The sequence below is a fragment of the Eptesicus fuscus genome, chromosome 3, assembly GCF_027574615.1.
Source record: "Eptesicus fuscus isolate TK198812 chromosome 3, DD_ASM_mEF_20220401, whole genome shotgun sequence".
NCBI classification, from domain to species: Eukaryota; Metazoa; Chordata; class Mammalia; order Chiroptera; family Vespertilionidae; genus Eptesicus; species Eptesicus fuscus.
In genome coordinates this window covers 23966427-24110059 of record NC_072475.1, presented here as the reverse complement: position 1 = coordinate 24110059, position 143633 = coordinate 23966427, and the positions used below count along the sequence as shown (strand labels likewise).

Here is a 143633-nt window from a genome sequence, read left to right as displayed (position 1 = left end):
GTCTATTGATTATTTCTCTAGAGTTTTTTTTCTATGCATATACTAACATTTGCATCCGTTTAAAAGGTAGAATCAAATTTGACACACAGTTCTGCATTTGCTTTGTCACTTAAATCACATATGAGATTTTTTCTTGTCTTTATATCTATCTCATTCTTTTTTTGTGTTTTTTTTTTTAATATATTTTATTGATTTTTCACAGAGGGGAAGAGAGAGGGACAGAGAGTTAGAAACATCGATGAGAGAGAAACATCGATCAGCTGCCTCCTGCACAACCCCCACTGGGGATGTGCCCGAAACCAAGGTACATGCCCTTGACCGGAATCGAACCCGGGACCTTTCAGTCCGCAGGCCGACGCTCTATCCACTGAGCCAAACCGGTCTCGGCTATCTATCTCATTCTTATTAAAAGTGTCATGGTATTGAATGAGTGTACTATAGTTTAATTAGACTCCTACTGAAGGATATTTGGGTGGTTTCTAATATTTCAATGTGATAAACAGTACTACAAAAATATTTTTTGTTCCTTTTTTTATTTTTTTGCAAGCCTGTGCAAGTGCTTTGGGTGGATAAGTTCCTAGACATTGCTGCCCTACTCTTGAATAATGGTAGATATTAAACTGCAAAATAAAGCAAAGTAAGTTGCATTTTGTTATTAGAGTATTAACTGAAGGAAGGAAATTTGGTCAGACTAAAGCATGCCAATAAAACGTGTGGGTCATTGTTCACACCTCTTGCTGGCTCCCAGGGTTGTGGAGAACATAATTCCTAACTTCACTGGTTTGCTTCCTGGATTCCATGTTAGTGCGAGAAATGGAGCTGAGATAACAGATGTATAATTTAGGAAGTCAGAAGTCATCTGTTATTTTGTTTCTGGTCCTGGACCTGGTGTGGTCCACTTGCTATAAGGGAGTCAGTGCTGCACAGCGCAAGAGAGGGGGCTCTGTGGCCAGTCTACCTCATCTCACATCCTAGCTCTGCCGTTTGCCTGCCTTAGTGTTCTCATTGGTGAAAGCCTGTTGTAGTATCTCTCATGTTAAAAAAAAAAAAGAAAAAAGAGTTTCCTTCACACAATACATAATGATAATGCCTACTTTATAAGATTGATGGGGAATATAAGACATTGTTGGAGGGGGGCTAGCAATCTGAATCTGTGCCAGTAACCTGCCTTCTAACGCACACTCCTGCTAGCCAATAATTAACTCCATTGATACCTGTCCTGCCTTGCAGAACCTGTTTCCCAGAATACTCCCTTTTTGCAGAGGCCATACACCATGAACCATACACAAACCCTGGAGGGGGTTATCAGGCCTTTGGGTGTGGTCTCACATTCCCCATCCCAACACACAGGGCTTTTCGCAAAGCCCGTGAAAGGTCCAGAAGCCTGATCCATATTTGGGGGACAAAGAAACCAAAGGGTATAAAGGAAAAGCTTCCTCCATATTCACTCACTCAGGATTTGGAGAACTGACCCCCCGAGTCACTGTACTAGTACATCTGAAAATAAATGGGTTTATCCTGGATCTTCAAGTACTCCCTGTGTATTTCTCGGTCGCCTGGTAAATTCTGTAACAAGATGAGGTGGGAAAACAGTGAATAATACCCATTAGGCACATCATAAGTACTCATTACAGGGTAACTATCAATATTATGAGTACAGAAAATAGCTAACTATTTACTGAGCACATATTCCATTCCATACATGGAGTCAGCATTTCACAGATATTGTCTACTTTAATATTCACAAAACTCTACACCCTAGGTATTACCATCCCTACTTTGCAGATGAGGAAATTGAGATTGAAAAATTTAAATAATCTGCTAGTTTCTCTCCACCAGTCAATGGAAAAGACATTCTCTCTGGTAGATGAGAACATTCCCTGTGTGTAGTGTGGTCAAGAAATCTAGGGCTTCTGTATGGGAGCATCAAGAAGAGGATTCCAGCTATGGCTGATGTGTCCCAGTGGTTACAGCGTCAGCCTGCACACCAGAGGGTCTCGTGTTTGACTCCTAGTCAGGGCACATATCTGGGTTGCAGGTTTGATCCCCAGCCATGCTGTAGGCAACCAATTGATGTCTCTCTGTCTCTGTCTCTGTCTCTGTCTCTGTCTCTCTCTCCCCCCCATTCCTCCTTCCTCCCTCCCTTCCTCCCTACTCTCTCTACAAATCAATGGGGAAAAATATCCTCGAGTAAGGATTAACAACAAAAAAAAAGGAGGAGGAGGAGGAGGAAGAAGAGGAAGAGGAAGAAGAAGAGGAGAAAGAAAAAAAAAAAAAAAGAGGATTCCACACTAAATTCTCCAGGGCCAACTAATGACATATTCAGAAATAGGAACAGAAACCGTGGTCTTCCTCCAGTATTTGTTAATTAAGAGTGCTAGCAATAGACTTTAGCCCCACACACTTAAAAGAAAACCCTTGTGTATGATGTTGGCTAGAGTGTGAATAAACGTTTTATGACGTGATAGTGCAAATTTATGGCTCCCTGGTTTTGTCCACCTGTTTCCCCTGGCTGGAGGGCTATCCTTTCTCTCTCTCAGAACCCTTCACACGTTCTCATCTTTGAAGGTCCAGCAGATGCCACCTGCGCTGGGGAGTCTCCCCACTGAGGATGTGCTGCTTCTTCCTCACAGTTCCCGCACTGTTTTGAAGCAACATGGCATTGGCTGCGCTCTGGCGGGGCTTCATTTGTGGCTCTCCCATCTTTGGACTTGACCACCTTGAGGAAAGAGTCCATTACTCACCATGTTCTTTTTCCATTTAACACACTTTCAGTAAGCCTCTACTAAGTGCGAGTCATCTGTGTCCTAGGTCCTGTCTCCTGTATATTCAAAGACTTTGCTCTTTTAATTGTCTTTTTTTCTCTCCCACATCAGTGATTTCCCCCTCTGGCAGGAGCACTGCTGTCTGCACCCAAGCCTGCTGTCATATCTCTCACGTTAAAGTTGCCTTTGCATTGAGTTTGTATCTAGCCATAGATCCATTTCTCTTCTCTGATTGTCGAAATGACCCTCAGAAGAGATGTCTGTACTGATGTCACACTTCCTCATCTCCCACTCCTTTAAAAAACATTTTTTTATTGATTTCAGAGAGGATGGAAAGAGAGAGAGAGAGAGAGAGAGAGAGAGAGAGAGAGAGAGAGAGAGAAACATCAATGATAAGAGAGAATCAATCAGCTGCCTCCTGCATGCCCCCTACTGGGGATTGATCCACCCCCCCAACCCGGGCATGTGCCCTTGACCAGAATCTAAACCAGGACCTTTCAGTCCGCAGGACCTTTCAGTTCTTCGCCCTCATCTTCCTGGACCCCTCAGCCACATTGGACAAAGTTGAGTACTTCCTCCTTCTTGAGAGACTTCTCTGAATGTTAAAGCCCATGTATTTTTTTACAGGTAGTTTTTATTTTTATCACAAAAGTTTTAATTTTATCACAGTCTTTTCATCACAATTCCTTGCCTTCTCATAGTTTTATATCTCATTCACCTTTATATTCTCTTTGGTCCTAGAGCACAATGTCTAGTATGAGGAAGGTCTTATAAATATATATGGAGTTATTTCATATATACATTAAAAATATATGCAGGTCTTTCTTAAAAAACAAATGGATTATCCAGTCATTTAAAAAAATGATTCCATCAGGGTATAGGAGCAATTGGAGAGTGGGGAAAAGGGATGGGAATAAGATTCTTTCTATAGTTTTAATAGACAGATAGAAACATCAATGATGAGAGAGAATCATAGATTGACCGTCTCCTGCACGCCCCACACTGGGGATTGAGCCCACAACCCGGTCATGTTTCCTGACCAAGAATCAAACCGTGACCTCCAGGTTCATAGGTCGACGATCAACCACTGAGCCATACCAGCTGGACTATAGTTTTAATTTTTGAACTCCCGAAATGTTTTACATATTTAAAAATAAACTTAAGGGTATATTAAACAAACCCTAAGGTTAAATAAAAGGAGAAACAAATGGATCTAACTGTATATCACACTAATAACTTGGGAAGGAAAAGATTAAGTAAGTAACTGTGACTGCGTATTCTTAGTGGGGTATATTCTAAGAACAAAAAGAAGGGCAAAGAAATTTTGGAGTAGGTTTGTGGTTAGTAGTGGTATTGATGTTGTAATTCTGGAACAATTTTGTGTATATTATGGGGTAGATAAAATTAATGAATATACTGTTTTTGTGAGCGAGAATTTTCACTATGGATAAAGAGAAAAATACAAACATGGAATTGCGGAAGGCTGGGGAGAGCCCTGTGCTGTTGGGTTTGAACTGGAGGTATTGAATAAACCTGTGTGTGTGAATGTGTGTGTGTGTGTGTGTGTGTGTGTGTGTGTGTGTGTGTGTGTGTTTCCTAGTACGTATACTGAAAAGGCCTAGAAACAAGGACACATAGCTGTGCAAATCAGCACACCGAGAGCCAAGATTTTGATTTCTGAATACCATTCCCCACTAAAAGAAAACAGGGTTCCTTAGAAAAATGGCTGACTCCATGTCAGGAGCAGAGAAAACACAAGGTAAGCGTGGAAAATTCGCTTGTGTCAGAAAGAAAGAAAATGCTCAAAGACTAATGGGGTCTTGTCTGTTGCTGATTGTCTGCTCTGGACAAGCCCCTACGCAGATGATGGACAGGCCCTGAGACGGTGCGTGCAGAGCAACAGCTGACCCCACTGGGTCTTCCAGGGCATCATGCTGACACATGCCGAGGCCTCTGGCTCAGTATTTACCTCCGGCTGTGAAGTCCCCAAACTGTGGCTTTTGCCCCAGTCCCAGCCTCTGCCAGAGATTATGGAAAATCTCTATGCTCTGAGTCAACCAGGTGTGCTGTGCAAGATGACCAAGGATAGGCATAGATTGGCTTAAGGTCCCAGGATATTACTCATCTTTTGGGCCCTTTCCCCTTTGACTGTGGGTGTGTTGAAGGGTAGGCAAACCCAGTCAAAAAAGGTGAGTTGGGGTTTGGCCTCAGGAGGACTGAACGACTTATTGCCTCAGTTTGCAAAAGACAGGTACTTACATGGATATTAATTGTGAAAAAGCATTGTCTGAAGTCTCTGGAGAGATGAATGTCTAAAAGAATGAACAGATGCATTACCTGAGAGTGTTCTTAATGGAGCAAGGTATTCATTTGGTCCACTGGAATTCTTAAAGTCAAAATGAAATTATGGCCAGACCACATTGATTGGCCTCTCTCCAGATCACACCTCTCAGGCCGGGATCCTGCTGTTCCGGAAGATGCCAATTAGCGAAGGTCACCTGTTTCGGTGAAAGCAGGAGAAGGATGTGGTCTTGGCATACAAGAACCTCATCTTATGAGGCTCAGGTTTAAATCCCTGATAGGAAAGGGGAAATATTTATCGTTCCTGCAGCTGTAACTGATTTTAAAAAGAAGTAAGTGGAAAGGGAATGACTTTTCCGTTTGTTGCTTGTGTAATGGCCATCTGTTTTCATTTTCCCACTCAGCTCCCATCCCCTCTCCCGGTAGCATCACCTCCATTTCCTCTCGGGACACTCACTCTCCACTGAATGCCTCCTCAGAGAGGCTGCTAATCCAGGTGCCCTGTCCTCCCCAGGCAAGGGTCAGGCAGGCAGACGCTCCTTCATCCATCCTATAAAACATACAGCAGGGAAAGGCGTGGAGAGTGCCGGGTTGGAGTACGAGTTAAACTAGGTCAAGAATGGACTCACTGGACTGAAGATTTACCTGAGATTCTCTCCCCAAACCACCCTGTTCCACCCACCCACAGGCTTTCCCTATCTCAGGTGATGGCCTTTCCATCCTTCAGCTGTACCTGCAAAAAAAAAAAGCCAACCAAACTAAAAGGAACAGCAACATGAAGTAATCTCTCTCATTCACTCACACCCCACTTCCATATCCTGTTTACCTTTGAAATACATCCAGAATCAGACTGTCCTCCCGTGTCCGCACAGCGGCCACACTGACCCACGCCGCCGGGATGGTTACATCTCTTGCCTGGATGATGACAGTAGCCTCCTAGATGATCTCCTATGTCCTGTCATTGCTCCCTGTAGTCTATTCTCCATACCACAGCCGGAGTAACCTCTGTCGACATAGGTCCAAAACCTTCCGATGGCTCCCCATCTCACTCAGAGAAAAGGCGGTCTTTACCGTGGCCTAGAAAACCCAAATGACCTACTTAGTGACTCACTTCTGTGGGAGCATCTTTGACTATATTTCCTTTTACTTGTTCTGCTCAGCTGTTGGGCTTTCGTTGATTATTGTCTCTGTGCACGCTCGTGCCTCGGGGCCTTTGCGCATGCTGTTCCGAGTTTCTGGGGTGTTCTTCCTGCAGGTATCATAAGACTCACCCGCTTAACCTCCCTGGAGTCTTGTGTGTTTTCTCCAGTCTCACTCAGCCGTGTGGCCCAGGCAGAGGAGACAACATGGAGTTGAGGTTGACCATGGCATTTAAACTGGGTAAAAAGTGGGGAACAGGGGGCTCAGGGCCAATTGAAAGGCAATAGGAGAGATGGATTATCAGTCCAGTTGAGGAGCCAGTAAAAGAGAGATGGAAAAATGGTGGTGGGGGGGGGTGTGGGGGTGTGGGGTGGGGGTGGGCAGAGAGTGGATTAGGGAGGGTAATGGACATCTGTATAGGGTAAAGGCCTAGAATGACATGGCTGGAATATGACTCTGGGTGTGAGTAGCCGAGTCAGGGTGGAGGGCAGGATCACGGGAGGAGATGAAAGGAACTGAGAGGCCAGGGCTTTGGGCTGATCATCTGTGGGGATGTTAAAACCACTGGTAATTAAGGGAGGAGAAGGGTTGGAGAGTGGCAGTGAGCCTGGAGCTATAACCTTCAATGTCCTAGAGCTGGTAGATGATTGCACTGAGATTTGAAGATGCAGATAGTGAGGAAGGAGACAGGTCCAGTGCGTGAGGCCTGTGAGAGGGGGAGTGGCTGCCACTAGAGAGGGCCTCAGGGGATCCCTGTCCTCAGTGTCCTTCTAGAGAAGAGGCTAGGAATAGAGGGGGGTTTTGCTGATGACTGTGAGTTTCCTGAGGACCCAGGGAAAAGCTTCAGGAGTTTGGGGTGGTGGGGCAGGGCCATGCAGCTGTGTGAGATTCAGAGTGCAGAAAAGGGAGGCAACCTGGAGTCCCGGGTTCTTGTGGGGAGCAACATAAACAGGAATGAAAGGCGTAGTGATACCAGGAATGGTAGAACCTAAATTCCGTCTACAGTTGAAACTTGAAGAAAATAATTTTTTAAAATTCTGCAGCTGGAATGACTCAGCAAAACAACTAGTAGCCTGCTATTATGAACAAGTATAACTTTTAAAAAGTTGTCAGTGTTTTTTCCCCCCCAAAAAAATATCAAAGTAATACATGCTCATGGTAAAAAAATAATTCAAATAATTTAGAAGAGCATAAATAAAAAAATAATAATCCACCTTGCCCTCCCAGTCCTACTCCCTGTAGTACCTGTTATAACAAGTTTCTTGGGCATTCTTTTAGCTATTTTCTATTTGTGCACAAGCATATACAGTATGTAGTTTTAAAAAAATGGATGGGAGCATTATTGCTTTACAGTTTGGTTTTTATCCCTTAGCAATATATTTGATATACGTTCATCCTATATAATAAAGAGGTAATATGCAAATTGACCATCACTCCAACACACAAGATAGCTGCCCCCATGTGGTCAAAGATGGCCACCCCCAGGTGGACACAAGATGGCCAGCAGGGGAGGGCAGTTGTGGGTGATCAGGCCTGAAGGGGAGGGCAGTTGGGGGTGACCAGGCCTGCAGGGGAGGGCAGTTAGGGGTGACCAGGTCAGCAAGGGAGGGCAGTTAGGGGTGACTGGACCAGCAGGGGAGCGCAGTTGGGGGCAACCAGGCCAGCAGGGGAGGGCAGTTAGGGGTGACTGGACCAACAGAGGAGGGCAGTTGGAGGCAACCAGGCCAGCAGGGGAGGGCAGTTAGGGCCAATCGGGTTGGCAGGGGAGCAGTTAGGCATCGATCAGGTTGGCAGGGGAGTGACTAGGGGGTGATCAGGCTGACAGGCAGAAGCAGTTAGGGGAAATCAGGCATGCAGGCAGGTGAGCAGTTGGGAGCCAGCAGTCCTGGACTGTGAGAGGGATGTCTGACTGCCCGTTTAGGCCCGATCCCGGTAGGCAGTCGGACAGCCCCTGAGGGGTCCCAGATTGGAGAGGGTACAGGCTGGGCTGAGGGACACCCCCTCCCTCATGCACAAATTCATGCACCAGGCCTCTAATAATATATATATATATATATACACACACACACACACACACACACACACACACACACACACACACACACTGAGTGGCCAGATTATTATGCGTTCAGAGGTCATAATAATCTGGCCACTCAATATATATATATTCTATTCTGCTGCATATTATTTTATTATACAGTCTATGAACTATTGTTGGGCACCTAGGAGATTTCCAGGTTTTTCTGCTTATAAACATTGCTTCCATGAACATCCTAAAGCATAAATTGTTTTACTTCCAGTTTTAGTTAAAAGTACAGAATAGACATCATATTTAACTATATGCACACTATTGGGATTAAATACATGTTAACATTTTACCATAATTGCTTTAAATATTCAACTTTACTAAGAACCACCACTTTGCCCTTCAAAGCAGTTGTAATAATTTATACTCCCACCTGCAATTATAAGCATTCCCATCTCCCGCCCTGTCCCCCCCTTCTCCCGCCCCCCACTGCCATCTTTGAAAGACATGGTATTGTCAAACTTTTGTTTTGCCTGTCTGTTGTAGGAAATGGTATTGCATTGCTCTATTTTAATTTTCCTGAGTTTTAAAACATCAGCTGTTTCTTGGCCTTTTGGATTTCCTTCTTTATCAATGACCTGCTCTTGAAATTTGTCCTGTTCTTTTTGGCTATCTGCTCTTTCAAAAGGATGGATTAATTTGCCAAAGTCTGCAAAAAACCTTTGTCAGGCTTATTAGCTATAGCTCTTTGCATCCTTCCTTTTAGTGATTACTCTAGAGATTATAGATCCTTAACTTTGCTCAGCCTTTTGAGTTCATACGGTATCACTTTGTGTAGAATGTAAAAATTTTGCAATCATGGAGGTCTATTTACTCCCCTCCACGAATTTTGTTCTAGATGATATACTGGTATATATCATACTTTATCTATACTTATAAACCCTTATTATAATAAACCTTGTAATTTTTGCTTCAAGTATTATTGTGTATTTTTAAAAAATATATTTATTGATTTCAGAGTGGGAGGGAGAGGGAGAGATAGAAACATCAATGATGAGAAAGAATCATTGATTGACTGCCTCCAGCACGTCCCCTACTGGGGATCGAGCCTACAACCCAGGCATGTGCCTTGACAGGGAAATGAACTGTGACCTTGTGGTTCATAGGTTGACGCTCAGCCACTGAGCCACGCCGGCTGGGCATTATTGTGTATTTTAAAAGAACTAAGGATCTAAGAGAAAAAATATTTTTATATTTACCCACATATTTACTATTTCCAATGCTCTTTATTTTTCCTGGAAATCCTAATTCCCATCTGTTGGTGTCCCTCGTTAGGGCACCATAATGCCGGGCTTCTTTTCCCAGCCTTACAAAGGGTTCAACATTCTGGAGAAAGGGGCTGCGTGTAGATGATTAAAGAGTCCAAGGATGAAAGATATTTTTGAAAGGCATTGGGGGTCAGAGGAGCTTCAGCTAAAGGGAACTGAAGACTCTCCTTGTCTAAGGACCCCGTGCTTTTATTAAACACAATTTGTCCCAAGGCAAGGTGGAAATATATACCTCAAAGGGTAAGGTATCAAAGGATATACAGAAACATTATCAGTTTGGGGAATAGCATACAGCTGTTCAGGTGTTTGGCCAACAGGAGGCAATAAAATGCCCTGAGCTGTCTGGCAGCTAACAATAATCCTATTCAGGTTTGGGGGAAGTGCCTTAGCCATTTCCAACAGGTAAACTACATATGTGGCTCACCCTTGTTGAGCCTCCCAAGTCCCATCAACCTTTTGATGGAACTCTTGTAATTATTACATACTGGAATTGGTTCTTGGCACCCATCTGGTACCATTTTCCTTTAGTCCAAAGAAATTCTTTTAGTTAGTGTTTTTTGGAGTGGTGTAGCTAGTCACAAATTACCTTTTGCTGTGTTTTATTTTATACCTGAAACTATATTTTGTCTTCATTCTTGAAAAATATTTGTCTTGGATATAAGGTTTTGTGTTGATTGCTTTCAGTTCTCTAATGTTCCACTTCCTTCTGGCCCTCATAATTTATGATTCAAATAATTACAAACTAGAATGATTGTTCTCCTGTAAAAAGCTACTTTTCTTTTGATGATTTTATCTTTGACTAGTAGCCCATTTGCAGGAAGAATCCTGCAAGCGGCCGCCATTGGGGCCGCCGCGCCTGCACCCGAGGGCCGCTGCCGCCCGCCCCGCCCCGCCCCACTCCGCCCCACCTCGCCCCACCCGGGCTTTCCCTCTGGCAGCCACCTTGCTTTCTGCTTTTCCTCCCTCTTCCTTCTAAGTTGTCTTCAGTCTTCACTCCTTCCTCCCTCAGCGTATGCAAATTAACCGCCATATTTGTTGGGTAATTTGCATACTCACCCTGATTGGCTGGTGAGCGTGGCTTTGGCTGGTGGGCATGGCTTGGGCATAGCGAAGTTGCGGTCAATTTGCATATTACTATTTTATTAGGTAGGATTTCCAGCAGTATCACTATAATGTGCCTAGGTAGAGTTTCTTTATGTTTATCTTGTATGAGTTTCACTGAAATTTTTTAATCTGTTAATTTATGTTTCTCAACCAAATTAGAAAAAAATTTATCCATTATAAAATATTTTATCCATCTTACCTTATAATAGACAAATATGCAAATTGACCGCACCTTCACTACGCCCAAGCCACGCCCACCAACCAAGCCACGCCCACCAACCACGCCCACCAGGAAACCCTTGCAGGGACGTTGGGGTGTGGCGGAGCCCAAGGCCGGGAAAGCCTCCAGCGGGGAGCCTGCACGGATCGCAGGAAACCACTGGGTGTCGGCTCCTGCGATCGGTAGCAGGGACGGTGGGTGCGGCCGAGCCCAAGGCCGGGAAAGCCGCCCGAGGCTTTCATGGCCTTGGGCACCAGCGGGGAGCCTGCACAGATCGCAGGAAACCACTGCGGGTCGGCTCCTGCGATCCTTAGCAGGGACGCTGGGTGCAGCCGAGCTCAAGGCCGGGAAAGCCGCTTTCCCGGCCTTGGGCGCCAGCGGGGAGCCTGCAAGGATCGCAGGAAACCACTGTGGGTCGGCTCCTGCGATCCTTAGCAGGGATGTTGGGTGCAGCCGAGCCCAAGGCCACATCATCATTCTGCTATGAATTTTTAATTCAAATTCAAAATTTTATTTCTGCAAGTCAATTTTTAATATATTGCTTGGGGTTCTAGAATTTCCATCAGTTCTTTTTTAAGCAATCTGTCGGGATTGCTTATTTTCCCCTTTATTGGGAACGTACATTCCTTTATTTTGTTGAGCATAGACATTCATTCACCTGGCTGCCTGCACCAGTTTTCTGCTGGCACTGGGGACCCAGGCCTTGGCTGTGGCCACCACCTTCTGCCAAGCCCCGACCCTGAAAGAAGGCAGAAGGTGGTGGCCACAGCCAAGGCCTGGGTCCCCAGTGCCAGCAGAAAACTGGTGCAGGCAGCCAGGTGAATGAATGTCTATTGCACGAATCTTCGTGCAAACGGGTTACTAGTATTTAAAATATTTTTTCTGCCCCATTATTTCCTTTTTTTCTCAGACTCCCAAGGTATGTTTGTTTGATTTTTTAAATATTGTCCTACAGTTCCCTAAGATTCTGTTAATTTTTTTTTCTGTTCTTCACTTTGGATAATTTCTATTGATTTACATCCAAATTTTTGACTTTTCATTCTCATCATCATTCTGCTATGAATTTTTAATTTAAATTCAAAATTTTATTTCTGCAAGTCAATTTTTAATATATTGCTTGGGGTTCTAGAATTTCCATCAGTTCGTTTTTAAGCAATCTGTTGGGATTGCTTATTTTCCCCTTTATTGGGAACGTACATTCCTTTATTTTGTCGAGCATCCTATATAATAAAAGATTAATATGCAAATCGACTGAACATCAGAACGACCAGTTGCTATGATGCACACTGACCACCAGCGGGCAGATGCTCAATGCAGGTCTGCCCCTGGTGGTCAGTATGCTCCCACAGGAGGAGTGCCGCTCATCACAAGCTGGGCTGATGGCTGGTGAGTGCAGCAGGGGTGGCGGGAGTCTCTCCGGCCTCTACGGCAGCACAGGATGTCCTACTGCAGCTGTCAATCGGACATTCCCCGAGGGTTCCTGGACTACTAAAGGGCGCAGACTGGGCTGAGGGGCCCCCCTCCCCTGTGCATGAATGTTGTGCACTGGGCCTCTAGTTAACATAACTGCTTTAAAATTCTTGTCTGCTATTCAACCTTTGGATAATACTGGGGTTGGTCTCCATTGATTGTCTTCTCTCTCTCTCTCTCTTTTTTTTTTTTTTTTTAATATATTTTATTGATTTTTTACAGAGAGGAAGGGAGAGGGATAGAGAGTTAGAAACATCGATGAGAGAGAAGCATCGATTAGCTGCCTCCTGCACACCCCCTACTGGGGATGTGCTTGCAACCAAGGTACATGCCCTTGACTGGAATCAAACTTGGGACTTTTCAGTTTGCAGGCCGATGCTCTATCCACTGAGCCAAACCGGTTAGGGCTGATTGTTTTCTCTTGACACTGGGTCACATTTGTCTCCTTCTTCATATGTCAAGTAATCTTGGATTATATCTTGTACATTGGGATATGTTGTATAGATTCTAAATTTTATTACATCCGTCTAAGAGTTTTGATGTTTTTGTTTTTAGAAGCAATTAATTTGATTGACTTCAAGCTGCAAACTCTGTCTTTTGGCTAGCAGCTCAGATCTCAGTTCAGTACTGTTTATTGTGGGCTGTTTGAGTCACCCCATTTGTGCAGAGAACTGGGTATAATTTATTCTCAGAACTTGGGGCCTCCCCTCTAAGATTCTCTTCTTTCTAGATTCCCCACTCATTTTCCAGTGTCTGTAGTTGCCCTAACTCTGTCCTTTGGTTCATCAACCTACAAAGACTGTGTTTTTATTCTATCAGAGTTTTAGTCACCCCGTGAGTCACCGGCTTCAGCCTGGCCTCAGGCTAAACGCCATAAAAACAGAGACTTTTTGTTATTTCCTTCTTCCAAGTTTTAACTTTCCTTCAGAATGTATCAGCTTTTGTTCACTGTCCAGTGCCTTCAGATCAGTGTGTGTGTGTGTGTGTGTGTGTGTGTGTGTGTGTGTGTGTGTGATGTTGCGTTATTTTCCCCCCAAGTTTATAGTTGTCCAGAGAAAGCTTCTGTGCTTCCTTGGTCATACTGAAAGCAGAAGCCCTCATTTTTATTTATTTATTTATTTATTTATTTATTTATTTATTTATTTATTTTTAGAGAGCAAGAGAGAAAAGGAAATATCAATCCATTGTTCCACTTATTTATGCACTCATTGTTGGTTCTTGTTTATGCCCTGATAGGGATCGAACCTGCAATCTTGGCATATTGGGGCTGATGCTCTAACCAACTGAGCTACCTGGTCAGGGCCCTCATGTTTGGATTAGAATACGGTAGAACATCTTATCCTATATAATAAAAGCCTAATATGCAAATCAACCGAACAGCAGAACTACCGATCGGCCCTGATCGGCGACCAGGCCTAGGAACCCTATCTGTGCATGAATTTTGTGCACCGGGCCTCTAGTTTATTTATATTTGTATTACTTTTTTAAAATGAACTGTTCGTTCATGTACTTTGGACATTTTTCCATTATTCCCCCCCCCCTTTTTTTTCTTTTGATTTATAAGAGCTCTTGTTATGTTAAGAATATTACCTCTGTCTGTCATACTTGTCACTGTTCTTTTTTTCCAGATTATTTTCTTTGTTTATTTCATTGTATTATTTTTTTTCCCCATGAGGAAGTTTAAATCTTATGTGCAGTCAAATGTGTCTATCTTTCATGGCTTTGGGTTTTTGGGGTCATGCTTAGAAATTTTTTCTCTATCAAAGAACTATACATATACTAGTATTTTTATAGTGAATTTTACATATTTTAACACTCAATTAAATAGATCTATTTATAATTTATCTTCGTGTAAGAACTTCGGAGGTGAACCAGCTTGTTTTTCCAACTGTGTAACTAACTGTATCAATGTGACGTGGATAATTCATATTTCCTCACTGATTTAGCAATGCTAGCTATATCACTTATTAATTTCTTGCACTTTTGAATCTTTTTTATACACTCTGTTCTGTCTATTCCTAAGGTGGTATAAAAAGTAACTTAGCATGCCAGCGGTATTGCTCAGTGGTTAAGTGTTGACCTATAAACCAGTAGGTCACTGTTCTATTCCCGGTCAGGGCACATGCTCCATGCCCAGGGCGGCTGTACAGAAGGCAGCCAATCAATGATTCTCTCTCACCATTGATGTTTCTATCTCTTTCTTCTTCTCTCTTCCTCTCTGAAATAAAAAAAAAATTTTTTTTTTAAAAAGTAACATATTCACATGCTCTCAATATGACCAGACACTTCATAACTTGGCTTCTTCATTTCTGAACACTTAACTTTAGTCATCTCTTGATTTGCTGGATTTCATCATCAAAGAGTTCTTTTTGTAAGATGCATTATCTTGGGTTCTTGCATATTTGAGAATGTCTATTTTTTGCCTCTTCTATATGAATGGCAGAAGCATTCTGTTTAAAATTCTTAGATTACATTTCCACTCACAATTCTGTAAACATCCTTCCTTTGTCTTCTGAGATTGCATATTTCAGGACAGTGTGGAGAAATCTGAGGCCAGCTTGGTTTATCCTCTTTTTTGAGTGACTTGGTTTTTCTGCCTAGATATCTGTAGAATTCTTATTTTTCTTTAATTCAGATAATTTCTTGGTTATTGCTTTGTGTTCCTTCAAATTATTAATGTTCTCTTGAAATATTTGTCTGACTCTTTTCAGCAGTGTTTATTCTACTTCTTGTAACATGTCTTTCATTTTTATAATGTTTATATCTTTATTTTTCTTTTATTGTCCTAATTGCTATTATTCACTTTCCAATGAATTTTGTAGTTTTATTAGATCTTATTTGATCTCTCTAATTTCTTCTTTGAGTTTTATATTTTCCAGGGTTTGTATCTTCTCAAATTTATTTGAGAGCATAGGGGAGTATTTGTCTGACATTTTTTGTTTGTTTGTTTCTGAAGTGATTCTTCTTCTGCTGTGAATCCTTAATGTGTATTTTGTTATTATATTTCTTCCTTCAACCCCCACCAGGCTCAAGTCACATCTATTTGTTTGACATCAAATCCCAAGTTACACTGAAGCAGGACTTAATAGACTAGGGAAGAGTGCATGCTGGAGCCACATAGACTGGGATGAGATCCCAGCTCCACCAGGTATCAGCTCTGTGACCTTGAACAACTAACCTAGTATCTTACCCTGTGACCTTGGACAACTAACCTAGTATCTTACCTACTCAGAGGGCTGCTGTAAGGATCAACGTGCTTTACACATCATGCCCAATAAATCTTGGAGAATGATAACTCTGGTTATTACTTCAGTAGGGGAGCGATAATACTTATCTTGCATCCTTTTGATGTTAGCTAAGGAATATACAGGCCTAATGATACTATATTGATTTCTCTTTTGGGTTCATCCTAGAAATTTACAGGAATAGGTGACTTGTGATAGCTGTTATATCTACCAACAAAGAACTATCCCCATCTGCTGGCCACACTCAAGAATTAAAAATAAAAGGCTGTCCAAATGTTGAGGAAATAGTTCATTTTGTAGCTACTGTGATTTGTAGCAATCTTTTCAGCAGGGAGCACCCCACTTTTCTCTCTCTTACACATTCACACACATTCTCAAACAAACTGGCACCTCGGCATACAGCGCTGGCTAATGGTTCACACACTTGTTTAGGCAAACATTTCCTTTCAGTTTGGAATTTAGATTTGTCTTCCATGCAGGCTAGACATGCTTCCCTTCTTAACTGGCCCGGTTATTTCACAGACTCGGCCTTCTGAGTCTTGCATCTTTGTCCCAAGAAGGACACTGCATCTGATGTTTTTCTTTTTTCTTTTTAAGACTCACCAAACTCACCCCCACTGCCAGTAGGCCTGGGATGTAACTAACACAACATTGTATTCCTAACTACCATCCATGTTAAATAGGAAAGAACTAAGTCTTAATTGGCCATTCTGTTTTTTAATCAGTCAAAGATGTAAGAATAGCTGCTAAATGAGTGGTTGGGGAGAGCTCTCACTAACTTCTGCATGGAACTGAGACTGAATCACAAAGGCCAAGTTGGCCTTTGAGTCTTGAACTGGTGAGATGCCTGCACTTCATCAGAGCTTTCTTTGGGGTTCAGGAAAGCAGCCGTGCAGCTCCGCTCTTTGGGAAGCCCCCATGCTGTGGGCTGCAGGGGCTGGGTTAGTGCAGTGACTCAGGTCAGCACAGCAGGAGGAGGAGCAAACTGCAGGGCCAGCACAGAAGCTGAGAGACCCAGATCCTGCCTTGGGCACTTCTGTGCAATCGGTGTCAGCCTCTCTTACCGGTCAACAGAGACCAAATCTGAGTTGGCTGAGAGGACCCTCCTCTGCCTTCCAAGAAAATCCCACCTCCCACCCTTACATTCACTGTGGCCTCACTGTAGGCCTGCTCCCAAGGAACTCATTTTCTGAGCAACTCACATCCTTATTCCCAGGGGTAAGCCCTGACCTCTTCAATTTCACTCTCCACCTCTAACCACAGCGACCTACAACCCCCCTCATCTGCTTCCTCTCCCCTCTCCCAAATCCCTCTGCTATTCCCTCGCCAACTTGCTGCATCTCTTTCTTCTCTACTCTACCCTCTGTGCCCCCCGATTATTCTAATATTCACTCATTTTTTGCCCCCACAGGGTCTCTCTTTCCCAACCTTTTGTAATGTCTTCAGGCTGCATTCTCCCCATTTATGACACCTTTCTTTTTTACTACTCCTTTTCCGTCTGTGTTCCCGTAACACTTCATTCATGTTTCTAGTATAGCTGTCATCACAACATCCTATGATTTATGTGTCTGGGTCCTCCCAGTGCAGACTGCGCATCATACAGGGCAGGCATTGCCCTCCTCACTGTATTCCCAGCTCCAAGCACAGCCCCTGGCATATAGGAGGCACTCAGTTTGTTGAATGAATGGATATTTCTGTTATTTGAAATCTTCATTTGTTGATCAAATCTGCTCTTATGTTTATTTTCCCCTGATTTCGTTTGTGTCTAAAGATTTTTTTTTAAACTTTCTCATTTGGACGTACTTTCAGACTTTAAAAAAAATTGTTAATAGTACAAAAAATTCCCCTACACTCTTCAGGTTCCCCAAATGTTGACACCTTACGTAACTACAGTACAGTGATCAAAACCAGGAAACGAACATTGATATAATTAATCTATAGACCTTCCTCAAATTTTATCAATTGTTCCATTAATGCCCCATTTCGGAATCAGAATTCAAATCCAGGATTGCACATGATATTAGGTTTCCATATCTCCTTAGTAACCTGTACTCTGGGATAGCTTCTCAATCCTTTTTATTTTTCCTTGACCTTGATATTTTTGAAGGGCTCAGGCCAGTTATTTTGTAGAATGTTCTCCAAATTAGGTTTGTGTAACATTTCCTCATGCTTATGCTCAGGTTTTCCATTTTTGCCAAGAGTATCCTTCTCAGTGCATCGTATCAGAGTGTACGTGGTATCTGCGTGTACTACTACTGATGATGTTAGCACTGATCAATCACGTGGCTAAGGTAGTTCTGGCAGATTTTCCACGCTCAGGGTATTGTTTTTCCTTTGTAATTAATAAGTACCTTGTAGGATATGTAAATATGTTGGTTTTTATCATACTTCTGTCCACTGATTTTAGTATTCTCTGATGACTCCAAAGATTGGAGTAGCCTTTGTGTAGCACTATGCCCCACATTGACTGCTATGATTACATTGTGGTATTTTCCAAATGGTGGTCTTTCTATTTCCAAGGTTTAAATTGGGCTGGGGAAATAGTTTGCCCATGGTGAGTCATCCAGGGCCCTAATCCAGGAGTGACTAATACGCTCTCTAAAGGAGGCAGGGCTTTTAATATAGCATTCTGGGTCACAGTTCGCTCTAAACAGTTCCAGTCTATGGACTGCTCTTGCCCCTTTTCTCCCTCCGCCCCCAAATCTCCTATTTCTGGATACAAATAGGCTCTCCTGATGGGTGGTGGTGTTCCTGATGAAACACCAAGAAGGCCTATCACAAGTACATTGATCACAACTTAATTATTAATTCATGCCCCTAAAGTACATACTGTGGAGACTAATGCTCCAAGACGAAAGGTCCTTGGCTCACATTTTTAGAACCACTGTCTTAAAGGACAGCTGCCTAGGGCCTAGGCTAAGATCAGGGGAGCATACACTACACCAAGACCTACTGTGTTTGCGGGGAAACACTTTCTAACCCATCCTCGTTATATGTCCCGACATTGATGGCCTTAGGATCTTTTCTCAAGCATTCAGGTAGAGTTGCTGAGTTTGGTGGGGAGGGGTTGGAGGTTGAATGGAATTAAGACGTCCTAAAACTGTGGATCCTTCATAGAGTGCCCGTTATGTACCACTAGTCCATGAAATAGAGAGTGTTTATTACTGAGAAAAAATTTCCAACCCATAGATAGTGTGTCTGAGAAAATAAAACCTTTCTTTTGCCATGTGAGCGATAATTAGTTTTCAGTGTGACCGGATTTAGATTAGTTACTCGGGTTAAAGAGGTCAAGGTAGTATACATTGGAGTACTTTTAGGGCACTGCAGAGTAGGCCACCAGGATTCTTAGTTACCTGAGAACTCCTTGGGATAAGCAGGTAAATGGGCTTTGGAATTTACGGTCAGGATTGGGATGAAGAAAAAGAAATGATGGTTGCCTCGGCCCCCTGGGGTCATTAGATTGAAGAAGATGGAAACAAGAGACAAAGATAAGGAGTCTCCCAACTAAACACCCACCTGTCCCCCACCCCTGGTGAATTACAAAGGAGAATAAACAAGACCAAAAGGCCAGCATTTGCTGAAAGACCTGCCACACCAGGAGGACCAGCCATTCCCCTGGCTTTCTCCCGTGTGGGAGTGCTGCTGGTGGCTGCTGAGGATGGTGTGTGTCTCCTGGAACCCACGGGCGATGGAGCAGGGGCTGGCGGCAGCCCTCAGGTGAAGCAGGAAGAGTCAGAGTTCCAGCAACAGACGGGGCAGGGACTGGAAGTCACTCTCCGTTGTGATTAGAACCCAGTCTGTGGTTTTCCTCCACAGCTGGTACACCAGGGACACAAAGGTTACGGCCATGAATACATTAAAAGCCAGCACTATTTCTTCTGTTTTGGAATTCCTGAATACTGATCATAGCTTTTGAATTCTATAAGAAAAAAAACCTCTTCCCTAGGGTGGGAACAGGGAAATCTTTATATTAAAGTGGCAGTCCCAAGAGAATTTTTCAGAACGCTTGAAGAACGAACTGGCTCAGTCCTCTCTGCACCAGCACAAAAGCTGCTTGTTATGAGAATCACATTCTAAACAGAGGCAACTTCAGAGCCATAGGACTGGGATTGGTCTTTGGTAACGCATGCATTCTTCTGGCTGGCAGCTGAAGATGCCCTTTCTAGGGTAACTCTGTCCACAGAGATGGCACTGTCTAGGAATGAAGACTTTTTTTTTTCTCAATGGGGCCCCTGGGACAAAGGTCTCATTTCACAGTTCTGAGCTTCAGGTTAACAGGGGCCCTTGAAGGCGTGGCTTCACCCAGCTGGGTTCTCTAAAAGAGTGACCACAAGGGACAGTTGACCGTACATATCACCACTGGGCACAGTGAACTTGAGATAACCGGGGGGCGCAGATGGGATGCTTGACGTCATGGGGGAGAAGGACAGAGAAGTCCTGTTCTTGTCCGTCACTGAACATGTAGGCCCTGGGGCACAGTGCTACACAAAGGCCATGCCCTGCAGCACTTCCTGGTGGGGATTCTCACAGTGCTGCAGACACCTGTGTGAATTCTATCAGTCAGATCTGCCTATAGACCTGGCCTCATGCTGGGACTGCTTGATTTGGAAGAACACTTGAAGAAGCCTGAGAGAGCTGAGCTGGAGGGAGGGTGGGGACTGAGCCCTGTCAAGGCTGTCTTTATTAGCCATGTTAGTATTATTGTTTCCTGGGTAGGAACCATTAGTTACACGATCCCACAGGACCCATCCTCTTCCGGGATGCCCTGGGAACACATCAAGAAGAAAAGATAGGGCAAAATGCCTTTCCCTTCCAGTGTTTCCGCTTTTCATTTCTTTGCTGGACTTTTTGTCTTGTAGGCCAGTTTCCTCTTCTGATTATTTTAGTAACATTGTCACGTGGCTCTATTACTAGGACACAAGAAGGCGACACAACTCCACAGTTTGCACTAACAACATGCACAGTGGCCAGTCACCAACAGACTTTGAAAGAAGTGACTTTACTGGTCACTGATCATGGGATGCATACCTGTTATTACATAGCAATTTGTGGACCAAAGAGCTAACAGTGAAGTGTGTACTTGGGTAATTACTTCTAAGTTAATATCCCGTGGCAATTCATTCTTCCATTCAATTAATCATGCCATTGTTCCATGAATATTTATCAAATGCCTAGGAAGTGTCAAGCACTGTGCTGGGTGCCAGGAATGACAGCAGTTAATAAGACAGATGGGGTCCCTGCCCTTAGGGAACCTTTTAATAAGGTACACCCTAGGTGTTAAGTTATAAGGGAAGTAGGATAGGTTGATGGGTTTTGGGGAGAAGCTGCCTTAGCTGGGGAAGGTCTCCCTGATGGAAACAGCATGTGAAGACCTGAGGGAAGAGAAGGCCAGGCAGCGGGATCCTCTCATGCAAAGCCCCTGTGGTTGAACTGTGTTTGAAGAACAGAGAGAAGGCCAGGAGGGTGGAGCTCAGAGAGCAGACATGGGGTGGTCTGGGATAATGGGTCTAGGCAAGATGAGAGGCAGGCAGAGGCCAGATCACGGAGGGCCTTACAGGCCATGGCAAGGAATTTGGGTTTTATTCTTCTGATGTCTTTAAAAATTGTCTTCCCTAGAGGCCTCGGCTTCATGCAAAGACCAAGAGAGCAGCGGGGTGGGTAAGGCTCTGCATCCTCACCCCATGTCCCCACTTCAAACCAAGATGTCTCCCTCTCTTCATCAGCTTTGCACATTCAAATTCTGTGTAAGATTTAGCCTCTCAGAGGTTTCAAACTTGTGACTGACGAAAGATAGCCAGAAATTTTTCACTTCCCCATCAAGAGGTGGAGTTTATTTACCCTGCACTTGAATCTGGGCTGGTCCTGTGACTGCTTTAACCACAGAGTTGGCTGAAGTGATGCTATCCCAGCCTTTAAGCGGACTAGCAGCTTCTACTTCCCCCTTGGCAATAGGGTTTGTGGGGCCTCCGCTGCCATCTAAGAAGTCCTCCTGCTCTGCAGAAGAGACCTTGCAGAGAGCCAAGGAACCAGCCGACAAGGAGACTCAAGGCACCACCAGATGCCCCCAGTGGGGCTGCTCCATCCATTCCCCAGCTCTCAGACTCATCCTCGGGGACATGAAAATGCCATCTTGGAAATTCCTGCTGCCTTGTCATGGACCCCAGAATTGTGTTCAAAATAAAATGTTTATTCCACTATGTTCGTTATCTTTATTTTTTTTTAAAGAAAATATGTTTTTATTGATTTCAGAGCAAGGAGGGGAGAGGGAGCTAGAAATATCATTGATGAGAATCATTGACCCGCTGCCTCTTGCATGCCCACTACTGGGAATCGAGCCTGCAACCCGGGCATGTGTCCTGACTGGGAATCGAACCGTGACCTCCTGGTTCATGGGTCAACGCTCAACCATGGAGCCACATTGGTCAGGTTATTCCACTACATTTTCTAGCAGTTTGTGGCACAGCAATAGACACCTGAAGCAAAACCTTTCCTCTGAGCAAAATCCATGGTTTTATGAAGAACTCAGAGAACTTGTATCTGACAACTAGGGAGGCAGTGGAGTATAGTAGACAGGACAAGGACTTCGGAGTAAAACCATCCTGGGATTGAATCACACCACAACTTTCATTCTTAGCTTCTTCGTTTCTAAAATACATGGCTTGGAGGGTTAATGTGAGGCATAAAATCAGACACTCTATGCTAAGGCCTTGACACGTAACAAGAGCTCAGTAAATTGTACGTGTTGTGGCCCTTCCAGTGGGGGCTCCCAGCAGGCTTCCTGGGCTGGGAAGCACACTCGGTGGGGCCAATGCCCTGTCACTGCCAGGCCCAGGTAAAGTCACAGCGCAGGTGTCCATGGAGCAGGGGAGGTGCCCAAACTTACTGCCAGTGTTCCTGCCATGTTAACTTGTCATGTGAACATAGTATTTCACAACATTAAATTCATTTCCCCCTTTTCAATTCTCTTCCAATCCTTCTGATAAAATGAAAACAAAAATGCTACTGCAGTTTTTTAAAAAATATATTTGTATTGATTTCAGAGAGGAAGGGGGAGGGAGGTAGAGATAAATAGAAACATCAATGATGAGAGAGAATCATTGATTGGATGCCTCTTGCACGCCCCCTACTGGGGATCAAGCCCACAACCCGGGCATGTGCCCTTGACCTGAGTTGAACCCGGGACCCTTCGGTCCACAGGCCAACACTCTATCCACTGAGCCAAATCAGCTAGGGCTAGTTTTGAGACCGAAAACTTATTAATATACTCACCTTTCTTCCTTATTTATTTTCTCTTCATTTTAGCATGGATTGTTTAATGAAACACACAGCCTTAGGTCTGGCGTATTTGGGAGGCAACAGAACCTAGGCTAACATTGCTTGATATCATTGTTTAGTTGTGTGTGTTTTTTCTTGCCCATTACTAGTTTCCTATTTTGGACCTTGACTTTGTACAAGTGGTTGTGGCAAAGATTGCGATGAAGGCATGCAGACAACTGATGCAAATGCTGCTTCATCAAATGTCCCCCAAGCTTTGTCTGTGGGCCCTACTTTGGGTTGTCACAGTCCACAAAAGCTGATAAACCCATTGAGTGGCTACTCTTCCTCAGTCACCTCTGAGCCCATGCACACCACAGGGCCAGCCGGGCTGGCCAGAGAGGGAGGCAGCTTCATGGTTAACACACTAACACAGCTCTTGGCGTTCGGGCGATGGCCTCTTGGTTTCTGAGCCCTTTTCAGAGCCACACTGGCCCATGAGCCACTACACCTGCCTTGGGACTCTTGCCCGGGCGGATCTGTTGGCTCAGCTCTCTCTGACCTTCCCCCTGTCTGCAGCTCTTGCCTCCCTAATGCGCTCAGCACTTTCAGCTGTTCTGTGATAGTCTCAAAGGGCACGGAGATGAGAGCTGTGCTGAAAATGTGCATGTTCTGCAGAAAAGGGCCACAGAACACTTAGAGAGGAAAAGGACAAAAAGATCAAAGTGGTTTTGGAACAGAAGAGAGAAGGAAGACTATAAAATTTGAATGAAGTGCCTGGAAAAAAAAAAAAAAGAGTCAGGAGAAGGGAGATGGCTTTGTTTAGTAGTTAGAGCTAAGAGGGGAGAAATGATAAGAACAGGGATAGGTGCCCTTTAAATGAAGGGGCTGCTTAAAAATCTAAAAATATTAGCGTCACTCTGACTAAAGCATCAAAAACTACTACAATGTTGATCTCAAGCAGCGACGAGACCGTAGCAGTTGGTCAGTGACGCCGTGTCCCGATGGCTGCTCTGTGTCACCTCCTCAGGGAGGCCTTCCAGGATCACTCCGTCTGAAATAGTGCTCTCCCTTCTCTCTAGCTCTGATTCGCTGCGTTTTCCCCTCAGCACACTTACCACTCCATGTAATTTTATTGGGCCACTTATTTACTGCCATCCTCTCCCCATTAGATAGTAACTCCATAAGGCAGGGACTGTGCCTCTCACTTACCAGTAGCATCCCCAGCTCTCCTGGCACAGAGGAGGCACGCAACAGATAAATGTTGGGGGAGTGAATTCAACCAATTAAAGTCTATGAAGCCCCTACTATGTGTGAGACAATAAGGAATATGAGATAAGTCAGATACGAGTTTTGCCCTGAAGAAACTGTCTAATAACAATCACTGCCAGTTTTAGATTTACTATGTGCTAACTACCTTATGCATATTGTGTTATTTCATCTCAGACAACTAGGGGTGATGTTAATGTAAACATGTTAGCAGCAGGTATTGTAGACACTGAACTGGCACCATGAACTGGCACTCAGGGGTATTAAGTAACGTTGCCAAGGTCTGAGAACCAGGAAACAGGCAGAGCCAACAGTTGAATGAAGGTGTGGTTAACTCTATGCAAATTCTTCTAATCCCACTACAGGAGTGCCTACTGCTCTACTCGTAAATATGTGTGAGCACCTCCTTTGTGCACAGAAATAAAATGATCTCCACCATCAGAGAACTCCAGGTCTCGTGGCGGGGAGCTGAGGACTCGGGGTCCAGAGAGTCCCTGGCGGACCCAGCCAGCCTCTTCTTCCACCGTTTGGCTTCAACAGGTGGTTAGGTCCAAAGTCCATTCAAACAGAAACAAGGGAGAAGGGGAGGGAGGGGTGAGGACGGGGAGAGCTGAGCAAACAGGCAGCTCTGAGGACATTTACAGATGCCCAGGGAACACGCAGGGAGGGCCTGGGTCCTTGCACAGCTTGCTGCTCTCCCTTCCCACTCCCTCTTGAGTGACCTCCATCCTAGAAAGCCTGGCCCCTGGGCGGCAGCAGGCTGAGTTCTCTGGCAGCGGATTTCACTGGCCCAGCAGCACAATTTGAATTTTCATTTCAGGTGGTGGCCGATACAAACAATATCGCCACAGTCGGAGGAAAATCGGGAGCTGACCGCCCCACTGCCCGCAGCACTGGGCCGGGGGAAGCTAGCTCACCCCAAATGTGCACGTGCCCTCTGTTTGCCAGCCTTCCAAGCAGTTCTCAGTTCGCAGAAGAGATGGGCCACTTCCCATCTTAACTCTGCTCGTCCACTGCTGTGGTCTTCGCGTCACACTTTCCAAGTTCATAGTTACAACAAGGTCTCCCTCAGGCAGGCTGCACTTCTTGCTGACGGTGCTAAGGACTGCTAATAACGCCTGTCACACCCTGGCGGTATGAACATTGTTTGACTTACACATACATGGGCTCAGCTGTGGCACAATTGATCCCAGAGTTTCTTTGGAGAAAGTAATGATGATAACTAAGTCTGTGCTTCTGTCCCCTCAGGGATGTAGCACAAAAGTATTTACCCTGCTAGGAACCCCCCCCTTCCCCCCCGCCCCCGCTAAAGTCACAAGAGGAGAAGGAGGCTCAAGAAGGTCAATGAACTCGCCTCCTGGTTACTGAGCAGTGGAGCTGGGGTTCTCACCCACGAACTCTGATTCCAAAGCCCATGTCAGAGTGTCTGAGCCTTGAGTGGCCAGTTGCCCCTATTTAATTCACCGTGAGAGACGCTCCACAAAATGAGAATACTTGGTTATTGACCTCACGGAGAGTACGGGCCAGATGAGATCACTGGGCGAACCAAGTAAGATAGTTAAAAAAAAAGCCATTTTAGTGCAACAAATGTAGAGCCCCCAGACAAGGGGAGATGTGGAGGCAGAGCCTCTGGCTGAGAGCACAAGGCTTCCCCCAGCTTAGGGAGTCGAGGGAAGCCAAGAAAAACAGGTAAGGTGTGGGCAGGAGGAGGAAGGCAGGTGTTCTACCTAAGGGAGCAGTCCCTGCAGGGCCTGGAGGGGGAACCAGCCCGGGGCAGCCAAGGGACAGAGAGAAATCCCTGGTGAAAGGTAAGCTGTGTGGAGACGAGTGGTGGGGAGACCATGGGAGGCCTGGCTGAGGAGTCTGGACTTGGTACTGAGGCAGGGCAGAGCCCTGGGAATGAAAAGGAAGGAATCAGTTGTTTGAGGAAGTTTTGGACATATTGAGCGTCCTCTCAAAATGGAATTGATTTGCAGGTCGTTAAAGGGACAGTGATTTGACTCAGGGAAGATGAGGATCTAGATAGAATGTCAACTCAGAAGACCGCCCGTGGTTGCAGTTCATTCTGCATCCAGACCGGCAGGCCACCCCGTCAATAACCTCCCCCCTCCTACCTTTGAATGAGAAATGCATTCACGCACCATTGAGGCCCTGTGGACAGCTGTTCTCTGGCCCTTCATCCCAAGTCACTTTACCTCTCCGGCCTCAGTTACTGTATCTGCGATATAACAGTGTTGGACCAGACCGTCCCTGGTAGTCAGCCATGGCGATCCTGCCCTACTTTTCATAAAGCCATTCTGTTCCCTTTCTTTTTCTTGTAGGATTCTGGGATATGTGATCAGGTTTCCTTTTTGGGGTCTATGGTTAGGAGGGAACATAAGCCTTCTGACCTACTTTTTCTGGGGCCTGGCTGTCTGTTTTTGTGTTTTGGCCACAGCCTCATGTCTCAGGGAATGCAGTTCTCCTCATGCATGTTCAAAAATCACCTCCTTGCCCTAACTGGTTTGGCTCAGTGGATGGAGACTTGGCCTACGGACTGAAGGGTCCTGGGTTCGATTCCAATCAAGGGCATGTACCTTGGTTGTGGGCACATCCCCAGTATGGGGTGTGCAAGAGGCAGCTGATTGATGTTTCTCTCTCATCGATGTTTCTAACTCCCTCTCCCTCTCCCTTCCTCTCTGTAAAAAAATCAATAAAATATATATTTTTAAAAATCACCTCCTTGGATACAGATTGAAATTATTTATGGATGAAATGATAGAGAGACTATCTGGGAAGTGGGTAAGGCAAAGATGAAAGCTACAACCTGATGATTGTTGAAGCTGGGTGCTAGTATGCGGGTTTCATGAAACTGTGACAGCTTTGGTGTATGTTGAACAATTTCCCGTAATAAAAAAGTTAAAAAAGGAATGCACACACTTCTTTGTTTCATGCTGCAGCATCCAGAAAGCCGAGCTGTTGAGTACCAGCAGAGCAGTTTCCCGGAGCAATCTTGAGACACGGGAAAGCAGTAAAGTTGAAACAACAAAAGTTGACTGCACGTGGTAGGGTCTCTCTGAGGACACTGGCCTTGGATGACTTGTTGACAAGAGCATCTCCCTTCATCGTGAGCCGTTATTTTCCTGCCTCCTTGAAGGCTCCGCCTCCTACTTCTCCTTCCCTTCCGTTTGTTTGTAAGTTAATTTTCTCCCATGGGCAGAGAGAGCTGCTCTCTCCAGGACCATAAAGGAAGGATGACAGACCCTCCCATGAATGCCTTTACTTTTTTTTTTTAACCACAACTCAGAGTAAGAAATATACTTTTTATCACCACATACAAACACAACTGACACGTACGTTTCATAAACTAACACCCTTTACTAATACTTTCTGTGCTGTTCTATTTTAGACTATTCTATCCCATTATTTTAAAAGGCTGTTGTGATCCACTGAAATGATTTCAGAACCCTAATGGGCTGCAGCCTGCAGTTAGAAAATGGTTAATGAAAAGATACTCTGGGCAGGAAACTGAACATTTAAAACATCTGGCCTGGGGGTTGAAGTGACAGGCAGCTGGATCTCATTTGTAATCCGAGGGTGGAAAAGGCCTCCACACTTTCCTTAAGTGGGTGGAAGGTCAGATCTACCACGCTGGCCAAGGATTGACTAAAGTCTTAAATTTCTGCAGATGTGTTAATCCCATCAACAGGGAGTGATCCCAAGCTGTAGGTGTAAGATGGGACTTTGCTTGCACGGGGCTCAGCCGCACCCCATCTTGTAGCTTTCTGATGCTAAAAAAGGGAGGTGCCCCGTTATCCAGGCCCCACTGTGGCTGCTGCTCAGCCGAGACACCAGGCAATGGCATTGGGCTGTTCGTGTCCTTTGGAACCAGACAGACCTGAATCGGAACCAGATAGATCCATGAACTTCTAACTATGTGACTTTAGACAGATCACATGACCTCTGAATCTCGGTTTATCTGATCAGAATGGGGATAATAATACTGCATTAAATGAGATAAAATATAGCATTTGGCTAGAATCTGCAGACGTAAGGGCAGACCCTCAACAAATAATGTTAATCTCTTCTTCTTCTGGCACAGAGGCCGTGGGACATTTCCTTCAAAGGCTGCTCAGCCTGGTGCCCCGTCTGACAGACCTGCCACCTCTGCTGTGCCCGGGGTTTGCCGGAGGGGAAAGGAAGGCAGAGCACTCAAACAGAAATAAGTGTGACGTGCCAGCTAACCAAGAGAGAAGCCACGTTTGCAGCAAAGTGGCCTAGGGAGCGTCATTCCTCGGCTTTAGGTCTCGCTCCTCAGTCGTGAAGTGCAGGTAGGGGAAATGCCATGTTCTTCCGAAACTCCTGGCTGGCTCATGTTTCTCAGTGACATCGAGGCTCCCGGGCACCAACTCAGACCCACTGAATCACAATCACCCCACTCCAAGGTCCAGTAATTCACCAAGTCCTTTCAAGTCTGCTTCCTAAACCTCTCTCCCAGCCCTCTCCTTGTCTCCTCCTCGCTGCCCCTGTCACTGGCCTCCTGGCCTCCTGGTCACTGGCCTTCTTGCTGGTTCTCCACTCTGTGGCCAGAGAGGTGGCTTTACAACCCCAAAGTGACACAGAGGCTGTTGGGCCAAACTTTTAATGATTTTTTTCTATGCCCTTGGAACAAACTCCACCCCCCTGTGTTATCTGTCCCCCAAGGCTCTCCTTGACCTGGTCAGACCTGGTCAGTGCCAACCTTTGCATCTTCTGTTTGGATGACCTGCCCCAGCCCCGGCCTGCCAATTTAAGGGCAGCAAGGGCCGTGTCTCTCCTGCTATTGCTGTGGGCCAATGCCCAGCACATGGCCTGGTGCGAACCAGGCACTGAATGAAAGAGCAGTTACTGAGTGCCTACGAAATCGTTTCTATAAAATCATGGCAAATCACCTATTTTCTGGACAAAATAACTTTCAAGTTATTGTCTCTTCAAGTCCCAATTGCATCTTCTGCTGGTTGATTAAGGAATAAATCAATTATAATATGATTTATGCTTTGGTAAAAGATGATTTCCGGAACTTTTTTTGGATTTAGGTGAACAAATATAGTTTGGGTGCTTTTCCACACTCCCCCAAATGCTCTAAGTGAATGCTAGTCGTTGCTCATTATTTCTAAAGCCTGGTCTTGCACACAGACATAATGGCTGAAAATTTCCCTTAGCAGGAAGAATGCCATGCATTATGGTTTTCACTTCCATTTAACCCGATTAAGTATTTGTTTAAGTGCTTTGTGCTCTGATTAGAGGTGTCTGTCTATGAAGTGCTCCTTGAACAAAAGTTATGGGTAGTCAAATGTAATTGAATTGGCTAATGTTCCATAATTAAGGCAAAACCACTTTACTTAAATAATTAGCTTGAAGTGGTTACAGTAGTAGAGTTAATAGGTTTGCTCTTGTTTCATCTGTGCTACGGGTGTTAGCCAACAACACAACTATGCGACATGCTGTTATGTTCTACAGAACCTCGGGTTCAGCAATGTCGGTTCCAGGCCAGGCTAGTGCTCCTGGCTGCTTTCCTAAGAAGTCATCAACGAGCAGCAATAACCGGATTGAGTTCAAGGGATTGAATGAGCACTCAAAACAGAGCATTCTGGAGAGCATAGGGGCAGTTTCCCCAAGCATTGTGGTGCATACTGGAAGAGATCTCACTCACAGATTTTTCTAGAATAGCAATTCCCAAATTACTACTGATTTAGGATGCTGGGTTAGCAGTCACAGGTCAGCCCAGCCAACCCAGGATTTAGTGTAGGCAAAGGAATAGTTACTTATTCATTGGTTAAGCAGGTAACAGAAAACCCAATTTATAATGGCTTAAACAAAAATTTCCCCCACATAAGGAATATCCAGAGGTAGGGGCTTATTTGCATCGGTTCAGCAGATCAATGATGTCATCTGGGCACTCAGGTGCTTTCTCTCTCCAGTCTGCCACCCTTGTATGATGCTTTCTTCCTTGGACTTGTCACCCCATAGTCACAAGCGGCAGTTCCAGCCACGCATCAAGCATACCAGGTGACAAAAAGTGAGAGGAGGCAGGTACTATGTCCCCCTTTACGAAGAGAACACAGGGCTTTCCCACAGCCCTCTACCCAGCAGGCGTCTACTTGGATCTCATTGACTAGAACTGAGTCGTGCTCCCCTGCTTCCCCCAGCTCCAAGAGGCTGGGGCAGTGGAGAACAGGACTTTCCTGTTGCCCTAGACTCAATCCTATCACAACAACCCCCTGCCCCCCACCCACCACACCACACACACACACACACTTTGCTGCCTCCTTTTAGGAAACAAATATTTTGTAATACTCCTTTATTCTGGGAGGCAATGAATAGATCATAAAACCCACCTATATCCATCCTGTCAGAAGAATGCCTTAACTGTAACATAAAAATCCTATCTAATAAAATAGTAATATGCAAATTAACCATCACTCCACTACACCCACCAGCCATGTCCACCAGCCACGCCCACCAGTCAATCAGGAGCGAATATGCAAATGAACCCAACCAAGATGGCTACAGCCACAGAGAACAGGAGGGAGGTTTGTGTTTCCCCGGAAATGGAGGAAGCCAAGCTTTCCGCCTGCCCTTGCCAGGCCTAGGCCTCCACTCAAGGCTACAAAGTTTCAATGATAGAAGATACATAAATCCAAACAGAAATGGCAGCAGCCACGGAGCTGGAAAGAGCAGGAGGCTAGGGTTGCCCCCAGCGATGGAGGAAGCCAAGCTTTCCACACACCCTGGCCGCCCAGGCCTCTGCTTAAGGCTACAAAGTTTTAATTGTAGAAGATAAATAAATCTCAGATACCAGGGCCTCCGCTTGGGTCGCCAGGGGGCGTGGCTGGCCTGCAAACCACCATAGGCCCCTCACCCAGGCCGCCCCATGCCCCAAGGGAACCCCAACCCTGATCTGGGACATCCTTCAGGGCAAACCAGCTGGCCCCCACCCATGCACCAGGCCTCTATCCTATCTAATAAAAGAGTAATATGCAGATTGACCATCACTCCAACATTCAAGATGGCTGCCCCCATGTGATCAAAGATCCTGCCCCCATGTGGACACAAGATGGCCACCATAAGATAGCCAGCAGGGGAGGGCAGTTGGGAGGGACCAGGCCTGCAAGGGAGGGCAGTTGGGGATGATCAAGCTTGCAGGGGAGGGCAGTTAGGGGTGACCAGGCCTGCAGGGGAGGGCAGTTGTGGGTGATCAGGCCAGCAGGGAAGGGCAGTTGGGAGGGACCCAGGCCTGCAGGGGAGAGCAGTTGGGGGGGGGGACCAGGCCTGCAGGGGAGGGTAGTTAGGGGTGACTAGGCCTGCATGGGAGGGCAGTTAGGGGCAAACAGGCTGGCAGGGGAGCAGTTAGGCATCAATCAGGCTGGCAGGGGAGTGGTTAGGGGGTGATCAGGCTGGCAGGCAGAAGTGGTTAGGGGCAGTCAGAAAGGCAGGCAGGCGAGCAGTTGGGAGCCAGCAGTCCTGGATTGTGAGAGGGATGTCCAACTGCCCTGTGGGATCGGGTCTAAACGGGCAGTCGGACATCCCTCGAGGGGTCCCAGATTGGAGTGGGTGCAGGCTGGGCTGAGGGACACTCCCCCGCCCCCCGTGCACGAATTTCGTGCACCAGGCCTCTAGTAAGAAATAAGAGGAAAGTAATTTATTAAAAAACATTAGGCATTTCAATGCATAATTGCCTCAGGGTGACCTCACTAGCCAACATACTGTCATAGTCAGAGGTTGCACCTACCTACAAGAAATAGTTAAGAAGGAAAAAAGAAGGAAGATCAGAAGATATTCCATTTAGGCAGGAGAGGAATGTGAAAGAGCAGAGGTCAGGAGAGGAATGTGAAAGAGCAGAGGTTCACGCGCACACTACAATAAAAGCCACTGTAAGTTTAACTAGTAACAAGCCAGATGTGCTTGCGTGTGGGAGGAAAGCTTAATTGTCCCGACAAGTTACAGACTGTGAAGGGGAGACAATGACGATGACATTCTTCCCAGTGAGCTGAGCTGTATTGCTAGGTGCAGTGTCAAAAAGAATTCTTTCTGTTATGACAGAGAACTGGGGAAGTACCACAAAAAACCCATCTCCTGTCTTGAAGACTTAACACGTGTCAAGATAGATGCTCAGCCCTGAGGACCTAAAAAAGCAACAACAAATAATAAAAAACCTTGGATGCCTTGGAATAGATGTCCTAGGGGGGAAAAAATCATAATAAAAGAGGCTGTAGAGAAGGTGTTTGGTACAATTTTGGCAAGAGAATCAAAATAAGGTTGAAAAGCAACAAGCAACCCCCGAATAAATACATATCATTATCCTTACAACATAAATTGCTTATCATTATGATAAACGAATTTTTTTAAAAAATCTGGGATGACAAATGAAATTATTTTTAAAACAACTTTTAATAATGAATTTAACTCATTCCTGTGTTCCATGCATCTCTCCTTATTTAATAACTAGAGGCCCGGTGCACGGATTCGTGCACATTGAAAGGAAATTAATTAGAAGGTGGCTGGCGGGGCGGGACTGGGCGAGATGGGCTGGGCATGCCCTGGAGCCAACCTCCTGCGGACCCTCCCTGGCCGGCCACCCCTGGGGTGGTGCCGGGGCTTGAAGGGCATCTGTGAAGTGAGCGGGTGCCTCTGGCAAGTGGGGTCCCTCGGCCTGGCCTGTGGGGATTGGGCCAAAACCGGTAGTCCGACATCCCCCAAGGGGTCCCAGAGTGCAAGAGAGCACTCTGCAAAGTTGAGTGGAAGGTCAGAAGATATTCCATATAGGCAGCTCCTGTGTTGAGCGTCTGCTCCCTGGTGGTCAGTGCGCGTCATACCTCCTGGCCAGTTGGCCAGTTGGCCGGTCGCTTAGCCTTTTATATGTATAGATATTTGATTCTAAGTCTGTTAACAGAGACTCAAATCCCCTCAGTTACATAATTGCATGAGACAGTGACAGTGCTGGGGTGTGGCACTGTCAACTCAAACACAAAAGTGGTGCCCAGAAGTGATGTAACTTTCTGGGATAGTAAACAGCTCTTGGTAAGTTTCAAAACACAGCACAGTCATAACAAAGCATCTTACAGTCTTTCCTAAATTTATGCAATTTAGGAAATTTCAATGCTTGTTAAAGCTATGAAACAAATACTTCGTGTTTATATGTAAAATGGAGTTAGATGGTTAGGTGTAGATGATACACACCATTTTTTCACCTGTACGAATTTCCAGTGGGCACTGAGAGGATATGCAGGGCTGGTCTTTGTGCCACAGAATGCTCCCACACATGGCAGGGCATCTAGCATCCCTTCCCCTCCTTCTGGTGCCCCTCAATCACTGTGACATTTGCCACTGCCCCGCCTCCCTCCCTCCCAAGTTTCCAAAGCACCCTTTGGTGTGGTTAACAACCTTTCTGGAGAACCAGCAGCTTAGGTGAATTATGGTTCACCTTGGGTTGCACATAACGCCCTGGGGAACAAAATCAGGATTTTGCAGGCAAGGAGGATGGGGCTCAGACACGGGCAGGCAAATAATGTCATGTCTGCCACAGGGAGTGAGTGGAAGGGAGCTCAGGCAAGGCCCCTCTAAAACCTCTTCCTGTGGAGGAGGAGACGCTGGAGGTTGGAAGGGGGAGGGAGGACCTGAGGAAAGATGTGAAATCTCAGTCTCACCCGTGCCGGAGTCTATCTGTGGCATCACTCCCAGCTCCGAGCAGGAGCAGATGGCATCTCCAAATATGAAGCAGGTTCCTAAAGAAGGTGGTGCTGGCCGAGGAAGGAGAAGATGCCTCCTTGAACCTTGGGCTGCACAGCAAACCCAGGAAAGGAACTTCTACATGGGACAGTGCTGCCAAAAATCTGCCTCTAGCCGTCAGCCCCCATCTACATCTCACTTGAAACCAGACCTCTAACCTGGAAAAGCAGGACTACAGAAAATCTAAACTCCTTTTCCTTACTTGGCCTGTGGGATTTGATCAGGGGTCCACATGGTTGCTGCTAGCATCTATCTTATCTCCCAATACTGGACACAGGGACAGTCTCTCTGCATGAAGAAAAGCCACTGGACATAGTAAAAGATTTTTTTTCTTTCTTTCTTTCTTTCTTTCTTTCTTTCTTTCTTTCTTTCTTTCTTTCTTTCTTTCTTTCTTTCTTTCTTTCTTTCTTTCCTTCTTTCTTTCTTTCTTTCTTTCTTTCTTTCTTTCTTTCTTTCTTTCTTTCTTTCTTTCTTTCTTTCTCTTTTCAAAGACAAAAGAAGGACGTAACCTGAGAAATCAGAGCAAAAATTCTTTCTTCAAAAGTATTACTTCAAGCCTTTTAGGAAGCCTTAACCCATCTCTAATTTGTATCCTCAGAGAGTCTAAGGCACAATGTCCCCAAGACACAGGAGCAGGCAGAGAGGAATGGGAGCATAGTGGGCAGGAGGGTGGTTTACAGATAAGACAATCGCCACATTTGGAAATGCTGTGAAGGCTGGTGGCACGGCTGATACTAAGTTAGAGCAAGAAGACAATTGGGACGAAAATGACAGAGAAGAGAGAAGTCGTGGTGCACAAACCCAGTTATTTAAACACAAGAAATAGAGACTTGCAGAATGAGAAAACAGCAGGCGCAGGGATTAGAGCTGAATGGAAAGTTCCTGATCTTCTCTATACTTTTTGCTTCGCTCTCTTGTCCTTCGAATTTTCACGGAATGTGCTACTTACAAACTTTAGAAAACCATGAACTACAAAAAGCATACTAATGAGAGAAGAGGCCCTATTTTTTTCACCTTTTGGAAGAGAAAATCATATAGAGCTAGAAGGGATCCCGGGCTGAAGGCCAGAAGTGACCAAGTATGACCACACTTTTCTACTGCAGGTGAGCCTGGGCTTCAAGAGGAAGGTCTTCATCTGTTGACCTGTTTGCTTCCAGCTTCCCTTCACATCTGGGGGAGGCAGAGCCAGTGTCCCTGCCTGTGGTCCTCCTCCTGAGCCGCCTTTCACCCAGTCCATGTGTCTCATTGGTTGGGGCTCGCAGAAGGGTTCCAACCCTGCAATGTTTAGCTCTAGAACCCTCTTGCACAACCATAGCTAGAGCCAGGAGTCTGGGGCTGTGAGCTCCTGTGGTTACAGAGGAAAGGGCTGGAGGTCAGATGCCTGGATGAGTTTTATGAAGTGAAAGCTCCAGACCTTCCGTCCCCGGGAGGACCTGGCTTCATGGCTGGTCTTCAGGTATTTTGGTCACAAGGTGAGGGCTCCATGCAACTCCCACAACTGGAGAAACAACTTGAATCACTTGCCCTGTCGATGGGGTGTAAGTGAAAGGAAGAGTCTCATACTGCCTGGGCTTTCTCGTAGGTCACAGTTTCCCTTTAAGTGGAGCTCATGGGACATTTCATTTTCTCACAGTGGTCAATGAAAACAGCATGACACACATACAATCTCCCTTGCACCTCCCAAATGAGCGCTTGCTCTGTGGAAGGTGGCCTCTTAGAGGAAGCGGAGGCATTGGTATTTTAAAGTGAACAACATGGACTGCTTTTTTCATACGTGGCTATGAAACAAGTCAAAGGTGGCCAACAATCATTTAGAATTTCAGTCTTTTTCTTCGGCATAAGCTGTAGGCATATCTTAACAGTTGAAAATACCAGCATGTTGAAATTTCTGAAAAAAAGTTTTCATTGTGCCCTCAGTCTTAATAATAATTCAGCTGGGTATAGAATTCTGTCCATCAGCTGATGAGTGGATAACCAAAATGTGCTATATCCATAAAATGGGATATTATTTGTCAATGAAAAGAAATGGAGTACTGATACCTGCTACAGTATTGGTTGAACCTTGGAAACATGCTAAGTGAAAGAAGCCATTCACAAAGGAGCACATATTGTATGACTCCATTTATTTTAAATGTCTAAAATGGGCAAATCTATAAAGACAGAAAGTAGGTTAATAGTAGCTTAGGACTGAGGAGGGGAGAGGAGAGGTGGGAGTCATGGGTTATCTTCATAGGCTAAAGAAATGTCCTAAAATTGATGGTGGTGATGGGTGCATAACTGCGTGAATATATTAAAAGCCATTGAATTGTACCCTTTAAATGGTTGAATTGTATGGTATATTAATTATCCTATATAATAAAAGCCTAATATGCAAATCGACCGAATGGCAGAATGACTGGTCGCTATGATGTGCACTGACCACCAGGGGGCAGATGCTTAATGCAGGAGCTGCCCCCTGGTGGTCAGTGCGCCACTCAGCCAGAAGCCTCTCCCGCCTCCTTGGCAGCGCTAAGGATGTCCAACTGATGACTCATCCTCTTGAGGGCTCCAGGACTGCGAGAGGGCGCAAGCTGGACTGAGGGAACCGCCCCCCCCCAAGTACACGAATTCCATGCACTGGGCCTCTAGTATCTCAATAAAACTGTTAACAAAACTAGCAGCACAGGCAGTCCCTCTTTTCTGGGCATGTGCCTACATTTAGGACACTGCTTTCATCTCCTCTCTATGGCTCTCAGATTTCTGGCTCCCTGCGTCTGCTTTTAATGTCTCACTTTGGTTGTCCTATTTTTAATCTCCTTTAAAAAATTAAACCCAGCTTTCATTTAACCTTCAGCTCTGCTTGTTCTGTTAGTTTTGGTGAGTCTGCCAATCTTGGGGGAGGAACCACTCTTCCATCTCCAACCCTCTGGATCCTCACCGGCAGGATTACCCGTGCTCTTGCATGGCAGATGGGGAATTCAATAGCCAGGCTCACAACTCTCTTCCTCAGTGGATTTTCCTTGGACAACCACGGGAGCTAGGTTATTGATCATCAGTGCCACCATCTTCTGTGATCACTGTGCTTTCCAAAGCATTGATCCCACTCACAACTGCACTGACTTTTTAAAAAATATATATATATTTTATTTATTTTTTACAGAGAGGAAGGGAGAGGGATAGAGAGTTAGAAACATCAATGAGAGAGAAACATCGATCAGCTGCCTCCTGCACACCCCCTACCGGGGATGTGCCCGCAACCAAGGTACATGCTCTTGACCGGAATCGAACCTGGGTCCCTTCAGTCTGCAGGCCAACGCTCTATCCACTGAGCCAAACCGGTTAGGGCTGCACTTACTTTTCACAGCAATCCTAGGAAGTGGATACAGTGAGTATTGTCATCTTTGTTTTATAGATGAGGAAACCAAGCTCAGACATGCTGACTTGCTCCAAGTCACACATTGGGTCATATAACTCAGATCTCCTGATTACAGCTCCATTATTCTTTCCATTGATTTGGGACTCTCCAGCATGAAATTCTACTTCAGGATAAATCCTTTACTCTGAATAACTTGGTGTCTTTGATCTCTGCCCTTCCACCGTATTTATTTATTTATTTTTAAATATATTTTTATTGACTTCAGAGAGGAAGGGAGAGGGAGAGAGAGATAGAAACATCAATGATGAGAGAGAATCATTGATCAGCTGCCTCCTGCACAACCTCTATGGGGGATTGAGCCCACAACCCAGCCATGTGCCCTGACCTGGAATGGAACTGTGGCCTCCTGGTTCAGAGGTAGACGATCAACCACAGAGCCATGCCAGCCCTTCCACTGTATTTATTGAGCTACTACTCTGTGCCAGACACTGCTAGGTACTGGAGATACATTTGCAAAGCAGACATGGCCCCAGCCCTACAGACCATCAGACAAAGTAAACATGCCTACCTCCTTACCTTTGCTCATATATATCTCCACCGCCACCCCAGGCCCCAGCCTGCTATAACCACTACTACCACACAGCTGGCAGGAGTGGCACAACTTTGTCTCCTCTCCACCAGGCCAATGACTATTTAACCTTGAAGGCTCCCACCCTAGGATAACACACCACACAATCTCTAGGGGTTTTACTCTGCTTTCCCTTGGTGTTACAAGTAGGTTTTAGCTGAAGGAAACCATGAGCTGAGTGCCTCTCCCCAACCACACTCAGAAAAAGGGAAAATAAATAATCTAAATAATCTTCTGAGCTCTGAAGGACTTAGAGCAGAGATGTGCAGTCATCATAAACACATAGTGTGCGGGACAGGAATAAGTACAGTAGAGGTGGTTCAGTGGGCCGCACCAATCTCCTGGGACCCAGCCTTTGGCTCATGTCTCTTCCGCCCCTTGCTCTGTGGCCATGCTGCCGGATAAACCCCCAACTGTCTCTGGAGAAGAATGGGCTGTTCGGGCCAGCCCACCTTACAGTTCTTTTTCTCATCAGAAATTAATAAATGAACATGTGGCTTGGTACATTAGCTCCTTGTGACCGTGAGTCAACTTTCAGTCAGATCTAGGACCTTTTGAAAACTGAGTGTCTGACCCAGGAAGGCTGGGTTGCCAAGAAATATGATACCCTAAGGTAAGTGACAAACCCACTTCCTTCAAACTCTTAAACCTAATAACAAATGCTGGTTGGTTGGTTGGTGTGTTACCTTGGAACAGCGATTTCAACCAGTGTGCTGCAAGAATTTTTAAAACATGCAATACATGACTACTCAGTCAGGGACATTGGTCTATTTTTCCCTTAGATTATATATATATATATATATATATATATATATATATATATATATATACTAGAGGCCCGGTGCACAAAATTCGTGCACGGTGGGGGGTTGTCCCTCAGCCCAGCCTGTACCCTCTCCAATCTGGGACTCCTGGAGGGATGTCCGACTGCCCGTTTAGGCCTGATCCTGGTGGGATCGGGCCTAAACGGGCGATCGGACATCCCTCTCACAATCCAGGACTGCTGGCTCCCAACTGCTTGCCTGCCTGCCTTCCTGATTGCCCCTAACCGCTTCTGCCTGCCAACCTGATCACCCCCTAACCACTCCCCTGCCAGCCTGGTTGATGCTTAACTGCTCCCCTGCCAGCCTGTTTGCCCCCAACTTCTCTCCTCTGACGGCCTAGTCACCCCTAACTGCCCTCTCCTGCAGGGTTGATCACCTCCAACTGCCCTCCCTTGCAGGCTTGCTCCCTCTCAACTGCCCTCCCTTGCAGGCCGGGTGCCTCCCAACTGCCCTCCCCTGCTGGCCATCTTGTGGTGGCCATCTTGTGTCCATATGGGGGCAGGATCTTTGACCACATGGGGGCAGCTATATTGTGTGTTGCAGTGATGATCAATCTGTATATTACTCTTTTATTAGATAGGATAGAGGCCTGGTACAGGGGTGGGGGCCAGCTGGTTTGCCCTGAAGGGTGTCCCGGATCAAGGTGGGGTTCCCTTGGGGCGTGGGGCAGCCTGAGCGAGGGGCCTGTGGTGGTTTGCAGGCTGGCCACGCCCCCTGGCAACGCAAGCGAAGGCCCTGGTATCTGGAATTTATTTTTCTTCTACAATTGAAACTTTGTAGCCTTAAGCGGGTGAGCCCGGCCAGGGTGTGCAGAAAGCTTTGCTTCCCCTGTTGCCGCCGGCAACCCTGGCCTGCTCTCTCAAGCTCCATTCTGCCGCCATTTGTTTGAATTGTTTACCTTCTATAATTGAAACTTTGTAGCTTGAGTGGAGGCTTAGGCCTGCAACGGCTATGGAAAGCTTGGCTTCCTCTGTTACCTGGGAAACCTTGCTCTCTGTGGCTGTAGCCATCTTGGATAGGGTTAATTTGCATACTCACCCTGATTGGCTGGTGGGCGTGGCTTATGTAGCAGAGTGATGGTTAATTTGCATATTACCATTTTATTAGAGAGGATATATATATATATATATATATATATATATATATATATATATGACAACAGCCAACACAACAATAGCTATTCAGTGTGAATGAATCAAAATTATACCTACTTTTTTTGTCAAATGGGCAATAAAATCTTTTTGGTGTGCCGCAGAATTTTATTAAGTAGTTGAGGTGTGCCATGGGATGAAAAAAGTTAAACATTGCTGCTCTGGAAGGTAGACTTAGAGAAAAATCAGGCTCCACCCTTGCTTGCCAGGGGCCTAAGCAGCTCTGTGATTTTAGTTATTGATGTTGCCTTTCTTTCTGTAAAACCATGTGAGCAAGGCTATTGCATTTGATAAGGGAAGCCTGGGAAGGAGGATCATTTGAGCAAACATGCCTTTCCAAATATATTTAGATGCAAGCATATCTGGTGGGAATGTCTTTACTTAGTATTGGATGTTATTTTCAAAAGCTGACCTTCCTGAATTCATCGTAAAGCTTCAACTTCTGGAACTTCAACGAGAGGTCACTTGTAGACGTGGACTGTCCACAGAAGTCCCTGTTTCGCTGGCATATCGCTCATCGGCGCAGAGGTAGGATAAAGTTGTTTTGTTTTTTAAAGTTTGTTAATGGTGACTTATCTAAATTTTATTACTTATTTGACCTTGTATGTTTTATCAAAGTTCATTTAAACCATGACACCTCATTTATTGGAAGAAGAATACCCATTTTAGTCATAAAATAGTATTCTGCCACAGGTCACCTTGAACGAGAAATTGGCCTTTCAATGACAGAGCTCTGTGCAGAAGCAGGGAGGTATACTCTTGTGTCTAGAGGCTCTGATAAATGATAAGGTCCTTAAATTTAGGTCTCTTCTAATTTAAGAAAGAACCATATTTGGTAACCCAGTCATACAGGGGTATCTGTGTTTTTAGGCACAGACAAAATTGGAAAGAACAGAGAAGATTAAAGGAAACTTTAGAATTTTTTATACTACATACTGTGTTCTAGGAGGAAAAAAATAGTATCAGGTTGAGGTAAATTAACTTAATTCTATTATCAAGATTGTGTTCACTGGTAGACTCTTCCTTCCATTTGTTGACTAATTGAATATAAACCCCATTAAAGGACATTGGATTCATTTTTCATTTGAATGAAAGGGAGCTCAATTTCCTACCAGAAATGGCCTGCTGAGAATACTGAACACACCACTCAACGTGCTCAAAATTTGCAATGGAAAAGCCAGGGATGCCAAATCTCATGACAGATGTGTAGGTCTGCGCGCGCGCACACACACACACACACACACACACACACACACACACACTCACATGATGAGTTAAATTTTAAAATATTTACATTATGAAGTAAATTAGTTGTTAGGTCCCTGTAATTATCTTATTGTGAATTACAGACCCTCATAACAGGGAAGTCTAATTTCAGGGTTTCCTTTTTCCCTCCTAGCAAGTGGCTTAGGATGTGCTAAGGAAATAAACAGTCTAAGTGGTGATTGTTAAATTTCAAACATCTGCAGATTTTTTGGCAAAAATAAATAGCAAATTAAAAAACATATTGTAACGTAAGAGCTAAAAAGTTAAGATTTTCATTGGGATTATATTTGAACAGGTAAAATCCTAGTCTAAACATTGGCAAATTTGACTTTTAGTCTGATATCAAACCCTTATGGATTATACTATCACTTTCCACCCTGTGTTCTTTAATTTAATCTTTACTTTCTATGTAAGATTGATGTTACAGAAAAAAATATATGTGGTTCCTCCATTCTCCCATGAAAGTTAAGCGTATGTCTTCTTTAAAAAGCATGACTGCCCAGCCGGCATAGCCCAGTGGCTGAGCATTGACCCATGAACCAGGAGGTCACGGTTTGAATCCTGGTCTGGGCACATGCCCAGGTTGTGGGCTAGGTCCCCAGGATAGGGCTTGCAGGAGGCAGCTGATCAATGATCCTCTGTCATTATTGATGTTTCTATCTATCTCTCCCCCTTCCTTCCTCTCTGAAATCAATAAATATATATATATATATATATATATATATATATATATATATATATATATATATTTTTAAAATGTCATAAAAATACCTGATTTGGACACAGAATTATCTAAGCTTACCCATGCAAAGTCCTCCTGGATCCTCCCTCTCCCAGTCAAACAAACTAAAGGGTTTCTACTCTACAGTGCTTGCTGGGACCTCATGTAGTCCCAGTCCTGTACTTTAATTTACTCCTGGTAAGTCATCCAAATCAGTATACATGGGTGAAGAATCTCTGGGTATCAGATATAGCAACTGGCAGAGTTGCGGAATTCGGGTAGGCAGGATAAGACATCAGTCTGAACTGTTTCCCCCGTTGTTCTAGCCCTGATCTATGGGGAAGCTGGGCCTCCTAACCTGAAGGTTGAGCGGCAACTTCTGGTCCAAACCCAAAGGGCTCCTCTACAGCCCCTGACACCCATGCCATTTGTCCCAGACCTGACATGTCTTGAACTCCTGGGTCTTCAGGTTTTTCCTAGCCAGAACCTTCATTTCCAAAAGTTCCTGGTCTTCTTAGTCCAGTTTCTCAGGAGTATTTGCTCCTTTTTAAAAATTTGATTCTTTATTGATTAAAGTATTACATATGTCTCCTCTTCCCCCCATTGACCTCTCCCTGGCCAGTCCCACCCTCAGCACATGCCCCATTTTTGCTCCTTTTTAACTCAATCTTCACAAATAAGATCTTGGGAATGTCATAAGCTAAGATGGGGAGAAGAGAAAATAGCCCCCTTTGGGCTCAGAGGTCCTGGCAGATGTATCCTTCCTTCCTCCCTCTTATCTAGAAGAGGAGGAAGGAAAGATTGGGTAGATGGGTAGGAATTTTACTCGGTAAATTAAAGATACTTTGAAAGTCAGAAGTTTTTGGTGGACTCTTTGGAGACTTCTTGGCAAAGGATCATGGCAGATTATAATTCCATGGGGAGTGTGTGGTGGGGTCTCTGATGGATGGCTCAAATGGGAAGAAGCCAACAATAACCTCCTTAGGTCCTGGGTCCCAGAAATAAAGAGCACCTCCTAGTTTCCTTCTTAATGGTCTCACCCACTCCCTGAGCCTGGAGGAGGGGCAAGGATCTTGGGAAAAGTCTGGCCCTGGGTTTGATTTTTCAGAATCCTGAGCCATTACATGTGGTGCTAGAGAGAAAGAAATCCTAGGCAGTATAGGGGGAGAAAAGTTTTTCTTGACCCTCTTGGGTTTGCTGGCTGAGTCTGAAGATGAAACCAACAAAGAGAAATTAACAGGAGAAAAGCATACACATTAATTTAATATAGGTTTAATGGGACAAAGGAGCTTCATAAGGAAATAAAAACCCAACAAAACAGTTAGACTTGAGTGTGTTTAGGCTAGGTTTGGTGAAGAGTGCATAGTCATGGAGAAATATGATAGTCGAGGAGTATGAGGTTAAGAGGGGAAATTTATCAAGATCTGTTTGTTAGGATTCTACTCTGTGTCCCTTTGTCTTTGAAGTTTAGGATGCTCCTTTTCTCCGGTGTAGGGAGGGTACCTCTTACGTGAGGGTTTGTGGCCTATTTTAGGGGGAAATGGTGGTGGGGGTGGAGGGTTGGTTGGGAGGATGTCAGAGTGGTATTCCTTCTTGCTTTCACCATTTTCTCAAACTCCTTCAGCTTTCAATAGTCAATATACCAAGGGGTAGCGTGTTCTGAGTCAGCAGTGATGACTTGCACTGGCTGATGGTCTGCAGAATGATCAATCCTGTCCCTAAATCCCTTGGCTTCTCCTGACTGTCAATGGAATGATCCTCTAAATGAAGTTCTATCAGGCATTCACTACCTCGCATTGTCCAGACCACCATCACCATTCAAATGGTCATTTATCCTGTCATGCCACCCAGACTGTGAGTCCAGAATTCCACTAGAACAATTTCTGTCTCTTTTGCCAGAGGTAGAGGGAAAGCTGACCGCTAGTGTGATGTTCCTAAACCCAGCCCCAGCTATCTCCCAGCTCGCCCAAACCCCAACCTCCTGGGGGGGGGGGAGGGGCTTTATTTTGGACTTTTCACTTCCATTCAATATGAGTATTCACTTTCCTTCCCACATGGCTGTTGAGACTCTCTGTCAGCAGACCCCCAGGTCTCTGTGGACCAGGTCATGAAGGCTGTAGGGTGAGGCCATCACTCCAGTCCAGCTTTTCTCACTGAGCTGTGGCCACAGACTCCCCTAGGAGGAAGCCCTTCTTACCTTCCATCTACAAAACACTTGACCTCATGTTTGTGGGGCCCCTTCTGCAGCACCCCTGAAGCTGTCTGGGCACACCAGTGAGGTGGGGGTGGGGAGCATTCGGTCATTACAGTTTTCACCTCACTGATCAGGCAAATGAGTCTTACAGTAAGCTTAAATAGCATTTATGCTTCAGTTCCTTTAGATTCTGTGTAACTGCTGAGGCACCAGAGATAGAACAGATAGCACATTTCAAGTTTCCAATGCATTTATAGGAAGAGTGCCTGCAGACTCTTGAGCTCCTTATCCACTTCAAGGGCATATAAAGGATTGAAGGGAATAGAGACCAGAGGGAGGTGGGGAGGTGAATTTTTAGAAACGTATTGGTGATTCCATGAGAGTCTGACCCCAGCCAAGGGGAAAGGATTGTTCCCACCTCAAACCCAATGCCAGGGGCCTCAGGAGAGCTAGATGGGGTCTCACAGTTGGGTCTGGGATCAACTCTGGCCTGACAAGCGAGCCTCAGCATTGAGGGGAGGGCTGCCAACCAACAGCTTTGGTGGTGAGCAAGGGAGGGTTTTTATGCTGGGACCAGATGTCACTCACAGACGTTGTCAGGCTAAGAACAGGTGTTTCCTGTATACCAAATGTAGGTCACAGCGTGGGATCACCTTTAGTCCTACCCCAGAGATCACCAAGGGGCAAACAGAGATGACTGGGTTTCTAGAGGCTGGCATCTTAGGTCAGGTACCAAAGGAATTGAGTTGAATTCCCCTGTTGAATTGAGTTGAATTGAGTTGTAAGATAGTTGCAAGTTGGATAATCTGCATTTTCTTTTTGGGGGTGGTGGGGTGGGGAGCAGAGAGGGTGGTGGGGTGGGGAGCAGAGCTCTCCATAATACCCATGAGAGGTTGCAAAAGACTTCAAACACCTGCCAGACCCAGAAAGGGCCTGGAACCAGCTAATGTCAGAACCAGTCAATTCAGAACTTTCCTGTGACCCTCGGACCCTGGAGAGATCAGAAGCCACAGCAGGCAAAACAGAGGAAGCAGAAATCAGCAAGACAGGAACAGGGGAGATGATACAGCACAGCCTCTTCCCCACACTGAGGCTTCCTGCCTGCAGCTGGCCCTGGGCAGCCACATACTCAAGAGGGACAGTTCAACTTAGACTCATCATTGAGTTTAGCATTTTATCTTGGCTTAGACATATGAACTACTGAATTTGAGAATGGGTTTGTGACTTAAGATAGAAGAGTCATATGACCTTTTTAAAAAAAATTTTATTTATTTATTTTTTTGAGAGAGAGAAGGTAGAAACATCAATGATAGAGAAACATTGATTGGCTGCCTCCTGCATGCTGCCTACTGAGGATTGAGTCTACAATCCAGGCATATGCCCTGACCAGGAATCGAACCAGCAACCTCTTGGTGCATGGGATGATACTCAATCCACTGAGACATGCCGGCCGGGCCTGCCTGACGTTTTATAGAAAGGCATGGTATAACTAATGTCACCAGGTAAATTGATATAGACAGAAATAGGCAAAATTAAGTTGTGTGACAACATTCCACAAGTCCCATTTCTTCAATGTGCCATAACATACATTATGGCTTGCTGCGTATCGTCAGTATACATTTAGTGAGTTATACCTGGCACTGGGGGTACAAAGGTGAAGTAACCAGGGTCACTGGCCCTGAGGAACTCAGTCTTGTCAGAGATGTGGACATCATCTCTTCAGTGAGATTTAAAGACTTTAATCACCTACAACTATAGTTACTAAAGTTATATCTAATGCCCATAATGACAAAGCCAACAGGAAACCACCGAGCCTCACTCTTGCCAGAGTTCTAGTCTATATCACCCTAACTCAGGAAGGCCCACGGAGGGCACTCTCTACACCTGATCTCCTAATGCTGTGAACCATTGTAGGTGGCCCTCGCCACATGCTGTGTTACACCTCCTCTGTGGGAAGACACAGTCAACTTGATTGCTCCAAGGTGAAGTACAGGGATGCCGGTCACCACCCATGGAGAGTTACTCATGGGAATGCCAGGCCTGAAAGCTCAGCAGTATCCGGACATTGAGTGAGCCACACTTACCGCCCGGAGGGAGGTAGGAGTTAATAAGAAAAAGGTTGCCCAGCTGGCATGGCTCAGGGGTTGAGCATTGACCTAAGTAACCCTGGTTACTTCACCTTTGTACCCCAGGAGGTCACAATTCCATTCACAGTCCCATTCCCGGTCAGGGCACATACCCGGGTTGCAGGTTCGATTCCTGGTAGGGGGTGTGCAGGAGGCAGCCGATCTATGATTCTCTCTCTCATCATTGATGTTTCTATCTCTCTCTCCCTCTCTCTTCCACTCTGAAATCAATTAAAAAAAAAAAAAGGAAAAGGTTAATGCAGAGCCTCATTACAAGTGTGGGTAGGAAGAGTGACCAGAAGAAAGGCATGACAGTCCATCATCTTCATAGACTAACTGAGCTAGAGAGAGCTAAGCGGTCACGTGTAACGGGTTCAGTGAAGCCTTTAGTTACTCAGTTACTTACTGCAATAGCACATAGGCAATAGTATAAACCAGAGAAAGCACTGACTCTCCAGTGTCCCATCCCCCACACAGAGCACTGGAGCCCCGTGGAACCTCCTGACTATCAGTCCAGGGGAAGGTGGGTCAGTGCAGATGTGGAGGGCTCGAGGGGTCATCTGACTGCCGAGGGTGCCCCCAAACAAAAGGCTGCGGCAGTTTCGCGAGCTGGGGGCAGGGAGTACACATGGGGAAGAGCCAGGAGTGGAAAAGTACTGAGTCCAAGTGGAGAAAAGAATCTTTAAGGTTCTCTGATAATGAGACCTCAAATGCAGGCACCTGGACCAGAAATGCAGCTATGCAGAAGAGCAGGGCCAGGGAGGCCTGGCAGGTAAAGCCTTTAGGACTGCCTATGTCTGGGCCTGAAAAATCACACAGAGGACATGGCCTGCAGCTGGACTCTGCAAGAGTGTCAAGACAATGCCTCTTAAACAGATGTTCATGGCAAAAGGCTGTCGCTTCTAGAGAGAGAGAGAGACTCCTGAGGAATGAGATTTTAAAGCTGAAATGCTTTCTTCTTAGGTGACAGTGCCCTGTTGGATCTGGCTTTAGGTGTGGGCTGTCCCTGTGTGGAGACTCAGGCAGCCAGGAAAGCGTCTGTGGAAGCACAAGTCTCTCTTCCTTTCACCAGTGCCCCTCCCTCGGGGCCAGAGTGCCATCCATCCAGTGCTGCAGACTTCAGGCTGCCATGCCTGGGATACGGGCGGGTGTGTGAGGGTGTGGGGGTGTGGGGTGGGAGTGGTGGTGGAATGGGGGACGCTGAACCCAAAGTGATGCCTTCGCTATGGTAAGCAAAGGCAAGGGTTGTTTTATCTGAACAACTGGAGGCCTGGTGCACGAAATTCGTGCACGGAGGGGGGTTGTCCCTCAGCCCAGCCTGTACCCTCTCCAATCTGGGACCCCTCAAGGGATGTCCGACTGCCCGTTTAGGCCCGATCCCTGGGATCGGGCCTAAACGGGCAGTCGGACATCCCTCTCACAATCCAGGACTGCTGGCTCCCAACTGCTTGCCTGCCTGCCTTCCTGATTTCCCCTAACCGCTTCTGCCTGCCAGCCTGATCACCCCCTAACCACTCTGCTGCCATCCTGTTTGCCCCCAACTTCCCTCCTCTGCCAGCCTGGTTACCCCTAACTGCCCTCTCCTGCAGGGTTGATTACCTCCAACTGCCCTCCCTTGCAGGCCTGGTCCTTCTCAACTGCCCTCCCTTGCAGGCCAGGTGCCTCCCAACTGCCCTCTCCTGCTGGCCATCTTGTGGTGGCCATCTTGTGTCCACATGGGGGCAGGATCTTTGACCACATGGGGGCAGCTATATTGTGTGTTGCAGTGTTGATCAATCTGCATAGTACTCTTTTATTAGATAGGATAGAGGCCTGGTACAGGGGTGGGGGCCAGCTGGTTTGCCCTGAAGGGTGTCCCTGATCAGGGTGGGGTTCCCTTGGGGCGGGGGCGGCCTGAGCGAGGGGCCTGTGGTGGTTTGCAGGCGGGCCACGCCCCCTGGCAACGCAAGCGGAAGCCCTGGTATCTGGAATTTATTTTCCTTCTACAATTGAAACTTTGTAGCCTGGAGCAGAGCCAAGCCTGGGGCTCCCTCTGAGGCCCGCAGCCATTTGTGTTGGGGTTATAATTGAAACTTTGTTGCCTTAAGCGGGTGGGCCCGGCCAGGGTGTGCAGAAAGCTTTGCTTCCCCTGTTGCCAGCGGCAACCCTGGCCTGCTCTCTCAAGCTCCATTCTGCCGCCATTTGTTTGAATTTGTTTACCTTCTATAATTGAAACTTTGTAGCTTGAGTGGAGGCTTAGGCCTGCAACGGCTGGCAGAAAGCTTGGCTTCCTCTGTTACCTAGGAAACCTTGCTCTCTGTGGCTGTAGCCATCTTGGTTTGGGTTAATTTGCATGCTTGCTATGATTGGATGGTGGGCGTGGCTTGTGGGCGTGGCTTGGTGGGTGTGTCGGAGGTATGGTCAATTTGCATATTTGTCTATTATTAGATAGGATTGTCAGCTCCTTGGATTTCCACGTTAGCGAGTGAGGGGGTTAAGAATGTCAGCTCCGGAGTTAGAATGTCTGGTTTACAACCTAGTCGTGACTGCCACTTACCAGCAATGTCTCTTGGGTTCAGGACATAAATTCCCTGAGCCTCAGTTGTCTCATCTGTATAACAGGCATCTCAACAGTATCTCCCTTATGCAGTTGTGATCGTGAGTTAACTGAGATAACGCCTGTGAAGTGCTGAGCCGTAATATGTACCCAATGGCAGTGACAGATATGGGTTTATTTGTCTGTCTGGGGGAGAGGGACAGCAGAGAGGGAAGAAGGGTTGAGGGGGCTGAGGGTGGACATCTCTGCTCTTTCTCAGCTTCATGGACGTGACTTCTGAGTCTAGAAGCTTGTTTCCCAGGGAGAAGGACCTTTCTCCACAGTCAAGGATATTGAAAAACCGCAGCTCCTGCTCAAATCCCTTTCAAGGTAACGTGTACTAGGACAGAAGTATTTTACATCTGGAAGGGACCACCTACTTGCCCGTGAATGTAAGCAGGTCTGAGAGTGGATAATCCCAGCTAGCTTCCAGGAAGAAAACCAACCCAGTTTGGGCACACTGCGTTCCTTCTCACTAAGAGTAACAGAAGCCCACATCGTTTAGGATTTGCTCAGGAGACATCTTCCAAGAAGAAAAAGAATTTATTTTATTTTATTTTTATTTTTTTGCTGTTTGCAATAGTAATTGCTATTCTTTAAATTGTCTCGTAGTATTTTAAAATCATCTTTATTAAAGTATAATTTACACATAATAAAGTGTATCTGTTTAGAGTTCATTGAGTTTTGACAAATGACACACCTTTAAAACTACCGCCACAATCAAGATAAAAGAATATTTCCTCACCTCCGAAAGGTTCCTTGTGCCCTTAGCAGTCTGTCCCCTCTCTATTCCTGTGTCCAGTAACCACTGCTTTGCTGTCACTATACATTAGTTTGCATTGCTTAGAATTTTCTGTAAGTGGGATTATACACCACATACTCTTTTGTGTCTGGCTTCTTTCGTTTGGCACAGTGATTGTGAGAGTCATCCTTGTTACATATATCAGAAGCTCACCCCTGTTTTGCTGACCCCTTGTATGGATATACCATATTTTGTATATCCATTCTTCTGCTGATGGATATTTGGGTTGATTACAATTTGTGGCTATTATGAATAAAGTTTCTAAGAATAATTGTGCAAGTCTTCGTGTGGACTTTTGTTTTCATTTCTCTTGATAACTGCCTAGAAGTTGAATGACTGAGTCATATGGTAAAAGTATGTTTCTTAAGAAATTACCAGGCTGTTTTCCAAAGTAACTGTAGCATATTTTTTTCATCTCCACAAACAATGTTGCTCTACATTTTGGTCAACACTTGGAATTCTTAGTCTTTTTCTTTTTTTTTTTTTCTTCTGGTTTTTGATTTTCAGAAAGAGAGGAAGGGAGCGGGAAAGAGAGAGAAACATTGATGTGAGAGCAGAACATTGATTAGCTGCCTCCTGCATGCCCTCTACTGGGGATCAAGCCTACAACCCGGGCATGTGTCCTGACTGGGAATCAAATTGGCAACCTTTCGGTGCATGGAAGGACACCCAACCAACTGAGCCACACTGGCCAGGGTGGAATTATTTAATTTTAGCCATTCTAGCAGTTATAGCTGTATCTCATTATAGATGTTATTTGCAGGTCCTGATGACTAATGATGTTGAACATTTTTTTCTTTGCCTTTGGTCTTTGGTGTATCTTCTTTTGTGAAGTGTTTGCTTTCCCACATTATTTTAAATTAAAAATTATGCTTTGAACAATACTGTCCAAATATTAATGACCACACAAAAGAACAACTGAGAAATCCCTTCTCCAAATCACCAATGTGCCTTTCCTATTCATGCTGCTTTTAGAGACTCAACTTTACAGTGTTGCTAACACTGCTTCACCATTTCCATATATTCCATATATTTCACTGGTTACTCCTGATGGTCCTTTCTCTAAGTCTACAATGAATTGGCCTGCCTTTTAGTGAAATAATACCCAATTCCAATTTCACAGATGGGTTGCATACCTATTCTCTTCAAATAGAAAATTTGCACAAAATGGAAGCTTTACAACCTGTATTTCAAAGAGTATGCTTCGAGTTATGAGATTCTGTAACCTGATTTTATTTTATTTTTATCTTTAGGGAGGATGGTTATAGATGATCTGGATGGAAGGAATTGAGAAAAGCAGGAAATGATAAGAACAAACATCTCCTCAGTTTGAAATTGTAATTTTATGCTCAGGGGCCTCCTGTTAGTTCTTGGCACTGCTTTTGTCAGAAGCTTGGGGGCAATTACTCACCACCATGCTCTAGAGAAAACGCAGCAGCCAAGGGAGCGAGGGGAGCCAAGACATGGGATACCCGCATTCAGCCAGGCGGCCCAGCAGTGAACACAAGCCGGGCTGGGTCCCTGAAGAGTCCAGGGTAGGCGGCAGGAAAATTGTGGGACTATTGGAAACACATAGCCAGAAAGATGGAAGACATTGAAGGGCTTACCAAGAAGAATTATTAAGAAAAGTATGAGCTATGCCAATAGCGGAAACTTGACGAATGCGGCTGAAGTGAGGTGAAATTGTTCTGCTAAAGATGATGCATAGCCAACAGAGGGTTGGCAAGATCATGCATTCTAGATAGTTACAGATTAACATTACAGAGGAGAAAGGAGTATTTGTCACAATTTTGTGTGAAAACAGGGCTGAGAAAACGAAGCATAAGAGAATGTAAGAGGGACATCAGGAGAGGAAGAACAGAGCTTTCCAGACCTGTATGGCTCTGGACTAGCCTCCCAAGGGTGCAGTGGGTGTATGACTCTGGCGTTCAGTCGTCCAGGAGTTAGATGCCTTCTTGTACCGCTGATGAGTGGATGACTATGGTAATTGCCTTGAGCTGACCCTGGTGACTTAGCAGAGCTAAGTGACCTCTAGTGTTTTGGCCAGCCCAGCATCCAGAATTTCCTTCAGTGAGACACCCCTCCTCCAAAATGGACAGTCCGTGGGATTGTTATTCATGTCTCTTCACCTCCACCCCTAGTGATGAGCGTGTGTGGGATCCTACTTCTAGATCAACTAGACTTCTGATCACTTACCGAACACATGCTATTTGCCAGGGTTTTGTTGCAGAAGACCAAAGAAAACCAAGGATGCTTCAAAGAAGAGGAGGGACACTGTTTAATACACCGGTGGACTCAGGGAACAGCCTTTCAAATCTGAGTGAAGGAACATGCATGGGGCCCTCCCTTATACCTCCCTGTGGTCCTTGTCCCACAAACATGGATTATGCTTCCGGTCCTTTTCGCGGGCCTTGCAAGAAGGCCCCCAGGTGTTGGGGGTCTCCAGGCCATATCTGATGGTCTGGCCTGGCGCCAGCGTTAATAACCCTCCCTCTGGGGCAGTGCACTGTCCACAGCCCCATGGCCTCTGTAACCAGTTCTGCAAGACCAGTATCTGGGAAGGAGGCAGTGACTTAATTATAGGTTATCAAGAACGTACACTGAGCTTGCAGGCATGGATTCAGATCACTATCCTCCAAATATCAGGGTTACATTGGAATTAGCCCTTTTTAGCCTTCTCAGTTTCACATATATTAACTCATTTAATCCTTAGAACAACCCCATGGGGCAGGTACATTTTAGAGATGCGCAAACTGAAGGAAAGAGAATTAAACGATTTGCTCAGGCTCACATAGCCAGTGTGGATGAAAAGGGGCCACATGCTAACCTGACAAGCTCAGGGAAGGCCTGCCTGGCGGTCTTGCAAACTCAGAGACCTAAAGTAACCACAAAGGATGGTCTGAAATTAAACTTTAACTAAACGCAGTTATGGTGGGCAGTTACATCCTAGGCCGGTATCTTCACTGACAAGGTCAACCTTTACCTTAACTGAGCCTATCTGTCTTTTTGCATCTATAGTAGCATACCCTTGAAATGTCTGGGTAACTTGTAACTTCCCTTTTTCTAGAGCCCTTGGGGCACAACCTAATGTGCCTGGGCATCAGGGCAGATACCACAAATTCCTTCATTGTTACCACGTTAATTGTTCCGGCACTCACCCAAGTATGTGTCTAATCCCAGGTGTTTCCCCACTTTGCTTTCTCCTGCCTCTCTAGCCTGTCACCTATGGATTTCATGTAACCTACTTACATCCCTTCCTTTGATTGCAATGTATAAATACAGATGTAATCTGCCATTCTCCGGAGCATTATCTCAATCTGTTGAGGTTCTACTTCCCGGCAATTGCCGACAGTTTGGCTCAAATAAACTCACAAAAATTCTTTACAGGTTTGAATGTTTTGATGTTAACACCAGGAAGAGGCAAAGCTGGATTTGAACTTTGGCAGCATGATTTTTGCTGGCTACAGGGAAGTCAGGGAGACAGGTGATTTCAGCGTTTCCAGCCTCTGAAGGAGAGGCAGGAAGAAAAGAAGAGGTTGGGAGATGTTGAATGAGTCACCTCCAATGTCTGCCAAGTCTGCTCAGTTCTCTCTTTCTCTGTTATTAACTGTTTCTTCCTGCCCGCCGTGGCGTTGTGCATAATTCAAACTGTCCTTTCATGTCAGACTCATTGCTTCACAAACCTACATCTTTTAGAAGACTTGCCATTTCATTTTGTAATTGATTTCACTGTAGCCTTCATAGTCATGGATGTCATCTGAAATGGCAGGTACATTTACAGTTTTTGACAGCCCATGAGAGACTGACCACACATCTAATTAATAGCTGATATGGAGACTAGTCCACCTGGGGGGGGTGTTGTTTGAGTGAGGGATGATTTAAATGGGCAGCTCCAGAGAGCGTTTTTAAAATAAGGTACTTGCTTTCCTACAAAACCTGGTATCCCTGGTTCTTCCATAAAGACATATTTATAGACCAGAAATGTTGAAATGAATATGTAAATGGAAACAAACTGATTTTCCACAGGGGCTAGGCAAATCAATTGGACTTGTGTCAGACTGGACAAAATCTGCATGTCCACGAGAACATTTTGCATTAACTATCAATTACTTGCCACGGAAACGGTTGTAAAAGAGCTCAAAGGCAATGAAAGGTTAGAATGAGATAACTTGAGGGCTGACTTCTGGCTAATGCCTAGTTGTCCACTAAAACACAATTCTTTTTCTGGAACTCCCCCCTCCCCCCTGCCCCCGCCACCTTGTTCCCTTGGTAGCTGAGCAAGTCCTGGGCACCATTCACATCGAGGTAGCTTTAATGCTAACGTTCCTGGGAATAACAATAGCTCCAGCATCCATTTTCCTTGTTTCTTTCAGGGCTATTTGGTCCCTGTGTAAATAGGGTTGCTGGAGGTTGGCCACGCCTGTCAGAGTTCCCGTGTGTGTGTGTGTGTGTGTGTGTGTGTGTGTGTGTGTGGCGGGGGGGGGGGGGGGGGGGGGGCGGGGACATAGAGGCCAGGCCTCCTCTGGGACCCTTGCTGTAATGACAGGTGCTTCATTTGTGTTGGGCAGGCTGGGCTGAAGCTTGAGGATTGGTGGGGGGAAGCTGCAGGAAAACAGAATAGGATCAAGTTGTCAAGTGTCTTCTGTCCATGCCAAGGATTTTGGTCTTGACCCCAGAGGCAATGGAGAACAACGGTCTTTTGAATGGGTCGGTGAAGTGGTCAGAGCTGGATTTTCATTAGGTAACCGGTGGTGGCACGAAGGACACACCACAGTAAAAAAAAAAAAACTGAAGGTGTGTCAGGAGGTGGGAGGGATGAGGTAAAAGGGAGAGAGGGTGAGTGTTGGCTTGCAGAATTGTCTTGTGTGAATGAAAAGGACTTTTAGAGACCTTTCCTCCCACCACAAAGGCACGGCTTTCATTCTCTTCAAAATACCTCCAGGTTTGCCCTGCGCTCCCTTTCTGCCCTCTTGGGACTTCTCGTTCTCCAAAAGCCCCTCGTTAGGAGAACATTCAGCCGCTAATCTCTGTGCAACACAGTGACTCGGGCATGTCTGAAATGCTTAGAAGGGTTCATGCTTTGTATAAAGACTTTATGCAGTTTTCAGGGTGTCAAAGAAAAAAAAAAAAAGGCAACAAACAGAAAAACCCTGAACAAGGAAGGAAATTGATTTTATTCAGACCACAGCAACAGGAAGAGCCTCCCAATGTCAAGATCAGTGTCTCCTCAGGGTGTTTGCACCCTAGACTTCTATAGGGACCGGTAGGCAAGGGTGATCTTACAGCTGGGATTGCTTCTGCCTCAGGGGGAGTCCCCGTCAGTTAGCTGAACAAGAAAAATATATTTCTGTGTCAGGTTAGCTGGTTTTTCAGGGAGGGAAAGGTCAATTCAGCTAATTACTTTGGAGACAACGAATAAGATTAAGAAGTGCAAAATGATAGTTACAGAATAGTCATGGGGATGTAAAGCACAGCATAGAGAATGTAGGCAGTAATATTGTAAATACTGCATATGGTGTCAGATGGGTACTAGTTTATTCTGGGAGAGCACTTCATAAGTTATGTAATGTCTAATCACAGCCTTGTACACCTGAAACCAATACAACGTTGTACATCAACTGTAATTGAAAAATAAAAAAAAAAATTTTTTTAAAAGAACAAGAATTTGGAAGATCTGTGTCTGGCCCTTTCATAGGTAAGAAAGGGGGTCTCTGCAAGTCTTATCTAAGTCCTATGGGGACGGGTGGTTCTTCACAGAAGCCCTTCCTAGTGACACGATAAGGTGGAGAGTTTCAGAAAGCGAAAGGTTGGGAGGCTTAATCCTCCCTGTTTTCCAGAAGCACAGGGCTCAGGGAAATGTCAACACTGTCAGTGATTACGAGTTATAGAGAAATCAGAGCTCCAACCCCAGGGTAAAGAAAGGATGCAGCAGGTCCAAGAAGAAGTTCGAGTGCAGCTATCCTGACTCCCAATGTTGCAACTCACTCCTTTACACAGATTAAGAAATCAAAGGCCCATCTGTGCCAGGCAGGTCTCATTAACGCAAGGGTAGTGGCGGGCCCCAGGGCACCTGGACAGCTTGGGCCCCATCGAAAGGGGGATCCTTGGCTCCCGCTGTGGGAATGTAGGCCCAATGTTTTCTTCATTTCCACAAGGGATTCTGATTATTTGCTTGTTTATATGTCCACAAATAAATTTATTTATACAAAGTCTCTAAAAATCTGATGGAAACCAGAATTTTAAGTTCAATTAAGTTAAAAATAAAATAAGGTTTACAAAAGATACATAAAAAAATGACAGGCCACCAGTTTGCAGTCTCCTATCTGGATGTCACCCCATTACAAATTCACCTGATCTTACTTAACTCCTTGAAACCACAAGGAGGGCACAGCAGCAATGATTGCACTTATGGGGGAGAAACAGGTTTTCAGAGGGGTTGACTGAATGCCCAGGGTCACCCAGATGGGAAGCTGCCTAGCCGGAGTTGGAAGCCAGCTCTCCATGACGGTGCCTGCTCTTGCTGGGTACCCCTCAGCCTCCCTTATAGTCTGGTCCCAAGTCTCTTCTATTAATACAAAAAATTGGGAGGGGGGGAGTGTGATGTGGGATAGTCATCATGTTCTCTTTCAACTCTAAAATTCTGGGCAGCTTCTCTAATCCCATTTGCAATTCCAATTTAGCAGGTTGGTAAGTTACACCCTAGCGCACTCGTTTTAGAAAATGAATTTTTATATTCGCTCTCAAGCTGGTCATCTGTTTTGTTCAGAGGCTGCTGTCTCCCAAGGTGAAGAAGCATCAGGACCTTAAAAGAGATGAAGGTGAAGAGTAGGCCAAAAAGGAATACTTGTTCTATGTGTCAGTTGGCCAAGAAGCAAGACACAAAGCAATTATAAATAATTACAGCTTTGAATTCACTGAGCTAACTTCTATCATCAAGACAAAAGTCAAATGAAAGAGGGCTACAGATAGGATACATTTTAATTTCTAGACATACCCCTTCAGACATCACACAGGTAACAAATAGCTTCCCCACTAGTTATCTTATTTATCTGGCTCTTAAAAATGTCAGCTGCGACTAGATCCTCAGATCCTCAGCCTCAAAAAAGATGACCTTCTAACAAGTACATTTCATCAAGCGGGAGCTTCTTGTGTTCTCCTGTATTCTGGTCTTCCCTAGGTCCCCGTTGAAACTTCTGCATCTGATGTGACGAGATAATGATACTAACTCAAGTGGTTTCCATTTTCCCTTTTGCCTTGCTTTCCTGGGAGAATTTTATCTTTCCATGGTGTGTGAGGAAAAGGCTAGAAGTTTGCAAATCTGGGAAGACAGCCACGAAATGTCACCCTGAAAAACAGGAACCATGGAAATAAAAAGGGTGACATTAACTGACTTCTGATGAAATAACACGTTTAAGTGACGATTGGTAAGTGGAAAGCATTGGACCAGGGCAACTTCTCTCTAAGAAAGAATTCCATGCCAGGTAACTTCTGCAAATGCTGGATTAGATAATGTTGAAATACATTCTTTATTAATTGACTTCTCAGAACTTTAATATGTCAATGTACACTGGGAACTCCCAAGAGAAGATATAGTATGCATTATGTCCCAAATACGTTTTTTAACCACAAAATCAGTTTTCATAGAGAAACCTTGTTGAAGTTTGGTAAACTCCAGACTAGAGAATTTTCTTAATTTCAGCAAGGAATTTTGATGATCTGCTTGAATATATTTCCACAAGTAAGTATATTTGTACAAATGCTTATTTATACAAATAAATTTATACAAAATGTTTATGCAAATAAGTTGTATAAGTATGAGTTGTAATTACAGTTCAAGAGAGTTGAAAAAGAGAATTGAATAGGAGGGAGAATTTGTCCCAGGTTCTCTAGGCATTTCTTTAGATTGAGGTTGTATTGCTAGGGTTGCCATACATAACAAAGTACCACAGACGGGGTGGTTTAAAGTTTAAACTTTAAACAACAGAACTGTATTTTCTCATGGTTCTGTAAGCTAGAAGTCCAAGATCAAGTTATCAGCGCGGTTGGTTTCTTCCTAGGCCTCCCTCCTTGACCTGCAGATGACCTTCTCCTCTCTGGGTTTCACGTGGTCTTTTCCTCTGTGTTTGTGTCCTGATCTTCTCTTCTTATAGACACCAGTCATGTTGGAACAGAGCCCACTCTAGTGACTTCATTTTACCTTAATTGTCTCTTTCAAGGCCTCCCCTTCCAATACAGTCACATTCAGAGGTACTGAGGATTAGGAATAAACATGTGAATTTTCAGGGGGTGCAATTCCGCTCATAGCAGTGGACCAGGAGCATAAATTACCAAGAGCTGACTTTACATGCTGTTGAGACCATAAGATGGTCTGAGCCTGAGATGGCATCCCTAGAGGATTCCAACTGGGAGTGTGAGAATAAACAAGTCATCTTTTCTGTCAAAGGACAGTTTAGACCGCTACCATTTTGAACTGTGTGACTTGGCAGCCACCATGTTGGCCGCATGGCTTGCAGCTCCCCTGGGGACCATCACTGTGGAACAGCAAAGGCCAGCCCCTCTCTTTGAATTAGCCAATCGTGAAAGACTGTGCACCTGAGCTCCAATCAAGATCAAGGGACAGGTCACGTGCGTCAGGGATTATAAACCTGAACAGCCCACCTGCTTGGGGTGCACGCGCTTCCAGACCATGTGTTCCAGACCATGTGTGCGCACCCTTCTACGTAGAAGTAAAGATGTTTGCCTTGCTGCCTGGCTCCCGAGTATGTTTTATATTCTACCAGAACCCCTGACTTGGGGGGGCTTGCCTTATTTCTAACAGGAGGACCCAGCCTCACAGCCAGACACAGCCTCTTTGACCGTTACATTTCCCCACAAATGTAATGCATCAGCCTGCTGGTTTGTGCGCTAATTTCTTGATAGTTTGGCTAAAATGAGCCAGTCTCCCTCGCCCTGGTCACCCCTAACGGGATGGATGAAATGTGGGTTCTACCCTAACAAAGCTGGGGTCTAGATAGGCCCCAGGGGAGCCCAGGGAAAGGAAGGCCGTGTGATTGGGGGTCACTATGCACAGGGACAATGTACAGTAACGGCTCGCATGTCCCAAACTGTGCTGGGCATTTTGCATCAGCATCATCTCATCTATTATTTACAGCAGCATGTTGAGATCAAGGTATTATTACCTCTAGATGACAGATGAGGAAACCGAATTCTAAAGAAGGTACATACCACAGTCATACGAAAAAGAACTCGTTCGAAGCTTCCTATGCTCCCAGCTACAATGCCACATACGGTGTGTGTGATCTCACTGGACTTTGTTAGGGGGCTGTTTCTTTACCCTCTGCGTCCTGTGATTTAAACGGATGAGCTGTTATGAGGAGAAAAGGCAGGCAGGTTTTATCAATATCTTTGTGTGGGTGAGGGCTTCACAGAAAAGGAGTGAGACCCTGAAGAAGTGGTTAGGTTTGGGGCATAGATGCAATTTTAACAAAGGGCGAAAAAAAAAACGTGGAGAAGTGATTAGCCAAAGGACAAGAGAGGTGGGGCTCCCAGGGAAGGCAAATTGGAGGACGTTGGCTAGGAACTGCAGAGTGGATAAGGGCTGCTTAGTAAGATTTGTTACGCTAATTCCAACTCCAGGTGCCCTCTACAGTGACCAAGCCAGTTCTCTTCCTGGTATGGGAGAGGGGAACACCTTTGCACGTGGAAATTTGTGTCGCCTTTCTGAAGGGAAACCCATGTTCTGCTTTAGGCATACAGGGAGAGGACAGGGGGCTCTTTCTGTGCCTGCTATGTCTCCATTGCCTTTAGCTTAAAATAATCAAACAATCCTGACGCCCAAGTGGCATATATGGAATGACATATGTGGATCCCCTTCGGTTTCTACACCACTTAGAGATGAAGAACATGAAGGCAAGAGTTGTCCAGGGTGACAAGGTCGTTAAGCAGAAACTAGATTATAAGCTGATCTCTCTGACTTCAAAACCAGTGGTATATGTACCATCTCCATGGATTCCGTTAAAATACACTTTTTACTTCAGAACAGTTTTAGATTTACAGAAAACCCACAAAAACTAGTATAGAGAGTTAGATACTCTGCACCTGGGTTTTCCTACAATGAATGTCTTACCTTGGTAGGGTACATTTGTTACAAATAATGAACCAATAGTGATACACTATTATCACAGTCCATATTCTATTCAGGTTTGCTCAGTTTTTATCTGAGGCTTCTTTCTGATCCAGGCAGGATGCCATCCAGGATGCCACGTTTCATTCAGTCAGCACGTCTCCTCGGACTCTCTTTGCTAGGGCAGTTTCTCAGACTTCCTTTGCTTCTGATGGCCTGGACACTTTCCAGGAGAACTGGCCAGTTACTCTGTAGGATGTCGCTCCATTGGGCTTTGTCTGATGTTTTTGTCATGATTAGACTGAGTTATGCATTTTCTTGGGAGGGAAAACCCACAGAGGTAAAGCGCCAATTGTTAGGTCGCCGAAGGAGGAACGAAGGCCAGAGTGGTGAGGGATTATGAATTTATCCGTTCATCAGTGGTGAGGGATTACAAATTTATTCAATCATCAGTGGTGAGGGATTACGAATTTATTCAATCATCCGAACACCAGGTGGCTGAGCCTGGATGGCTCCAGCCCCCAGTGAGGGGAGTCAGCGGCTTTTAAAGGACTTTGGGCGGGATTTTTCTGGGTGGAGACTTCTTTATGCACACCCGGAGGGGAGAGAATGGAATGTGGGCACCACAAGTGAAATGTGGTCTTCCGCAAAGGGAATGTCCATAGTGAAGTGACCTGAAAAGCCAGTTCCCAGAGGAAGCGTACCAACTCAATAGCCCCATCAAACCTAAAACCAATTTTATCACATCATATCAAGAGTACATACTATCAACATAACTTACCATTGCTAATGTTTGTCAGTTTCTCCACTGTGAGTAAATAGAATTTTTTATTTGCCTTGCCCATCTTATTTCACTCTCACATTTCTATGTAGCAGGGATCTCCACACCAGTGCTTTTACAGTAACTCCATTGTTTCGACATGCTACATGAAAGTAACTGCTTGTCATTTTGCTATTTGGGTGAGGAATCTGTTCTTGCTCTTGTCCTTCCTGGGTGAGTTTTTGTGCTTTATACGTATGCACGCCTGTGTCTAAAGGGGAGTTCATTTGACCTAAGGATTTCACTGACCAAAAACATTGTGTCTCAGAGAGCTAAAAACCAGGGGCAACTGAGGGTCCTGAGCAAGGGACCAGGCTGGGGCCTTGAGGGGAGATGGGAAGTTTAGAAAAAAACGACCTGAGCCTCCGTTTTCTGGGGGACAAAATAGTAAGATGGAGGCGTTGGAGTCCTTGAATGACCGGGTTCCTTCTCACTCTGAAACCAGGGGACTGGGGTCTGTGGGTAGGAAAATGAGGTAGGCTCTTTTCCTGTATCAACTTTATTTCGTGAGTAGCTCATTACAAATTAAGCATTAAAAAGATTCCTGATTGCTAGTCCCTGGAGCCATTTCTTTGGCTGGAGTCTCTGATTTAATGAAGATGTAAACATTTCTTGTGGGAACAGATCCCAGCTCCTTGCTTCGCCCACGCTCACTTCTTCTGTTGTCTGTGTCTGTCTGCTCCTTTAGCAATCCAGCTGCAGTGAGACAGGTTTAAACAGTTCATCGTTCATCCTCCGGGAGAAAATTTTTTTAAAAATCCAGGTTGGAAATGCACCCAGTACATAGGCCCCTTTTAGGCCAAAGCTGTCCCCATTTCTGCATTTATTTTCGGGTCAAAGTCAGAGTCCGAAAATGTTCATTCTTGCTTTGCGAACCTGAGAAAAATCACAGTTCATTTGTTAGGCGCATCTTTGGTCATTTGACACAAAATAAAACTTTGTGACATTTTTTTGCCTGCGGATACCTTTTGCTCCAAGTTTCTTTAATTAAATCCTATATGTTAACCCAATCACAGTGAAAGTTTACTTCAGCCTGTTGCAATATTTCCTTTTTTTTGACAAAGTACCCTAATTCTGGTCTGTGTGACAATTAACTTTTGCGAGTTAGCGGTTTGCCCATTTGTAGTAATAGGTGCTGGGTGCGCTAATGCTTGCTTCTGGGTAGAAAAGGAGAAATCTAGGAAAGTATCATCATGCTTCAATTTGTCTCACACTCCTTTCCCCTCCTTGGAAATGGAGAGTTAAGGTTATTCTTCTATCCATTTTCCCTTGTCTTTCTGTAGCTCCATTTAAGAAAAAAACTTTCATTTTGTGTTGTCAATTCCTCAGGGTCCACTTACGTCAGTGTTGGCTGGGTTGATGTTTAAAACATTTTTAGAGGGTTAAATAATTTATTTGGGAACGCATGGAGAAAGGCACTTTAAAAAATTAAACCAAGTGAGTGGATGTGAAGGAAAAGATGTTACTGGGCACCAGGACATATGGCTTAAAGGCGAGGGAGAAATCTTCATCTCAAAAGCAAAAGCAAATGTCATTGGAAGTGTTGCCTTCATACATATTGTTTCCTGAATCTTGCTTGAGTGTATCACTATGGATGTACATATGTCTGAGTGAGTAAAAAAAAGTCTTCAAAATATTGGCATAAAGAAACTCTTCTAAGCTTTGATACTGTCCTGTGATGTGCTTATAGCTTATTAAGATTGGGAACCGTTTCACCAGCTCTTTCAATACTTAAAAACCTTTCATACCCAATGTGCACAGGTTCTCTGGGATTTTGAAAAACTATCTTGGACTTTTCCTAATTTATTTTTCTTCTAGACTCATCATCTCTTACTCCAGCCCGATCATTTTTAGAACTGATTCTACTATTTTTAACAAAGTTTTCCACTTTTCTAGAACTGTTCATCCAGAGGCCTAGCCTCAAAGTATTTTTAAAAAACACGTTCTTGTTGATTTTCCAGAAAACCCCCGAGGCCCCGAATGAGTGATGTGTCCCGGCACACTCAGAAGAGGGGCTGGAAATAAAATCCGGGAGGTTTGTTGGGCTGTTAGTGAGCAGTTGACCCTCATGGGCACCTGCCAGGCCTTCAGTGGGCACCGCGGGAGCTGGAAACTGGAGCATCAGCTCTGCTTCAGTTTTAATGCCATAGCTTCTACATATATTATTCATTTTAAAATAGTCTCAAAGGCCAAAATGGTTGAAAGGCAACTGAGTTTACTGCATTTTACAATTTGGGAGTCTGTGAAAGGGTAAACGATGTGTGCAAGGTAGGGGATTTGGTCTGTGCTGGCCTCCAACGTGCTCCCTCCTCCCTTTGACCAACTGTGGCCAGATCTGTCCCACATCCCCAGACTCTATGGTGTCCTTGGTTGATGGAGAGTTGCTTAGTTTGCCCTGGGGGGCCTTTAAAAATGCAGATTCCTGATGCCACCTGGAGGTTGTGAATGAAATCGCCCTAGGGAGGGGCCGGGAACGCTTATATATCCTCAGGTGATTCTGATGCACAGCTTGGTTTGAGGACCCGTGTCCCCAGAGACCTTGCATTTGGATGTCAAAGGGACAGGGTTGAAAAGGCATCTGGAAGGAGCAGAGAAGGGAAACATTGGTGGCAAGGACACATTTCAATGTGTATATGATTGCCAGTCATATGCATCTAGGATTGTAAGTGAAACTGTTTTATTATGATAATATATCTACACGCTAAAAAAAAAGTCAAAACATACATTTGGATATAAAATAAAAAGAGAACTGCCCCACCCTGCCTTAGGAACTTGTCTGTTCTGTACAGGACAGATGCTCTCATTCCTGACTATAAACTATGGAAATCAGGAGATCTGAAAAAGACAGATGTTTGGTTCCTTCCCCAGAGCTACTGAACCACATGCCTAGGAATCTGAGCAGCTGTATCAGACAAACTTTCTAGGTGGTTCTATGTGCAGCTAGATTTGAGAAGCGATGGTTCATCTGCTCCTTTAATTTATTACTGATTTATAAGTAACAGGTACTTGGGTTTTGCAGAGAGTCTTTATTTTCATTCTAAGATCCCTCAAAATTCTGGGCTCGCATTTTGGTTTCAAGGGGAAATCCACACAAATCCAGGCAAGAACCTACTTGCTCCACAACTGTTTTTGCACAACGTTGGATCTTTTTGGCTCTGGGGGAAGAAGCGTCATGCAGGGAACAGTTGTGAAATGTGGTTACGAAATCATGGTAATAGTAGCCACATTAACATAAATCAGAAGAAAAAAATTACCCATAAGCCCTCCATCCACCCCAATAAATCAAACTACTTTCATTTTCGCCCGTGAGTTTTTCTATTTGCTTAAGCAGGGATACATAAACAATGGAAAAGCGGAGGTGATTCTCCAGTGTATGTTTGCATCTCTCTGAGATTAGACCAAAATAATGAGAGAGGTGGGATTTCCAGATGCTTAAACATTTGCCTCAAATTATTTGGCTTTGAACTTCCTAAAGAAATAAAAATGCTTTTCAAATCTCTCCACCAGAAGCTAAATGTGACAGTGTTTTACTAGTATTCTCAACCCAGCTACTTAAAATCCCCAAAGAATGTATTTTAAAATTCCTTCAAAGTATATTTTCCAAAAGTTTAAATCTATATATTTTCTCTTTTTTTTTCTCAGAAGCTGATGAGCTATCTAAACAATGAAGATAAAAAACAGCAACAACAACAAAATAAAAATAAACAATGAAAACGTATTGGAGGCTTTGCCTTAGAGTATGAAGCTCTGAGCTTGAATGTTTTGAAGCACTTATTTTCAAATCTAAATATCTATTTTAAATTTCTCTGCCTATATAGGCCCTAAACAATAAAAGTGACAACAAATATTTTTGAAACCCGAAATTTAATTTCTTTCTTTATTGTTTATAAGACCCAGCATCCCTCATAATCGGAGTTTGTGCACTGGCTTTGGGTTTTAGCCTTAGACCTATGGCTGGGTAACTCTGTAAAACCACAAAGCTTCTGAGTAACGGAGCCTCTGGGACTCCCTCGGGCTCTTTTTGGCACCGTGAATATTTCATTGTTTACCCTTTGCTTCATGGTCTGGCACCCTTTCTGGCTCTCTGTCCTCCTCCCAATCAGTAAAACTTTGTAGTTTAAGCAGCAGCTTCAGGGGCCAGGGGGCAAGGTTGGTTGGGGTGTTCTGAAATAGAGGCATAGGAGCAGGCATCTAAACCTAGTTGAAGATGATCCTTTTGGACTCCTAGGCCCATGAAAGAGCATTTCCGGAGTGGGAGTTGAAGATTTATGAACGGAGCCTTGCCTGATCCACGTGGAACGTCGTTGTTCCTGACCTAAAACTGTGACCCTTAGAAAACCAAATATGTTTAAGAATTTATAAGAATGTTCATGACACAGAACCTAAAAACGATAGATGAGTTTGATTGGATACTGGTTTTATACACTTACAGGGTACTTTTTTTTGGCTAATTGCCCAAGTGAAAAGTGGGATTTTTATTCTGAGGTTGCCTTGGGCATTCAATTAAAATGTCTTTAAGTATTAGTGACTTGGATGACTTTAGGCACCTTTCCTGCTAGTAATAAGAAAACTATTGTCATCTTCTGAATGCTGCTCCTCATTAAAAGCAAATGCGGCTCGTCCCATGATGCCTGCACTGGCACCCATCTCCCCTAAGGCCCTATTCTGTTTTGTGGGTCAGAGTTGTTGAATCGACTGTGCATGTAGTTGTGATTGTGTACTAATGGCTTAGGTGTAGTCAGGATACATGTTTTGTTGTAACCCCCATTCTAGGGTGAGATGAGTGGTAGTCACGCCTTACGTAGTTTAGTCTGAGTATGCCATCAGGCCTCCCATAGCCTTCTTCATCTCGGGTGGGGTCATTCTCCAGGGGAACTCACATCCATTGTCTTTCCCTATTCTGTTTCATAGCTCTCCACCCACAAAAACAAGGGGAGTATGTATGTGTGCACAGTACACTGTGACATACCGGGCGTGCTTCTGCTCCATTATAACTGGAGTCCTTTATAAGCATTTGATCATCAAGGTTTATTGTTACACAGTAATCAGTGGCCAGAAGCTGTACATTGCATGGTCCAATAGCTCAGTGGAAAGCATTTTCCAGAAATTCCCAACTTAATGACATACTTTGCAGTAGATGTAACCCAAAAAATAAGAGATGTAAGATCCTGGAATATTCCACTCAGTCATTAAAAATTGGCTTAGTTCGTTATTACATCACATGACTAAAATGTCTCCCAGAGCAATGCCACTAAAGTTTGCAGATTTCCACTTGACCTTGTTAGATTCCAAAAGCAGAGGAGGTCTTGGCAAACGTATGACTTTACCCCTGCAAGCATCTGATATAATCCTGCTAAGAGACCGTATTTCTGTTGCTTGGAGCCTCTCTAGAGGCGCCAACGCGTAATTGGATTTCTTCCTTTGCATAATTCATTTATTCATTCCTTGACCCCAGGGACTATTTCTCCTTCTCTCCACTGACCATTGACTGTTACCCAAACTTTTTGCACCTTTTGGAGGAATGTTAGGTTCAGCTACTGTGCTGGTCCAGATTGCTGGCAGCGATCATCAGTCTATAAATGCCTCCTCCTCAGTCCACCCCCATTCCTCTAGAGTAGGGTTACACAGGCACCAAACTAGTGGGCTATCTCAACTGCTGGGCAGGACAGCTGCATTCTCTGTCAACCTGATTTTGCCAGATGAAGTGAAGGCACATGCAACCCGTAGATTTAAAGCCACAGTTAGAATTTCTTGCTTAGAGATCATCCCTGCTTCATCCTGCTTCCAGGATTCACAGTTGCAGCCCTGGTCCCAGAACTACTGCATCGATTAGGAAAAAAGAAAGCTGAGGTGACGTGGGGAATAATTGTAAAGTAATACTAGCATTCCCCCTCTCCCTCTCTTCTAATATCCCCTCTCCTCCAGAAAAGCAGAGGAATCTACTGAGTAGGGCACTCTCCGTGGGCCCCTCTACATTGAATATGAGTGCACACTCATGAATGCATGTAGCTCTTCATGCCTGTATCTTCCCCACGTTTAGATGGTAAATGTTTCAATGGCCCCTGCAAACTCTCTATCAAACCACGACGCTGAGGTTGATAAGCAACATGATATGTCCATTTGGTGTGATATGTCTTTGCCCATTTTTGGACACTATGGGCTGCAAAGTGTGTTTCTTACCCTGAAGAAATGTAACTCAGCAGTCCAAATAGGTAAAGCATTTTCTTCTGAAGTCCTTTCGTAGTGTTTTGCGCATTTGCATTATCGCTGGGTATGAAAGCCCAGTCCAAGGAAGTGTCTATTTCTGTCAAGACCCACTTATAGCCTCCTAGGGCTACTGGCAGCGGCCCAATACAGTCTGCATGCCAATATGGGGGTCTTCTCCCCGGCAGTCTGCCGCACAGCCATCTGCTGTCTTGTCTTTTTTTTGCCAGCAGATAGAACAGTTCTGGAATGATCATCCCATTTCTGCGTTGATGCAGCTTCCCCAGATCCACTCATTTCATGGACCCAGTCAAACACCTCAAGTGAGTGCTTCTGAATATGCCCTCGCTGGTTCCAATCACCTTCCAGTCTGGAACAGAGGTTCTTCTGATGGGCATTGACGTGTTCTATTTACCCCTCAAATTCCCATAGTGATTTCCACAGGGCCTTTTCCCATAGGGATATCCTCTTAATAATCCATTTTCCATTGACTTTCTGCCTGACCATATGGCAAAGCTACTGGCCACCGTCCAAGAGTTGGAATTCCCCCGACCTCAGGACTCTGACTCTTGCTCAATTCCTCCAGCATTGCAAGGAAAACTCACTGTCCAGCCCACTGAGCTGATTTGCTCTCACCTTCTTCAGTTAGACTTCCTCCATCAGTTGGTCACAGTGCACAGCCTTCCAAACAGGATGCTGCCCATCCACGTTGGAGCTGCCATCCTCGAACCAAGCAGCTTTCCATTGGTCAGTCAGAGCGGTTCATAGGACACCACTCATGTGTCAGAAGGATCTGGCAGGTCCAAGATGGAGACTCTAGGACATGAGGCTACCTGCTCATGAATATGATGAAAACTTCCTTGATTCTTCCAGTAGCACGTTCTTGAATGAACCATTTTCATTCTATCACAGAGCTCTTCTGGGCACAGGCTTCCTTACTGGAGTGTTTCTCCGACATCATCCAAGATAGTATGCATATTTCAGTTTTCAGATTATTTTATGTCTGTCAGTCATAGAGGCAGTTTCAATTAATGCCCAGAATATCAAGCCAATAATTGTGTCTCAAATGACCGGTACCATACTGCTACCTCTGGCAATTTTGCACTTCAGATTACGTTGGGCAGCATTCACAAGGATGTTGCCATAAGTTCCAGTCCATGTTAAGTATGAGTTGCAGATATTTACAAAATCATATCTGAGTATGTATCATAAGAATACAATATTGATCGAGCCATCGTTTTGCTGTTGTTAAGACTCCCATTTAAATACTTCTTTCTCTCAGGTAGTTATACTGTAGGAGCAAGCAATACTTCCAGGTGTGGAATACATGTCCTTTAATTCAAACAACCCAACAGATGCTGTGCTGCTCACTTAGTTCCTGTGGAAGTAATGACAAGTGTTTATTTTCTGTTCTCCCATGGAATGTCAGGGGTTACTCCTGAGAATGTCGTGTTTGGGTGAGGTCTGAGCCTCTGTTAGTCATGTGTGTTACCACTGCATGTAAGTCATCCTGGCTTGTTTCTCCGTTTCTGATATTATCATGACATCATCAATGTAGTACAAACCAAATTATGGCAGTAAGCTGGTGAATTTAAACAACCCTGTGACAATGCAGCAAATGTAAATTGGGATCCTTCCCAAATGAAGGCAAGCTGTGGTTGGCTCTATTCTAAGACTGTGATCAAGAGAAAATCATTTGCAAGATCAACCACTGAGTACCAATCTCCTCTCACTTGTATTTTTTGCTGTGTTGAAACCAGATCAAGGACTGATAATATTATAGGTGGTACTACTTTATTTAAGCCTTGGCAATCTACTGTTAATGTCCATGAGCCATCACTTTTTAGTGATTACAGGTAAAAATGACCAGGGGTTGTATTTTAATTTATTTCTTATTATTTTGCATTTATAAATCTATCCAGTAAGCCAATCCTTTGGAAGCTGGGTCTATCATGTCAAACTTTTATTGGTAACCTTTATCTCTAATAACTGATGGCAGTGAAGCTGCTGGCTCATCTTTCTTTTGAGAGGTGAGACAAGTAAAGTGCAGAGAGGTTGTACAGCTTGTCTAAGGTCATGCAGCAAGAGAATGACAAAGCCCAACATTTTATTTGAAATCAGGCCTTGCCCTTAACCTTTAGCAACACTCCCTCTTATGAACAGACCCTGAACCTTAAAAACTAGAGCTTCTCCCATCCCCTTTGGGCATTTCTAACTTTATTCCAACCATAACCTCCTTCTTCTCCCTTTGGGATTGGGCAGCCCTCTCAATCTTGCTCAACTTCAGATGTGGGTTCAGGGTCAAAATATGCTCTTGGCTGCTCTTTGGGCCTTTTGTCTGTTTCCACTCAAGGACCTCTGCTGGACAATGAGTGGCAGTTCAAATAGCTCAGTGATTCTTAAACTTGGCTGTACATTGGATCACCTGGGGAGCTTTAAAAAATATTAATGTCCAGGTTCTACCATAAAGAGCCTGCTTTAATTGGTTGATTTCTGTCTTAGTTAGTTTGGGCAGCTATAATAGACCACCATAGACCGAGTGGCTTATAGGAGGTTCAAGATCAAAGTGTTAGCAGATTCAGTGTTTTTGTGTTTTTTTTAATTTATTTCAGACGGGAAGGGAGAGGGAAAGAGAGATTGAAACATCAATGATGACAGAGAATCATTGATCAGTTGCCTCTTGCACTTTCCCTGCTGGGGATCAAGCCTGCAACCTGGGCATATGCCCCTGACAGGAATTGAACCTGAGACCCTTCAGTCCACAGGCCGATGCTCTATCCACTGAGCCAAACTGGCTTAAGCAGATTCAGTGTTTTATACATGGCCACCTTCTTGCTGTGTCCTCATGTGGCAGAAGGTGTGAGAGAGTTCTCTGAGGCATATATATATAAATATATATATATTTCAGAGAGGTAGGGAAGGGGAGAGATAGAAACATCAATGATGAGAGAGAATCCTGTATGCCCCCTGCTGGGGATCGAGCCCGCAACCTGAGCATGTGCCCTGATCGGGAATTGAACCTTGATCTCCTGATTCACAGGTCGATGCTCACCACTGAGCACCACCGGCTGGGCTGAGGCCTCTTTTATAAAGGCACTAATCTCACTTATGAAGGCCCTACCACTATGACCTTATCACCTCCCCAAGTCCCCACCTACAAACACCATCACATTGGAGAGAGCTGTGGTCAAGATGGTAGAGTAAGTGGACACTGTACTCATCTCCTCTCAGGACCACATCGAAGTTACTAAATTACAGAACAATCAGCCTGGATAACCATCTGATGACTAGCTGAACAGACGTCCTATAACTAAGGATATAAAGAAGTCATGTGGAGGCTGGCAGGAGGGACAGAGACACAAAATGGGCTGGCCCCACACCCATGTGTGGTGGCTGAGAACCCAGGGGGATTTCTCAGCTGCAGAGGTCCCTCCTGAGGAGCGAGGGGTCTCAGCCCCATGCTGGGCTCCCCAGCTCGGAACACCAGTGCTGGGAAGAGGAGCCCACCCAACATCTGGCTGTGAAAATCAGTGGTGATTCTGTCTGTCCGGGGAGATGGAAGACTGCTACAACCCAGGTGTCATCTCAGAGAGTCCGCACACCAGGCACTCACGTTGGGCTCTGGAGGCAGGACAGAGGGTCAGGGGGTTGCCAGAGACACACAGGGAGAAACTGAGTTGTGTTGCTTCAGGGCAAGGTGTGGAGGCATGGCTGCCATTGTCCCTGTGTTGAGCCCTCCTCCTACATGGCCAAACCTGCTTCTGCATTAGCCTGGTGAGCTCCACTAGCTCCACCCTTATGACTCCCTGAGACCCCGCCCCATTTACACGTGGAATCTGAAGAACAAAACAAATGAACAAACTAAACAGAAACAAACTCATAGATACAGAGGACACACCGAGGGTTGCCAGACGGAAGGTGGGTGAGGAGCTGGGTTGTAAAGGTGAAGGGATTAAGATGTACAATTGGGTAGTTATAAAATAGTCACAAGAATGTAAAGTACATGCCCTGACCAGTTTGGCTCAGTGGATAGAGCGTCGGCCTGTGGACTGAAGGGTCCCAGGTTTGATTCCGGTCAAGGGCATGTACCTTGGTTGCGGGCACATCCCCAGTAGGGGGGTGTGCAGGAGGCAGCTGATCAGATGTTTCTCTCTCATTGATGTTTCTAACTCTCTCCCCCTCTCCCTTCCTCTCTGTAAAAAAAATCAATAAAATATATTTAAAAAAAGAATGTAAGGTACAGCATAGGGATATAGTCAATAATATTGTGATAACTGTGGGTGGTGCCAGGTGGGTACTAGAATTATGAGGGGGGAAATCACTGTAAATTATATAACTGCCTAACCACTATACTGTACACCTGGAAACAAATACATATTTAAAGAAAAACAAATACCATCACAATGGGGATTAAGTTTCAGCATATGACTTTTGGGGGGCATACACTCCAGCATTTGTAGTGAGTTGAGTGGAAAGTATGCCCACTTTCCAGAACCTATGAATGTAACCTTATTTTGTCTCTGCAGATGGAATTAAGTTAAAGATCTGGAGACGAGGTCATCCTGGATTATCCCAGTGGGCCCTAAATGGAATGACAAATGTCCCTTTAGGAGAGACACCCAGAGGAGAGACACACGGAGGAGAGGAGGGAGATCTAGAAGGTGGAGGTGAGAATGGCAACGACACAGCCACAGGCCCAGAAACATCTGCAGCCACCAGCCGCCGGAGCAGACAGAGAGCATTCTCGCCTCGAGCCTTCAGAGGAAGCGAGACTCTGCTGACACCTCGATTTCAAACCTGCAGCCTCCAGAACTGCGAGGGGATAAATGCCTGTTGTTTCAAGCCACCGTGTTTGTGGTAACAGTCACAGGAAACTAATACAGTTGGGGCGTAGCCTGGGCACTGTGCATTTTCAAGGCTCCCCTGGTGATGCTAATGTGAAGCCAGGATTGGGAACCACAGGGAGGGGACATTACGGAAGCATCTCCCCTGGTATTTTTCCACAGCTCAGGGCCTACATGCTTTTTGCAATATTGTGACGTCTTAATTCATATTTTTATTATCTTTTGGCAGAGGAAATAGTTAATGCACTATGGGAACAGCCAGGATATATAAAGTTAACGGTAAGGGAATGAAAAGCTTTATGTGCACTTATAGGGTTCTGTATCTTAAGGACAAACCCCGGCACCCAGGAGTTTTCCTCGGAGGCTGTTTGGGCTGTACCTGCAGCGTGGTTTGCGACTTCTTTCTCTGATTCTGAGTTATCCTGCCCCTTTCTTCTCCTGCCTCCCTGTCCTCCTCCTGCTGCCTGTTTTGGGGCAGTTTAGTCCAGGGCTCATCAACGCCTCTGGAAAGACAGACCCGAGGAAAAAAACGGAACGGGGTCAGGTGCACGCCTGCGGCTGTTCTGTCCGTCAGGCTGAGGAAATGTTGAGAGGGGGAGGAGGAGGTGGTCACTGCGAGGTTTCTGGTGCTTTTCCCCGCCTCCGTGTTGCTGGGCAGGGAGATCCGGTGGCTAATGGACAGTCACCTTTCAATGGAATCCTTGAGAAAAGAGATGCTGGGAACTTTAGGGGGGCTCTGTACTCAGGTAAAGAGACTGTTACTTTTTAAAGGGCGTGGGGAATAATTGAACTGACATTTTATAGTATCTGAAGCCGATGATTTCTCCACCGTACCCTGCCTCTTTAAAAATATACATAGATAATATATAAATATATGCAAAAAATACATACTGACACTGATATATACATACATACATACAACATGGATGACCCTCAAAAACATGTGAAGTGAAAGACGCTGACACAAAAGACTACATGAGTTCGTTTATATAAAGTGTCCAGAAAAAGCAAACCTGTAGGGATAGGAAGTAGGTTAGTGGTTGCCCAGGGTTGGAGGTGGGAAAAGGAATTAACTATGATTGGGTAGGAGAGATGGTTTGGGGGTGATAGAATTGTTCCGATGAATGAATATGTGATAGATGCGCATCTTGGTAAATTTACTAAACATTATGGAATTGTACACTTAAAATTACCCATTTAATGGTATATAAATTATTCCTTCATAAGCAGATATATGCAAAATCTAATCTAACCCTGTTGCTGTCAGAGTACATGGCAAATTTTTAATTTTCAGTTTAACACGCTCTTGGCAGAGCCTCCTTTCCTCTGAAGGGGTTGGACACCTATGCACCTGAGTCTGTGAAGTCAAGAGCAGCATCTGCTAGAGTACCCTGAGGCCCAGGGAGTTCCGCTCACTAGGTCTTCTGGGCCTTTCTCGTGGCAGATAGTTGGGGACACTGGTTCCTCACCTGCCGGCACCGTCCTGGGATATGTACAAAGGTCCACAGAAAAATCACGTTAACCAAATCCCTACTACAGAGTCCAAGCAGGGGCTCAGTTTCACTTCCAGTATCAGTCAGGATGGACGTGGTTATGCTGCAGTAACAAATGACACCCAAATCTCAGGGGCTTGAGAGGATGAAGTTTACCACACACTCACACTACATGACCTCGAGGCTTGATAGGGGGGGCTCTGCTTCGTGTCGTCCTTACTCAGGGACTCAGGCTGACAAAAGCTCCACCGGCTATGACATTGCCAGTGCTGGGGCAGGAGAAAGAAAAGATGGAGAATCACATCCTGGTTCTTAAATGCTTCTACCCAGAAGTCACAAGCATCGTTCCACTCCTGTCTTACTGGACAAAGCGAGTCGCATAGCAAGCCTAACTTCAAAGGAGCTGGGAAATACAGGGACAGGATGTAGGTGGACAGTAGTTAGTGCCGGCCTCACACCCCTTCTCCAGAAGAGAGGCACAGTGGTAAGGATTCACAGGCTGCCCTCTGCTGGGTGAAAACCTTCCCATTTTTGCCTGGGACTGAGAAATTTTCCAGGATATGGCACTTTCAGTGCTAAAACTGGGAGAGTTTCATGCCATTTGAGATGGTCAGTCACCCTAGCTGGGTTCTGCCTTGGGTTGTACATCCTTGCCGATGGAGGATGGAGGCAACTCTCTGCCCATGATTATACCTTTCAGAAAACCTGCCCCAAACTCTTTTGGGCCTTTTAATTAAACATTGAGGTCGCTAGAGAGACTGCCCAAAGAGTTCTCAATGGGCCCCATCTCTGAGAGGGGACTAGAGTACTTGTCTCCTCTGGTAAGGCCTAGAAACTTCCCTTGCTCATTAAAATCCATCCCAATTTTAGCTTTCACCAGTTGCAGGAGGCCTTGGTTGGTGAGAGCAGCCACCTCGTGATGGGAGAGGCCACACTGTGAATGGAGGGAATCCTTGAGCCATCACCCAAAGGGACAGCCCACCCACTTTGGAGTAACTCAGCATCCATAAAAGGACAAAGCGGTCCTTGCAAATTCTTTAGTAACAATGCTACCAGTTATCACACCACGTTCCAGGTGCTTACACACACTATTTTATTTAAAGGTTTTCATGATCTAAATATAGCAAACAAGGAAAAGCAGAGTATAGAGCAAGTAACCTCTCTACTTTGTTCACAGAGTAGGACATAGCAGGGCAAGGGGCCAGTCTAGGGCTGCCTCTTAATCCCAAGCTCAAATGCTTTGCTGTGCCCATCCCATCCCATGAAAAAATGGGTCTACCCCATTCCGAGGTCAAGCTGATGCCACAGAAGCCTCGGATCCCTCACTTGCATGGGGCCCTTAATGTGTTTGCATGGTAATGTGTTTTATGAAATTCTCATAAGTCACATATGTTGGTATACTTTTTCTGAAGGAGGGCTTCCCAGTTATATATGCACTCAGAAAATCTGGGTTGACTCCAGATTGCATTAGAACATGTCCTCTATGCTCTTCATCAATCCCCCCTCATGCTTCAGAGGGCCAAAGGGCATAACTTTCCTCAGGAAAATCTTCCCCCTCTCCCTGGGTAGCCATTTTCCCTCATTGTACATTTTCATGGCACCACGTAACTCTTTTTCTAAAAATATATGTTTTTATTGATTTCAGAGAGGAAGGGAGAGATAGAAACATCAATGATGAGAGAGAACCATTGATCGGCTGCCTCCTGCATGCCCCACAATGGGGATGGAGCTTGCAACACACGCATGTGTCCTGACTGGGAATTGAACCGTGACCTCCTGGTTTATAGGTCAATGCTCAACCACTGAGCCATACTGGCCAGGCACATCATGTAACTCTTTCTCATAACACCCAAGTTACAATTTCAACATTGACTTGTGCAGTCACGTAACTAGAGTCTATTAGAGTCTATCTCCTCTATGAGACGGTCCACTCCTGAAGACAGGGCCCATGTCTATCTTCACTTGTCACTGTACCCCCAGTGCCTACCAGGGTGCCTGGTACATGGTCTGAGCTCAATAAATCTTGCATAAAATATAATATCAGACTATTGTGTATACTGCATACGTAAACATTTATTTTAGTTAAGTTTATTTTAAAGAATTTAGTTGGATTCTTAGAAATAATTGGAGATAACTTGAAATTTTTCAAAATTAAGGCTGTTACTGTTCTAGGTTATTGTCTAGAGATATCTAGGTAAGATAGGTTAACACACTCGAGTGGGGTCACCATTTCTATCTGGGAAGTGAGACCTCAGTTGTCCAAGAATCTTATTTTAATACCTGATTTAGCTCCCAGAATTCCTTGAAATACAGAAAGGAGAAAGCTCAGTAATTATATGTGTTGGGAGCCTCGGGAACAGCACCAGGTGTTAGACCAGTGATGTGAGACCAGATCTGGGTTCAGCAACTTCGGTGCTTGAGTTCTGGCTAGGAAAGAATTCAGAGGCAAGACTCCAACTATAAGAGAACACTTATTTGGAAAGCCACAGAGGTGGAAGGAGTACTTTGTAGAAGAAAAGGGCTGAGGAAACAAGTTATAGAGGCAAAGGAAGGGCCCTCGGAGCTTTGGGAGTGAGGCAGGTAATGGTAATGTGCCTGGGGGGAGAGGGAGGAGGAGGAAGAAGGGAGAGGCTTGGGCATGCCCCTGGGAGGGAGAGGACACTGGGTCCTCTGTCCTAAGGGTTTTAAGGGTGGAGATTTTAGGGGAGGTCCCAGGGGAAAATCTCAATAGAATAGTCAACAGCTTTTCAGGGTCTAGGTCTCCACTGATTGATTGGCCAGAGCCAGGGCAGAAGATCATTATCCAATACAGCTGGTCCTGAGGTCAGCCGTGAGGTTGCTTGTCAGCCTTTGCTGCTTATCTGGGCCTGGAGCTGAATGACAACTGAGGCTTAGATATTATCTCTAGGGAGGAAAGGTCAGGTGGTCCAAACTGCATTACCAGTGATGCACTAGGGGAAGAAAGATCATCCTGGGGGCAAGGTCCTGCCCTACAATTGCTCTTTGCTAGGCACCCAGGACTTTCCCCCCTGGTGAACTTCTGTACTTGGCCCATCGTGCTTGCTCTGTTCATGTCTGTCTAACTGCCTACCACATAAGGAAGGGGTATGTGCTTTTTTTCTTTCTTCCTTCCCCACTGGAAAGTGGATTTGGTGATAGAAATGGGGGAACTCTCTTGATGGTTATTGCCAAACTCATCCACTGGGCTTTGAAGGCAGAATCTGGAGCCTATGCTAAGCTAGGCTTTCAAAGGCCTTTCAAAGGCAACTGCAGCCCTAGCCACTTTGGCTCAGTGGATAGAGCGTTGGCCTGTGGATTGAAGAGTCCCAGGTTCGATTCTGGTCAAGGGCACATGGCCGGGTTGCCAGCTCGATCCCCAGTAGGGGGTGTGCAGGAGGCAGCCAATCATTGATTCTCTCTCTCATCATTGATGTTTCTATCTCTCTCTCCTCCTCCCTTCCTCTCTGAAGTCAATAAAAATATATTTTTAAAAAAGGCAACTACATTTAGAAGGATTTAGCAGAACTCAGAGGTAATGTGCTCTTGGGAAGCCAAAAGGCTTTGGCAATGAACCTACACGGGATGGATGTTGACTCCAAAATGTATTAACCCAATGACCACAGCAAATTTCTTCATATCTCTGTCTCTCGTCGTGTCAATGTAAGAAACGTCCAAACCTGTAGAGAATTTTTGTACGAGTTTATTTGAGCCAAACTGACGACAGATACTGGGGAGCAAGATCGCAGATGCTTTGGAGAATAACAGTTGTGCAGCCTCTTTTATGCATTTGAAATTAAGGAAGCGACCTAGGAAGATTACATGAAGGTGGATTACGTGGTAGTTAAGATTATGGGCTCGCTCAAAGGCGGTTCGCTTTAGAAGGAGGGGTGTGAAAGGGGCATTTCAAAGGTGCTAACCTAGATGCACAGAAGCAATGGGCAGGACTTGCTTACGGCAAAGAGAGCCTTTTAGTAGAGAAGTTATGTGCCTGGAGTGTGCCTATCCACCTGTGAACTGCCCAGTTAGGAATGCATGATCAGATCACCCTGTGAGGTTACTTTCCATGGGCTCCCTCCCCTTCCTCTACCCCCGGCCCCTCCCCTCCGCAATGTTTCCTTATGTGTAAAATGGGACGAGATAACAGTAATGACCTTATAAGAAGAGTGTGAGGACCAAGCAAGACAATGTATATGAGTTTAGCACTATTGCCAGTTGCATCGTAAAAAGCAGTAAAGATGAATGATGATTATTGTTACTGAAGAAATGAATGGGCCAGATTTCCCAGACACAAGTGGGAGTGGGGTTCTTGGGGTACACCCGAAATAAGCATTTTCAGAAGCCCCACGGGAGAATGAGATGTGGTAAAAGACTTCATTTGCATGGAGTTACATTCCTTGGGTTGTGAAGTCCCATGCCCCTTACACCAGTCCTGACGCGGGTGCAGCTGGGGTTCCAGTAGAGCCAAAAGGGGGCCAGTGTCCAGAGCTTCCGTTCCACGTTAAGCTGGGTCTGGTTCAGCATCAGGTTAATTAAAGTCCATTAGTCCATCGTGTGGAGCCCACATGGCCGTGGACCACGTGGACGCAGGCGAGCGCTCCCCTGCAACAGGGGTCCCAAGAGGGCCAGAGGGCCAAAAGCCAAGGGCCCAGAAAGCACACTCCTTTGTCTAGGAGTTAAAATATTCAGCTTCCTCGCCCTTGCAGTGTCCACACCTATTCTGGCCACTGACTCGCTTCCAGGTGTGACTGACAGGTAAGCACTTTCCCAATTACTCAGACCTTACTGGGCATGGGTCCCAACGGCCTTTGTCCAGTCCCTTCCCCCATCGATCAGCAGGGAACAGACTTGGAGTGTGTTAAATTAGCAAAGCTGTATAAACGGCATGCCTATGTTATCTAGTCTTCCCTTATTCCTTCTCTGTCAAATAATAACCAGGTTATTATAATGGTATCATTATGATTGTAATTAGTCAACTGTATAATGTTGGTAATATTGTTGATATGCTGATAGGACCAAAGAGGATTTGAAATGATATATTTTAAATACTTAGAATAGTCCATAGTAGGCACCGTGGCTGTTATTACCAATACAAAATAGAAAAGGACCCCTTTGCCCACTAGAAAGGAAAGTAAGTGAATATAAATAAAGGTATTTCTATTTAGATGGGATGGTGATCTTTATCATCAGGTACCTGCAGAGCAGGGACTTTATAAAGTTAAAAAATGTAATAATCCTTTCTCTGCTGCTTTAGCTGAGAACTTATTTCCTTGGGCAGGCTTTGCCAGACATTTGACCTTGAAATCTCACCCAATTTAAAACCCGGTTGAAAAGTCTTTCACTTGATGTAACATCAATAACAAAAAAACACACACCTAGAGTTAGTGGAATTCATAACAGATGATAAAAGAACCATGGGGTGTGACCTACCGTTAAAGGAGAGATAAAAGAAAACTATTGTGTCTTTTTAGAGAAAAAATTAGAAGAGACTCATTATTTGAGAAACCCAAAATAAACATTGGTTTTGGAGAACAGAAGTCCTGAATTCTGGGTCCTATCATTGTCTTTGCCCTTTAGCTGTCCTTTAACCTCCTGGAGCTGGAGTAGGACTCTGTAGAAGGACTTATAAAGTATGAGGATAAATAACAAATAATTGAAATGGTTGTCATTTTAGTTCTTCAAAATAGTTCAAAAGAAACAGTTAAGATTTTCTCAGTTACTTTCTGCAGGAGACTAAACAAGGAAATAATTTTAATTTGACCAGTTCCTTCTATCTGGATTTCTGTGGCATTCCTGTATAGTTCATTAATATGCACCTCGCCACTGATGATATTAATTATTAACTTTTCCTGGTAATAGTTTTATCCTACCACAAGGAGAGAAAGGGGCTTGCAGATTCTGGAGGGACAAGTATAAGGACCTTTTATTGTAATAACACATCACGGTTTTCCGTTTACTTTCACATACATGAACTCACTAGACTGTGGTGACAAGGTTGCAGCATGAGGAGCTTGAACTTTTGTGGTCTCAGCACTCCCAAGCAAGTCATTCTGTGTGTCTCTTTCCCAAACTGTAAAATGGAGAAAACACTCCTTTTTCTTTCACACAGAGTTGTCCTGTGACTCAAATGAAAACGTAAGTATTCATGGGAATGCTTTGAAAACGGTAAAGCTCTGTGCAAATAAATAGAAACCATCATTTAAAAATAACAGTAAAAAAAGAGAGAGCCCTGGCTGTGTGCCTAAGCAGTTAGAGCATCAGCCCATGCACCAAAGGGTCGTGGGTTCAATTCCTGGTCCAGGGAAGGCACCTAGGTTGCAGGCTTGATCCCTGGCCCTGGTCGAGGTGTGGGAGTGCCTGCAGGAGGCAACCAATAGATGTGTCTCTCTCACATCAATGTTTCTCTCTCTCTCTCTCTCTCTCTCTCTCTCTCTCTCTCTCTCTCTCTCTCTCCTTTCCTCCCTCCCCCTAAAACTAATGGAAAAATATCCATGGGTGAGGATTAACAAAAAAAGGAGAGAGAGACTCATGGATATGGACAACAGTGCGGTGACTGCGGGAGTGGGGGGTGAAGGTGGAAGAGGGCATAGTGGGGATAAATAGTGATGAGAAAATAAAATTAAAAATAAAAATAAAATGGAACTAAAAAAAACAAAGTGACAACAGCATGGAGAGTGAGTCACCCAATCCAGTGGTCAAGCAGGCTCCGGGCAGTACAGAGGAGAGAACAACCAATCTGGAATGGGAGCACATGAATGAAATCTTCAGAGAAGAGGTGAAGGAAGAGGTAAGAGAGGCCTGTCATTCTTTTTGGCCACCCAGCAGCTGAGCCCCGTGCCTCTTTTGAAGACTCTCCCCGGCTTCCTTCCCCTTTGGAGGCACATCCTTCCTCTCGTTACTTAAACTCATTACTTAAACTGGAAATGCTACTCCCTCCCTTGGCTTCCCCTGAGCGAGGGCACCGGCTGTGACCTGAGCCCCAGCCACTTCCTGCATCTACTAGTAGCTCTTGCCTTGGATTGGCAAGGGGCTTTGTGTACACATGCGGATCACTCAGCTCCCGTGTACAAGCTGCCTCCCTTTACACAGCTGCCCTTAGTCTCACCTTGGCCTGCTGTGTGCACTCCAGTGGTTTCCACCCTTGGGAAGGTGGACCCGGGGAGAGGCCTATGCAGGCCCTGGAAATGGGCTCAGGGCCATTTGGACAGAAAATTTAGAGCCTCTCATTCCAGACTTTGGTCTAAAAGTTGGGGGGCAGTGGACACAGGCTCTGGAAGGCACATACCTTGGGCCTCACTGACTCCTCGCCCTGTGGGAGGTGTGGATGGCAAAGGGCCATGGTGGAGGTCTCTGAAGCAAGGGGCCCAGGGCTGGGCCCCCTCTTACATTGCTCTAAGTACTATTCTGGGATTGGGTGAGTCCTGGGTTCAGGTCCTCATGAGTTAAGGGATTTCAAGGGTCATTTTGACTACATTAGATGTAGAACCCAAGTCAGTGGATTAGCCTCATTCTTCCCACTTTGTGTTGTGTTGGATATTTAAAAATAAGAGCAACACAGCCAGCATCCAGACTCACTCTTCCAGGAGAGAAGGAGTTAGTGTTCTATTTCTTGGCTCAGGTGGTGGTCGCCATGTAGTCGTTCATTGAGATGCAGGCTAAAATTTAAGATATTTTCAATTTTCTAGGGGAAGATTTATTTTGAAGGGACCCTGAGAACTGTCATAACTTAAGTACCTTTATTCCCCAAACTTTTTATCTCATACCTTGCCTTGGGGATGAGAGAGAGTGGTGCAAAATGTGGATTCTTGCCGCCATCTGCCATCTGTAGTTTGTAGATTTGATTATCATTCAGGATTTTTTCTTTCAGATAATTTTTTGCTTTTATCTTCTAATCATTCACTGTAAACTATAGACAAATAAAAGCTCACTTTCTCTATTTAAAAAAAAAAAAAAAGACTTACTCTTCTATGGGAGGTGCCCAGGGAGGGAGAGCATCGAATGGAACCAGATCCACCTCTTTCATCTCATCATCTCATTTCACTGGAAGAACAGGCAGAATTAGCAACACTATGTAGTGTCCTCCCTTTCTTTTTTGCACAACTGTGGTTGAATTTACATTAAAGTACCAATGATGTGGTTCCATTGCACTAACTATGGAATCTTGTTTCCTGTTTGTATTTGTTATCTATTGCTGCATAACAAATTACCCCCACATTTAGCAGCTTAAAACAACAAATATTTATTATTTAAATTGTTTGTGTGTCAGGAATCTGGAAGTGGCTTAGCTGAGTGTTCCTTGCTCAAGGTCTTTTATGAGATTGCAGCCAAGGCTGCAGTCATCAAAAGATCCAACTGGGACCGAAGGATCCAATTCCAAGCCCACTTACATGGTTGTTTTCAGTTTTTAGTTCTTACAGGCTGTTGGATCAAGAACCTCAATTCTTGGTGGGTCTCAGTGGCTTGTCATAACACACGGGCCTCCTAGAAGCCAAAGGACAATTTCAGGAAGGAGAAAATGGTCAAGTGAGTCAGTGGCATATACAAGGGCACCTGAGTCTAGCAGCTGCAAGCTCACTGGAGAGTGGGGAGTGGGTGGGGAACCATGTCACAAGGTTGGTTGAGAAGCGAATTGGAGGGAGGGAAAGGGAGACAGAGCCAGTAGTTCCTAAACCAGGGTCTGCAACAGCTGCTGGTTTGGGCCATCTGGGGAGCTTATAAAAAATATACCAGTTCTTGCCCAGCCAGCGTGGCTCAGCACCCAGAGGTTGCCAGTTCGATTCCCAGTCAGGGCACATGCCCAGGTTGTGTGCTCAGTCCCCAGTAGGGAGCGTGCAGAAGGCAGCTGGTTGATGTTTCTCTCTCATCAATATTTTTTTCTCTCTCCCTCCCCCTTCCTCTCTAAAATCAATAAAAAATATATAATAAAAACATATTTTAAAATATTTATAAAGAAAAAATAGCCCTAACCGGTTTGGCTCAGTGGATAGAGCCTTGGCCTGCGGACTGAAGGGTCCCAGGTTCGATTCCAGTCAAGGACATGTACCTTGGTTGTGGGCACACACCCAGTAGGGAGTGTGCAAGAGGCAGCTGATCGATGTTTCGCTCTCATCGATGTTTCTAACTCTTTATCCCTCTCCCTTCTTCTCTGTAAAAAAATAAATAAAATATATTTTTTTAAAAAAGAAAAAATATACCAATTCCCTAGAATTAATAACACTGTATTGTATGTTTGAAGTTGCTAACAGAGGGGATCTTAAAAGTTCTCATTACAAGAAAAGAAAAAAAATGTAATTGTGTGGTGATGGATGTTAACTAGACTCATTGTGGTGATCATTTCACAATATATAGATATATTAAGTCATTATATTGTACACCAGGAACTATGCTATATGTCAATTATATCTCAATTTAAAAAAAAAAATACCAGTTCCTAGGACATCCCACTATTTTTACTTTTACTTTGTTTGCAAGGAAGCTGAAGTTGAGAAAAGTTAAATTACTTGCTCAAATTCCTATGGCTAGGAAAGGGCAGAGCTGGGGTTGGAACTCAGGCTCATCTGGAAGCCAAAGCTCCCTTGAGTAAGGGACATGCTAGCCTGGCTCCCCACAAGCCCACATGAACATGAACCCTGGCTCTCCACTGACAGCAGGATGGACCTCCACAGGCAGGCAAACCATCATGCCGAAACAGCAGGTAAAAAAACAACAGTGTACAGTGAGGCCACCAACAGGGTAAGCAGAGTTTCTGGCACTTTTCTGCACATTGAAATCACCTGGGATTTTAAAAAATACTGAAGCTTGCGTCCCACTCTGCCTATTAAATTGATTTGGGATAACATTCCAGGCATCCCAATTTAAAAAAAAAACAACTACCCGAGTGATTCAATTTGTAGCAAAGTTCGGGAACCACTGGTTTTACCCATGCATCCTTAGTTTAGGGTGGGGGTGGGGGTGGAGGGTCACGCAGCTCTTTAATCCAGTGGAGGCTGTGGTCCCTCACTCTAGACCACAACGTGGGGCACATGCCCCACAGGGGGGCAATTTGATTTTTAAGGGGGGCAATTCAAGAATGAGTTATTAACAGTGAATTTTTTGCATTTCTTATGGTTCTAGGGGGCCTCACATACAGTATAGAAATATATATTGTGATATATTTATGCATTTCAGTTCTCTATTATGTTTTGAAACTTTATTTGCTATTTTTTTTCATAGCACTTCATATTATTATTTTTTTTTAAACAATTTCTTAGTGATTTCTTCCTCAGTACTTCAACTGTCCTTTCGTTCTTTTATTTTTCTCTTACACGGATGCCATGTTCTTTGGAAGCTTGTTTAGACCAAGTTAATGGCCTTTTAGGCTTCCTCCACGTGAATAGGAGTTCACTGTTTGAATAGTAAAAATTGTATGTGGGATCAGGATTTTAGAGATGCTTAGGTGGGGCATGGCCCCCAAAGAGTTGGGAACCACTGCTCCACACACTTATTTAGATACAAAAATCTGGCATAGAATTTCAGGGCGTTTACCGATCCTAAGGCCAATCTGGGAACCCCTTGGGGGGTGGTGCTTCGTGGTCCCCAGTAAAAATCCCCAGATACAGGAGTATCCAACTCCAGTGATGGTGACCTGAGCTCTCTGTCCCCTCCAGAAGGGCACTGGCCCTTCTCCTTTACAGAAGCCTCGGCGCAAGTGTCACCAAGCCGAGCTCCCGCGCGGCCGCGGCGTGGGACTGTGCACGCTGGTGTGCACACGCGGGTCCACCCGCGAGCTCGCGTTTCCGTTACGGGAGCCCGGCCGCCTCCGGCTGGGGCCCCGGCAGCCGATGCAAGCCCGGCGCCCCTCCCGCCCAGTCCCCTCCCCCCGCAGCCCTCCCTCGCCCTCCTCCCTCCCTCCCACCCGCGGCAGCGTCGGCCTCGGCGTGCGCAGGGCAGCGCTCGGCACGCGAGCCCCTCCTGCAGCCGCCGCGGAGCGAGCCGAGCGCCGAGCCGCGGGCGCGCGTGGGGCGCCCTCCCAGCCGCGGGGCGACCATGAGCTGCGGCGCGGGAGCCGCGGAGAGCAGGTGAGCGCGGCCGCCGGGCGGGGGTGCGGGGGGGAGGGGAAAAAAAGGGCTGAGCGCGGGGTGGGGGCGGGGGGGCGGCTGGGCCCGATACCGCCGCGTACCGAGGGGCTTTCCGCTTCTGCAGCACCCCGACCTGGGCTCTGCCCCAGCCCTGCACCGGGCGGGACGAGGGTGCCACTGCCGTCCGGCATCTCCGTTTTGGCCGCACAAACAAAGAGCCCTTCGACGGCGGCACCTGCCCGCGTGGGGGCGCAGGGCGGGCGGAGGCGGTGCGCCCCCACCCCGACTGCGAGCCCAAGTCCGCGGCCCCAGGCCTCGGCGCTCGCACCTGGGGAGGGCGCTTGGCTCCGGGGTCGCGCGCAGGTGCCCGCGCGGGAGGCGGCGGCGGCGCGCAGTCGGGAGGCCCGGCTGGCCCGGCCCGGAGGCGGGGCCGACAGGCGGCGCTGCTGCCCGGCAGCGCGGCTTTTCCCTCCTGCTACCCCTGCGCGGGGTGGCGGCGGCCGCAGGTGGTGGCGATTTGTTCACAGCCAGGGGGCGATGGGGGCGATGGGGGCGAGGGGGGCAGGGAGCGGTGGTGGGGGTGGTGGGGGCGGGCCGAGGAGGGCGGGTGGCGAGCGGAGCCTCCCTTGCAATCGGTGCTGGCCCCGCGCCCTTCCCGCCTCCTGGGTGACTCCCAGCCCCGGGGCGCAGCTTCTGTGTCCTCATCTGCCCCCAGCTCTCGGGCGTCAGGTCTCCCGAGTCCCTGCGCCCTCTGTACCAGGAGGAGGACTTGTGGCCCCAGGCGGGTGCACTTTCTTTTTCTGGCCGCCGATTTTTAAATAGTTTGAGGGGGGAGGCAGGATTAGTTCCCTCAACGCCCCTCTTTGCCCATGCGTGGAGTCCCCACCCTTCCCGTCAGCCCCTCACCCCCAGGTGGCACTAACACACAGTCTTGCCCACAGAACTTTGTGCTTGAAGGATTTCTGCGATGGCTGTAAAAGTGCCTCCGTCACCAGTGTCCCACAGACCTTTCAAAGCAGCTTTTTACATGAGAATGCGGGAAAGCTCTGACTGTTGTGGGCTGTCCTGTCCCCCAGAGGTACCCACTGCCCTCTGCGGAAAGCAGGCTTTTACCCCTGCAAGTCGTGTCGCATCAAAAGACACGTGATGGGCGTTTTGTGAAATACCATCTCCTTTCAGTGATCCTCCCATTGCTGTCGTGCTTGCAGGAAGTCCACCCAAAGCAGTGCAGAAACGCTCAGAGCCAGAGCCTGCAGAGAATTTACCTTTGGGACAGCCACAAACTGCAAAACAAAGTTTCTATAGGAACCACTAGAGGAAGAGGAGAATGCCAAGGTTTAAAGGCTCCACACTTCATTAAGCATGTGGCCCAGCTCCTTTCAGGGTGGAGGGGGATTCTTTCGTGTGTGTGTGTGTGTGTGTGTGTGTGTTCCTTTCTTTCTAACACTGTTGCAGTCAGAAAGACAGCCTAGACCAGTGGTCGGCAAACTCATTAGTCAACAGAGCCAAATATCAACAGCACAACGATTGAAATTTCTTTTGAGAGCCAAATTTTTTAAACTTAAACTTCTTCTAACGCCGCTTCTTCAAAATAGACTCGCCCAGGCCATGGTATTTTGTGGAAGAGCCACACTCAAGGGGCCAAAGAGTCGCATGTGGCTCTCGAGCTGCTGTTTGCCGACCATGGGGACAAAAAAGGTTGTTTTTTTTTTAAAAGAATAGTTTATTGATTTTTAGAGAGAGGAAGGGAGAGGGAGAGTGAGAACCATCAATGTGAGGGCAACAATGATTGGCTGCCCCCTACACCCCTCCCCCCCACTCCTGGACATGTGCTTTTTTTTTTTTTTAAAAAATATATTTTATTGATTTTTTTTACAGAGAGGAAGGGAGGAGAGATAGAGAGTTAGAAACATCGATGAGAGAGAAACATCGATCAGCTGCCTCTTGCACACCTCCTACTGGGGATGTGCCCGCAACCAAGGTACATGCCCTTGACCGGAATCGAACCTGGGACCCTTCAGTCCGCAGGCTGGTGCTCTATCCACTGAGCCAAACCGGTTTTGGCTGGACATGTGCTCTTGATGGGAATCTAGCTGGCAACCTCCTGGTGCACGGGACAACGCCCAACCAACAGTCACACTGGCCAAGGCTATCTTTTTTCCCCCATGGATGTTAGGAGAATGAATAAAACCACACTGGAACATGAGCTGAGTCCACTTTGAACATCAAACACTTCTGAGAGGTTTCACTCAACAGCAAGACTTGTGAATTACTGTTAAAGAGAACGTCTCTAAAGAAAACAGAGGAAGTGAATTGAAATACAGTATGTGAAATTAGCACAGTTATTTACACAAACAGCTAACCAAGTGCTGCAAGCCGCTCAGAATTGCTCTTAAGATGTGGACCCTTCCCACTCCTTTCCATCAAACCCTGTTAGTCCACCATCTCATCGTTTGGCCTCCTCGGGGAGGTTGTTGCTAAAGTGTCATTTTCATATTTCAGTGTTGGCAACCAAGACCATATAGTTCTGTGTCAGACAAGGGTGAGGTGCAGTTCGTAGTAAACTGAAAAGCACCCTCCAGATGCTTGCTACTGTTGCTTGTAATTTTTGGTAGCTGCACAATATACCACTCTGAGCGCTTAGCCAAGTAAGTTGTTATTACAGATTTCTTAAGTATTGAGAAATAGAGTCTCTACCTTGTATCTAGCTGCCTCCCATATTCTGTCACTTATTTGTCCAATAACACCTTTTTTTTTTTTTCAGTGTAAACTATATGCCAAACAATACGTTGGATGCTGGGGATGTGGATTCCTTAGCTACACACACACACACACACACACACACACACTCTCACACTCATGCAGAGTGGCGCAGTAAAGCCTTTAATCCAGTTGTACAGCAAACATTGGCTCAGGGAGGGGCGTAGAGAAGGGACTCCTCCTACTGGGCTGAGTGGTGGGAATCCCCCACCCCATGCTCTCCTTGCCTACCTGGGCATTTAGGATTTCTTTCGATTCCTCCTCTCCTTGTCCTCTCACTGCCAGCCTACTCCCAGCCGTTTTCCTTCCCTTTGAAGTACATTATGCAGAGAATTCATTGACAGTTACCAGAAGGAGGAAGGGAAGAAGCCCTAAAATGTCCACCCCCTAATTCCCGCCTCTTCCCCCACCCTCACCACGGCCCTTTAGGTCACATTCCCAATGCAGTCAGACTTTTCACCTTGCTCCGATGCCACCCAGGGGCCCTCCCTGTTCAGAACCATGGCCAGCAAAGCTAAAGCCCTAAATAGTTTTCCTTTCTCAAGATGCTGCAAACCCTTCTTGTGTGTGTGTGTGTGTGTGTGTGTGTGTGTGTACAGTCATTCAGAAAACACATCTTAAGTGTACAACCTAATGAATTATCACAAAGTGAACACATTTATGTAATCACCCAGGTGGAGAAATAGAACATGGCACCCTAGAAGCGCCCCTCATACTCCTTTTACTGACATATCCTGCCTCCCCGAAGGGACCAGAGATGAGTTTACTTGCTGGTAAACTTTATCAAAATAGAATCAGTCACACAGCATATACTTTTGTGTCTGGCTTATTTTGTGCAACGTTCTGAGTGTGAGAGCGATACTCATGGTTGTGTGTAGTAGTTCTTTTGTTCTAATGGCTTACAGTATTCTGTTTTATGATTAGATCACATTTTATTCATCTAGTCTATTTTTTAAAATATATTTTTACTAGAGGCCCAGTGCACACACCGGTGGGGTCCCTTGACTTGGCCTGCACCCTCTCACAACCCGGGACCCCTTGGGGGATGTTGAAAGCCCCGTGCAGAGTTTTGACCCGATCCCCACAGGCCAGGCCGAGGGACCCCACCGGTGCACGAATCCATGTACCGGGTGTCTAGTATGCATATAACATTTTTGGTTAATCTCTTCTCACCCTCTCCCCTCCCCCTTCCCCTCCCCCCTTTTCCCCCCTTCGCTCTGAGATTCATCAGTCTGTTCCATGTTTCCATGCCTGTGCATTGAGAGTCTGCCCTCTGGTGATAGCTACCGGTCTAACGGTTGCTTAGGCTTTTATATATATAGATTGATTTCAGAGAGGAAGGGAGAGGGAGAAAGAGATAGAAACATCAATCATGAGAGAGAATCATTGATTGGCTGCCTCCTGCACACCCCCTACTGGGGATTGAGACCACAACCTGGACTTGTGCCCTTGATCGGAATCGAACCTGGGACTCTTCAGTCCTCAGGCCCATGCTCTATCCAATGAGTCAAACCGACTAGGGCCATCTATTCTGTTCTTGATGAGCATGGTAGTTATTTCCAGCTTTTGCCTTTTACAAATAATGATGTAATGAATCCTTTAGCCTTTTCATACCCAAAGAGCCACCAGTTGCACCTGGTGTGACTGAAAAAAGGGAGGAAGAGGGGTAGGTGGAGGAGCCAGCCTGGAGTGCCAGCCCTGTGGAGTTCCCATCTTTGTCAGAGTTAAGTCCTTCTTTTTTTTTTTTTTTTTAATTTCTTTATTGATTAAGGTGTCACATATTTGTCCTCATCCCCCCATTCCCATCCCACCCCTCTCCCCACGCATGCCCCAATCCCCTGTTGAACTTAACCGTTGGATAGGCTTATATGCATGCATACAGGTCCTTTGGTTGAACTCTCCCCCTCCCCCCACCCTCCCCCTACCCTCCCCTATCCTCCCTCTGAGGCCCGATAGTCCGATCGATGCCTCCTTGCTTCTGGTTCTGTTCTTGTTCCTCAGTCTATGTTGTTCATCATTTCCCCTAGATGAGCGAGATCATATGTCACTAGATATATACTAATAAGAACTGAATGTGAGACGAGCAATAATAGTTATGCTGACAGGCAAATGAATCAATCTGTAGCGAGCTTCCCCCTGGACCAACAGTTCTTTTGAGACCCAATTTCAATGTCCAGTGGTTCCTTATGTGTACATGTCAGCACTGACCCCTCAGCTCTGGATGGTGGACAAATGGTGGTAATGGAGGTCCGACTCCCTCTGGTTTGGTCTCGGCCGAACCCAGGGGCACGGCATCACCTGGACTAAGGGGCACGTGACCTCACCCATACCCAAGGGGCGCGTGGTCTCGACCGGGCCTGGGACCCAGCCTCACCCGGATGGATCCAGGGGCGCACGGCCTCACCCGGACCCAGGATCTGGCTTCACCCGTACCCAGGGACGCTTGGCCTCTCCCAGACCCAGGGGCTCGTGGCCTCACCCGGGCCTAGGTGCACGAGGCCTCATTCGGATCCAGGGACACATGGTCGCACCCGGACCCAGGGACGCTTGGCCTCTCCCAGACCCAGGGCCACTTGGGCTCACCCGGGCCTAGGTGCACGAGGCCTCATCCGGATCCAGGGACACATGGTCACACCCGGACCCAGGGACGCTTGGCCTCTCCCAGACCCAGGGCCACTTGGGCTCACCCGGGCCTAGGTGCACGCGGCCTCACCCGGATCCAGGGACACATGGTCTCACCCGGACCCAGGGATGCTTGGCCTCTCCCAGACCCAGGGCCACTTGGGCTCACCCGGGCCTAGGTGCACGCGGCCTCACCCGGATCCAGGGACACATGGTCTCACCCGGACCGAGGGACGCTTGGCCTCTCCCAGACCCAGGGCCACTTGGGCTCACCCGGGCCTAGGTGCACGAGGCCTCACCCGGATCCTGGGACACATGGTCTCACCCGGATCCAGGGACGCTTGGCCTCTCCCAGACCCAGGGCCACTTGGGCTCACCCGGGCCTAGGTGCACGCGGCCTCACCCGGATCCAGGGACACATGGTCTCACCCGGACCGAGGGACGCTTGGCCTCTCCCAGACCCAGGGCCACTTGGGCTCACCCGGGCCTAGGTGCACGAGGCCTCACCCGGATCCAGGGACACATGGTCTCACCCGGATCCAGGGACCCTTGGCCTCTCCCAGACCCAGGGCCACTTGGGCTCACCCGGGCCTAGGTGCACGAGGCCTCACCCGGATCCTGGGACACATGGTCTCACCCGGACCCAGGGACGCTTGGCCTCTCCCAGACCCAGGGCCACTTGGGCTCACCCGGGCCTAGGTGCACGAGGCCTCATCCGGATCCAGGGACGCATGGTCTCACCCGGACCCAGGGACGCTTGGCCTCTCCCAGACCCAGGGCCACGTGGCCTCACCCGGGCCTAGGTGCACGAGGCCTCACCCGGATCCAGGGACACATGGTCTCACCCGGACCCAGGGACGCTTGGCCTCTTCCAGACCCAGGGCCACTTGGGCTCACCCGGGCCTAGGTGCACGAGGCCTCACCCGGATCCAGGGACAATTGGTCTCACCCGGACCCAGGGACGCTTGGCCTCACCCGGGCCTAGGTGCACGAGGCCTCATCCGGCTCCAGGGACACATGGTCGCACCCGGACCCAGGGACACTTGGCCTCTCCCAGACCCAGGGCCACTTGGGCTCACCCGGGTCTAGGTGCACGTGGCCTCACCCGGATCCAGGGACACATGGTCTCACCCGGACCCAGGGACGCTTGGCCTCTCAGACCCCGGGGCACGTGACCTCACCCATGCCTAGGTGCACGAGGTCTCACCCGGATCCAGGGACACACGGTCTCACCCGGACCCAGGGACGCCTGGCCTCCCCCAGACCCAGGGGCACGTGGCCTCACCCGGGCCTAGGCGCACGAGGCCTCACCCGGATCCAGGGACACACGTTCTCACCCGGACCCAGGGACGCCTGGCCTCCCCCAGACCCAGGGGCACGTGGCCTCACCCGGGCCTAGGCGCACAAGGCCTCACCCGGATCCAGGGACACATGGTCTCACCCGGACCCAGGGACGCCTGGCCTCCCCCAGACCCAGGGGCACGCGGCCCCACCCGGGCCTAGGTGCACGAGGCCTCACCCGGATCCAGGGACACATGGTCTCTCCCGGACCTAGGGGTGCGTGGCCTCTCTCAGACCCAGGGGCACGTGGCCTCACCTGGACCTAGGTGCACGAAGCCACCCGGACCCAGGGGCGCGTTACCTCTCTCAGACCCCTGGTCGCGTGGTCTCACCCGGATCCAGGGGCTCACGGCCTCACCCGGACTCGGGACCCAGCCTTACCCGGATCCAGGGGCCCACGGCCTCACCCGGACCCAGGGGCACATGGCCTCACCCGAACCCGGAATCCAGCTTCACCTGGACCCAGGGGCGCGTGGCCTCACCCAAACCCAGGGGCGTGAGGCCTCACCTAGGCCCAGAGGCGTGTGACCACATCTGAGCCCAGAGGCTCGCAGGCTCGCCTGGACTCGGGTCTCAGCGGGGTTTCGTCTTCTTGATCCCAATTCCTGTTGGTCAATTCCCTCTCAGCAATTCCTTCGGTCATTTTCTCAGAGCTCCAGGGCGGCTGCCGCAGAACTCGTTGGGCGGCGGGCTCGGCAAGGCTCCAGTGTGCCCGGTGCCCGGCGGTGGGCTGGTCTGGTGTCGCTGCGTCGGCCCTTGGGTCTGCAACGGTGGCCAGTCGCTGAGCGTGCGCACCTGGCCACTTCGGGGCATTGAGATTCTTGAAGGACTCGGAGGTCAGCAAGCACGGAGTCTCCCACCCCATGTCTCCCAGGGGCTCGTCTGTCCGTGCTCGGCAGCGAGTGGAGCCGTCCCCTCAGCCGGAGACCGCCGGGGGAACTGCGCCGAGCACGTTCCTGGCCACCATTGTGTCGCCTGAGCCATAGTTCTTAAAGTGTGGACTTTGGGTCACCGGCATCAGCATCATCCTGCGTACCCCTCTCTTTTATTCTAGTTGTAGAGCATCTGCTCAGCCAGCCCCCTGGTCTTTCTGGCTGGTGTCTGCTCTGCTCTCCCGTCGTAGTCTCAATATTGTTGTGGTAGGCAACGATCAGGCTGCCGCCCTATGTCTCCATCTTGGTCCTCCTTTGTACAGTTAAGTCTTGATTGTTGTTGGTGTCACTGGGAGGAATTGTCCTCCAGGCCAATTGGCCGTGAGGACCCTCTTTGTCCATATAGGAAGAGTTGCTGTGCAGGAGACATGTTTGTGGGCCGGGTCTTGATGCAGCAATGCCTTGGCGCTCACTGAGTCTGCCTCTAGAATGCCTCCCTTATGCAAGTGATTGAAATCTGGTGTCATCTCCCACCAACCACTAGATGCCCTCGTTTCTGGGTCTCCAATGCAGTGTGGGTCAGCCACTACCTGAGGCACTCAGCAGGAAAAAGCTTCTGCTCAGCTTGGCTGGGGCGGAGCTACAGGGTGGAGCCTACAACCTTGACTTCCTGTCAGCCCCGCCCTATGAGGCTCCTGTATCTGTGTCCCTCTGTATTCCTTGCACACACCTCTGAGAGAAACGCGCCCTGGAGTTTCACCCACTGCCAAACAGTCCAGTCCCTCCCCTAATGAATCTGGACTCCCAGATTCTCACCTGGAACTGGGTTTCAGTGCAGTTGGAACTGGGTCTCAGCGCAGTCTGGCGTCCCTGTCTCCTTCCCAGCAGGGCCACCCAGTGGCGCAGGCAAAAGTCCGTCCTCTGCGCACCTTCCAGTGCGCGCGTCTGGAGCCGCTGCTTCTCTGTGCCTCCGCCACCACAACCCAAATTCATTCCCCCAGCGTGCGCCTGGCTTCCCAGGGTTTCGCCCGGAACTGGGGTTCAGTGCAGTCGGAACTGGGGTTCAGCACGGTCCTGAGCTTATGTCTCCTTCCCGCTAGGGCAGTTCAGTGGCGCAGGCAACAGTCCGTCCTTTGCGCCCCTTCCCGTGTGCGCCTCTGGAGCTCTGCCTTCCCCCGCTCCTCTGTGCCTGCGCCCCACAGCCCAGATTCATTCCCCCAGCCTGCGCCTGGCTTCCCAGGGTTTCGCCCGGAACTGGCGCTCAGTGCAGTCGGAGCCGGCGCTTAGCGCACTCCGGAGCCTTTATCTCCTTCCTGCCAGTGAACGCCGGCCAGGCCGTCAGCCGCCCCTTCCTCTCCGGCTCCATCCTCCCCGCAGGCGCGCGTGCTCGTGTCTCCGCCAGTTTCTCCATACCTCAGGCTTTTACGGCTCCCCCGATTGTCCCCGTGGCCTTCTCCTTCCCCCCAGCTGTGGGCATTTCAGTCCGCTAGCTCTCCTGTGGTTCTGGACGATGTCCGTTCTGACCTCTAGTTGTGCCTTTGAAATTGTTGTGCCCGGCTGCAGGTTAGGTGTTTCACCTATGCCGCCATCTTGGTTTCTCCCAGAGTTAAGTCCTTCAGAAGCATCGAAAGCTCTGCTCTCATTCAGGGACCCGGACGTAGAAGGAAAAAAAAACCATGGGATGGCTTCTGTCATGGACGAGTTGATTGGAAGTGGTCTTTGAGGTGTTTAGGAAAGAAACTGGGTGATGCTGGGAAACCCAGCTTGGCCCCGGGCAGTGTCCCCTAAAGACATCGGTAGCTGGCAGCTCAAGGTGCCTACATCTCTCCTACCTGCCCCTCCTGCCCTCCACCTCCTGATCCACCCCAGGGCCTAGGCCCAGAGGGCTCGGCCTTGGCCCTGGGTAAGTCCTGTCCTTGCCAGCGTGGAGGTGGCTCTGTGGGCTTCGGAAATGGATTCTGAGGGAAGGCTATTTTCCTGAAGGACGCCTTAAAGTTACCAGCCTCCTGAGTAAAGTTTTCATGTAGTCTGCAGCTTCTTCAGCTGGGAAGCCTGGCTTATGCGGCCTGGGAGAGAGGTTTTCTTGAGGGAAGTGCTTGGGCCTTTTGGACTGCAGATTGCCAGGGGCCGCACAGGGTCAGGCAGTGCCCATGTGTGATGTGGAAGGCAGCCGGGTCTGGGACCCTGCACTGTGGACTTCCTCCTCTGCTCTCAAGTTTCAGCCATTCCCGGAGCCTGCCCAGCCCACTCAGTGCTTGCCATCAGTGTGGTCACACAGTGAGGGTTTCTCCACCTACCTGCCCCTCCTCATCTACAGCCTCTCCCCCTGACCACACCTACTTTCCTCCTGTTCCTGGATCTTGATCAACTTCTTCCTGCCTCAGATAGAATCCCACCCTTGTCCCGCCACCCCCACCAGTTCTTCCTCTCTTGTCCATTCCCACTGGTTCTCTGTGGCTCAGCTTCAAGGTCACTTCCCCTGCAGCCCTCCCCAATTCCTCAATCTTAGACAAGCCCTCTTGTCTTCTCTCAAAGCACTTCCTGTTTCAGATAGAAGGAGAGTCTTCCCCATCAGGCTGACGGTTTCTCACAGCCACAGGCCCAGTTGCTTTGCTCCCTGGTGCCCAGCACACAGCCCAAATTGCTTGCTAAAGGAGTGAAGTGAGACGTCACCCGGGAGAGACAAGTTGTAAGATTGTCTCTGCTTATAACTTGCTGTGTGATCTTGGGTATTTATTCTCTTGAACTCTCCTGGAGTCCTATCTCCCGCTCTGTAAAATCATGCATTAGACTTGGAACATCTCGTAGGTTCCTTTTGGTTTCACTTTTTCCTAACATTCGGAGGATCCTGTTTGGGGAATGGCTGCACTCTGAAAATGCAAGATGGCCTTAGCATCCGAGTTTCACTGGCCTTGTAGCTAGTTACGTGCCTGTGTTCTTAATAAGAGCTCAGTTCTTCCCAGTTCATCGTACTACAGCTCACTACATTTGGTTTGGTTTTGCTTTTCCCATATCATATACTTTTATTTTTTGATTTGTCCTCCATTAGTGTGCCTCTTGGGGTCAGGGCTCATGTGTCATGGGTTACTTTTATATCCTCCTCGGCCTAGCATAGGTAAATAGGCATTTGTTAATTTGAGTTGATGAAAGAGATTTGTATTTTAGAGACTGTTACTTTCATTGACATTATGTCAATGGAAGTATAGCTACTTGGGGATTATACAGATTAACTCTTAGTTTGTGACTAATATAAACTCTTTTCCACTTTCTTTAAACCGTTTACTTCTTATGGCTTATTTCCTAGAAGGTGTATAGGGGCTAAAAGAAGAAAAACACTGCTTGGTTTAATTCTGGGGAAACGTTAGTTAAAGGAGGATTTGGGGCTCATTATGGATTTAATTATGCTTGAAAACTTTATACTAGCTACTATAATGTAATTATAGTTGAGAATTACCTTCATAGGCAGTAGGAGCCTTAGGAAGAGAGACTGGGAAGTGTTTTGTTTTTATAAAACAGTAGAAGCTCGGTGCACGAAATTCGTGCATTGGGGGAGGGGGGATCCCCCTCAGCCAGCCTGCACCCTCTCCAATCTGGGACCCCTTGGGGGATGTCTGATTGCCGGTTTAGGCCCGATTCTGGGGATCGGGCCTAAACCGGCAGTCAGACATCCCTCTCACAATCCAGTACTACTGGCTCCTAACTGCTCACCTGCCTGCCTGCCTGATCGCCCCTAACTGCCCCCCCCCCTGCTGACCTGGTCGCCCCTCATGGCCCCCCCGCTGGCCTGATCGCCCCTAACTGCCCCCCTTGCCAACCTGGATGCCCCAGCTGCCCCTCCTGCTGGCCTGGTTGCCCCTCACTGTCCCCCTTGCTGGCCTGGTCACCCCATGCAGCCTGCTGTTCAGTCGTTTGGTCGTCCCTCACTAACCCCCCTGCCGGCCTGGTCACCCCATGCAGCCTGCTGTTCGGTCATTACTGTGAGGGCATCCTGACCAGTTTGCATATTACCCTTTTATTAGTATAAACACTGGTAAAAGCTAGGGCATTGTACTCAGATGGACCAGTGTTCTTGGATATGTTTCCCAAGAATTTTGGGGCTTTATTTTCTCATCTGTAAAATGGGGATAATAGTGGTTCACTGTTAGGCACTAAAAGGTGGGTTATGATGAGCTAATTGATACAGTTTTAGACACAGTAAATGTTAAGTACATATTAGCTATGATCATATTGCAGTTTTGCTTTCACTTAAAGCATTGTTAAACATCTTTAACTGGAGAATCATTAGTTATTGAGCCAGATTTGAGCAAATGCTTCCTGACACCTAATACCAACCTGTGTAGGCTGCACAAAGGTAGGCCAGGGGCCGAGATGGGGGAAAGGCTCCCGCAGAGGTGAGAGTTCCTGAATTCTCGTTCAGCTCCCAGCTTCACCAGCCTGGGTGGGTTTGGCCAACGGATGTAACACCTCTGAGCTTGGGTGTCCTCGCTGCCGGTGGGATGGCAGCGCTTCCCCTGCATTCCTGGCAGGTACTGGGAGGAGCTGGTGCACTCCTGGGGTTGAAAGTGCTTTGGAAGCGCTAACATACTGTGCCTCTTCGAGGATTTGGTTTTGCTCTAGGTCGCATTTTGCTGCAGCCATGACTTAATTCCAGCCACAATTTTGTTGTTTTATTCATTTGCACCTATCCTCCTATATAATAAAAGGCTAATATGCAAACCGACTGAACGGCAGAACGACCGGTTGCTATGATGCGCACTGACCACCAGGGGGCAGATGCTCAACGCAGGAGCTGCCTCCTGGTGGTCAGTGCGCTCCCACAGGGGGAGCATCTCTCAGCCAGAAGCTGGGCTCACAGCTGGCGAGCGCAGCGGCAGTGGCCGGTGCCTCTCCCACCTCTGCAGCCGCGCTAAGGATGTCTGACTGTTGGACATCCCCCGAGGGTTACCGGACTCCTAGAGGGTACAGGCCAGGCTGAAGGACCTCCCCCCAACCCCCCCGTGCACAAATTTCGTGCCCTGGGCCTCTAGTTTTAATATAATCCACATTTTTTTCCAACAAACATGCAATAAATACCCTCAGGTTATATTACCCCCTTGAAGTCTTAAGCCTGTTCTTTAAATCCTATTGTAGCTCAGAGATTTTATTGTTCCAAGGTGCAGAGTCCTCCCCCCCCCCCCCCCCCCACCTTCTACTAAGGGAAAGGTGTAATAAGTTGGGGCCTGGAAGCTAATGGGCATGAAGTTATACCTAGTCATAACAATTGAGTCCTGATAAAAATTAAGGAGTTTTAAGTGCTATTAAGTAAATGTCCAAGCCCCTTCCCTGCTGATCTCTAGTCCCTAAATCACACTGTGAGCATTTGGAATGGGTGCTCTATCTCCAGGGTTGCTATGGTTTTCCTTATAACAAACCACACGGGAAAAGCAGAAAGGAAGAGAATGTGGGGATCTAGCATCCATGGACCGGCAAGGGCCCTGTAGGGTCTGGCTTCCTCCACCTGGCTGTACAAGGCAGTGGGGGGCTGCCGTGTGGGTGGGCTCCTCCTCCTCGGATCTAAGCCTGTCCCCCACCCCCCTTAACTGGTAGGTGTTTTGTGCAGAAAGCTGGCCGTCTGCCCCGCAGCCTCACTAATCTGGTCTTGGACACCACTTACTGTCGTCTCCTTCACGGAGGGAATAAAGGTTTTATACAGAGGCGTCTGGGTCTCAGCAGCAGGTCTAATATCTGAGCACATGTGTACATGCCTGGAAACAGAGATAAGCAGCTGCAGAAAGGGGATTATGAAAGTGCCAGTTAAGAGAAAAATGCGCTTTTGTCATCGAGGACACAGGAGTGGGACTTAGGCAGAAATATTTTGTAAAATAAGAATGGCTCACTTCCAACCCATGCTCTTATAATTATTTTAATATTGAAAGGCATAGTGACTGCATTATAAAAGGTTCGAATCCAGAATAAAAAAGATGTAGCGGTTGGCTTGCTCTTTTATGCATTTCATCAGAACCAGATATTAGCCTTTTTTAGTTTCTTGAGGCCTTAACCAATTTCGGGTTCACCTCTACTCTCTGATCTTTTGAGCAGTTTAGGATAAAAAAAAAAAAGATTTAGGTCTGAAAATGAGAATACATGTATTTCCTAAGATCATGGAACTTGGGAAATACTGTATGTATACCAGGAAAGCTTACTAGTGTAAAATCTTGAGTCAAGGAGGCTTATAGAAATCTCAGGGTTCCCACTAGCTTGGGCAGAGAAGGGAAAGAAAAAGCACTTGGTCTGCACCTTTTCGTTTCTTTCTCAGTTTACTTTTACTGAACTGTGGCAGCAGTTGGGATTTTGAGGTGAAGTGGTGGGAGTGAGGGAAGACATGGTACCTGGCAAGTATGTGGTCTTTGAAGTCATAATGGCCTAGGGTCAAGGGCATCCTTTTCTGATTTATTAGCTGTGTGACCTTGAGGAACTTAATTAACCTCTCTGGGCTTTAGTATCTGTATTTGTAAAATAGCCTTCATAGGATTTTTGGGTTGATTAAATGAGAAAATGAAGATTTTCAACACTCGTAAGTGCAGATAACACCATTATTGTTTTCTTCCTCATCTTTCTTCAGTGGATGAGAAAAACTGTTTTTAGTGGGCGTCGGACAGGGTGCTGAGGGTCCTCAGACCACACCTGGAGAAGTGCTGTTCTTAAAGCACGAGTAGGACTTTGGGCATCAAGGGGGAGGCAGGGCTGTCACTTGCATGCACACACAACTCCAGGGAGCACCCCAACATCATAGTACATGTCCATGGAGCACCCAGAGTTGGGGTGCATGACCTGCAAGGCCACAGGCAGTGGCCCAGCGGGGCTTCACCAGAGAATGGTGTTTTGTGTGAGAGTGTGGGCTATTTGGGGTGTTGTTGGGACACTGAAGATCTTTCACTCTGAGGGAGCAGGCAGGGTGGAGACAAGGGGGCATGTGGAGGTCCTTCGTGCCACGCCAATGAACTTAGGAAGCGGTGAGGAGCCACAGACGTTATAAGCAAAGCCAGGATTATAACATGCTAAGGGTCACATGAGGGATGAGTCAAGGGAGAGACTGCAGGAAGACATGATAATTAGGAGGAACTTATATTCAACCAGCCAGGCGAGAGCCAATGAGAGAGGGAGGGAGAAAGAGGCCTTGAACTGAGGCAGAAAGAGTATATGTGGGAGGGGGCAGGTATGAGGAGGCTCAGTGACCCCCAGGTCCCAGGCACAGAGAAGAGGCCGGAGAAGGAGGTAAAGATTTGGGATCTGAAGCCTTGGCGTGGAGGTGAGCTCCGAGGCAGTGAGGAGCGGTAAGAGGAGGGTGCACAGTGTGATTTTGGGTCACATCAGTCCCCAGGAGGCTGGAGCCGATGGAGCCAGGAGATGAGAGAGGAGAGGCCCCTGAAACAGGGGAGGTGGGAGCAGACCAGGTGAGGGTCTGGAAGCCATGGGAGGAGCCTGCTGCCTGCTTCGTCTAAAGAGAATGAGGTCACCAAGCCCACTGGGTCTGCCGGGCAGGAGTCGCTGGTGGCTCCGGTTTCGCTCACACGGGAGAGAATGGAGAGTGGGAACGTGGAAACCCAGTTCTTTGGTGAAGTGGCTGGAGAAGGGCAGAGAGGTTCAGGCAGTGGCGAGGATGGCACACAGGTCAGGGCAGGGACCTCTTAGTTAAAGGGGTGCTCTCTGAGCCCTTCATTTCTCAGGCATTTGAGTCTGAGGGAAGAGGCCAGAGACATAGTGAGTAGACCTGGGAGAGGAGGGGGACCCAGGAGAGCAGGGGGACCAGGAGAGGAGGGGGACCAGGAGAGGAGGGGACCCGGAAGAGCAGAGGAATCCAGGAGAGGAGGGGACCAGGGAGAGCAGGGGGACCGGGTGAGGAGGGGGACCCTGGAGAGCAGGGGGAACCTGGAGAGCAGGGGACCCGGAAGAGCAGAGGAATCCAGGAGAGGAGGGGGGACCCAGGAGAGCAGGGGGATCCAGGAGAGGAGGGGAGACCCAGGAGAGCAGGGGGATACAGGAGAGGAGGGGGACAAGGAGAGCAGGGGGACAGGGAGAGCAGGGGGACAGGGAGAGCAGGGGGACCAGGAGAGGAGGGGACCCTGGAGAGCAGGGGGACCAGGAGAGGAGGGGGACCCAGGAGAGCAGGGGGACCAGGAGAGGAGGGGGACCCAGGAGAGCAGGGGGACCCAGGAGAGGAGGGGGATCCAGGAGAGGAGGGGGACAAGGAGAGCAGGGGGACAGGGAGAGCAGGGGGAACGGGTGAGGAGGGGGACCCTGGAGAGCAGGGGGATCCAGGAGAGGAGGGGACCAGGGAGAGCAGGGGGACAGGGAGAGCAGGGGGAACGGGTGAGGAGGGGGACCCTGGAGAGCAGGGGGATCCAGGAGAGGAGGGGACCCGGGAGAGGCTCTCAGAGGAGCCAGGTGAGGGCTGGAGGCCAGTGCAGGATGGGCAATTAGGATTGAGTTACGGGAGACATGACCAAAGAATGCCGATGGCTGGGCATGGACATGGCAGTGCTGTGAACCCGGGAAGGAGTGCTGCCTACTGGGGTGTACCAGGACAGGGAGTTCAAGGGCGCACTGGATAAGCCGCGTGTGTTGGTGCGGTGTGGAGTCAGGCCATGGAGATTGAGAGGGGCAGGAAGAGGACTGAGCAGGGAGAGAGTTCTTTCGCCCGCAGCATTTCTGGAGAAACATAATACAGTGGTCATTTTGAAGGTTTTCATAATTATTGTGTATAAAATTAGTATCAGTTTATAAAACTATTTTTCTTTTCTTGTTTTAGTGATGATCGCAGTGTCTCTTCAGAAGAAAAAGGTATGGTACCGCTAAGTCAGTGTTATTGAGAAATTGTATGAAACATTTGCAGTTTTAGAAAATGATTTCTTTATTAATTTTACTTACTGCCTGCAGTTGCTTTGTTACGTTCATGCATTCACTGACTTATGGAAATGTATTAAGATAATCATTAGGTTAGGATGAAAGGATATGACTTTTCTTTAAAATTTTATTTTTCAACAGATACTTAAAAGGGTGAAATGTAAAGAATCTGGGCCTTTGTAGCTTTTCACAAGTTGATGATAGGACATAAATGCTCTTATTAAACTCTGGGTCTAATGTTCTTTTTAACGTACGTTTAAATTTAATAACGTACGTATCGGATGCAACTGGGGAGAATTGCCATTCAAGTTTAAATTCAATAACGAAGTATTAGCTCCTGAATGCTATAAATTTTCCGTACATAAAAACTAGGTGTTATCTTTAATACCTGAGTGTGATCATCAGTTTTATACACTTAATGAAGCAGCAACACAATTCTCTCCCTGATGCTGGGTCAAATCAGAACTCTCGAATTAAAGGAATAAAGTAGGTCTGCTCCTGGGTTTGGTGGGACTGCTGAGGATCGAGTCCTCTCTGGACTTGTGCTGCTTGTTTTGAGTCTATAAAGCGTGTGCAGGGCTGTAGTTCTCGCCTTGGCCTCTTTGGCCCACGCTGCATGGCTGAGAGCCATTCTGGAGGAGGGTCCCGAGGCCACTTGAGGTGCTAGTCTGTGTCACTCAAACTCCCTAGTCCCGTGGTCGGCAAACTGCGGCTCGCGAGCCACATGCGGCTCTTTGGCCCCTTGAGTTGTGGCTCTTCCACAAAATACCACGGCCTGGGCGAGTCTATTTTGAAGAAGTGGTGTTAGAAGAAGTTTAAGTTTAAAAAATTTGGCTCTCAAAAGAAATTTCAATCGTTGTACTGTTGATACTTGGCTCTGTTGGCTAATGAGTTTGCCGACCACTGGCCTAGTCCATCCTGGGGCCACTGTCTTACTTTTGCAAGTTCTGTTTCCATCTTGTGGCTCATTTTTTCAGTGCAGAGCAATAACCTGCCTAATAAAAGCGTCATGATTACAATCTAATCAAGGTTTGTGTAGCGTTCGGCTGGAGTGTGCAGTGCCTGGGGATGCCAGGCATCTGTCAAGACTGGTCAGACCTGGGGGCTCTCCTTCCCAGTGCTGACATGAACCTCCCACCTGCAAACACGCCACCCCCACCCCTCACCCCACCCCAGCTTTGCTTTTGCCCGTTTCTGTCTGCCTGAGATGCCTCTCCCTCCCCTCACATTTCGCCTCCAAGACTTGTGTCAGCTCACCCAGATTCATGAACTTGTGCTGAGTCCCTCATCTTCAGTGATTGGTCTCAGTTTCTCTCTCTTGGACCAACAAAACGCTGGCCTAGTTTCGTATAGTATTGTTGTGATTTCTTGCAGTGATTTGTCTTAACGCACAGCTGCTCCTGCCCTCATCGCCGCATTAACCCATAAGCTGTTTTCTGGGGCATGGATTTTCTCCCCATTTCTGCCGAGTGCCTACGGCGCAGTTAGGCACTGAGTCCATGTTTATACAATTGCGGGGGACGGTAGTCTCTGCCCAAGCCCGAGGGCGTTAGTTAACCCGTAGTTAAGTTGCTGTGGTTCACCAGCCGGGGTGGATGCCTGTTCCGGGTCCAGGGGGCATGAGAGGTCCCATTCTCTGGGGCAGCCTAATGGAGCGTGGCATAAACACAGACCCGGGCATGAGAACTGAGGAGCCGTCCTTCCCTACACAGACATGTTCTGGCTACATTTAACATCGGAGGTAACTTCTGCCACCCCCTTCTCCTCCATCATCTGCCATTTCTCCTTTCCCGTACCCACTCACCCTGGCCTCGGCTCTCGTCACTTCATATCCGGATCTCTGCCGTGGCCTCCTGGCGTGAGGCTCGCCGGAGTGTGGTCCGTCCTGAACATCAGTGCCCCCCAGTAGCCACCATCTCGGGGACCGCCAGGGCCAGTCTGAAGCTCTTACCAGTGTGTCGTCTGTGCCTCCGTGGCATTCCCTGTAGAACCATCAGGGGCGCCCGTTCTTCCGAGTGGCATTCGAGGCCTTCCCCGGTCTGGTGGCAACATACCCTGCCAACTCCTGAGCCTTAGCCTCAACCCGTCTGTGTCCTTTCACTAAACGGTTGACAGTCCTTCTCCTGGGGAAGAACGTCGATTCTTGGGTGTAGGCACACCGTGGTCGGCCTTTCAGTGACAAAACCTAAAACCAGGTGCTGTTTCTTTCTTTCTGGTGTCAAGTTACTCAGTGGCCAGGGATGTCTTTAGGGCGCTGCTGAGCTGATCAGAGAAACAAATGCAGTTGCTTTGGCACAAAACTCAGAGTTTACCAGGGAACCAACCCAGTGTAAATCTCAAGTTTGTTGGCTTCCTGTTCTGTCTTTACTGGAAAAGGCTTAAGGTTTCTTGGTCTATCTCTTTTTTTCTCCTGAGACTATGACATCATTTGCATTAGTTTGACATGCAAGGTTGCTGTGGGTCTAAAGAGGTAATTCAGTTTGTAGTAGAGGGAGCTTCTACTATTATGGGCTAAGTGGCTTTTACAAAAAAAGAGAACATAATGGTTTACTGTATGGTCGTATTTACACATTTCTTTCTTTCTCAAAATGTAGGTTGCCCTAGCCCCAACCTAGATACTTCAAAGGACTCTAAATCAGGTAAAGGATCTGATTAATATTGGTAAATGCCCAAGTGAAATTTTTATACAATCACTAATTCATAGCAAGGTAAATTACAGTTTATTTTTCTGATTCACTTCGAACAGTCTGAGTGAAAGGTAGGGACTTCCATCTTTCAACTTGAAAGAGTTGAGTAAATTTTAAAGTTTTATGATTACCTGTTCTCGGGAAGTCAATTACCTTAAAGTTTGGTGATAAAGCTGTACTTAGTGGGACTGGAATTTATCTGATGAGGCATTTAGGTCATTTTCAGACTGGCCACTTTAACTTAATACAGGGTCCCAAGTGAGTCCAGCCAGGTGGTGGATACTTGGCTGGGGTAGTCCTGGGAGGCTTCCTGGAGGAGGTGATAAATTGGGGTAACAGGGCAGATGTGGGGAAGAGTTGTCCTAGTTCCAGAGACAGTGCTGCTTTCAGAGACTGAAGGTCAGATGGCTGGAAAGGAGGCTGGGAGTGGGGAGTGGGGCCTGGGGCTTTAGTAGTTGGGGGTGGGTGGTGGAGAGGAGATGGGGGTGGATGGTGGAGAGAAGCCCAGAGGCAAGTGGAGGGCACTCAGAGAGGCTGGAGGAGAGCCAGGAGAGGCTCCACGGGAAGGTCATGTGGGCAAGAGGAAGTGGTTGGTGTCTTTCCCTGCGGATGCCTTGGGCCTGGGGTTGAGCAGGCCTGTGGGTCATCGGGGAAAGGATCCCAGACTAGCTGTGGGAACAGAAGCCTGATTGCAGTGGGCGGAGCTGCTGAGTTGGGGGGTGAGGAAGTGACGGGAGCATTCTCGGGGCCCACTCTTTCCAGTAGTCGTTAGCAACGTGGACTAAATTTGTCCTGTGCTCCCGTGAAATGGCATCTACACTCCAGAATTCTGCACCGTCCGCATGGAACGTGTGCCTGGGAACCTCCTAGGTGTGCAAGCGCAGGGGCGAGATGGGCGCAGTGGGCAGGTCAAGGCCGGGTAGGACTCGGGTGACACCCATGGACGATGACTGCAGCCCGCGTGTGAGCTGAGCTCATACTTAAACGGTTCAAGTTTATTGTGTCCATTTCCAAGGAAGCTTAAGCCCCCTTAGTGGTGGACTAGAGAAGTGACTAAAAGGAGAAATCAGTTGAGTTGGGACCCATTTTTCAACAGCGTCGTTACAGTGGTTCCTGCTGCTTATTTGTTGTGTGCTTCTTGGCGTGTGTTTTTATTTAGGAGAGGACAGCAGTTCCGAGAGCAGTTCTGACAGTGACTCTGGTAAGTCGTCTGTGCATCTGTTTCTTTAATTCAGGCGAAGCACACAACCCTTTATTTTTATTTTAAAGCCATACACACACCTCTCATTGCTTCAGGACATACTAATTTCTAGCATGGTTTTTGTCAAGTACCAAAAAAGTACTTACATGGGAAATAATTCTAGTTGGCAAGCGAAGTAGCAAAACAGGATGAGCTGAAGAAGAAAGACAGGAAATGGTTGCTATTGGTGAAAGGCAACCATTTTACCTATTCTCCCATTAGCCTGGGTTTTCTCGAGCTGGCATCTGAATCTGACTTAGCCTTTTTTTTTTTTTTTTTTTTTTTGTAGATAATGAGGAGCCGAAAACAGAAGAAACCAGTAAGTACATCCTTCCTCTGAATTTTTACTTTTGTTGTTGAAAGGAAGAAAGAGAAAGTTAGCCCTCGGGGTTTTTTAAGTTTGTTCCTGATCTTTTTCTGTGCAAAACTGAGTTAGCCATTAAGCACCTTCTAAGCATTTTGAACATTGGAGCCCGTGTTCTCTGCACTGGGGGGTGCAGAGATTGGGGCTCTGCTCTCACGGCTTCCCCGAGGAGAGAAGATTGAGGCCGATCCCGATACGCAGCGTGGCCACAGTGGTGCCGGCTTCCTTCCTGCTGGTCACTGCTCAGGGATGATCGCAGGGTAAACACGCTGCTGCTGAAAACGAGGCAGGACTTGTGGTCTCCAGTTCCTGGCTTGCTGTTCTGGCTCTTTGTGAGCAACTTGAGTCTGAAACCACTTTTAAGGACATAGATTCTAAATATAAAGTATGGTTTGCGTCTAAAGTTTGGTGAGTGACTAAGCTGGTGTTTTCACTGATTCTATTATACGAAAGGATTTTTGTCCCCGGTCTGAGCATCTGATCTGCCCGTGAACATAAACACTATACGAGGCAGTCGGAGGGCTTCTTAGTAGCACTTAAAATAAATGAAGTCTGTTCCCTCAGAAGGCCTTCTGCACTTAATCTAATTCCCTCTGCAGTTCCCCAATGGGAATCTCCGAAGGCCGTTGTAAGCTCTTTGCAGTCACGTTGTGTGTTGATAAAAACCTGTAATTATCTCCCTGTTACGCTCGTGGAGTCGATGTCCATTCTGATATGCAAAAGGGAAAAATGTGATCCGGCCCTCCGCCTCCCAGTCTTCTTTATGCATTAATGGATTGTTTCATCCTTCGAAATGTAGTCAAAAGTCCATCCTCCACCGATTGGCTTCGGGCAGGAATGGAAGCAGAAAGCTGCGTGTAGGGATCACACCTTTGTGGTCTCCGGCCGCTAACTGGGTCAATGGCCATGGGGACCCAGGGTCCAGAGGCAGGACCCTTTACGGTCCAGAAGCGAGGTCTGGGCCACGGCCGGCAACCCCGGTGGAAGGCACTGGGAGTCAGCGGAGCTCACGACAGGCTCAGAATTGGGTGGCAGGCTGGGGTCAGTGCGGTCAGGCAGGGCATGTGCGGGCAGGAGCGGCTGGCCCTGGCCCTGCTGGATTAGGCACCGAAGTCTTTGGCAGTGAAAGTGCTCTAATGTCTTCTGTGGGCAGAGGGTGCTTGTCCTTAGAGCCCAGGTTCATCCAAAGGGCCCTGCCTTCCCTGAGGGTTACTCTTTTTGTGAAAAGGCCTCTTATTCTCCTCACTCGGGGAGAGAGGGGGCAGACACCCTCCCACTTACTTCCATTCTCAAGAGGAAGAGGTGGGCCACCCCCGGGATGCTTGCTCCTGCGTGGGCTGGCTGGCACTGTGGCCCATCCATCTTCCTCGTGATTGGATGTATCCGTACTCACAGGCCTGAGCTCTGCGATCGTCCTTGGGTATAGATCGGAGAGAAGCTGTGGCTCATGGGCTGGGGAGAATCGCACCAATTCCTCCACTTTGGCTGGGAAGACCTAGTCACAGATGGGGTTTGCCTGCTGGTTAGGATCCTCTAAACTCTTTTCCTTTTTCTACTCCCAAGGCAGACAGCAAGACAGAAAAACATGGGATGTGGATGAAATACAATGTGACGTATGCCATTACATAATTTAGAATTTAATCATCCTTTAAGGGACAGTGGCTGAGGGAATCTGATGGGCGGGTTGTGTGGTGCAGGACTGGGGTCAGTATTTCAGAGCCTCTTCATCTATTGTATTCTGAGTCCAGGATTTGAATCCTCTCAGTCTCCCTTTGCCATTCGTTTTAGTGCTGTTTTTTGAAGTTGGTTCTCTCTTGCAACCCTGGTCCCTGGACACTGACTGCTCTGAAAGTCCCAGAGATGAGGCAGCTTGTGTAGCTCCAGATGGAGCTCTGTCCTGCGGGAAGGCCACACCGCTGGGCACTGGTGAGGGCACAGGGCCTTTCACCCGTGTTGAGGAGTGCTGTGCCACCCCAGGGCGACCCTCCCAAAGGCCGTTCAGACATTTAAAATATAAAGCCAGGCATCTGACCCCAAGGGACAAGGTTGTTGTCTACTTTGGAATTCTTTGAAAAAAAAAATGTTTTTATTGATTTTAGAGAGAGAAGGAAGGGAGAGGGATAGAGAGATAGAAACATCGATGAGAGGGAAGCATTGATTGGCTGCCTCCTGCACACATCCACTGGGGATTGAGTTGCCTGAGTTCATGGGTTGATGCTCAACCACTGAGCCACACTGGCCAGGCTACTTTAGAATTCTTGAATTTTTTAATGAATCCTACCCATCACCGTAGCAAAATAATAGTTATCAGGTAACACGCATTGAGGAATTGCTGAGTGCGAGGCACAGCCCCTAACTATAATTAATTTTCCCAACTTTGTGGGGTGGTAGTATTTTAATCCCTATTTAACAGATGAGGAAAGTGAGGCATGGAGAGATTTAGTAACATAACTAGACAGCCCAAGCTCATGCAAGCAGTGGCCAGTGTAGATAATAGGAAATCCAGCGCTGTTCCCTTTCATAGTACACTAGAGGCCCAGTGCACAAAATTTGTGCACTCGGGTGGGGGGGCTCCCTCAGCCCAGATTGCGAGAGGGCGCAGGCCAGACCGAGGGACCTGATCGGTGCACGATTGGGGTCAGGGAGGGACGCGGGAGGTTGGCCAGCCAGGGAGGGACCATGGGAGGGCTCCAGGGCATGTCCGGCCCATCTCACTCAGTCCTGATTGGCTGGACCCCAGCAGCAAGCTAACCTACCAGTCGGAGCGTCTGCCCCCCTGGTGGTCAGTGCACGTCATAGCAACTGGTCGACCTGTCGACTCTCTGCCCCCTGGTGGTCAGAGCACATCATAGCGAGCGGTTGAGTGGCCTTACCATATCATTAGCATATTACACTTTGATTGGTTGAATGGACGACTGGACACTTAGCATATTAGGCTTTTATTATATAGGATTTCTGGTATTACGGAATTCTGGTCACTCAGGAAATAGGCATTGAACCCTTACCAGGCCCTAGTGATAACAGTTCTGAAGCTTACATTCTAGTGGGGAGAGAGCCAGGCAGCAGACACACTGAACTGCAGGTGCCAGGTCAGGGGGAGGGGGATGCTGAAGGGAAATGAAGGGGGAAGAGTGAGTGCGTCAGGCAGGCCCTGTTTCAGCGGGGCCAGTAGGACAGTGCTCAGGTAAGGTGACCCTGAGCACACACCTCAAGGGTGTGAGAGAGTGAGCAACGAGAATATCTGTGGGAGGAGATAGGACGTGCAAAGGCCCTGAGTCAGGAGTGTGCTTTTGGGTGGAGAAATGGTGGGGGGTGTGGTGGTGGTGGTGGTGGTAGTGGTGGTGGTGGTGGTGGTGATTGGAGGGCAGTCAGGGCCCGGAGGTGGGCACCTGGGTCTTGTCGAGTCTGGAACCACGTGGAAGGAGTCTGCGCGCTAAGTCAGAGAGCCTTACAAACTGCCTCAACTCAGATTCCAGTTTATGCCTGAAATCAGATGTTAACCCCTTTCTCCCTTCCAAGCACGTCCCTCCCTAACTCTGACAGCCTATGGTGTCAGCCAAGCCTTATCTGGGGAACAAGGACTCCTGCTCATTTCCTGCCTCCGGTCAGCCTTCAGGAGGGGCCAAGTGCTCTGGTTGAGAAGCTGGCGGGGTGAGGGGGCGGGAAGGAGGAGATTGTTCGAGAGCACCTGTGCCCTAAGCCCTTCTTGTCTCCACAGATGGGGAACTGGGAGAGGCTTCCGCCGAGGGCGCTTCCGCTCCGGGTAAGAGCGAGGCAGCGTGCTGCCTTCTTATTCTGTCTGATTCACCCCGCCGTCTCCATGCAGAACTGTCAGGAGGATGCGAGGATAAGGTTGAGGGATGCTGAGAGCAGTGGCTGCTGCATAAAAACGTCAGATAAAGAGTTATGTGCCCAAACGGGGTGCGTTGAAACTTGTCACGTTCAAACTTATTTCCATGCATTACCAGGGTCGGGGAACGTCCGGCCCGCGGGCCATGTAAGGCCCACAAAATCATTTGGTCTGGCCCTGCCAAGGCATTAGGGATGAGTTAATGAAATGCTTGACCGAATAGAGCAGGCTGATTTTTAAGTTGATAATTTTGTATGACCCAGGAATGATGTTACAAATATCCAAAGGGCCCTTGGCAGAAAAAACGGTTCCCCACCCCTGCCTTAGACCTGCAGTGGGATTCTCAAATATGACAACATTTCATGTGTCATTGAATCAACACACAGAGACGGTTAAAATGTGTTGAAAGTTCCTGTTGGCTGTGAAGCTGAAGGGGTGTGTTTAGTAGGAGATTTACCCCGTGATTGACTTGTGCCAATAGATGTGTGACAACATCTTTTACAGCTGAAGGATGGGGAGACAAGGAGTCACCCACAGATCATTTTAATTCAGGTATGAACTTAAGTTTTCCAAAACATTATTTTAATTATTGCTGAGGGGCATATATACCTTTGAATTTTATAATTGAGCATATTACACATATTTATTTAAAAATTATTATTTGAAAATGCCGATCACATTCATATAAGTAAAACTTTGTCTCTGTTATTTAGAATGTATCAAAATTGAACCTCACTGTCAACACTGTAATGCTGAAAATGTAAGTATCTTTTAATTATAGAATATGACTCTCTATTTTGTTTTATTTAAGAAAACACTTAATTATATGTTATTTATTTATTACATATGTATTTTTCTCCAGAAACACAATGAACAAGTGACCCCCAGACTCCTTTCCGGGGGACAGTTTTTGTAAGTAATTGTGAATACAGGAGACTTAGTATTATCAGTAATTTAATTTTCTGCATAAACATAACGCCCATTAGGGGAGACATAAAATAGCATAACTAATGTCATACATTTTATGTAATTACCTGGATTGTTTTCTTTGATAATGATGCTTCTTTAAAATGCACAGTTTCCTTAATGCTTTTGAGTGAAATTAAAAATGTAAATAATTGTAAGAAGTCTTCTCCCAACCGAACATTGAGACTCAGCAGGTGTTCTTGTCTGTCCAACGCAGGCTGAAGGTGGACACGGAGGGAGTGTACGAGTGCACGGAAACTGGCCTGATCTTTGAGGTTAACAGGAAAGTTGACATCAAGTATTGCATTTTGTCCTGGAGCAAATACGCAGACCTGGTTGTCAAGCCCTGGGCTGTCGGGGGACCCATGTTTGATGTCAAATGTGACCCAGCCTGTCTTACCTCCATCCAGTTTCCACATTCCCTCTGCTTGGGTCGTAAGTACTTGTTTGCTAAAATGTTAATGATGGTGTGTATGTGTGCAACCCCTGTAACACCTGGACCACTCATGTACCTTCATGTTTTAACAGGCCATGATGCCAATATGACATTCAAAGTCTTACATGTTAAAAATTCCGAGGCCTCGTTAGAATGCACTGTGGATCATTCTGCGACCCACGTCAAATGGCACGTGAGCTCTCTTTCTCCTGTGGGACCTGTTATTCAAAGCGAAGAAACATTATACCACCACGGGGCTGTGATTCTGTACAAAGTCATCGACCAGAACCCATCCTTATCTTTCCGGGTGTACATAGCAACCAATAACGAGTCCTTCATCAAGGTAAAGCCAATAAACAGGAATAATGAACGTTCGGTTCTTTGTGTTCAAACATCACACCACGTGTAGGTGTGGGTCCTGGCCCTGTTAGGTGCCCCCCTTTGGGTCTAATTTGGCACTTACCTACAGAGGTTATGATGTCAGTGCCTGGGTGTGCCCCGAGTCCTCGGATCCACGGAGTATGGTTGTCTATACACGTCAAGGGCATCACGAAGACAGCAGATGGGGAGGTAGCTCTTCAGGGGTGGGGTTGGCCCAGGCAAGCAGGCCTGGCCTTTGAGGGTTGCCTGATGGACAGCCGAGGCCGGCTGCTCTCTGCAGCAATACCTCTCAGAACGTCGTCTGGGAACCAGGGGACAAGGACCCTCGGCATCAGCTGGGAGCTTGTTGCAATTTTGGCGCACGCTCAGCCCTACATCAGACCCACCGAAGCAGAGCCTGTACTCGGCAGGATTCCCAGGGGACTCGGGCATGGTTAGAGTGTGAGAAGCACCTGTTCCAGAAAACACCGGGGAGACATCTGGGGTCTTTGGGTCCAGAATAGGGCGACTTGAGATTTCTCGTTGGCCTAACGCTCCTCAGATATGATGGGCCTCCCAGGTTAACTCATTAAACGCAGAGCAATGTTTTGGATAAAAAATTGTCCTATGGTTCGTGGCCTCAGCATTCTGTGTTTTATGGCAGCAAATATTCATGAATCCCCTGTTGCGGTGAGGGAAGAGGAGGGAGTTTGGAAAAATTCATCGTGGTTCAGTTTTCCAGGATGTAGAATAAGACTGTGATATTGAGCCCATTTTCTGAACTAAATAGATTAGAATAGTGGTAATTGAATGTCCTTTCATACTTTTCGCCTTTCTCAGTGCACTTGTAATGGCTTAGAGGTAGGTGGAGAACAAATAAACAAAGTAGACAGATAAAACAGTGCCTTGAAATTATACTTTCAGATCTTAGATCAGGGTTTGACATAAGTAATGTAAGCATTAAAAAACAAAACAAAAAATTAGGCATTAGATCTGAAGTGTACTATACTAATTGAGGAGTTCTAGTTTGAATTACAGAATTTATATCAAACTATCTACTCCCAGAGGTTTAGGTTGTAGTATTTCCTGGACTTTAAAATTGATCATACTGATTATAATTAGCAATATGTATGAAAATTTAAACACTTTATAGTAAGTAATATAGGCTTTTAGTTTCTTCCTAAGAAGGTAAGCCTGCTTTTTGTAATCTCATTAATGATAACATGTTCAATTGGGAAAAGCTAGTTTTCAAAATGGTATAAAAACAATACCATCTAAAGTATAATTAGCATAGGTTTGGAATAAATACTATTATTTAATGAGCTTTGTATTTTTAAAAAAATTTTTTTGTTCAAAATAATAAAGGTTTAGTTTTTACAGCAAACCCAAGGTGGGTTGGTTGATTTCTGGGCAACTTTAAAAAGAAGTTTCTATTGATTTTAGAGAGCAAGGGAGAGGGAGAGAGAGAGAAAAACATTAATGAAGAGAGAGAATCATCAATGATTGAGCCCACAACCTGGCCATATGCCTTGATTGGGAACCGAACCAGTGATCTCTTGGTTCCTGGGTTGACATTCAATTGCTGAGCTGGGCAGCTTTTTAAAAAAATAAATTTATTGGGGTGACATTGATTAATAGGATCATGTAGGTTTCAAGTGTACATTTCTATGGTACAAGATCTGTTTACTGCAGTGTGCCCACCACCCAAAGTCAAGAACTTTGTAGTTTGAAAAGTAAATTCAGTCGACTAAAAGGGCATTTTCCGTGCTTGCTGGGAAGCTGGGTAAGAAGCAGTCCCGTCAGCAAACGGAGAGGAGGAGCCACCGGAACAATAGGGCGCACGCCCAGCGCAGGCAGGAAGCCCTGTCTGGCAGATGTTTTATGTTTGCATTCTTCTTCGTGGGATTTTTTTTTTCCTGTGCAGGAAAAGGTTTCCTTGACCTTTGCCTACAGGAAACCCACATTTCATGTCAGCTGCACAGCTGCTTTACCAAGGGAACCTGGGCCAAAGGTTGCTTTAACCTCTTGGGGGCCATTCGAGCAATACATACAAAATCAGTGTCCCCTCCAGGGGGGTAGTTGTGACAACCAGCTGGAAACGAAGTGCTGGGGAGAAACAACGCTGAGTAAACTGGGCCCAGCCCTAAAACAGTTGCTTTCCATCCCCGTGGTGGGCACGTAACAAGCACAGATGTAGATGCTGGTGCTAACTTAAGTTTGTCAGGTTCTCCAGAAGCAAGTCGATGCCCCGCGGGCTACCTGTGCTGCTTTTAGCTGTCGGGCTTTTACAGAAGGATGTTTGGAGATGCAGGAGCCCACGGTGCAGACTGAAGGCGCCTGAGCTTCAGCATTTCTTCTGAGAGCACCAAGGAAGTCACTCGGGCCGGCACTTGGGAGGAGGAAATGAGGCACCTGCAGCCTGGCCCTGCACGGCTAGGTCTCTTAGAGTTGTTGCTGGTGCGTTTCACAACCAAAACCTATTTCCATCTTTAGGATATTGCCAAGGCTGTCAAGCACTCCTCTAAGAAATTCATGAAAATCGACAAGCCTCCTGTGTGCCTGAAGTTATTGCAGAATGGGAAGAAGTACAGACTGGTCAGTGAACCGGAAGCAGACATCATCCCTGAGGTACATATTTTATACACCAACCTGGAGTGTAATAACAGGGAGGGATGGATATTTCTTAGCTATGGTATTTTGAATCCATTAAAATGGTGAAAAGGAATCCATTTTGTTCTCGTTTTTTATTTCCTACTTATACGAAAACAGTCATCTTGCTAATCTTGTAGCTTATTCCAAAGATGCTTTTTTTTTTTTTTAAATCCTCACCTGAGGATATTTTTCCATTGATTTTTAGAGAGAGGGTAAGACAGGGAGAAATATTAATGTGAGAGGAACACATCGATTAGTTGCCTCCTGCATGAGGCCTGACCAGGGCCCGGGCCGGGGAGGATCCTGTATGTGCCCTTGATCGGAGTCGAACCCAGGACCCTTTGGTCCATAGGCCGATGCTCTACCCACTGAGCTAAACCGGCTAGGGCCCAAAGATGCTTTGAATTTAAGGATTAGTCTGCAACCATTGCAAAGATAGACTAGCCGATCACTTTCCCTTTTAAAGGGTTTTAAATTTTCTTGAATGTTTCATTAAATTCTTTAGTGTTAGCATCAAAGGAATGAAAAACTCAAGTTTTATTTTAAGTTACAGAGAATTTAAGGTTAATGGAAAGGAATTGCTAACAAGGGAGTTTGGGCTTTTCTTACTGGAAGGCATTTGAAAAATAGTTATGGGAACATATTGCCATTTTGATTTAAACTATTCGCTGTACACACCATGGCATCTGTAAGTGATTTCAGTTTCTCGTAAATGACTGAGTTATTCTTAAAACGTATTTTCATTATGTGCTCTGAATGTGTGCCGTAGCTTATCTAGCCTAGCCGTCTGTGTAGAAATTCCTTTTGAACACCTCTCTCTGTTCCTTTTATAGTATACGAAAGGTCGAAAACCTGTTTTGATCTTATTATATTAAAATAGGAAGCAAGAGAGAGCTAATTGTAATGATCTATGTTGCATTATTCTGTTGTATTATCAGGGGCCTCGTGCTCTTTGGAGCAATCAGGTTGTCAGTTTTCCGTAACTTTGGAACACAGACCATCTTATTTTATTTCCAAGGGTCTCTTTGCACCCATGTCCTTTGAGCCTTACGACAGTGCAGCTGTGGAAACGAATGTGCAGAGCAGGCATGTGATCAAATCGCACACCTGGGCAGCAGGGAGCCTGGCCCCGAGCCCCCTCTGCCCTTGGCTCCTAATGCCACGGTCATATCACGGATTCTGATCAAGCCCTAGCAGACGGTACCTCCAGTCAATGACAAGACGCAGACTGCAGCCTTGTCCGGAAGGGGCAATTCGATCTGGAGGGTTTGCTTAGGACAGTGATTCTTGGCCTTCGCTGCATAATGGAATCCCTGAGGAGGTTGAAAGAAGTCTGTGGCCTCCAGAGATCGTGACTTACTGCTCTGGGAATGGCCTGGGCATCGGGCTTGTGAAAGCTCCCACGGTGACTGTGATGTGCCGCCAAGGTTAAGAGCCACGCAGAGAGGGGATAACGCATAGTGAGGGCATGGGTCTGCCCAGAAAGACACCGCCATGGTCCCACAAGGTTTTCCTTACCAAGATGGTGGTGGCTGGGGACTTTAAATAGTCTAGTTCTGTCACGAGCTGCGTGTGCTCTCTTAACCAAATTTCAGGCATTTAAAAATGGGGATAATCTCCCAGGATTGCTCAGAGGGTCGTATAAGTGGTTTGGGGGGCACTCTGAAATTTGTAAAACTGAGTAAATCTGAAGGTGTTCTTATTCGTTTTATACCATTCATGATTTCTTTAACTGACATTTGTGAGGAGTGACTATTCCAAGTAGGCCTGGGATAAGAGCTAAGAATGAAAAAAGCCAGTCAGTCATGAGCTATTCCCTCCAAAGACACCAGCGTAGAGGGAGAAATGCTGCATTTCTGTAAAGAGGTAATTTTCACATAATGCGGTATTACCATCGAGATGGGTGCAAAGTGCAGCGGGTTTTCAGGAAGGTTCCCACGTGGTGACATTTGGTTTGGGTTTGGAGGGTGAGGGAATCACTGGGGGAGGGAACAGCAGTGCCTAAGTGAGGAGATGGGATGTGCAGCAGGGCTTGGCATGGGGGTCGTTGCAGGGAGGGGAACACACAGGGCTTTGGGGAGAGTGGGGCCAAGGGAGGGCGCTATCTTCTCTTTATGGGCCCTGGTGACCCTTTGAGGATCGTGAGGATAAAGCTAGTGATTTGGAATGGAAGGGGAGAGGGGCCGGTCAAAGCCGTTGGTTTATGATGGCAAGGCCGTGGGTGATTTAGTGATACAAAGGCAACGAGATACTGCAGGTTGTGTTTTAGATTCAACACAATAAGGTGAAGCTCGCAATGAAGTGAGTCACAAGTGTTTTGGTTTCCCAGTGCATATAGAAGTTATGTTCATACTGTATTATAGTCAGTATTAAGTGTGCAATAGTATTATGTCTAAAAAAACCAATGTACAGCCCGGCTGGCGTGGCGCAGTGGTTGAGCACCGAGTTATGAACCAAGAGGTCATGGTTTGATTCCCGGTCAAGGGCACATGCCTGGGTTGCAGGCTCTTCCCCAGTGCAGGGCATGCAGGAGGCAGCCGATCAATGATTCTCTCATCATTGATGTTTCTATCTTTCTTTTCCTCTCCCTTCCTATCTGAAATCAATAAAAAAAATAAATAAATAAATAATGTACATACTTAATTAAAAAATACTTTCTTGCTTAAAAAATGCTAACCATCAGCAAGTCAAAATGTTTTTGCTGGTGGAGGGTCTTGCCTCAGTGTTGATGGCTGCTGAATGGTCAGGGTGGAAGTTGCTGAAAGTTGGGGTGCCTGTTGTCTTAGGTTGTTTTTTTAAAATATATATTTTTATTGATTTCAGAGAGGAAGGGAGAGGGAGAGAGAGAGAGAAACATCAATGATAGAATCATCGATCGGCTGCCTCCTGCACGTCCCCTACTGGGGATTGAGCCCACAACCCAGGCATATGCCCTTGACTGGAATCGAACCTGGGATCCTTCAGTCCGCAGGCCAATGCTCTTATCTACTGAGCCAAACCAGCTAGGGTTTAGTTTTTTAAAATAAGACAATAATGAAGTTTGCCACATAGATTGATTCTTCTTTTCATGAAAGATTTCTCTGTAGCATGCAATGCCGTTTAATAGCATTTCACCCACAGTAGAACTTCTTTCAGAATTGGAGTCAATCCTCTCAAACCCTAGCACTGCTTTATAACGTAAGTTTATGTAATATCCAAATCCTTTGTTGTCATTTCAACACTCTGCACAGCATCTTCACCAGGAATGGATTCCATCTCAAGGAAGCATTTTCTTTGTTCATCCAACTTGTCATTTGTTAAAGTGTTATCATGAGATTGCAGCAATTCAGTCACATCTTCTGCCTTGTCATTTAATTCCACTTCTGTTGCTATTTCCACCATACCTACGGTTACTTCCTCCCCTGAAGTCTTGAACCCTCAAAGTCATCCCTGAGGGTTGGAATCAACTTCTTCCAAACTCCATGAATGCTGATATATTTTTAAAAAAATATATTTTATTGATTTTTTATAGAGAGGAAGGGAGAGGGACAGAGAGTCAGAAACATCGATGAGAGAGAGACATCGATCAGCTGCCTCTTGCACACCCCCGACTGGGGATGTGCCCGCAACCAAGGTACATGCCCTTGACCGGAATCGAACCTGGGACCCTTCAGTCCACAGGTCGATGCTCTATCCACTGAGCCACACCGGTTAGGGCTGAATGCTGAATTTTGACCTCTTCCCAGGAATCATGAATGTTGTTAAATGATATCTAGAATGATGAATTCTTTCTGGGAGGTTTTCAATTTATTTCCCCCGGATCCATCAGAGGAAATCAGTCTATGGCAGCTATATCCTTAGGAAATGTGTGCCCGGTGCATGAAATCGTGCAAGGGTAGGGTCCTAGGCCTGGCTGGTAATTAGGGCTGATATGTGGGGTGACTGGCGGAGTGATAGGGGGGCCCCGGCTGGCATCCACTTTGGCTGGCCTGGAGCCTGTGGGCTGGGGGCAGCTCCTGTGTTGAGCATCTGCCCCCTGGTGGTCAGTGCACGTCATAACGACCAGTCGTTCCATCAGTCATTCTGCTGTTTGGTCGATTTGCATATTAGGCTTTTATTATATAGGACTAGAAGCCCAGTGCACGAAATTCGTGCATGGGGGTGGGGTGTCCCACAGCCCAGCCTGCACCCTCTCCAATCTGGGACCCCTTGAGGGATGTTTGACTGCCTGTTTAGCCCCGATCCCGGTGGTGATCCCTAAATGGGCAGTTGGACATCCATCTCACAATTCAGTACTACTGGCTCCCAACTGCTCACCTGCCTGTCTGCCTAATTGCCCCTAACCCCTTCTGCCTGCCAGCCTGATCATCCCCTAACCACTCCCCTGCCAGCCTGATAGATGCCTAACTGCTCCCCTGCCAGCCCGATTGCCCCTGTTCTCCCCTGCAGGCCTGGTCCCTCCCAACTGCCCTCCCCTGCTGGCCTGATTGCCCACAACTGCCCTCCCCTGCAGGCCATCTTGTGGCAGCCATCTTGTGTCCACATGGGGGTGGACATCTTTGACCACATGGGGGTGACCATCTTATGTGTTGAAATGATGGTCAATTTGCATATTACCTTTTTATTACATAGGATATATATATATATATATATATATATATATTTTTTTTTATTTTTTATTTTGTTGTTGTTGTTGTTGTTGTTGTTAATCCTCACCTGAGGATATTTTTCCATTGATTTTTAGGGAGAGTGGAAGAGAGAGGGAAAGACAGAGAGAAACATCGTTGTGAGAGAGACACATCGATTGGTTGCCTCCCAAATGTGCCCTGACCAGGGCCTGGCCAGGGAGGAGCCTGCAACTAAGGTACGTGCCTTTGAACAGAATCAAACCCGGGACCCTTCGGTCTGCAGTCCAAAGCTCTTATCTGCTGAGCCAAACCCTGGCTAGGGCAGGAAATGTATTTTTTACATAATAAGACTTGAAAGTAGAAATTACTTCCTAATCCATGGGCTGCAGAATGGGTGTTGTGTTAGTAGGCATGGGAACATTAATCTCATTATGCATTTCCATCTTTTGTTGTTTCAATACTTTTGTTGTTGAAAGTATTACATATGACCTCTATTTCCCCCATTGACTCCAGCCCGCCCCTGTATTCCCCCCTCCCTGCCCCAGGCCTTTAGCACCCCACTGTCTGCGTCCATGGGTATGCATATATGCATTCAAGGTCCCTGGTTGATTACCTCCCACCCACCTGTCCTCCCCCACCTTCCCTTTGAGATTCCATACTTAAGTGGCAATATTTTTAAAGGAATCTTTTTTTTTTTTTCCTGAGCAATAAGTCTCAATAGTGGACTAAAATATTCAGTAAGCCATGTTGTAGTCAGCTGTGCTGCCTTCCAGGCTTTGTTGTTCCAGAGCACAGGCAGGGTAGATTTAGCATAATCCTTAAGGGCCCCGGGATCTTCAGAATGGTAAATGAGCGTTGGTTTCACCTTCACGTCAGCAGCTGCATTAGCCTCCAACAAAGGAGTCAGCCTGTCCTTTGAAGATTTGAAGTCAGGCATTGACTTCTCCTCTCTCGCCATCAAAGTCCTGATGGCACCTTCTTCCAGTGGAAGGCTGTTTTGTCTACACTGAAACCTGTTGTTTGGTGTAGCCATCTTCATTAATGATCGTGTCTAGATTTTTCTGGATGACTTGCTGCAGCTTTTAGATCAGCACTTGCTGCTTCACCTTGCACTTTTATGTTATGGAAATGGCTTCTTTCCTTAAACCTCTGCAGCTTCCTCACCTCTCTCGGCCTTCGTAGAATAGAATAGAGTTAGGGCCCTGCTCTGGATTAGGCTTTGGCTTAAGAAAACGTTGTGGCTGGTTTGGTCTTCTATCCAGAACATGAGAACGTTTTCCCTATCAGCAACAAGGCTGTTTCACGTTCTTAACCCTTCGTGTGTTCACTGGAAGAGCATTTTCAATTTCCATGAAGAACTTTTCCTTTGCAGTCACAACTTGACTGTTTGGTGCAAGAGACCTTGTTTTTGGCCTGGGTTGGCTTTCAACATGCCTTCCTCACTAAGATTTCAAGTTTTTGATTTAAAGTGAGAGATGTATGACTCTCCCTTTCATTTGAACATTTAGAGGCCATAGTCGGGTTATTAATTGGCCTATTTTCAATATGGTTGTGTCTCAGGGAATAGGGAAGCCTGAGGAGAGGGAGAAAAGTAGGGAAACAGCCAGTTGTTGGAGCAGTCAGAACACATACATACTTATCGATTAAATTCGTGATGCCCCCAAACAATTATAATATAATTATAATACTAATTATATACTAATAATATAATTATAATACTAACAATTATAATACTAATTATAATACAATTATAAACAATTATAACATCAAAGATCATGATTACCATCGCAAATCATAATAATAAAAGGCCAAGAGGCGTCACGACCAAAACGACCAGACGACCGGTCGCCATGAGGTGGCATTGACCGCCTCAGCCCGGGTCCGGTGGGTGGCGGTGGCGGCCGGAGCGAAGCAGCCCGGGTCCTGGGTGCCGGAGGGAAGCCGGTGCCGGCAGCCAGGGGAAGGAAGGCCCATTCTTGCACGAATCTTCGTGCATCGGGCCTCCAGTATAATAATAATGAAGGAGTCTGAACTGTGAGAATTTCCAAAACGTGACACAGAGACTCGAAGTGAGCAAATAAATGCCTTTGGGAAAATGGCGCCAGTAGGGTTGCTACAGACCTTCAGCTTGTAAAGAACGTAATATCAGTGAAATGCACTAAAACAACGCACGGGTTGTACTTTTAAAAAAAATGCATTTCTCCCTCCAGACTCGCTAGGCAGCCTGGAGAGGAGCAGCGGAGGTGTAAGGCAGGAGGCGGCTGTGTAGCGGTTAAGAGCGCACGCTTTGGCGTCAGGAGGTGCGGGCGCACATTAAATTCTGCCACTTCCTACATGTGAAGTTGGGCAAGTTAATTTGCTTCTCTGAGATTCTCTACCCGTAAAACAGCAGAAAGAGGGTTTGGTGGGGGAAGGTGTTCAGTGAGGAAGTGTGGGTAAAACACACAGCATAGTCTGTACCTGTTGTTGAATCTGCTCCATCCAGATTGCGTGGCGTGATCTAAGCCAGAGAGGGGGAGGAAGTTCAGACGCACTGACGAAAGGGCGGCTGGTGGGTGAGCACACGTTCTAGTTTGGGAACAGGAAACATGAAATCAGGAAAGGGCTGAAAAGTTAAGCTTTAGGAAAATGTAGCAGAAAAGGAAGTTGGAGTGAGGGGGGCCTAGAAGCCAGAGAATAAGAGGGCGTTTGATTCAGGAATGGGATTTCCGGGGCCAAGGTGTCGGTGAGCAATCAAGTAAGTAAGCAAGCATTGACCTGTCTAACAATTGTCATCATTTGTTATTTTGGACACCCATTGGCGACATTTTGTCGTCAATGAGTGAATACAACTTTTCCATGAAAAAAAAAAAAAATCACTTTCTTTTTTTTTTTTTAAGGAAATTGAATTTGTGGATGGTTCCCTTTTAAAACTGAAAAGTTATATTGAAGTTTATTTGGAGCAACCAATGGAGTTTAAATTACTGTTGGTCGAAATGGATTCCGACGAGATTGTGTGGAAAGCGAAACTGAGAGAATGTAAGTGTTTTATATCTTAAAGGAAAGCTGGGGTGTGGGTGGTGGGGCTGGGAAAGCAAATAGAGTAATTGTCCCGTCAGCATAACATTTAAAGATCCGATGGAGGGAAAGGCGCCGCTCCTGGGACAGAAGTGCGGCCCTGGTTCTCAGGCACCCACGTCCAGATCCTGGGGGTCAGTGGGTGGCTCAGCGCGTCTGTGGAGACTTCAGACAGTGGGGGGAGTTGGCCAGTGGAGTTGTTGTTTTCTTACCGTTCTGAGGTTTGGATCTCAGATATCTTAGGGGTATTGTAACATGCCCTGGATGTAGCTCTGCACTTTGGCTGACTGCATGTCTCATTGGCTGACTCTGCCTTTTTGGTCTTCAACGGATAGTTCTCGCTCTCTGCGATTACAGCTCTGCTGGGGGGCCCCATTGCCCCTGTGACCCCCCGTTCAAATTCTTGGGGCTGGGAAGCCCTCTGACAGCGCCCCGCTCCCCTTTAACATCCTCTCCTGCTCATTATTTATCTCAAAAATTCAAGCCCAGTGCTTTTGTGCACATACCAAGTGAAGCCCCAAACTCATATGTGAACTTCAGAGAGGTTGCCAAGACCCTAGAGCAGGGGTCCTCAAACTACGGCCCGCGGGCCACATGCGGCCCGCCGAGGACATTTATCCGGCCCGCCGGGTGTTTTTGCCGCCGCTGCCTGTCCTGCTTAGCAGCCGACTCGTCCCGGGCCCGCAGTGCGCATGTGTGGAATGTGCGCCTCACTCTCCGACTCCCCTCCAACGGTCTGAGGGACAGTGAACTGGCCCCCTGTTTAAAAAGTTTGAGGACCCCTGCCCTAGAGCTTCACACACTTTCACAAGTTGATTTCTTGAATTCTGATTTCATACCAGTTTTTCTAAGTGATGCTTTCTGTACTTTAACAGGTGACTGGGTTCAACATGATCAGAGTCAGAACGTTTCAAAAAGCAGCACAAGTGGTAAGTGCTGGTAACTGGACAGTAAGCGAGTTGTGCCCACTCTGTGTCCCTCCCATCCGCTAGGATTTGTATTTTGCTGCGCCGAGGTGGTGGCATTATGGATCTGTTAAGTGCTCTGTAACTCTGTTAATCATCTGAACAATCTTGGAATCCATTTTCAATTGTTTTCTACCTCAATGATGACTCTTTTTTTAAAAAAAAAATCCAGATTGAAGGTAATAAACATGATGGAAAGCAAACTTGTTGATTCTTTTTTCTTTTTTAAGGTAAAAGGCGACGTAAAGTAAGTAGCACTCTACCTGAAGAGGAGGTCAATGCTAAAAGAATGAAGCAGGTTGACACTTCAGGTTTGTAACACTGCCCTCAGTGGCCACCAGTTATTTCCCTGGGCTCTCCCGTCGATGTTCATCCATCACACATGCTCTTGGATCGGTGTTCCTAGCGCCACACCCAGTTGTGGGCGCCTGTGTCCCAGCGCCTTGCCCTCGGGCCTGGATAAGGGTCCTCCTTGGCCTGCCCTGGCCTATTTTCCCATTTGATTCCCCACTTCTTCCCTTCACTCAGGAGAACTGTGAGGTAGGGGGTTCCTTGCAGTCCTTAAAGGTAGGGCCATACCTGTCCATCTTCACATTTCCCATAGCACTGAGCATGGAGCCTCGTGTAGGAGACAGTGAGCATTGCATGAATGAATGGAATTGTGAATGTCCATGTGTGCTGTGCGTTCATTGGCTTCACGGTTTTTAGCTATTTCCGGGGTGAAGCACCTCCAGTTCAGTCATTAGAGGCAGGTCTCAACTTAGTGTCTTTCAACTAAATGGCAGAGACCAAGGCTCAAAGGTTGTGAAAACACAATGGAGATTTAAAACATTTAACAATACTCTAAGGAGCCAGAAGATGGAATTCGTAGTTCAAAATGCAAGTCCAACGAGAATTCACAAATATAAGTTTAAAAGCCCAGACTCAAATTATATGAGACAAGATCTCAAGCAGTCAGAAACCTTACATAAGTCTCCAAATTAACCCTTTCACCAAAGTACCTTTTCTTTTACTATTCTTGTAAGAAGGTATGAATCTATAAAAGCAGACAAACTCTCTGTAAAATGAAATAAGATATCTATCTTACACTTTCTAGAGCAGGAGACTGTAAGGATAACATGTATGGTTTTACTGTATATTGCTATAGAGATGTTTGTTATTTTTATCAAGTCAACACCAAAATAAGTGAGGCTCTGGAATTATTTTTAAAACCTAACTACATCGAGATACAATTTTTTCCAGTTCTGTTGAGAGATATTTGACAGATAAAATTGAATATACTAAAGGGTACAACATGATTTGGTATACATGTACATTATGAAATATTTATCAATCAAGTTAACCCATTCATCACCTCACAGTTACTTTTTATTTTAGTGGCGAGAACACTTAAGATTTACTCTCTTAGCAAATTTTAAGTATATAATACTGTACGGTATTATTAGCTATAGTCACCATGCTGTACATTAGATCCTCAGAAATTATTCATCTTATAACTGAGTGGGGCATAGTTTTTATTTGCTTGATTTATAGGACAAGTTTTTCTTCTTTAAAAAATACGTTTTTATTGATTTAAGAGAGAGAAGAAGGGAGAGGGAAAGAGAGAGATAGAAACATCGATGAGAGACAAACATCAGTGGGCTTCCTACTGCATGCCCCCTACGGGGAATCGAGCCCGCAATCCAGGCATGTGCCCTGACCGGGAATCAAACTGGTATCCTCTTGGTTCATGGGTTGACACTCAACCACTGAGCCATGCTGGCTGGGCAAGTTTTTCTGTTTCATGCAATTATTTGGCTATTTAAAATGAGCCCAGGTGGCATGGCTCAGTGGTTGAGCATCAACCTATGAACCAGGAGGTCAGGGTTCGATTCCTGGTCTGGGCACTTGCCCAGGTTGTAGGCTCGATTCCCAGTAAGGGTTGTGCAGGAGGCAGCAGATCAGTGATTATCTATCATCATTGATGTTTCTATCTCCCTCCCTCTCCCTTCTTCTCTGAAATCAATAAAAAAATATATATTTAAAACATATTAATAAATCTATACTAATAATAGAGGAATATGCAAATTGTCCAGGATGCCATCACAGTAACAGTAACGACTGAACAGCAGGCTGCATGGGGCGACAAGGCCGGCAAGGGAGTTAGTGAGGAACGATCAAGTGACTGAACATCAGGCTGCGTGGGGCAATCAGACTGGCAGGGGGGTTAGTGAGGGACAACCAAACAACTGAACAGCAGGCTGCGTGGGGCGACAAGGCCGGCAGGGGCGTTAGTGAGGAATGATCAAGCTACTGAATTTCAGGCTGCGTGGGGCGATCAGACCAGCAGGGGGGTTAGTGAGGGACGACCAAACAACTGAACAGCAGGCTGCGTGGGGCGACCAGACTGGCAGGAGGGTTAGTGAGGGACGACCAAACAACTGAACAGCAGGCTGCATGGGGCGATCAGGCTGGCAGGGGGAGTAGTTGGGGCGACCAGGCTGGCAGGGGGGGCAGTGAGGGGCGACCAGACCAGCGGGGGGGGGGGGGGGAAAGTTGGGGGCGACCAGGCTGGCAGAGGGGGGCAGTTGGGGGCAACCAGGCCGGCAGGGGCAGGCAGTGGGGATGACTAGGCTGGCAGGGGGGGCAGTAAGGTGACCAGGCCGGCAGGGGGGGCAGTTGGGGGTGACCAGGCTGACGGGGGGGCAGTGAGGGGCAACCAGGCCAGCAGCGGGGGCAGTTAGGAATGACCAGGCTGGCAGGGGGTGCTGGCAGGGGGTGCAGTGCAACCAGGCTGGTGGGGGGGGGGCAGTTAGGGGTGACCAGGCTGGCAGGGGGGGCAGTTAGGGGTGATCAGGCCAGCAGGCAGAGGCTTTTAGGGGTGATCAAGCTGGCAGGAGGGGCACTTAGGGGCGATCAGGCAGGCAGGCAGGCAGGTGAGCAGTTGGGAGCCAGCAGTCCCAGGTTGTGAGAGGGATGTCCGACTGCCGGTTTAGGCCCCATCCCTGGGATCGGGCCTAAACCGGCAGTCGGACATCCCCTGAGGGGTCCTGGATTGGAGAGGGTGCAGGCTGGGCTGAGGGGACCGCCCCCCTCCGTGCACAAATTTCGTGCACCGGGCCTCTAGTAAATAAATAAAATAAAATGAGCTCCAATACCAAGTAGCTAGAAATAGAATCAAAACGATCAAATGCACCCAGAAAGATTAAGGATTTCCACCTGTTTTGGAGTTGACAACAGTGTAGGATCTAAATAAATAAATTAATAAATATTTTTCGTTTGTTTAGATATTCACTCAATATTCTTTGAGATGTCCAGTCACTAGCCTGGCAGTTTCAGACTCAGTATATCACTGTGTTGCTTTTAAAAATATGATCAGCTCTCAGCCCGAACAGAATTACTTTGAGATCTTGTTAAAATGTAGACTCAGCGTGTGATACAATGAATTTTGGGATGGTCTTGAGCACTTCCATCTAAATAGGTTTCCTGTGCAGTCGTTTTCATCGACAGCCAATGAGTCTCGAGAGCTAAGAGCAGTCGGCCATGTATCAGGAAACCACCAGAGGGGGAAGGCCTTCCTTAAGAACCCATTCTTCAGAAAGTTAGAGAGAGGAAGCCGAAGTGGGAAAGGGTCCAAGCACAAATGTTAGATTCACATTAATAAGTTGTTGTCTTTGGAGCAGAGGTGTTGCAGCCCTGGAGGAGGGGCAGGAATTATTCTTCTTACCCCTCACTCCCTTCTCACGTCCTCCAGTATTTGTCATGCCTTGAGGATCCTTACCCGGAACTCCGCAACCTGTGAGCTTGGCTGCATCATAGTACAGAGCAATCATCGAACATCTAGTTTAATGATAGTGCTAATATTTTAAATCGGTGGTTTGCATTGGCAGATATATGCCCTTGCAAGGTTATAACACTGCTTCTTGGAGATAACAGCTATTCCAGATACCCTCCGTGCCTTTCCTACGGGTCGTGCTGTTCCCCTAGTGCCAGGAGGTGGCGCAATAGAGACTTCCATGGAGACACAGAGGTGGGCAAGGGCAAAGCTGTATATTTTTCTTTTTGAGCCACATAAATTCTTTTTGGTATCTGAATTTTTTTATTCAGACCTTATTTGTGCTGTTTTGTGAAAGTCACATTTGTAATTATTATGAACACTATACCCCAGTTTAATGTTACTATATACAAGAGTTCCCTTTAGTTCTTAAGATACTTTGGAAAGCAAGGATTTTTTGGCATTTAAATATATTTTAAAAGCAGTTACAGTTACTACAAATATAGTCTCTCTCTTTTTTTAATCCTCACCCGAGGATATTTTTCCATTGATTTTTAGAGAGAGGGAAAGACAGGGAGAAATATCGATGTGAGAGAAACACATTGATTGGTTGCCTCCTGCACGCACTCTGACCAGGGCCTGGGCCAGGGAGGGACCTGCAGCAGAGGTATGTGCCCCTGACTGGAATCGAACCTGGGACCCTTCGGTCCACAGGCTGACTCTCTATCCGCTGAGCCAAACTGGCTTGGGCTAGTCTCTTTTCTAATAGGAGGAGAATATATTTTCATTGTAAGTAGTTACCAATGACTAAGTGTTGAGAGGAACTACTGAATTCCCCATCTGCTTTTAGATGGAGCAAAGACCCTGTTAACAGACGATCAGTTGATTACCCTTGCTGGGAAGTTGGGGAAGGAGTGGATAAAAATTGCCATTGACAACCTGGAGTTGGACATCAGCGATATCGATGATATCCGGGAGAAGAATGAAAATGTGACGATTTGTAAGTTTTGGATGCTGAAGAAGTGGCAGGAGAAGGAGAAGAGCAACGCCACAGTCCAGAATTTACATAACTGCTTGAAAAACGTCTCAGCTGAAGTCCAGGATGTGCTGGAAGGTGAGCAGGAAATGGTCTGAAGTCATTGACTTGGAGTCAAGCTGTGTCTTTGTGAATAGCAGATTTCTACTGTAAAATGTGATGCTTGTTTATTTATAAGTTTGGGTTCAGATTATTACGCAAATGCAGCAGTGAGCTAGTGGCCTAAGTCAGTGGTCGGCAAACCGCGGCTGGCGAGCCACATGCGGCTCTTTGGTCCCTTGAGTGTGGCTCTTCCACAAAATGCCACGTACCCTAATTAAATTAATAACCATGTACCTACCTATATAGTTTAAGTTTAAAAAATTTGGCTCTCAAAAGAAATTTCAATCGTCGTACTGTTGATATTTGGCTCTGTTGACTAATGAGTTTGCCGACCACTGGCCTAAGTCTTGATGATTTGTGCATGGAGTCAGAGGAAGGGGTTCAAATCCCAGCTCAGGTGCTGGCTAGCTTTGTGACTAAGCAAATTCTTTTTTTTTTTTTTTTTAATATACTTTTATTGATTTCAGAGAGGAAGGGAGATAGGGAGAGAGAGATAGGAACATCATTGATGAGAGAGAATCACTGATCGGCTGCCTCCTGCACACCCCCTACTGGGGATCGAGCCCATAACCAGGGCATGTGCCTTTGACCGGAATCGAACTGGGGACCCTTCAGTCTGCAGGCCGACACTATCTACTGATCCAAACTGGGTAGGGCTTTTTCTTTCTTTCTTTTTTTTTTTTTTAGTGGTTGAGATATTTTATTGCACCTTCGGACACCCACCTCTTCTCTGCTGGCCACTGAACGGAGCTTGATGACCCCATCCCGAGCTCCTGCTCACGGATGCTGGGAGGCCTGCCTCCTCACAGTACCCCAGCTGGCTCCGTAACTTTGGGTTTTTCTTGTAAAGCAGCTCAGCCTTGACCCCGGCACCCCACAGCTCTGAGACGAGCTTCAGTCTCTCCTGCAGCAACTTCTGTGCGGATGCTACAGCCCCTGTGTCTCTGTGGTCCATACCTTCTCCTTCCACACCTCTGGCCTCTGCTTCACGATGGAGAAGATCCGCTCCACACCAGTGCTGAGCCCCACACATGGCACCTTGCACCCTTTGGGGTCAGACAGGCCCACCAGCCCATCAGAGCGCCCTCCCGCAGCCACACTGCCCACACCAGGGGCTCGTCCCCTGCCTGGGCTGCGGTCTGGAGCAGCACCGCCTCATAGACCACCCCAGTATAGGAGTCCCGCCCTCGGGCAAGGCTCAGGTTGAAGGAGATCTTGTCAGCAATGCCAAACAGGGTCAAGTACTTAAACAGCAGCTTCAGGTCTCCCAGGCCTTCCAAGGCCTGCTTGTTTTGAGAGAGTTTAGGATCCTGGAGCAGCTGCTCCACCAGGGATACCCGACCGTGCTGCTCGACCATGACATAGTCCCCAGTGTGGTCAGCCACCCGGCTGTGAAGCCCTTCTCTCCCACCGTCTCGGTCTTTTTTTTCAATTTTTTTTATTAAGGTATTATATGTGTACATATCTTACCATTGCCCCCCTACCCCACTCCCATATATGCCCTCACCCCCCCGAGTTTTGCGTCCATTGGTTATGCTTATATGTATGCATACAAGTCCTTTGATTGATCTCTTATCTTCCCCACCTCTCCCTAACCTTCCTGCTGTAATTTGACAGACTGTTTGATGCTTTACTGCCTCTGTATCTATCTTTTTGTTCATCAGTTTATAATGTTCTTTATTATCCATAAATGCGTGAGATCATGTGGTATTTTTCTTTCATTGACTGGCTTATTTCACTTAACATAATGTTCTCCAATTCCATCCAGGTTGCTGCAAATGGTAAGAATTCCTTCTCTTTTATGGCAGCATAGTATTCCATTGTGTAGATGTACCACAGTTTTCTGATCAAGTCATCTGCTGACGGGCACCGAGGCTGTTTCCAGATCTTAGCTATGGTGAATTGTGCTGCTGTGAACATAGGGGTGCCACCGTCTCGGTCTTTACTCCCTCCCAGGACACCTTGTCCAGTTTGTCCACTGACGAGCAGACGGTGCAGAACTTGCTACCAGGGACCACACAGATCACAGACATCCCATCTAGGAAGCCCCGATGGTTCACCTTGACCAGGAAGTCACCTGTCTGAAGTGAATTCAGGATCTGACACATGATCTTCAGGCACTCTGCATCAGGGACCCTGGGGTCAAATAGCCCAGCAATGTCAAGGCCACACTGGTAGAATTCCCGGTATTGGCCCGGGTCATGGCTGGGTTATCCCGCCGATTTACTTTTGCTATGTGGTAGCGCGTATTGTTGGTCAGTGTATTCATTGCCAGTTATTGAGCAAAAGGATCAGAGAGGTCATAGCGAAGGGACAGCCGCTCCCCACCCTGGTCTTTCAGGTCATGATAAGCTTTAGAATCTTCCCCATACTTTGCAGTCAGTCTTGCCTTAGTTCAAGCACAGGTGTATCAATTACTTGTGCACCTTGGCGCTTGAAGCACCTGATGATTCTATCCAACACCTTCTCCCGAACTGCCACCTGCCGGGGATTGTAGTCTCTTGCTCCTTGGGGGATTTTAAGCACAAACGTGTGTTTCCCTTCCTCAGGCCCCCGCTGTGGCTGTGCCTTCATTTTCAGTCGTTTTGCCACCTCCTCCTCGGTCTGCTCAGTGCCGGCCTTCTGCTGTTTCAGTTCCGCACATGCTCTCCCTGAAGTCGCACCAGCTCCTCCAGCGCACACTTTGCCATACTGGCCTCAAACTGGAGAGTGCAAATTCGTGACCTAACTTTAAGCCTCTATGTCCCCATCTGCCAGATGGATGCAAATACTTCCAAGTCCTGGTCTGTTGTGAGGACGAAAAAAGGTCATGCATGTAAGGCTATAGGCAGCTGGCCGGTGTGGCTCAGTGATTGAGTGTCGACCTGTGAACCAGTAGGTCACAGTTCGATTCCTGGTCAGGCCACGTGAGGGTTGTGGGCTCGATCCCGAGTGGGGGGCGTGCAGGAGGCAGCTGATCAATGATTCTTATCATTGATGCCTCTCTCTCTCTCTCTCTCTCTCTCTCTCTCTCTCTCTCTCTCTCCCCCCCCCCTCTCCCCTCCTCCCTCCCTCTCTGAAATCAATAAAAATATATTGAAAGCTTCAGGCAGGTAGTAAGGCTCTGTAAAGAATAGAGAAGAATGTCATTGTGGTACTTGAGACAACTGGTAGCACTGAGCCTGCTGGGCCTTCCCGGGCGCTGAAGCAGTGCTCCAGGAGTCCACTGGGTGGCACTATTGAACCTCAGTTGGCAAAGAGGGGAAGGTGAGTGGGCGAGGCCAAAGGGAGTTGTTCCTGGTCTCAATCCAGAAAACCACAGGGTTCCTTCCTTTGTTTTTAAGCACTTCTTCTTCTTCTTCTTTTTTTTTTGTGGTTTTGATTTCGTTATATCCAAGATCAAACCAATTCAAAACGTTGGTTATTCTATATTGTTGCCATAGTTAACAAATACAGTGTTACTTCTCAGAAACCTCAGTAAGTCAGAGAGAGGTTCTTATTTGAAATGCTAATTTAATTTTTATTCCAAAAAGGATGTAAAGTGTATACACGCCCTGAAAGTTTATAAGCACTCACTGACCCCTCAGGATGCTTTCAGGGGTGGTGGGCAAGGGTTCTGAACTCCCCCAGGAGCCTTGGGGTGCAGAAGCCTCACGCAAATAGAATGGCTAGTTTCATTGTCGAGGTTTTCATTCTTATTCTTGGCTGTGTTGAAATTCTGTGGATTACTGAGGCCCACGTGTGGAGATCTCATTTGCATGTAGGCGCTGTGGACTGCGATAACCAGATGGCTCAGAACATCCATCTCAAACCCTTTGTAACAAGTTGTTATCGTGTGTTGTTTGTTTTTATCGGCTCCTGACCTCACTGACACCTGATTTGCTGATACATTAGAAATACAAAAGGGCTTGTGACATTTTTTGGCAGTACAGGGATCGTAAACACTTATTGGTCCAATCTCATTAAATAGGGGGAAAAAAAATCTGTCAGTTAAAAACAAATACCCGCCCCCCCCAAATTTACCAATATTTTATGCCCTCCTGAAGCCAAAATACCTGGTTAATTGGCTGAATTTTGTATTTTTATCAGGCTATTTCAGTATCTTATCACCTTTACATTGCAGTGGCTTCTCTTAAGCTCAGGAAACGCAGCAATGAAAGGTTCAAGTCAGTGATGGGTGGGCAGGCTAAATCGCCCTCTCGGACGGTGATTACAGAAAGTGGAATTTATTTACGGAGAAGAGGATGGGGAAGAGCTGCACAGCACCGAGCCCGGGGGTATTGGGTCGATGACGGCAGCATGAAGATACTTAGGACAGTGGAACGAGGAAGGGCCCCGGAGGAGCAGTAGGAGGGCCTGGACTGGGCCGCCTTGGCTCTCTGGGAAGTCAGAGGAAAGGGGGCCTTGGAGACAGGTTCAGGGGGTGAGCCCAGGATGAGTTGCCCCTGGTTGCAAGTCTCCCGGGGTCCCTTAGAGGTGAGGGGACACATACATGTGGGGAAGGAGAAGGGGGAGGAATGACATGGGCCTGCTCCTTGCGGGGAGAGCATGCACTGGGTCCTTTGTCCTGGGCGTAGCTATCTCTGTCTTGCAGGTGGAAATCTTAGGGGAGGCCTCAGGGGAGGGGCTTCGTAGAATATTCAGCAGCTTTTCAGGGTGGCGGTCTCCACCCTTTCGGGCGATGGGTCCGTGCAGGGCAGGGGGTCTTTAGTCAGTGCAGCTGGTTCTGAGGCAGCCGTGGTGCCACTTGTCTGGTTTTGCTGCTTTTCTGGGCCTGGAGCTGAAATACTACTGAGGCCTAGATGTTATCTCTAGGGAGGAAAAGGTCAGGGGGTCTAAACGGCCTGACCAGCGACGTGAAAGACCCAGGGCCCACACCGCGTGACCAGTGACATGCGAGGGGAGGACAGGTTACCCTGGGGGCGAGGTTCTTGTTTTCCCAGTTTGGCCCGTTGCTAGGCAGCCGGGGCCTCCTGGCCTGGTGAGTTTCTGTACCTGGACCATCGTCCTTGCTCTGCTCATGTCTGTCTAACAAACAGCTCCCAGGAATTCCTTTTTTTCTTTCCCCACAGGTTTCTTTTTTTAAATAGACAAGTGATTTTATCTCAACACTTGCCCCATTTTTCCCGTTAATGAATCTCTAAATTTGTTTAATTCTTTGTTTTGTCAGGTTTCTTATAGGCAGCACGAGATTTGGAAGATGAACCGAAAAAGGAAGCCTCAGGAACTTTTTATCTGCAAAGCACCATTTCACCTGGTCATGGGGTATCGACTTCATGCGACCTTGAACCTAGTCTCTGGAAGCAACTTCTCCACAGCCCGCCACTCTGTAGCTCACACTATCCAGGGGCCAAGAGAATGTAAAATTTTGGAAAACTTGAGGAAGGAAACACCTTTATACTATCAAGATTTTTTTCTTTTTTCTTTTTTGACACCTCCTGCTCACACCATCCCACCAGCTCGCCAACCCAAGCAGATATCATGACAAAGGGTGCTTAAAACAGCTCAACTCAGGCAGGTGAGAAATGTGGTAATATTCTTTTTTTGGAGTAGTGTGGACTCTGAAATTCTTACCAAGTGTTTGGAACATTTTTAGCAATTACATGGTGGTGCGCTTAAACTCGCACCGATTTAGTTTAGCTTTCGTCGGGTTGACATTAATAACGAAGAGAGGTTCCCGTTCTCTCAGCCTCCACACAGACACGCGTGCCCCTGGGTACGGTGGATCTTTCCACGTGGGGTCTAATTTCTGCGTCTCACATTACTAACCTCTCGGGTTAGTGGCCCGTTAACCCGTCAAACCAATCATGCCGCCTGGTCCCGGAGCGATTAGAACGGAATGCCATCCTCTCCCCATCGGAGCGTTGATAAGCTCGCTCACAGGTGATCTCCTCGCCTTACCGGGCAAGTTCAACTGGATCCGTTGTCAGAGTTGCTGTAAGTTTCATCAGCCTTCTGAAATCGCCGGGCCAAGCACTACCCTTCTGGACTGTTACCCTGGGATCATTTACTTTGGGGGTTGGGGGTGGGGAGCGCCGCTCAGAAACGGCCTCCGCAGGACCGCGGGAAAACCGACATCTCTTCTTGCAGAAGACACGCCCTCGGGGACAGTGGGTCACATTGGCTCTTGAAAATTGGTGACGTGTTCGTCTGTGTTCTGTGTGTGTAGATATTGTCACTCTTCCAGAATCATGCCTGTGGTGATTAGCATTTTGGATATGTTTTGTTAACTTATTGGAAGACACTATAAATTGCCCTTAGTCTTCTGTCGTCATTAGCTGGAGAGTAAAATGAATCTCAATGAATTAAGCAGAGAGACACACTTTAACTATTGTTTTGCCTGTGAAGAACAAATTTACTTTATAGGGAATAACGTATTTTTAACTGTCCGGGATCCTGTGGAATTCAAATCAGTGTCACTTTAATGAGTTTTTTGTGTCTTTTTTTTTTTTTTTTTAAATTGTACTATATTTTAGGAAACACGTGGAGTTTTAACATTCAGAAGTGTAAACTACTTAAAGGACTTGAATTTTTTAAATGTTTATTATTTTTTTATAAGTTGTTTTTCCAAGAAAAGCATAATTGCAGAGGTGCTTTGTATATCAGCTGGTTTTCTAGCCATTTTCATACTATGGATGAAGGGAAGAAAAATAAACCTGCATTTATTTGTACAGTGCACATGGGCCTCCCCAGTGTTCTTACTTCCTTACACGTGGTGTCTGATAGCATCGGGCTCCTCGGTTGCTATTGCTGTGACTGGATGTTGGCTGGTTTTGTGCCCAGGGGTCCAGGTCTTGGGCAGAGGCTGAGTGAGTATTACCCTCCCCCTCCCCCCTCTTCCCTACCCCGCCCCTTCCCCGTGACCTAGTGCACCCAGAGTTTGCACAGGTCTCACTCCAGGGATGCTTTAGAGTTTCCTTTCCACCCCTGGCCATGGGAAGGTGTGCTTTTATTTTAAACCCGGTGGGTCTGTATTAGTTCCTCACCTGTGCGGCTCTCTAATGGGATTGTTCTGCACATTTGGAATCCATGTTATTTCATTGAATTTCTTTAGGGCAAAAGTTTCCTCCCCGGCTTTGTCACGCGGAAGCAGATTTTCACTCCGTTTTCTAAGGAAGCCACTGTGGTTGCCTTTGTCTAAATGTGCTGTCACGAGGCGGTGGTCCCAGCAGCTGTCCCAAGGCCTTGGGTGAAGCAGAGCACTGCTGGCCGAAGGGCAGGTCCCAGCCGGGTAGCCTGGATGTTGCTGCCGGCTTTGCTCTTTTTCATACAGTTGGAGCATTTCTGATAATGGCCCTGTAGCTGCTGGAACTAAACTAGAGGCCCCGGGGTTGAATTCTGAGCTCAGGTTCCAAAGTTCTTCCTGCTTCTCCACCGAGACCTCCGGCTCTGCCCTGGGGCCTCCGGGGACTGAGATCCAGTCTGTCCCAACCACGGTGTCCATCACAGTGTCCATCTGTCTTTCCCAGTGGGACAGCCTGCAGGTGGCCAGCCATCGTCCTTCCGTGGAAGCCCATCCTTGCTGCTCGCTGTGACCTCTGGCCTGAGCCTCGCCTACAGACAGGGCACGCTCTCTGCAGTGACAGCAGCGTCGTATTGTCGAGCGAGTTGGAAAAGCTAAAGGATGGTTTCGTTCCCTAAGAAAACCTAATGGCAGGGAGGAGCTTGGAGGAGTTCAGTGAGTGTAGACTTTTCCTTGGCTGTAGAGGCCGATTGTGAAGGGAAATCTCACCTGGAACCTGCACTGGCCAAGCATTCAGACGCTGCTCTGGCCGGGGCACTCCTGGGGGCTACTGAGGGGTTACTAGGGAGCCCTGCCGACCCCGACCCACTCTTGTCCGGCAGTGTGGGGACCAGCCGCTGAGATGGCTGCTAGCATCTCCCAAACGACCGTCCGGGGGTTTGTTTCTAACACACCTGCCACGGGAAACGATCATGTTCCAGTTCACCAGGGTGGCGTGCTGGCACGTGGTTTCTGACAGTAACCACATAATCCCAAACGGTGGATTAAGTCAACAGGCTTATGAATTTGGGAAACTCCTGTCTGTGAGTCACTCATGGGTCATTCCAGATTATGGAGGAATCTCTAAAGAAAAGAAGGTAGGTGGGGGGGGTCTAAGCTTTACCAAAGATTTCTATCAGATGGGGTATGAATCTGAAAAATGAGTAATTTGCCACACCGATGAGGACATGGGGTGGCCAAACCCATTTCCCTCACTGTTCACAGGGATCTGAATGGGCATCTGGTGGGAGGTTCACATGAGGATGTGGGAGGGGGTGCGGCAGGGAGGGGGCACTCTGAAATAGTTTGTTCCCAAGGGCACAATACGACTAGCAGAGAACTAAAATGATGTTATTCCATCAGGTGCATCTTTTAAAATTCACGTGGTTTAGAGAATTAAAAAGATGGAATTTAATATTTGGGTCATTAAGAGCACTTCTCTTAAGCCAAAGCAAGGCAATTATCCATGTGGTTCAGGCAGAAGTTCTATATAATTTAAAGCAAATGGAGAATTTTTCTCATTGTAATTTAGAAACAACTTCCCCCTGCGGGCCCAAAGGGTCATGAAAATTAGAATAATTTAACTAGAAGGCCTCTTAATGATGCTTTTCCCAGTTGGAGGGTATTATTATGTATTTGTCTAGTGCACAGTATGTTACAGGGCTGTGGCTAGCAGGGAAAAACATTCTCCTGTGTTTTAGATTCAGATGTTGAACAAAAATAAAGCAACTCACTCGAGGACTCAGCATTAAAATGTATCTAGCCTAACCAGGCTCCCTTAAAGTAGGCGATTGAAGTCATTAGGAAATGGGTAAGAACATTGCCACGGTCTTTCCAGGGTAATTCTGTTCAGATTTCATCAGTGTTTCCAGTTTCCCCACCATGTGTATTTCAACACTGAAAGTACTCCAATTACAGTAGAGAAATATGAGAATTACTTTAATTCCATCATTTTATTTTTAGAACATCAGATATTTCTCAAATCCATTTGAAAATAAATATTTTAATAAATAGGACATAAATAAATATAACTTAGCTCACATGCCTTCATGAACACACCATTATATAAATAAATATTTTAAAATAAATTATGCTTGAGTGTTTCGACAAACACTTTGATATAGAAATAGCTTATAAATTCTTGCTTTTCTAAAAAACAAACAAACCCCCGCACAGTGAAGAAAACGTCCCTCTTTAGCAATTTGCTCATGAAAACTTTAAAAACAACTTATCCCTAGTAAATGTGGAATATACGCGAGGAAAGGACCCATTTAAATACAGTAGTTACATGTTCAACTTTTGGGTGGTTGACTAATGTAAACAACAAGAAAATTACTAGCTTAAGTAGGACCAGGTCAAGCCACCACCTCCCGCACAGGCTATAAAAATCGCTTTGGTTCAAATGACTTGAAGGTTGGGCGAGACCTGAACCTTTTAGGAAGAATTCAGATAGCTCATCATCCTGTCGATAGTCACTGCGCGGATTCGGAACGCGTGGAGAAGGATGCAGAGCTTGACTTTCGTCTTGTAAAGATCCAGTTCTTCGAGGGGGTGGTTTTGAGGCACAGCCGCACTGTTGAGGTTCAGGGCCTAGGAGGACAGATAATGCGCATGGCATATAGGGTATTCCAAAATTGAAGCATTCACCCATAAACATGGGGGAAGCCAACACGTGTCTCAGAGCCTGCAGCCCACCCCCTCATTATATCCCCTAAACCCAATCCACTCTCCCAGCCAGATGGCCAGGCAGAACCTGAAAGAAGAAATTCTCATGATCCAAGCACATGTATCTTCATTGAGCTTGGAAGAGACCCTTAAAGCTCTTTCAAATACCATCAGTATTTTTAAAAATATATTTTTCTTGATTTCAGAGAGGAAGGGTGAGGGAGAGAGAGATAGAAACAGCAATGATGAGAGAGAATCATTGATTGGCTGTTTCCTGCATACCCCCTACTGGGGATTGAGCCCACAACCCGGGCACGTGCCTTTATCTGGAATCGAATCTGGGACCCTTCAGCCCACAGGCCAACGCTCTATTCACTGAGCCAAACCAGCTAGGGCTGAAGTCTTTTTTAGAATAGGGAGGTGATGGATTGCTATTGATCAATATTCTCTATCAGTAACAAACGTGTTTACTGCAGAAACTAATTTGTGTCAGATAAATAAACCTGGCAATGGACTTCCCAGGTTTAGCCCTTTGATCTGATACTCAAAGCAAGACCTTAAGTTTGCACAATGATTGCCAATCCCACTTATTCTCACAAAAAGCCTAAAAGAAAGGTAGGGTGGGTCAAGTCCTCCCATTTTACATAAGGAGAAACTGAGGCACAGAGGTACCAATGGCTTTGGCATAGTTGTCTGATTACTGGTAGAAATGACTCCAGTGCCCAAATCACCTCTTTGTCCTGAAAATGAAATTATTATCTACAATTCTGTAGATGGTAAGATTCTTTGATGCTACATGATGTTCAGTGCCTATCAAACAAGTAATTTGGTGAAAGAAAGAAAGAGAGAAAGATTCCTTTTCAGACAATGATTTCTGACATTGTATTTTTATCCCATGCCTGGTCACCAAAGCACTCACCTTGCTGTTTCTTATGTGAATACTAGAGGCCCAATGTATAAGGTTTGTGCACTTGGGAGGTGGGGGTTGGGGGTGGGATCCCTCAGCCCACCTGTGACCTGTCGCAGTCCAGGTACCCTTGGGGGATGTCCGACTGATGGCTTAGCGCTGCTGCGGAGGCTGGAGAGGCTACCAACACTGCTGCTGCACTTGCCAGCTATGAGCCCTGTGGGAGTGCACTGAACACCAGGGGACAGTTCCTGCACTGAGTGGCTGCCCCTGGTGGTCAGTGCGTGTCACAGCGACCCATCGTTCTGCTGTTCGGTCGATTTGCATATTACCCTTTTATTATATAGGATTCCTATGTTTTGTATTAGAATTGTGTGCTATGATGACTTAGAAACTATAAACCAAGTTCTTGTCTCTGAGTAACATTGTGGCTTTCCCCAGGTGATAGGCCATCAAAGAACCTTACCATCTACAGAATTGTAGATAATAATTTCATTCACACTTTGGTTCAGGATGGGTCAGACCCAGGCACTAGCTCTGCTTGTTTCCTCTGGTTAAATTTGCAGATGTGCAGGTGGGCCCTCACATGCACGCCCTGGAGCCTTTAGAGGTGGGCAAGAAGTGTAGTGCGATCCCTTTGGTGGGGGCTTAAGTCCTGGCTCTGCCATTTGGAAGCTGTCTGACCTCGGACAAGTGGCTGTCTAAGCTTCGGTTTCCTCCTTTGTACAGAACCCATATGGTTGCTGTGCGGACGACATTAAGAAAATGTGTGAAAACATTTGCAGAGAGCCCGGTGCATACCACAAATGGGTGGCTGCTTTTCTAAATGTGTCCTGCTTGTGCCTGCTCTTTCTCTAGAGCAGCGGTCGCCAACCTTTCGGACCTCACAGACCACCAGTGGTCTGCGGGCCACCAGTTGGTGACCGCTGCTCTAGAGGACACCCTCAAGGCTATAACTCTGTAGGGGCTTTAGGAGGGGGCATTTCAGGCCTCTCCCAACCCAGGAAGGGCTGACTGTATACCTCTTCATCTGGGACTCTGATTGGCTGTCTAGGCATGAACAAGGTGCTCTCACTGATTGGATGAGGGCCTTACCTGCATCAGCTCATCAATAGCTGTCAACATGTTTTGATCCAGAATGATCTGCCTCTTAGGCTCCATCAGAAGCTTTGCGTTCATGGCCTTGAACTCCACCTGGTACATCTTCAAGTCCTCATAGATACTACTCAGGCACAGGGTCTGGGCGATATGACAAATTGGGGAAGAAACCATTGAGATGAGCTAGAAGTGTTTTCCTCCCCCCCTCCTCCCCATTGCATTTGAGGAAAAAGTTCCGTGTCTCACCGTCATAAAAGAGGCCTTTCTGGAGGCCAGGCAACTCCCATTCTAGAAGAAAAAATAATCAGACATCAATCAACGGTATAAATTCATAAAATGGGTTGAAACTTTTAGTTTTCTGACTTACAGTTATGATAGCGATCTCCCTGGAAACCAGGCAATTCTCATTCTAGAGAAAAAAAATTACACATCAAAGATATTAATGCTTAATATAAAGTTTTCTGACTTTTCCTCTCAAACATATGTGTTTAATAACTAACAAAAGGTACCCTCTTAACTATTTTTAAGTGTCCAGTTCAGTGGTGTTAAATATATCCACATTGTGAAAAACCATATCTGTTTTTATCAATTTTTCTCAAACCTAACTTTGAAGTGGGATCTGTTCAAGTTTCATAATGGTAGAGACCAGAAACATGCACATTTTTGTAAGAAGGTGAAGTCTGATGCACAGCCTTTAATTGCATGATGTGCTTGGGAGGAATGGTGTCCATACCGTGGTTAATTCCAGTGGTAGGCAGGCTTCTACGGTGCTGGTTTTGTCTTTTGTGATATCTTCATGATCAATCTCTTCAGAGGTGCAAGAGTAAAATTCTAACGTTTGTCTGGTCTGTAAAAGTCATAAGGAGAAACCCAGTTTATTATATGAATACGGTACCTGGCTCCCCATACCCTGGGGTGACAGCAAAACACCTATTATTCCTTTGACCTGTAAGAAATTCAGGGTCTTCAGAAGACAAAAGGAAACAGGTCATGTACACTCTCTCTCCCTCTGCTTTTAGGACGTGTTTCCCTGGATGGCATGCTTTTCCATTGTGTAAACACTATAAATCATTTCAGCGGGCCGTGCTAATCAGAATCCCCGTCACGCTGTGACACTTGCTCCTGGTGAAGGCGTTCCTTGCTTCTGCCAAAGCGCCTGTGTTTTATGAATACCTTTTTTTTTTTTCAATTATAACTTGGGGAACTATTAAGGTCACAACTTGATGGATATAACAAACATGCAACCCTAAAGACAAATTGAGATTTAATTTGTGGTGTGCAGGTACACACACACACACACACACATACACACACACATGTCATCTTACAAGCACCTTGGAAAGCATTGTTGAATATAATAATGAAATTTATCTTAAGAAGTTGATGACTTTTTGATTGAAGATCGAGGTCATTTTCCCACACCACAAGCCTGGTGTGTGCCAGGCACTGTGCCAGGCACTAAGGAACATGACAAAGAGGAGGCCTATGTTCTGTCCCCAGGACTCCAAGTTCATCCAAGGGGACAGGCAGGTGCCCACATGACTAGGAGAGAGGTCAGCAGGAGAGAAGAGCTGAGAAGGATATGAAGGCTCGGAGAAGGAGGTGGAAAGGGAAGCAAAGACTTCGCCAGAGATGGCACATCTGCAATAGGAAGATTAGAATGTTGGCCAGCAGAGGAGGGGGAATTTCAGGCAGAGGGAACTACATGAGCCGTGAATCGAAGCTTGAGAGTGCAGCACATGTTTGGGAACAGACAGTAAAATCCCCATCTGTGCTAGGCAGAATAATGCCCCCCCCCGCCTCCAACCCCCGCTGACACTCACCACCCAATAAATCCACTTCCCAACCCCCGGAACCTGAGAATATGTTGTTACATGGCAAAGGGGGATTAAGGTTGCAGATGAAATTAAGGTTGCTAATCAGCTGGCCTCACGATAGAGAGGTTATCTTGGATTATCTGGTGGCCCAATGGTAAGTGGAAGAGGGAGGCAGAAAAGTCAAGGTCAGCGTGATGGAGCACGAGAAAGACTCAACTGGCCATTGTTGGCTTTGAAGATAGAAGGGGGACACATACCCAGGGACGTGAGCAGCCTCTAGAAACTGGGAAAGGCGAGAAAAAATAATCTCCCCCGTCTCCAGGAAGGGTTACAGCGTGGCTGACACTTTGATGTTAGCCCAGGGAGACCCGTTTTGGATTTCTGACCTCCAGGGCTGTCCGATCATACATTTGTGTTGGTGAAAGCCACTACGTTCGTGGCGATTTGTTCCAGTAGACACAGAAAAACGAATACACTATTCCTGGAGATGCTCACGCAGACCTGGGCAGCCACTAGCCTGAGCCGGTTGTAAAACGTTAGGATTGGCAATGCGGGCCCACGGTTATAGTTCTCGGGATCTTTCCAAGAGGAGTTGGAAATTTGGTTTCTTTTACGAAAAGGCCACTTTTTTTTTTTTTCCAATAGCACCAAACTAAAAAAAAATCGAAATGAAATATCCAAGACATGGGCCAAACTCTATAAATCTGTGTGCTGGATACGGCCTGTGAAGGGCAGGCACTGGCCACCTGTTCTTGGCAAATCTGACACAGGAATGATATAAAAAGACATCAGAGCGAGTTCTGCAGCCCCTTGACCTTTAGTGCGACACCTGGGCTTTTCCTATAAAGCTTCTATTTAAATTGGAGCGCCTACGTTTTACCCATATTGAACCGTTCTCCAGGAACCACGGCACTTATCTCGGCAGTGCGCCTCCGGTGAGCCGCCTTTTTAATTAAGATTGATTGAGCCGTACAGAGCGGTTGGCAGCGCATCACGAAAGATAAGGGGAGAAAAGAGTTCTTTCAGAAGGCCTTGTGGCACTGAGCTTATTGTAAGATACTCGGAAAACAACAGGCTAAAAATATTCAAGACAGATTTACTAGAGAGCAGGAAGGCAAAAGGATGTCTTGGAAAACATCCGTCTTTTGCTGGCTTGGCAAAAGCAATAGCTCCTGGAGCACTTTGAAAAGAAAAAAAAAAACAAATTTTTTTTTTTTGTTTGCATTAAAATACGAAACCTAAAAAAAAAAAAAAAATGAATGAAGCTGTAAATAAAATTAGATAATTCTCTCCCTAGAAAACGAAGGCTGGGCGCTGCGCCCCGTCGCAGCTTCTCCGAGACGCGTTGCTCTGACAACCAACCGAGCCACCAGACTGAGAAGGCGGCGAGCGGCGTGAGGGGCAAGTCTAATTCATCTCTGCGGCCCCCGGCGCCTGGAGGCCGCACCTAATAACGGTTTGCTGGATTGATAAGTGTGTCAGAGGAACCGTGTGGGCCCGGCACAATTAATTCCATCTCTGTTGGCAGGCTACAGGGGACACTGTAAATATCCACTTTCCTCCGTGTAGACACAGCCCAAAGGAATGCCGTTATAATTTATTACCACTCCTGCTTTCTCCGGAGACACCATTTCATTGAGACTCTTTAGCTAATAGTCGGGCCATTTGTAAAGGCCCCTCTTCCTCCCTTGACAGGCCCCTGACAAACTCCCACCACTTCCCTGCAGGTGACCCGGGGTTTGGAGAGGCCCCTTCCCCGGAGAGGCTGCCAAGGGGGAGCAAGGACGTGGAAGAGCTCACCTTGTGCAGCGTGCTGCTGACGGCCTTCAGCAGGTTCTGGGCGAGGCCCAGGCACGGGAACGTTCCAGGGCCTGCTGTGGCTGCGGTGGGGAGGTTCCTGGCCAAGCTGAGGTGATGTAGGAGGACCAGAGGGACTACCAGGAGGAGGCCTGGAAGGGAACGGGGCGGCAGCTGAGGTTGTCTCCCTCATTTGGCCTGCCTCTCCCTTCCACCGGTTCCGGTTGTCTCCACCCATCTACCTCTGCGGGACGCCAACCTCCTTCCACCCTGGAATCTCCCTGAAACACCTGAGCGATGATGCATCAAGTCCCTGGAAGGCAGTGCTCTATGCTAAGCTGAGACACCAACTTTCTGCTAGGAACCGCAACGAGCTCAGACAAGGGTATTGACTCAGACCTCAACCAGAGGACGTCTCCATGTCACTAGTGGGAGACGGAGGCCAGGTGGGGAAGTGACTGGCCTAGACTCACCACCCAGTGTTTTGGAAACACTGGGGTGACAAAGCCTCAGTGTGCAGTCGGCTGGGATCTGCCCTCTTAGAGCTGTAGCTGAGGGGCCCTGGGCAAGAAACCGGCCCGGCCCGGCCCCTGTGGCTCAGTGGTTGAGCATTGACCTATGAACTAGGAGATCAGGGTTCCATTCCTGGTTGGGCACATGCCCAGGGTTGCAGGCTCCATCCCCAGTAGGGGGCACGCAGGAGGCAGCCAATCAATGATTCTGTCTCATCACTGATGTTTCTATCTCTCCCTCTTTCTTCCTCTCTGAAATCAATAAAAATATATTAAAAGAAAAAGAAAGAAACCACCCCCCCCCCCCCTGGCGCCCCCGTTTCTCGCCTGTGAAGTGGGCATAACAATACTTAGCTCCAGGGGCTGTTTCAAGACCAAGAGAGCCCATGTCCCCTTCAGCGCGTGGAAAGCAAGCAATTAAGTCTCCCGCCCCCTCCCTTCTTTCTCCTCTAACTGGAAACTGCTGTTCGTCCGCAGCCTCCCCGGGAGCGGTCCCGAGTCTCTGCCTCCTCTTACCGGGCGCCGCCCCTCCCCACCCGAGCCCGAGCCTCCGGGGCCGCGGGTACTCACTGCGCGGGGGGCGCATGCTGAGCGGGCGCGGAGCGGGCACTGACAGCAGCGGGCGCGGACCGCTGGGCGCAGCAGGTGAGCGCGGTGGTTGGAAGCCGGCCCAGGGGTCACATTTTTATAATTGCCCGGAGGCGCGCAGGACTTTCCCCGGCTCAGATCACTTGCTTTCTCTCTCTGTCTGTCTCTACCTCAGCTTCTCGGTGACACGTGGAGTTGGGCCCGCGGGGCTGGCGGCGCTTTCGGATTAACTCCCCCGGGCCCCGGCCGCAGTCGTTCGGGACGGCCCCGCCGCCTCCGTCCCGGCCCGAAGCGAAAGCGAAAATTCGCGCAGAATCGCCGCCGCATAGGGCCCCCCCCTCCGGGCACGCCTGACCCCCTGCCACCCCCTCAGTTCCGGGTCTCCGACGCCCCGGCCCCCAAATCCCAGTACCCAGCCCTCACCCCTCCGCCCTGCAGCGCCCCCTCCTGTCGGAGCGCCGAGTAGTGCTACCCACTTTCCAGCTAGTACAGTGAGGATGTGCCCTGATGGCGCCCACCGCCGGGGTCAGGGTGGGGTTGGGCAGTTTATTTATTCGGTCGTTAGCTCATTCGTCCATCCGTCCTCCGTCCGTCCATCCACCCATCTAGCCATTCGTATGGTCTACAGTGTGCCAAGTGGACATTGTGCCCGGAGCGGAACACCT

At 47.0% G+C, this 143633-nt stretch overlaps 2 protein-coding genes and 1 pseudogene across 2 annotated transcripts; 1 reads left to right on the top strand and 2 right to left on the bottom strand.

Annotated features, from left to right (window-relative positions):
- Window positions 1-83901: 83901 nt before the first annotated feature.
- Window positions 83902-133252, top strand: LOC114231795 (uncharacterized). Its single transcript, XM_054713684.1, has 17 exons — window positions 83902-84049; window positions 100433-100464; window positions 103122-103166; window positions 104374-104415; window positions 104744-104773; window positions 108537-108581; window positions 109173-109220; window positions 109382-109428; window positions 109531-109580; window positions 109852-110069; window positions 110163-110413; window positions 112924-113058; window positions 120569-120707; window positions 121622-121675; window positions 121942-122022; window positions 126316-126579; window positions 131753-133252. The coding sequence occupies exons 1-17, from the start codon at window positions 84018-84020 to the stop codon at window positions 131761-131763; spliced, it is 1524 nt and encodes a 507-aa protein (XP_054569659.1). The 5' UTR covers window positions 83902-84017; the 3' UTR covers window positions 131764-133252.
- LOC103286787 (histidine--tRNA ligase, cytoplasmic-like) lies at window positions 126602-129293 on the bottom strand (annotated as a pseudogene).
- A 2325-nt stretch (window positions 133253-135577) lies between the features above and the next one.
- On the bottom strand, window positions 135578-143001 carry IL12A (interleukin 12A). The gene is made up of 7 exons (XM_054711016.1): window positions 142951-143001; window positions 141872-142020; window positions 138988-139101; window positions 138622-138663; window positions 138501-138542; window positions 138252-138395; window positions 135578-136174 (listed from the first exon to the last, which is right to left on the bottom strand). Exons 1-7 carry the CDS (start codon window positions 142964-142966, stop codon window positions 136019-136021), a joined length of 663 nt encoding a protein of 220 aa, XP_054566991.1. The 5' UTR covers window positions 142967-143001; the 3' UTR covers window positions 135578-136018.
- Between the last annotated feature and the right edge of the window lie 632 nt (window positions 143002-143633).

Coding starts and splice junctions, on each gene's coding strand:
- LOC114231795 (XM_054713684.1), top strand. CDS start 84,018: ATGAGCTGCGGCGCGGGAGCCGCGGAGAGCAG. Junction 104,774..108,536: donor GCCGAAAACAGAAGAAACCA/GTAAGTACATCC, acceptor TTGTCTCCACAG/ATGGGGAACTGGGAGAGGCT. Junction 109,221..109,381: donor CACAGATCATTTTAATTCAG/GTATGAACTTAA, acceptor TCTGTTATTTAG/AATGTATCAAAATTGAACCT.
- IL12A (XM_054711016.1), bottom strand. Junction 139,102..141,871: donor TCAGCAGCACGCTGCACAAG/GTGAGCTCTTCC, acceptor TGACTTTTACAG/ACCAGACAAACGTTAGAATT. Junction 136,175..138,251: donor CTATTGATGAGCTGATGCAG/GTAAGGCCCTCA, acceptor CTGTCCTCCTAG/GCCCTGAACCTCAACAGTGC.